Source organism: Microcaecilia unicolor, unplaced genomic scaffold (genome assembly GCF_901765095.1).
Source record: "Microcaecilia unicolor unplaced genomic scaffold, aMicUni1.1, whole genome shotgun sequence".
Taxonomy (NCBI): domain Eukaryota; kingdom Metazoa; phylum Chordata; class Amphibia; order Gymnophiona; family Siphonopidae; genus Microcaecilia; species Microcaecilia unicolor.
Window position 1 is genome coordinate 4,802 of NW_021963808.1, and position 144,179 is coordinate 148,980.

The 144,179-nt window shown below is 47.3% G+C and overlaps 1 protein-coding gene and 1 pseudogene across 7 annotated transcripts in view; both read right to left on the reverse strand.

Annotated features, from left to right (window-relative positions):
• Window positions 1-18,605: 18,605 nt before the first annotated feature.
• Window positions 18,606-84,150, reverse strand: LOC115459656 (annotated as a pseudogene).
• Window positions 84,151-118,475: 34,325 nt separating this feature from the next.
• Window positions 118,476-144,179, reverse strand: part of LOC115459655 (E3 ubiquitin-protein ligase TRIM39-like) — a 446,759-nt gene continuing 421,055 nt past the window's right edge. For all 7 annotated transcript variants that reach the window (XM_030189457.1, XM_030189463.1, XM_030189462.1 and 4 more), the window contains one exon: window positions 118,476-119,104. In XM_030189457.1, the coding sequence (XP_030045317.1) occupies window positions 118,578-119,104 (527 nt within the window). In that variant the 3' untranslated portion in view covers window positions 118,476-118,577. The remainder of the gene's footprint in view (window positions 119,105-144,179) is intronic.

Below are 144,179 nucleotides of genomic sequence, written 5' to 3' on the forward strand. Positions count from 1 at the left end.
TGGGAAAGCGCAGGGTGCAAATGTAACAAAAATAAAATAGATACTATTGGACATTCTACATGGAATGTTGCTAGCAACATTCCATGTGGATGGCTGTGCAGGCTTCTGTTTCTGTGAGTTTGACGTGCAGGACGTCAGACTCACAGAAGCCTGCGCGGCCATATTGGTGATCTGCAAGTGCCGACTTCTACATGGAATGTTGCTAGTGGAATAGCAACATTCCATGAAGAATCTCAAATAGTAGCAACAGTGGAGGAGTGGCCTAGTGGTTAGGGTGGTGGACTTTGGTCCTGGGGAACTGAGTTTGATTCCACTTCAGGCACAGGCAGCTCCTTGTGACTCTGGGCAAGTCACTTAACCCTCCATTGCCCCATGTAAGCCGCATTGAGCCTGCCATGAGTGGGAAAGCGCAGGGTACAAATGTAAGAAAAATAAAATAGATACTATTGGAGATTCTACATGGAATGTTGCTAGTGGAATCTCAAATAGTAGCAACAGTGGAGGAGTGGCCTAGTGGTTAGTGTGGTGGACTTTGGTCCTGGGGAACTGGGTTCGATTCCCACTGCAGGCACAGGCAGCTCCTTGTGACTCTGGCCAAGTCACTTAACCCTCCATTGCCCCAGGTACAAATAAGTACCTGTATATAATATGTAAGCCGCATTGAACCTGCTATGAGTGGGAAACCGCGGGGTACAAATGTAACAACAACATGGAATGTTGCTACTATTGGAGATTCTGTTGCTACTATTTGACATTCTACATGGAATGTTAATGTTGCTATTCCACTAGCAACATTCCATGTAGAAGCCTGCCCTTGCAGATCAGCTGCGTAGGCTTCTGTTTCTGTGAGTCTGACGTCCTGCACGTACAAAACAGAAGCCTGCGTGGCCACATTGAGTGGCCTAGTGGTTAGAGTGGTGGACCTTGGTCTTGGGGAACTGAGTTCGATTCCCACTGCAGGCACAAGCAGCTCCTTGTGACTCTGAGCAAGTCACTTAACCCTCCATTGCCCCAGGTACAAATAAGTACCTGTATATAATATGTAAGCCGCATTGAACCTGCTATGAGTGGGAAACCGCGGGGTACAAATGTAACGACAACAAAAAAAAAAAGATTGATATACAAGACACTTAAAGGATTTCCTGCTTTTGAAGGCTCCTTTACTTTTCTCACTGTTAAACTGAGACCTCTCCTCACATTCACAGACTCTGACTCCATCTCTGTTCCTCATATTATACTCTCATGTTTGAAACTGTGAAAGTGTTTTGGCTTCTATATTAATCCACTGGGATAGAAAGAAATAAGCTTCATTTCTATAAAGGAAAGAAAGAAATCCTAAAAGTTTAATATTTCTGTAAGAATGATTTCTTTGAACACGTTTAACACAAATCTGTAAAATCTTCCACCTCTCACACGCAAAATACAGTAGGCCCAAACAAAGCCAGGAACTTGATTTTTGAGCTGCCCAGCTAGAGTTCTAGGAGTTTTGGGCTGTTTCGAGTCGTCGGGGGTCCGTTTGGAACCGGACTGTGAGAAAGGTGTAAATATATTGCTTTTTCATTTAACATAATTGCAAAAATAACTTATGACCTGGTAGAAAAGAACTCTTTAGGGATGGAAGTATAACTACCGTAGGCCCTTTCTAACAGAAATCACCTGATATTATAGCTTTCTCAAATCATTAACAAAAGGAACTCTGTTGGTTTAAAGTAATGTGTGCAAAGTGATAAAAGTGCTGAGACAGGGAGAGAGAGAAGAAAGGGGATAAGAAGCCCAAAGAGCTGAAATAACAAGGTATCTAAGCTTGAGACCATGAAACTGTGAAACTATGGACAAAGGAGGAGGTGAAACATGCAAAGCTCTTACAGAAAGGTTTAAGGATAAGAAAATGCAGAACTAACAATGGATATTCCTGTTTCTTAATAAAAGCAAAAAAGCAAGACAATTCTGTCCAGTGATGCAGTGAAATTAACCCACCAAGTCCTCGATCAGCCTGTCAGATGTCCTAGAATCAATCATCCTAGAATAAATTTCTACCCTGGGCACCTGTGCAATGACTGGTCAAATTCACTGAAAGCAGGAAGGAGCCACAGCTTTTCTGGCACATAGTCTGATTTGCTGCAATGCTTGAACCTGGTTAGGCAAACTTGGGTTAACACTGACTACAGCAAGAATTATTATTTTTACTGAAGACACATAGCCAATTTGGATGGCTGCTATGCGGCCGCCTCGGTCGCCTCTCCCTAAGACCGGCCCTGTATCTAAGCTTGACACCATGAAACTGTGAAACTATGGACAAAGGAGGAGGTGAAACATGCAAAGCTCTCACAGAAAGGTTTAAAGATAAGAAAATGCAGAACTAACAATGGATAGAGGCTCAGCTGCTTGCGTGATGGAAAATTTTTACAGGACTGTCATATGATAATTAACAATGATGAATTAGGGGTTGGTAAATGTGATCAACTTAGGGGCAGATACTTAATGTAACCAAAAAGAAAGGGTATAAAACCTGTAAACATTAAGGGGGATATGCCTACTGCTTCTAGAAACACCCATCTTCAAATCTTTGCTCAAAGCCCACCTCTTCAATGTCGCCTTCGGCACTTAACCCTTATGCCTCTACTATTCAGGAAATCTAGACTGCCCCTACTTGACTGACTGTACACTTGTCCTTTAGATTGTAAGCTCCTTGAGCAGGGACTGTCCTTCTCTGTTAAACTGTACAGCGCTGCGTAACCCTAGTAGCGCTTTAGAAATGTTAAGTAGTAGTAGTATTTTGAAATAATAAATTAATTATGACTTGTTTCACCAAATCTGGTTTCATGAGTTCTTTTTGTATAAGTTCTCAGGTTATCTGGGGGCTATTTATAACACGGACAAAAGGTGGTCGCCGCATGGGGAGCCTCTGAGGACATAGGTAAGGGATAATGGTTTGCTTGTTTTTAAATTATGCTTTTTGGAGTGTTTTCGCTGGGACCTAAGGGGTTAATTTAATTTAAATTCTATTTTTGGTTATGGGGTCCTGAGAACCTCTTTAGGTGAGCTGGTGGGGGGGGGGGTGATTTTGTTTTTAAAAAATGTTTAAAGTAGTGAAAACCAGAAGATGTTTTAGGGGATTTTGAGGGTCTGGGATGGTCTATTTTTAATATATTTGATAGAATGTGTTCGGGGAAAATGTGCTTTAATTTTCTATAAAGATTTTGGGAAAGTTTGGGATTTTAAATTGAGTTTATTTGAGAAACATTAAATTACGCTGTTTAAATATAGGAATTTTAAAATCTGAAAACATAGTCTTGGGAGCGCATGGAAAATTTGGTCTTGTTTGGTTAAAGTTTTGGTAGTAAAATTTTGGGGAAATTGTAATTTGCTATTATTTTCTATGGAGTTCTAATCAAACAAAATGTATTAATCATTGCCCGCTACAGCCCCTGTCTAGCTGATACCAAATGGTGCCTATTTTATAAAAGTCTGCTCCCCCTGGGATCAAAACCTGGCTACGCCTCTGGATCCAATATGTGTGAGGAGGGCACTTAGGTGTGTGAGCTGGAGAAGGGGCTGAAATGCCAATGTCATGATTGTTCTTGGGGGACAGGGGTAAGAAACATAAAGCTAATTGAAGAGGACACAAGGCTGAAGGTTTGTCTCGGGCACCTGGTACTCTTGCACTGGTCCTGGGAAGATCAAGTCTGCGCAGAGTTAGGCTGTGTCACGATGTGGCAGATTCAAATAACAGAGGGAATTCTATAGGATGGCATGAGATGGGGGGGGAGAGGGGGGTGCCACAGAGACCATTTCAGCAGTGGTGATTTCTGCCAGGTTATGGCAAGTTACATCAACCTGGATTTTTTAACTTCTTTCCTTTTCCCCAACAATGCAGCTATAGTGGGAGATGGAAGTCACTGCTGTCCCTCCCCGGTACATTTTTATGTAAACGTCCAAATCAGTATTTTCAAAACACATTTTCCAGGCGTTTTCCTATGCTGTTCACCCGAAGTGTGTCAAAATCTCAAGTGGGCGTGTTGGGGGGGGTGTTAGGGGCGGGATTTGAGCTTTCCCTAAGACTTGGATGTTTTTCAGCCATGATGGAACAAAACAAAAACGTCCAGGACTAAGAAGTTTGCAGCTAGACTTGTTTTTACAATGAATAAGCCACAAAAAAGTGCCCTAAATGACCAGATAACCACTGGAGAAGAAGGAATAAAGGAATGACACCCCCTCTTACTCCCCCAGTGTCAACTGACCCCCTCCCATCCCACAAAGATATGAAAGAAACAGTTCATACCAGCCTCTATGACAGATGTTATAGCCAGTCCTATTAGAACCAGGGCCGCCGAGAGGGGGGGACAGGGGGGACAAAAGTCCCCGGGCCCGGGCCTCCAGGGGGGCCCGGCGCCGAGTCCGTGGGTGCTCGCCCCTGCGTCCGACTCCTAGGTCCCTCCCTCCCTCCGTCCGACTCCCAGGGCCTGCCCTCCGTCCCTCCCTCCGTCGGGGGTTACGGCGAGAGCAGCACGCAGACGCAGTGAAAAGCGTGCAGGCTCCCGCTTCAGCCTTCCCTCGTTGTCTGTCTCTCAGCTCTGGTCCCGCCTTTGAGGGCGGGACCACAGACAACGAGGGAAGGCTGAAGCGGGAGCCTGCACGCTTTTCCCTGCGTTCTCTTCTGCATGCTGCTCTCGCCAACCCCCAACGAAGTAAGAACAAGATCGCTTTTGCAATTCGGAGGGAGGGACGGAGGGGGGCCTTGGAATTCAGTCGGATGGACGGAAGGAGAGGGGGGCCTTGGATCTGGGAGGGAGGGAGAAGGGAGTTTAGTGGCGCTATAGAAATGATAAGCAGTAGTAGAAGGGCCTTGGATCTTGGAGGGGGGTAGGCCTTGGATCTCGGAGGGGGGCAGGCCTTGGATCTCAGAGGGGGGGGAGAAAGAAGAGATTGCTGGACAAGAGGGCAGGGGGAGGAGAGAGATTGCTGGACAAGAGGGCATTGGGGAGAGAAGAGATCGCTGGACAAGAGGGCAGGGGAGAGAGAAAGATTGCTGGACAAGAGGGCAGGAGGAGAGAGAAGAGATCGCTGGACAAGAGGGCGGGGGGGAGAGAGATTGCTGGGCAGGGCAGAGGGGAGAGGAGAACTGTTGAACATGGATGGATGATTGGAGGGGGCAGGGAGAGAGGAAATTTACTGGACATGGTTGGATGGAGGAGAGGCCAGGAGAGAATGAGGAGTTGCTGGACATGGATAGATGGAGGGGGAGGGAAGTCAGGAAGCAGATGCACATGGATGGGGGAAGGGAAGAGAGGAGAAATGCTGACCATAGATGGAGTGGAGGGCAGGGAAGAGAGAAGAAATGATGGACAAGGATGAAGGGAAGGAAAGACAAAGGAAGGAGATGCATACGGATGGAGGGAAAAGGAAGAGAGGAGAAATGCTGGATATGGATGGAGGGAAGGGAAGACAGGAAATACATGTACATGGATGGAGGGGAGAGAGTGAGGAGAAATGCTCAATTTAAGGGCTGGATCGGAACACTTTCAGGACAGATGCCGAAACTTGAGGAAGGATAGGGACAGGGCTACAGATGGTAGACAGGACGCATAAGGACACAGGAGGATGGTGAGAGAAAAAATATCAAATGGAAAGAAGACACTGCATAAAACAGAAGATGGGACCAAAGCGAATAGAAAAACTATGATCAGACAACAAAGGTAGAAAAAAGTATTTTATTCAGAATTTATTAATTGGAATATGTCAGCTTTGGAAATGTGTATCTTTGATATTTTTCATGCAAGTTTCAATTTTTCTAGTATTGCTGCATGCTGAGTCTGACTTCTTGAGGTAACTTTCTAGTTCAGTATTTTGCCTTCAAATTTTTTTTTATTTCTAGTTCTTTGTGTCATATCTGTTGCCATGTGTTTTTCATGTGTGATAAGGTACAGTATTCTGCTAGTGTGTAGTATTTGCAGCCCTTTTTGTTTTGTTTTTCATTAGGTTGTGTACTGGTGTTTTAGAGCCCGGTGTAATTATAGTGCTGCCTTTCCACGTATAAGTAGTTCGTCCTGTCCTTGGAATTAGTGCTGTTATGGTTGGTAAGGGTATTGAGTGGGTTTTTGCACAAGTTTGTGTATAGTGTTTTTGCAGTGGAGAGATTGTGTTTTGGCTTTACTGAGGTGGCACCAAAACATCAGAAAGGGTATAGAGCCTAAATCATGACACATTACCTCTTGAAGGATCTACATGTAGAAGGCTGCGCAGACTTCTGTTTCTGTGAGTCTGACGTCAGACTCCACAGAAGCAGAGCCTGCGCGGAGCCACATTGGTGAGCTGCAAGGCCCGACTTCTACATGGAATGTTGCTAGTGGAATAGCAACATTCCGTGTAGAATCTCAATAGTAGCAACAGTGGAGAGTGGCCTAGTGGTTAGGGTGGTGGACTTTGGAACTGAGTGGGATTCCCACTTCAGGCACAGGCAGCTCCTTGTGACTCTGGGCAAGTCATTTAACCCTCCATTGCCCCATGTAAGCCGCATTGAGCCTGCCATGAGTGGGGAAAGTGTGGGGTTACAAATGTAACAAAAATAAATAGATACTTTTGGAGATTCTACATGAATGTTGCTATTCCACTAGAAAACATTCCATGTAGAAGGCTGCGCAGGCTTCTGTTTCTGTGAGTCTGACGTCCTGCAGGACGTCAGACTCACAGAAGCAGAAGCCTGCGCGGCCGATCTGCAAGGGCTGACTTCTACAATGAATGTTGCTAGTGGAATAGCAACATTCCATGTAGAATCTCAAATAGTAGCAACAGTGGAGGAGTGGCCTAGTGGTTAGTGTGGTGGACTTTGGTCCTGAGGAACTGAGTTCAATTCCCACTTCAGGCACAGGCAGCTCCTTGTGACTCTGGGCAAGTCACTTAACCCTCCATTGCCCCATGTAAGCCGCATTGAGCCTGCCATGAGTGGGAAAGCGCAGGGTACAAATATAACAAAACAAAATTAGTATTAGTAGTAGCAAAGGTGAGATGTATCCTTGAGAGCTTTTATGTGAAGTCACTGCAGCACCCCATAGGGTGTCCCACTGCTCTGCTGGGATGTCTGTGTGGCTCCTTCTACATCCCAACGACTGCCCCCTCTTCCTTCAAGAGGAACATTCTCCCCAAGAAGCATTCCTTTCGCAGAGGACCGCCGTCCCGGAGGTGCTCCCTCCGGTTCTCCCCCAGGGTCTCGTACCCAATGACGGGGCCTTGGTCCACGCCCCAGTGCACATTGGAGGACGGCTGTCCTTGTTTATGGGCGAGTGGACCACAATAACTTCAGACGCTTGGGTGCTGGAAGTCATCAGAGGACGGCTACAAGCTAGAGTTCGCCGACCCTTAAAAGACGGGTTTGTACTCTCTCCCTGCAAGTCTCCGGTCAAAGCTGTGGCAGGTGCAGCAGACCTTGACAATCTGATCCGCCTGGGGGCGGTCGTTCCGGTGCCAGAAAAATCAGCTTGGCAAGGGACGTTACTCCTTTTCTTTGTGGTACCAAAGAAAGGAGGTTCTGTCCGGCCTATCCTCGACCTCAAAGGGGTCAATCGGGCCTTGAAAGTGCGGCACTTTCGCATGGAGACTCTCCGCTCTGTTATAGCGGCAGTGAAGGCAGGAGAGTTCTTGGCTTCCTTGGACATCAAGGAAGCGTACCTGCATATTCCCATCTGGCCTCCTCATCAACGCTTTCTGCGTTTTGCAGTCCTGGGACGACACTTCCAGTTCAGAGCCCTCCCTTTCGGGTTGGCTACTGTTCCGCGGACCTTTTCCAAAGTAATGGTGGTCATAGCGGCCTTCCTGCGAAAGGAAGGAGTACAAGTCCATCCTTATCTGGACGACTGGTTGATCCGAGCCCCCTCTTATGCAGAGTGCGGCAAAGCTGTGGACCGGGTAGTTGCTCTTTTGAGCTCCCTGGGATGGATCATCAACTGGGAGAAGAGCCAGCTGCGCCCGACTCAGTCCCTGAGTATCTGGGAGTTGGATTCGACACCCAAGTGGGCAGAGTGTTCCTGCCAGACAATCGATTGTCAAACTTCAGGCTCAGGTGGACCAGTTCCTAGTAGCCTCTCCTCTTCGGGCTTGGGACTATGTGCAGCTGTTGGGCTCTATGACGGCCACGATGGAAGTAGTGCCCTGGGCCAGGGCTCATATGAGACCACTGCAACACTCTCTGCTGCAGCGCTGGACTCCGATGTCGGAGGATTATGCTGTGCGCCTTCCCTTGGACCCAGCAGTGCGCAAGGCGCTGAGCTGGTGGATGCAGACAGACAAGTTGTCTGCGGGAATGCCTCTGGTGACCCCGGAGTGGATTGTTGTCACGACGGACGCCTCTTTGTCGGGCTGGGGAGCCCACTGCTTGGGAAGGACAGCGCAGGGGCTCTGGTCTCCTGCAGAGGCAAAGTGGTCTATCAACCTCCTGGAACTCAGAGCCATTCGGTTGGCGCTTTTGGATTTCATCCCGGTACTGGCGTTGAAGCCAGTACGGGTCCTGTCGGACAATGCCACGGCTGTGGCCTATGTCAACCGCCAGGAGGTACCAAGAGCGCCCCTCTAGCCAAGGAGGCTATGAATCTATGCCAGTGGGCGGAAGCGAACCTGGAACAGCTGTCGCGGCCCACATTGCCGGAGTCATGAATGTCAAGGCGGACTTTCTCAGTCGCCATACCTTGGAGCCGGAGAGTGGCAGCTATCTGCTCAGGCGTTCTTGGACATCACGAAGCGCTGGGGCCAGCCGAGCCTAGATCTGATGGCGTCATCGGCCAATTGCCAAGTGCCGCGCTTTTTCAGCAGAGGACGGGACCCTCGATCCCTGGGAGTAGATGCTCTTCTCCAACAGTGGCTGACACAAGAGCTTCTCTATGTGTTCCCGCCCTGGCCCATGCTGGGCAGGGTGCTAGACCGGGTGGCAAAGCATCCAGGCCGGATAATCCTGGTGGGTCCGGATTGGCCCAGACGTCCCTGGTATGCGGACTTGATCAGGCTCTCAGTCGACGATCCTCTGCGGCTGCCAGTGGAGCAGGGCCTGTTACATCAGGGTCCCGTGGTGATGGAGGATCCCTCCCCCTTTGGTCTTACGGCCTGGCTATTGAGCGGCAGCGTCTGAGAAAGAAGGGCTTCTCAGACAAGGTCATCGCCACTATGCTGAGAGCGAGGAAGCGCTCTACTTCTACTGCTTACGCCAGAGTTTGGCGTATCTTTGCAGCGTGGTGTGAAGCAGGCTCACTTTCTCCCTTCACTGCTCCAATTTCTTCAGTGTTGGCGTTCCTGCAAGAAGGTCTGGAGAAAGGCCTGTCGCTCAGTTCCCTTAAAGTCCAGGTAGCGGCTCTGGCTTGCTTCAGGGGCCGCCTGAAGGGTGCTTCCCTGGCTTCGCAGCCAGATGTGGTGCGCTTTCTCAAGGGAGTTAATCACCTGCGCCCTCCTCTGCACTCAGTGGTGCCTGCGTGGAATCTCAACCTGGTGCTAAGAGCATTGCAGAAGCCGCCTTTTGAACCCTTGTCGAGGGCATCTCTGAAAGACCTGACGTTGAAAGCAGTCTTTTTGGTGGCTATCACTTCAGCCAGAAGAGTTTCCGAGCTCCAGGCACTCTCATGTCGAGAGCCTTTTCTGCAGTTCACTGAGGCAGGAGTGACTATTCGCACAGTGCCTTCCTTCCTGCCCAAGATTGTTTCTCGCTTCCATGTGAATCAGCAGCTCTGTCTCCCTTCCTTTCGTAGGGAGGACTACCCAGAGGAATACTCTGCTCTCAAATATCTGGATGTGAGACGAGTCATCATCAGATACTTGGAAGTGACCAATGATTTCCGGAAATCGGATCATCTGTTTGTCCTGTTTGCAGGTCCTCGTAAGGGTCTGCAGGCTGCTAAGCCTACAGTGGCAAGATGGGTCAAGGAAGCCATTGCAGCGGCTTATGTGGCCGCGGGGAAGGTGCCGCCTATCCAGCGGAAGGCTCACTCCACTAGAGCTCAGGCGGCCTCGATGGCAGAGGCCGGGTCCATCTCCTTGGAAGAGATTTGCAAGGCGGCAACTTGGGCTTCGGCCCATACCTTTTCCAGGCATTACCGCTTGACTGTGGCTGCTCGGGCGGAGGCCCGGTTTGGAGCTTCAGTGTTGCGGTCAGGGATTTCTATGTCCCGCCCTGGGTGAGTACTGCTTCGGTACATCCCACCAGTCTATGGATTGATCAGCATGATGATATGGAAGGTAAAATTATGTATCATACCTGATAATTTTCTTTCCATTAATCATAGCTGATCAATCCATAGCCCCTCCCAGATATCTGTACTGTTTATATTCTGGTTGAAGTTTAGGTTCAAATTTAGTCTTCAGTTACTTCAGGAGGACTTCATGTTCAAGTTTTTTCACTTGGATTCTTCAAGAGTTGAGACGAGTTTGTGTTACAGTGAGCTGCTGCATTCCTCTCCCCTCCGTTTTACGGGGCTGGATTGAGACTTAAATTCTGCCGGCACTCCCTCCCGCTTTGTGCGGCTGTAGGGCAGCTTTGTACCCCTCCCGCTTCGGTGGTGTTAGGGTCAGTCAGCTCCTCCCGCGGTTGCGGTTGCAGGATAAACCAGATCCCCCCGCATCGGCGGGTGTGGTGTCCCTCCCCCGCTCCGCGGGGATGAGCTGGGCGGATTCCCCTCCCCCACTTGTGTGGGGATGAGCTGGGTTAATTCCCCTCCCCCGTTTCGGCGGTGGTGAGGTGGGCAGACTGTCCCTTTGTGGGTGTAATTCTCTAAGTGCTGAGTCCTGCGGATGGAGCTTTGATATCGACATACTGAGGAGTTTCCGGCAGCACATGACCACATATAGGGAGGCAAAAGTTTGCTCTCTATCTCCACCTGCTGGTAGATGGACACAACCCACCAGTCTATGGATTGATCAGCTATGATTAATGGAAAGAAAATTATCAGGTATGATACATAATTTTACCTTTCAAAACAAAGAGAGACATTTTTCAGGTTCAAAAATGGCCAATTGATTTTTGAACATTTTTAGCAAAAGGTCTAAAGATAGATTTAGACATCATATTGAAAATGCCCCTCTTTGTACCCACCAAAGCCAACCCTGCTCCCCTCCCCTGGACTTCCTGGGCACTAGGAGGCCTGTTGAAGAACATGGAAAGTCTATCAGAAGGAACATGGAAAATCTATCAGCTTGCAGGCCACATAGAAGTTACCATCAAAAGTGCAATGAATCCATGACTAAAAGAGGTAAAAAATCTATCTGCCTGATATTGGTAAGTGGCATCTGAGCCACTCTAAGCTGTGGGATGAACTGACCCCGGATTTTCAATGCCAGGTCATGCACGGCTCCTAGCATTGAGTATTCGGGTCTCAACTGTTATCCGGAACTTAACCGGGAGCTGATCGATATTCAGACCGGCACCCAGTTAACTTCAGCTTATTAAGGGCCCTTTTACTAGCGGATTTAACGTGCACTAAAAATGAGGAATATAATGGGTTTCTTTGCATTTAGTGCACATTAAATATCTGTCTTAAATTCATCATATGCAGTAAGTCTACTTCCAGACATTATCTCACACTAGCTTAAAAATGTTCTTCCAGTTATTCACAGTTAATTGGCTATCCAGCTTATAATTGAAAAAGAAAAACGCCTTTATTGCGACCCAAATCGGGAGATAGACGTTTATCTCACAAAAACGAATAAAGCGGTATAATGGAAAGCCGAATTTGGACGTTTTCAACTGCACTCTGTCGCGGATGTGGACAAAGTTGATGGGGGCGTGTCGAAGGCGTGGTGAAGGTGGAACTGGGGCGTGGTTATCGGGCGATCAGAGATGGGCGCCTTTCGCCGATAATGGAAGAAAAATATGCGTTTTTTAGCGAGAATTTAGGGCACTTTTCCTGGACCCTGTTTTTCCCACGAATAAGGCCCAAAAAGTGCCCTAAATGACCAGATGACCACTGGAGGGAATCGGGGATGACCTCCCCTGACTCCCCCAGTGGTCACAAACCCCCTCCCACCACAAAATATGCCGTTTCACAACTGTTTATTTTCACCCTCAAATGTCATACCCACCTCCCTGGCAGCAGTATGCAGGTCACTGGAGCAGTTATTAGGGGGTGCAGTGGACGTCAGGCAGGTAGACCCAGGCCCATCCCCCCCACCTGTTACACTTGTGCTGATAAATGGGAGCCCTCCACACCGCCCCCCAAACCCACTGTACCCACATGTAGGTGCCCCCCTTCACCCCTTAGGGCTATAGTAATGGTGTAGACTTGTGGGCAGTGGGTTTTGAGGGGGATTTGGGGGACTCAACACACAAGGGAAGGGTGCTATGCACCTGGGAGCTCTTTTACCTGTTTTTGTAAAAGTGCCCCCTAGGGTGCCCGGTTGGTGTCCTGGCATGTGAGGGGGACCAGTGCACTACGAATCCTGGCCCCTCTCACGAACAAATGCCTTGGATTTATTCGTTTTTGAGCTAGGCGCTTTCATTTTCCATTATCTCTGAAAAACAAAAACGCCCAGCTCACAAATTGTTGAATAAAACATGGACGTCTATTTTTTTTTTGAAAATACGGTTCGGTCCGCCCCTTCACGGACCCGTTCTCGGAGATAAACGCCCATGGAGATAGACATTTTTGTTCGATTATGCCCCTCCATGTATTACTATTCTATGTCAAATTTTAACTGGTTCTCCCTCCATCGCTTTAGAAACCTACTTTCATATCCCAGTCATTATTTCTATCAGGTTTAAAGTTAAAGCAGGAAACCACAACACACAGTATGACAAATTCAATTATTGTAATCAACTAAATCATACATACAGCATCAATCAAAAAACACCTGACTCAAAGACACCCTACTCAAAAACAAAACATAACCCTTTCTCAACAAGAAAACATCTCATAAACGTTAAATGCAACACTCATAATTCACTCTCATTTACACCAGTCCCAATTGGATATGTTAATGCCAGATCGACAATAAACAAAACACAGATAATCAGAAGAAAAACAATTAAACCTCCTATTGATTACTGAAACCTGGTTACATGCGCAAGGCGATCCAATATTAAATGACCTATGACCCCCAAGTTACAAAATTCTTCACCAAGCTAGAAAAGGGAAAAAAGGAGGAGGTATTGCCATAATCAATAAATCCTTTTTCAAAGTAGAACTGATATCTCATATTAACCCCCCTACTCTCGAAAAAATCAACGACAGTCTATCTGATCCTATCTACATCATCCTTTTTCACCGCCCACCAGGGAGGTGGCAATCAACAGAAAATATCTAACATATGCACTAAATTTGATAATGTCCTACTAATAGGGGACATCAATTTACACCTAGATAATCAGAATGACAGTAATACAAAAAAATTTATTTGACTTTTTAAACTACTGGCAACTCACACAACCATTCAGCCATATCTCTCACAATAAAGGTCACTTACTTGACCTTTTAGCAGTGGCGCACCAAGGGTGGGGCAGTGGCGTTCCTAGGCTGCCTGACACCTGGGGCGGATCGCCGCTGCGCCCCCCCCCCCCCCCCCCGGCGAAATTACACCCTCCCCCCCCCCCCCGGCGAAATTACACCCTCCCCCCGGGTGCATTTTTACCTGCTGGGGGGGTGCCACGCACCTGTTGGCCGAGTCCACTCGTTCCCTCCCTGCTGCTCCCTCTGCCCCGGAACAGGAAGTAACCTGTTCCGCACAGAGGGTGCAGCAGGGAGGGAACGAGCAGACTCGGCCAACAGGCGCGCGGCACCCCCCCCCTCAAGCGGCGTGCACCCGGGGCGGACCGCCCCCACCGCCCCCCCTTGGTACGCCACTGGGGTGGGGTGGTGGGGGTGGTCCGCCCCAGGTGTCAGCAGGTGGTGGTGGGGGGTGTGCTCCGCTGGCGCCACAGTCCCCACCTGCCTACAACCAGCTCCGTTGACAGACGACCCTCTTTTCCTGCCACCCGGCTGGCACCCAGCCTTTAAAACAAATCTCTGAAGCGCCTCACATCTGCTCTGCTGTAAATGAAGGAAATCGCCTCGTCGCGTCGGCCTTGCCCTCACTGTGTCCTGCCCTCTGATGTAACTTCCTATTTCCGCAAGGGCGGGACACAGTGAGGGCAGGGCTGACGCGACAAGGCGATTTGCTTCATTTACAGCAGAGCAGACGTGAGGCGCTTCACAGATTTGTTTTAAAGGCTGGATGCCGGCCGGGTGGCAGGAAAAGAGGGTAGTCTGTCAAAGGAGCTGGTAGGCAGATGGGAACTGGGTCAGGGAGGGGGGAGGCTCAGATGGGAGAAGGGGACTGGGTCTGGGGGAGGAGCTCAGATGGGAGAAGGCGACAGTCTGGGGGGGCTCAGATGGGAGAAGGGGACTGGGTCTGGGGGGGATCAGATGGGAGGGGACTGAGACTGGGGGGGCTCAGGTGGGAGGAGGGGCTCAGGTGGGAGAAGGGAGCAGGAGTGAGAATGGGGCCATTCCTGGGGCAGGTGGGAGAATGGATCTGGGGCTGAAAAGGGGGGCCCTAAGGCAGCGCTGCGTGCATCTGGTAGCGCTCTACAAATGTTAATAATAATAATAATAATGAAGGGGACTGGAACTGAGGACTGAAAAGGGGCAGGGGTTGAAACTGTGGGGACTGGGGGCTGAAAAGGGGACAGGGAGAAGTGGCTGGGGGCTGAAGGGATAGTGGGGCTGAAACTGGGGGTTGAAAAGGAGGGGCAGGTGGGAGATATGGGCTTGGGCTGCAACTAGGGGCAGGTGGGATAATGGGGCTGGAACTGGGGGCCAAAATGAAGGGGCAGGGAGAGGGAGGATTACCTGTTACGTCTGTGGAGGAAACAGCGAGCCCTACAAAACCCACCACAAACCCACTCTACCCATATCTAGGTGCCCCCCTTTACCCATGAGGGCTATTGTAGAGGTGTACAGCTGGGGGTAGTGGGTTTTGGGGGGAGTTTGGTGGGCTCAGCACACAAGGTAAGGGAGCTATGTACCTGGGAGCAATTTATTAAGTCCACTGCAGTGCCCCCTAGGGTGACATGTCAGGGGGACCAGTGCACTATGAATGCTGGCTCCTCCCATGACCAAATGGCTTGGATTTGGTCATTTCTGAGATGGACATCCTTGGCTTCCATTATCACCGAAAATCAGAAACGACCAAGTCTAAGGACGACCATCTTGTTTTGAAAATACGGGTTTCCCCGCCCCTGGATGGGGACGTTTTGCGAGGATGTCCTCATCAAAACTTTGACGTCCCTTTCAATTATGCCCCTCCATGGGATTTACAATTTCTATTGCAGGTACTTTGCACTGTCCCTAGTGGGATCACAATCTAAGTTATATATTGTACCTGGGCCAACAGAGCTGCAGAAGGAATTGAACCCAGTTCCCCAGGATCTGAACCCACTGCTGACCATCAGTATTTATGACAGATCATAAAAGACAGAATACTGTAACCTGGGTCCTCCTTCCACATGGGGCCAGGGCTAGCCCTGTTTAGCTTAGCTGTCTCTCTTTCAGTTATGTGATCCAATCCACTTCTCCTCTGTCTGGTACTTGCCCTGGTCTGGCTGCCCTCCGGCTGACCTGAGCCTTTTGGTCTGTTCACAACAGTGTCACACAAACTCTCAGCATTCTCATAGTTCTTGAAAACACAGGGTTTTATTTTCTCAGAACCCTTTGAATACAGCCTTAGTCTTTACTTCATTTGATTACCAACAATGACAGAGTCAGTTCAGGTTTTCACATTCACCTTCTCAACACAGTTCAGTCTTAATTCAGAACACCAACAAGCATTAAATCCTTGTCTTGTTCCCACTTATAGCATAACCCTCACCAGCACTATCTTCTATTCTCAGATAGTTAATGGGTTAGCTTTCTCCACCAGTTCCTTCCCCACTGCATTATTTTCTCTTCACCATCCGTCCACAGTTTAGGCCATACTGACAGCTACAAAAGCCTTTACCTTTCCTCCTGGAGTCTGAGCAAGACCTGAGATCTCCATGCACTCTCTCCTTCCCCTACTTCCCATTCCATGTCCTCCTCCACCCCGGGTTCCCCCAGCTGCTGCTCATTCCCTTGATCAGAGCTCATTTCCCAATCATTCACTCCTCCCTCCATTTCCTCAGAGTCCTGTTGGTGTCCCAGTGGTTTCTGGGGATGGTAGTTCCTTTCCCTAACTAGTGGTTTCACTGGCGCTTTGGCCACTAGAGGGCAAACCTTTTGTCTAGAAGGAGTTAGCGTAGGAGTATCATTACATCTAAAGGGAAAATGTCTTCCCTATCCCTGTTTTGATCCTACCGGAACTAGTCTCCCTTCAGACCCCTCACAATACATAGAACTAAGTACAATGAGTCCCTGTCCTACTGAGCTTTACTCTGCTGCCCGTCTCATCTTCCGCCAGGGTCGCTTTACTCATACTACCCCTCTCCTCAAGACCCTTCACTGGCTCCCTATCCATTTTTGCATCCTGTTCAAACTTCTTCTGCTAACCTATAAATGTACTCACTCTGCTGCTCCCCAGTATCTCTCCACACTCGTCCTTCTCTACACCCCTTCCCGTGCACTCCGCTCCATGGATAAATCCTTCTTATCTGTTCCCTTCTCCACTACTGCCAACTCCAGACTTGGCGCCTTCTGTCTCGCTGCACCCTACGCCTGGAATAAACTTCCTGAGCCCCTACGTCTTGCCCCATCCTTGGCCACCTTTAAATCTAGACTGAAAGCCCACCTCTTTAACATTGCTTTTGACTCGTAACCACTTGTAACCACTCGCCTCCACCTACCCTCCTCTCTTCCTTCCCGTTCACATTAATTGATTTGATTTGCTTACTTTATTTTTTGTCTGTTAGATTGTAAGCTCTTTGAGCAGGGACTGTCTTTCTTCTATGTTTGTGCAGCGCTGCGTATGCCTTGTAGCGCTATAGAAATGCTAAATAGTAGTAGTAGTAGTAATGTACGGTAGTAGCTTACAGTCTTACTTAATGTACCTCATGATTATTGATTCCCCAGAGGATAGAGCTGTAGGTTTTCATGTTATTCACTATTTATTCACCATCTGTTGCTTTCACTATGTCATTGAAACCCCTCTTTACATTTATAGGCTCTAAACCCATCTCTGTCACTCTTACTGTTAAATTGAAACCTCACCTGACATTCACAGGTTCTGATCCAATCTCTGTCCCTCATATTATACTACTAGTGCAACAACGCCCACTAGCAAGGTTATCATGTAATGGCGATAATATTTTTAAGGGAACCGTTAGGACAAACGTTTTATGATGATAAGGAATAATTGGGAAGGGTGTAGAATGAGGAATAAGATGTGTGGGTAGGGGATGTGGATTGTTTTCTCTATGGTGTTGGAAGTGGGGGTTTTTTGTGATGTACTGTACGTTGGAGTGTCCCTCTGCTTCTCATCTGTCCCCTGTCCTTCCCTGCTTGTCCAGTGATTTTTCCCTCCCCTCCCATCCGTGTCCCGCAATTCTCCCCTCACCTCCCATCTCATCGATATCCAGCGATTTGCCTCTGCCCTGTCCTCCCATTGCTTGTGTTGTACAGTTCATTGGAGTGTCCCTCTGCTTTTCCTCTCTCCCCTGCCCTCCCCTCCATATCCAGCAATTCTTCCCTCTCCCCTCCCATCTATGTGCAGCGACTCTCCTCTGCCCTGCCCTCCCCTCCTCTCCGTGTCCTGTGATTTTGGCCTCACCTCCATGTCCAGTGAATCTCCTCTCCCCTGCCCTCCCCTCCCACCTGTGTCTCGTGATTCTCCCCTCGCCTCTCATCCCATTGATATCCAGCAATTCGCTTCTACCCTGCCCTCCCATCCCATCCATGTCCAGGGATTCTCCCCTCCCCTCCATAGCCAGTGACTCTGTCCTTCCTGCTGCCATGCCTATAAGCCGTCCATCTTACCTCAGATTGCAGCGGCAGCAGGCAGGTTGGTTTCGTGTCGCCTCCAGCATTCCCTGCAGGCAGGTTGGGCTCATGTCGCCTCCAGTGTTCTGTTGCCTTCACTTGGGTTCGTAACATCCTGACGTTAGCTCGCCTTCAGCGTTCCCTTCCCTCTTAGTGTCCCACCCTCCTCTGATGTCATTTCGTCTTTGTGCGAGGGTGGGACTGTGAGAGGGAAGGGAACGCTGGAGGCGAGCTAACGTCAGGATGTTACGAACTCAGCCAGTCAGAGAACCTTGAGGTAAAAATTATTATATAGATAATTTCATGTTTTAAACGGTGAAAGTTTTCTGGTTTCCATCTGTACAGGAAAGAAAGAAATCCTCAAACTTTAATATTTCTGTGGCAGTGATTGATTTGAACATGTTTAACACAAATCTGAAAAATCTTCCACCTCTCACAATCCTGCCAGAGACTTCAGATTAAGGGGTCCTTTTACTAATCTGCGGTAAAAAGTGGCCTGTGGTACTGTAGGCTTTGGTTTGGGGCACGTGCAGAATTATTTTTCAGCGCAAGAAGAAAAAAATGCAAAATTGCTGCACGCCAAAAATGAAATTACTGCAAGCGCCACACGGTAGTTGGGTGGTAAGTCCATTTTGGTGCACGTAGTGCGTGCGTAGACGCTTACGCAGCTTAGTAAAAAGGGGCCCTCAGGAAATAAATCAGGACAGAAGCTGGATTTTATGAAATCATAAGGAAGAGCAGCAGAGCTTCCCAGATTTATTTGTACATAAGACTCTGGTAACATAACTACAAATTCTCAAGCAGAGAGAGAGAGTCTGGGAATGTTAATCCTGAGTCCAGCTGTTTAATTCCAGGCTGGTACCTGGCGGATTCTCAAAGGAATTTCAGAAATAGTCCTGAAGAAAGGTCGGAGTTTCCCTGTGAAGGAGTCAGTGAAGGTGAAGAGATGAGATTTATTCTCTGCATCATAAAACGAGACCTTTCCTGCCTCATAGTCCAGCAGAATCCCCACTGCCCGGGGGATCTCACTCAGGGGGAGCTGGGTCAGAGGGGAGGTGAGGGCCCTGCATATCTGCTATACCACAGCCCCACTGTCCAGAATCCTTCCCCAGGTGCCAGGGTGATCTTCCCCTTCCTCATCACAGAGTCTTTACACACTCCCAATAGACAGTAACTCACATCCCCCACCTCCACCTCCCAGTAACGTCTCCCTGAGGTGAAGCCCTCTCTCCCCAGCACATTGGGATCAATATCAAATCTCTGAGGAGTGCCCGGCACTTTCTGTCTTGTGTTACTCCATGTGACACTTTTCCCATCTTCAGACAGGACGAGATTAGGATGAGCAGTTTCAGGATCCAGAGTCACATTTACTGCAGAGAAAACACACATTAATAAACATGAGCAAAGACATCTCATTAGCTTATCACACACCCACCGCTAACCCTCATTGGCTCCTCACACACCCAGCTCTAACCTTCATTGGCTGCTCCTGCACCTACCTCTAACCCTCATTTGCTGGTTCTTCAGTCAATCACTTTTTCTATGACAGGAGCTCTGCTATTGGATATTGTCACTTTCCTGCCTCATAGATTTGACTCAGGACATGGGATGACGTCAAAACATTGAAGCCAATTAGGTTAATCTGTTTCCCTTCCCCCACTCAGCCATCATCCTTGTACTCTCAAAACAAAACAAATATGAGCTGCTGCATCCTCCTTGTCATTCTTTATTCTTGGTGGCATTTTTATTTAATCTCACTTATATTTTCAAACATGCCCTCAGATCCTCATAAATTCTCCTCCCAGTGGAAGGGACCCTGTGAAATCATAGGTAAGGTGGGTCCTTGGTCATATAGAGTGAAACATGAGAATGGGAGGGTACAGACCTACCATATAAGCGTTCTGCGTCCGTGGATAGAACGGAAGGGGCTGACAGTAACCCTGGAGGAAGAGTTGGGACCCCAGGTGAGTGAGGTACTAGAGGTAGGGCGACCAGTGATTGGGAAGGACCTAAGGCCTGAGCAGAGGAGGTTGGTAGAGCGCTTACTAAAGGAGTTCCCGCATGTCCTAAACCCTAGGCCCGGGGAAACACATATATTGTGATAAACACAGTGTCTGCCCTTACATGAGGTGGCCGCCAGGGGGCGCTCTTCCACTGGAATCGGGAAAATTCCCATTCTGGTCACTAGAGGGAGCTCCAGGGATCGAGCTGAGTATTGGCATGTATGGGCCAGTAGAGGGAGCTCCAGAGAGATAGCTGGGGGAGTGAGAAGAGACTTCTGGACCCAGATCTTTCTAGAACCAGAGGGGCGAGGTCTCAAGAGGTGGGGGAGGTTTATTGGACACCTCATAAAGAGCTTCCTCTCAGTAGAGGAGAGAGGTTTGCCGGAAAGAGGAGTTTTGCCCAAGGGAAAGAAGATGAGAGCCTGGAGGCCTGAAGCCTGGGCTGTGTGATCCCGGTGCTGGGGAAGAAGGACTATATGTCTGGGACTGTGTGTCCGAGAAGGTAAAGCAGGCTGTAAAAGCCTGGGGTTAGAAGTCCCCAAAATATGGAGGTTGGAACTGTGAAGTGGTTAAAGTGAACAAACAGCCGTGGGGTGGAGGATAGGACCGTAAGATTAATGTGAATAAAGAAGGTCCTATCCAGGGGAGGAGGCTGTTATACCCTGAGACCCAGATGTCCCCAGTAAATGGTCTCAGGGGGTGAATCGCAGTAACAGATTAATAGTGGGAAAACCAGGTTCCCACAAGACTGTAACCTAGCTAATAAACTGAATTTACATGCAACCAGCTAATTTGCATATTTTTGCAAGCAGAGGAAGCTGTGCTATCTTCCAGAGAAGGGTGACATGGGGGCCCCACCAGAAGAACTGGTAAGGTGGGTCGGTTACCAGGTGATACAGCGGGGAGGCCGGGCCAGGACTGCAGGTTAAGGAAGAGGTCACCCTGAGGGAAAGGGGAGGACCAAACATAGAGGCCTGAGTCAACGCAGTCACAGGGAACTCTAGTTTCAAGGTGGTTCCCTGAAGCAAAAGGCTGGTGAGGCCGGGCAGGAGCCACTAAAGGCCCACTGACTACAGGCGGGTTCTGGGGGACTAGAGAACTCAAAGTGAAGCTGAGTGGAAAAGGCGTCAGTCTCCAGAGGAGGTCTCCTGTGTGGGGATAGTGGGAGCGGTCGAGTTCCAGAGGCAAGTCAGCAGAGTGCCACGAGGTCTCCTGTGTCATTCTCACAATATTCACCCACAACATTCTTACTGAGCCAGGGAAAAAAGTCAGGCAATGGCCCTACCGGATACCAGTGAGGATACCCCGTCTCATCTGCCCGCAACCTCGATGTCATCTTCGACTCCTCCCTCTCCTTCTCTGCGCATATCCAGCAGATAGCCAAGACCTGTCGCTTCTTCCTCTATAACATTAGCAAAATTCGCCCCTTCCTCTCCAAGCACACCACCCGAACTCTCATCCACTCTCTCATTACCTCTCGCCTTGACTACTGCAACCTACTCCTCACCGGCCTCCCACTTAGCCATCTATCCCCCCTTCAGTCCATTCAGAACTCTGCCGCACGTCTTATCTTCCGCCTTAACCGATATACTCATATCACCCCTCTCCTCGTCACTTCACTGGCTTCCGATCAGATACTGCATACAGTTCAAGCTTCTCCTACTCACCTACAAATGCTCTCGATCTGCAGCCCCTCCTTATCTCTCTACCCTCATCTCCCCTTATGTCCCTACCCGTAACCTCCGCTCTCAAGACAAATCCCTCCTTTCAGTACCCTTCTCCACCACCGCCAACTCTAGGCTTCGTCCTTTCTGCCTCGCCTCACCCCATGCTTGGAACAAACTCCCTGCGCCCATACGCCGGGCCCCCTCCCTACCCATCTTCAAATCATTGCTCAAAGCCCACCTCTTCAATGTCGCCTTCGGCACCTAATCACTACACCTCTTCTCAGGAAATCTCAACTACCCCAACTTGACATTTCGTCCTTTAGATTGTAAGCTCTTCTGAGCAGGGACCGTCCTTATTTGTTAATTTGTACAGCGCTGCGTAACCCTAGTAGCGCTCTAGAAATGTTAAGTAGTAGTAGTAGTAGAAATTATTAAACAGGTTAAAGAAATGTTAGAATTAGGAATAAGAGTTCCTACAACTATGGGATCTTCACAGGACAAACACGGAACCAACTCACATCAAAGGACACACACTAGACATCGTCACATACAAATTCGATCTCAATTCAAACCTTACACTAACAGACACAAAATGGACACCCGCACAGTGGTCTGACCACTACAAAGCAAACATTTCCCTCCAATGGCGAACGAAAAACTCAACGAACAAACTAGAACGAAAAACCTATAGCATGAGAGGAAAAATAGACCCAGTAATATTCTGGCAACAGATCTACTATAACGGATGGACAATAAAAACAGATACAAACCAATTCCTCCTAGAATGGGATGAGAGATGCAGATCCATATTAGACAATATTGCTCCAACCCAAACTAGAACCTCACACAGAAAGAATTCAATACCATGGTTCAATGAAGAACTGAAAAAAATTAAAACACAAGTCAGAAGGTTAGAACGTGCATGGAATAAAAAGAAAGATGAACCCACACTTAACACCTGGAAACAACTCCAAAGGAAATACAAATATACCATAAGACAAACTAAAAGACTATATTACAAATCTGTAATTGGACCAAACTACAAGGACACACATAAACTCTTCCAGCTTGTGAATAAACTAATAGATATTACACCAATCACAACTAACAGCAAAGACACACCAGGAGCAGACAATCTCGCAAAATACTTCAATAAGAAAATCGTACAATTGCGACTTAAGATACCTGCCAGTAGTATTGACTATGCTGAACTCCTTGACTGTCTAGACCCAGACCCTGGCATATACCCAGCAGACAGAACATGGACTAACTTCGAAGCACTATCAGAGGATATCATCTCTCAAACGCTCAAAAGATTTGCCAAATCTCATTGCAAACTAGACATATGTCCAAACAACCTTATGACATCTGCTCCCCAACAATTTATAATAGACATAACGAAACACCTGAATTACATGTTACAAAATGGAATCTTCCCGAAGGAGAAAGGAAACATTCTACTCACCCCCATACCCAAAGACCCAAAGAAAAACGCCAGTGAACTAACCAACTACAGACCAGTAGCATCCATTCTCTTATTAACCAAACTAAAGGAAGGAATGGTGACCAAACAACTCACAAACTATTTAAATAAATTCTCAATACTCCACGACTCCCAGTCAGGATTTAGGTCTAACCATAGTACTGAAACAGTACTAACTACACTTATGACTAAATTCAAACAAACGATTGCAACTGGAAAAAACATACTACTCCTACAATTCAACATGTCAAGCGCTTTCGACATGGTTAATCATGGAATATTACTACATATCCTTGAGTACTTCAGAATTGGAGGTAATGTTCTTAATTGGTTTAAGGGTTTCCTAACCACATGATCATACCAAGTGACATCTAACTCGACTACTTCAACCACATGGATACTTGAATGCGGAGTGCCACAGGGATCCCCCCTCTCATCGACTCTATTCAACTTAATGATGATACCCTTAGCCAAACTACTATCAAACCAAAACCTCAACCCATACATATATGCAGACGATGTAACGATCTACATCCCATTCAAACAAGATTTAAAGGAAATTTCCAATGACATTAACCAAAGCCTCCATATCATGCATTCATGGGCGGATGCATTTAAGCTGAAACTTAATGCAGAAAAAACCCAATGCCTAGTACTCACCTCTCAATACAACACAAATTCACCATCATTAACACACCAAATCTGAACCTTCCAATTTCAAACACCCTAAAAATTCTTGGAGTCACTATTGATAGACACCTCACACTTGAGAATCATGCAAAAAACCCAACCAAGAAGATGTTTCACTCAATGTGGAAATTAAAAAGAGTAAGACCTTTCTTCCCAAAAACCGTCTTCCATAACCTAGTACAGTCAATGGTGCTCAGCAATCTAGCCTATTGCAACACACTCTATGCTGGCTGCAAAGAACAAATAATCAAGAAACTTCAGACAGCCCAGAACACTGCAGCCAGACTCATATTCGGAAAAACAAAATATGAAAGCGCTAAACCCCTATGAGAAAAACTACACTGGCTCCCACTTATGTTTCAACAATTTTATTGATGAAGGTAATAAAACAGAACAAACCATACAATATCCAAATGTGTAGTGGTACAAATGTTGTTCATACATTATCATGCACTAAACAGTCATCAATAGGTTTTTCCTTTTCCCCCCTCCCCCCCCCTTGTATTCCGGGATGTCTCTACCCTTTGAGCCCCCCCTTCCCCCCCCCCCCCAGTCCCCCTCTTTTTTGTGTTCTTTGTTGCCTTGTTACCGGTCCGTCTAATTGGCCGTTAAACTCGTCAGTTTTGTAGACAACACTTTCATTATCCTTTATCATAAATCAAGCCTCCTTTTTGCCCCCCTCCCCCCCACCTTTCTCCTCCCCCCCTTTTCACCTCCTCGACTCTGTGCGTCCTAGGCGCACGAACAGTCTCGACCCCCCCCAGGGCGTGTTAATCCCAGACCTCTGAAGTTGTATTATATCCATAGTATTATCTCCGTCTTCATCCTGAAAAGGAGTTCAACACAAGGCTGCGGGCTCTGTGGGGCAGGGATTGGATATATTTATCCCATACTTCCAGGAACAATTTCCGTCGTTTAAACGTCAAACGTGCATACTGTAATTCCAACAGAAGCAAGCCATGCAGCCTATTCCTCCATTGCCAATATGATGGAGCTTGGTCGCTGGTCCATACACCCAGCACTATCCGTTTCCCCAGCATTCCTGCCTTCCGAATCAACATTTTAAAATGCTTATCTTGGGGCCCAAAATCCTCATATTTATCTAACAGAAACCCTGTTGCTGATCTGTTCAAAGGTCTACCTCCTAAACCCTCCAAGTATGCTGTCACCTCGTTCCAGAAAGCCTGAGTGTGTGTGCATTCCCAAAATGCATGTAGAAAGGAATTTATACCCATCATACATTTTGGACAAGTCAGGGAGTCTACCCCTCCCACTTTAAAGAGTCGCTCTTGTGTGAAATATGCTCTGTGCAGCACCCAGAAATTACATTCCCAGAGCTCTGCGCTAACCGAGCCTGATGGGATTCGTCCCACCAACCGAACCATATCCAATGACGCAGCCGGTAGGCCCAACTCCCGGCTCCACCTGGTTTGCAGTTCACTTTTATCTTGCTTTGGCTGTATCGCATCTAATGCTACCTTTAAATTAGATACCGATATTCCCCGGTCATGGGTAGGTTCATAGAAATCTAGTATCTTCTGTCTGATGGAGAATTGCAGATTTCCTTTATCAAAATTGTTAATATAATGTTGCACTTGCCTATATGCGAACAGATCCCTATGTTCTACTTTCTCCAAAGCCAACAACACCTCCCATGTCTGTAATCATCCCTCGACATCCAACAGGTCTTTAACATACCGTATCCCGGTTTGCTCCCAACGTTTAAAAAACATGTTATCATTGCCTGGAAGAAACTCCCTATTTCCAACCAAGGGTATTTGATCTGATTGTTGTGGGTTCCCTTCAAGCAAGGTCACCAGGTATATCCATGCTGCCCTGATGGTCTTCACCAAAACATTCCCTCTCAATTCTACCGGGATTTTCACAGTAGGGCAGTGAATCACTGAAAAGATACTCCATTTGCCCAGCACTGCTTGTTCCATGTGTATAGGTGTATAAATTTGTTCCCCCAATACCCAATCTCCCAGATGTCGTAGTAAGCAGGCCCAGTTATATGTTTGTATGTCTGGTAGGCTCAAACCTCCTTGTTGCCATGTCCCCGTCAATGTCTAAACAAAGTTCTTGGTTTCTTCCCCTGCCAGCAAAATTTGGAGATCAACCTATTCAAAGCCTTGATATTTTTCTTCAAAAGTCTGATCGGTAATATTTGTAAGGTATATAACCATTTGGGAAATAAAATCATACGGAATAACTGAATTCGGCCACTCAAAGAGATTGGGAGTGACATCCACCGGGACATACTCTGCTCGCTGTGCTCCAACAGATGTGAGACATTGAGATCGTGGATCAGGAAAGTCTTATAGGGGAGTTTAATGCCCAGATATCTAAAAAATCTTGAGGCCCACTTCAAGGGAAACGGTCCTACCCATCTTTGCCGCATCGAGGGAATCATTGGTAAAGCCAGAGATTTATCTAGGTTTAACTTAAATCCCGAGAAATCCCCAAATTCAGCGATGCTATCCATCAAAGCTGGTAAAGATCTCTCAGGATCTGTCAGGTGGACTAGAAGGTCATCAGCAAAAGCTGAGATCTTAAACTCTTGTCTACCCACCGCCACCCCCTTAATATCTGGGTTTGACATTATTTCTCTCATCAGGGGGTCTATACTTAAGACAAATAGCAAAGGCGACAATGGACAGCCTTGCCTCGTTCCCCGTTGAATATTGATGGGCTCTGAGGTTACTCCATTCACCAAAACCACCACTCTTGGGGCTTCGTATAAGGCCCGCACTGCTTTGACCCAGAATCCATCAAACCCATAACTCTCTAAAACCGAAAATAAAAAATCCCAGTTGACTCTTATCAAACGCCTTCTCCGCATCAAAACTTATGAGGAGAGAAGGCGTTTCATTCCTCTCCACCCACGTCATAGAGGCAAGTATTTTTCTCATATTCTTCGCTATAGTCCGACCTCTCACAAAACCAACCAAAGACGGTAATATCACTGCCAATCTGTTGGCCAGAATTTTAGCGAACATCGTGGCTTCCACGTTTAGTAGAGAGATCGGTCTATAGGATGATGGCTGTATCGGGTCCTGGCCTGGCTTCAGCAGCACTACCATCTGAACTGCTCTTAGTGTATCCTATAACTCTCCCTTCTCCACAAATTTATTGTAAAGGGCTGTCAGAGAGGGCACTATCTGAGGACCCAGTATTTTATAAAATTCATATCGAAAGCCGTCTGGTCCCGGAGCCTTGAACAAAGACCCTTGTTGTATCTCTCTATATACGTCGTCTTCTGTAATTTCTTGGTTTAGCCCAGACTTTTGTGCAGTCGTCAAGGATGGTAGATCCCTCCCCTCCAAGTAAATTTTACTTTCTAAGTCATCTGTTTGTGGGTTGGAATACAACTCCCGATAGTAATGACGAAAAGTGGCTGCTATTTCCCTATCTGATCTCACCAAATCTCCTTCTGGGTTCTTAAGTTGCAATATTTATTTATTTATTGCATTTGTATCCCACATTTTCCCACCTATTTGCGGGCTCAGTGTGGCTTACAATACCAGTATGAGTAAAGCGACCATGGTGGAAGACGAGACTGGCAGCAGAGTTTTGAACCAATTGGAGAGGGGAGAGGTGACTAAGTGGGAGGCCAGCAAGAAGCAGATTGCAGTAGTCTAAACGAGAGGTGACAAGGGTGTGGATGAGTGTTTTGGTACAGTGCGCGGAAAGAAAGGGGCGGATTTTACGGATGATGTAAAGAAAGAAACGACAGGTCTTGGCGATCTGCTGGATATGATCAGAGAAGGAGAGAGAAGAGTCAAAGATGACCCCAAGGTTTCGAGATGAGGAGATAGGGAGAATGAGAGAACCATCAACAGAGATAGAAAACGGGGGGAGTGGGGAGGTGGGTTTGGGGGGAAAAATGAGAAGCTCAGTTTTGGTCATGTTTAATTTCAGGTGGCGTTGAGACATCCAGACAGCAATGTCAGACAAGCACGCTGAAACTTTGGTTTGGATGCAAGGTGAGATATTAGGGGTAGAAAGGTAGATTTGGGAGTCATCAGCATAGAGATGGTAGGAAAAGCCATGGGATGAGATTAATGAACCAAGGGAAGAAGTGTAGATAGAAAAGAGGAGGGGACCAAGAACAGAACCCTGAGGTACGCCGACAGGCAGAGGGATAGAAGTAGAAGAGGATCCACCAGAGTGAACACTAAAGGTGCGGAGGGAGAGGTAGGAAGAGAACCAGGAAAGGACAGAGCCCTGTAATCCAAGTGAGGACAGAATATCAAGGAGTATGCTGTGATCGACAGTGTCAAAAGCAGCGGAAAGATCAAGAAGAATGAGGATGGAATATTGACCTCTGGATTTAGCCAGTAATAGGTCATTGGAGACTTTAGTAAGCGCAGTTTCGGTTGAGTGGAGAGGGCGAAAACCAGATTGTAGTAGGTCAAGAATAGCATGTGAGGAGAGAAAAATCAAGGCAGCGGTGGTGAACAGCACGCTCAAGTAATTTGGAGAGAAAAGGGAGGAGGGAGATGGGTCGGTAATTAGAGGGACAAGTAGGGTCGAGTGAAGGCTTCTTAAGGAGAGGTGTGACCACAGCATGTTTAAAGGCAGTAGGGACAGTTGCAATGGAAAGTGAGAGGTTGAGAATGTGACAGATAAAAGGAATAAGAGCAGGTGAGATGGCATTAAGAAGGTGGGTGGGAATGGGATCAGAGGAACAGGTGGTACATTTTGAGCAAGAAAGAAGAAGTGTAGTTTCCTCTATAGTAACTTCAGGAAAGGAGGAAAAGGAATGAGGGGAAGGAGAGAGAGGGGAACGGACTAGTGGAGGGAAAGGTGGCGAGGTAGAGAATTCAAGGTTTATCTTTTGAACCTTGCCATGAAAGAATTCAGCAAGGGTCTGAGGAGATAATGAAGGGGGAGTTGGGGGAGGGGGCACCTTGAGGAGAGAGTTCAATGTGGTGAAGAGAAGTCGAAGGTTAAAGCCAAGAGAGTTGGTCAGTTGGCTATAATAATCCTGTTTGGTGCGTAAAAGAGCAGATTGGAAGGAGGTCAGCATGAACTTAAAATGTAAGAAATCAGCAAGGGCCCGAGATTTCCACCATAGGCGTTCAGCGCAGCGGGTACAGGAACGTAGGTAGCGGATATTAGAAGTCAGCCAAGGTTGGGGTTTTGTACGCCTTATAGGGCGGGTCATCAAAGGTGCAAAGGCAGAGGATAGAGTGAAAAGGAAATTATCAGGTAAGTCATAATTTTACCTTCCATAGGTCCCACAGATCAATCCAGAGACGAGTGGGATGTACCAAAGCAGTTCCCAAGTTGGGTAGGACCGCAGAAGCGCCACAAGACTAAGTGGCCAGAACTAAAAAGACTCGAAATGGCAAAATCGGAGCAAGACCTAAGACTGAGATTATTCCCGAAGATAAGATCCACGGAGAGAAAGAGAGCCGCTCAACCCCGAGAAAAGGAATGAGGCCTACACACCCAAGCGGGATAGAACCTGCAGAATCCACATCCTCCAGTCCAGACCAGGTCCCCCAAGCAGAGACTGAGCCGGGGCTGACCTCCCAGTTAGGAGCACAGCCCTTACACCAGAAGAGACCAGAACTCTGCCCACAGGCAGAGCAGCTCGGTCTTCACACGACCGACTGACAACTGTAAAGAGACCATCATCTTGTGCCAGAGCAAACTCCATCGACCTCAATGGAGTCCTGGTCAACAGCCTGGGCCCATCGCAGCCCCAAGGTCTCAAAAGAGAACCAGACTTGAAGCCCAGAGATGGCATAAGGCTTAAAAAGGCCAACGTCCAGAGGCAAAGCCATGCTCGATAAGGGTTGACACCCCGAGCCAGAGTAAGACTTGCCAAGTCTTGACATGCAGATATGGGACAAGGCTCAAGAAATCTCAAGGCCCAGAGACGGATCAATGCTCGACGTCCAGGGGTGACATGATACAGACGTTCAAATATTTGAAAGGTATTAATACGCATACGAACCTTTTCCGGAGACGGGAAGGTGGTAGAGCTAGAGCACATGAATTGAGGTTGCAGGGGGGCAGACTCAGGAGTAATGTCAGGAAGTATTTTTTCACAGAGAGGGTGGTGGATACGTGGAATGCCCTCCCGCGGGAGGTGGTGGAGATGAAAACGGTAATGGAATTCAAACATGCGTGGGATGAAAACAAAGGAATTCTGTTTAGAAGTAATGGATCTATGGAATCTTAGTGGACATTGGGTGGCGACGCCAGTATTTGGAGAATACAACTGGTGCAGGGTGGACTTCTATGGTCTGTGCCCTGAGAAAGACAGGGACAAATCAAACTCAGATATACATTATAAATGACCTAGAGATGGGAGTAACTAGTGAGGTAATTAAATTTGCTGATGACACAAAGTTATTCAAAGTCGTTAAATCGCGGGAGGATTGTGAAAAATTACAAGAGGACCTTACGAAACTGGGCATCTAAATGGCAATGAAGTTTAATGTGAGCAAGTGCAAAGCGATGCACGTGGGAAAGAGGAACCCGAATTATAGCTACGTCATGCAAGGTTCCACATTACGAGTCACAGACCAAGAAAGCAATCTAGGTGTCATCGTCGTCGATGATATGTTGAAACCTTCTGCTCAGTGTGCTGCTGTGGCTAAGAAATAGAATGTTAGGTATTATTAGGAAAGGAATGGAAAACAAAAATGAGGATGTTATGCCTTTGTATCGCTCCTTGGTGGGACCGCACCTCGAATACTGTTCAATTCTGGTCGGCGCATCTCAAAAAAGATATAGTTGAATTAGAAAAGGTGCGCAGAATTGCGACAAAAATGATGAAGGGGATGGGATGACTTCCCTATGAGGAAAGGCTAAAGTGGCTAGGACTCTTCAGCTTGGAGAAAAGGCGGCTGAGGAGAAATATGATAGAGGTCTATAAAATAATGAGTGGAGTGGAACGGGTAGATGTGAATCGTTTGTTTACTCTTTCCAAAAATATTAGGACTAGGGGGCATGAAATGAAGCTACAATGTAGTAAATTTAAAACGAATCAGAAAAAATGTTTCTTCACTCAACGTGTAATTAAACTCTGAAATACGTTGTCAGAGAATGTGGTGGTTAGCTTAGCGGAGGTTAAAAAAGGTTTGGACGGCTTCCAAAAGAAAAAGTTCATAGACCATTATTAAATGGAGTTCGAGAAAATCCACTATTTCTGGGATAAGCAGGAGAGACAGAGAGAGACAGAGAGAGAGAGAGCGAGAGACAGAGCGAGAGCAAGCCACCATGTAGGAAACTGGGTAGACAGCTTAAAGCCACCAGAAGAAAGCCCTTATGGAAAACATAGGAAAAAACATGCCAACACCCAATATGCTGCAAAGCAAAGAAAATTGGGATAGTGAGATTCTGCACTGAAAATAGGCAGATATAACAGTACACTGAGAAAGACCACTGACCCAACACCACAATCTGGCCAATGAAAGGTCGACACACTGCTATGCCATCCATGAGCCGGAAACCAGTAATGATCTCATGGAAACCTTTGCCCACGAGCCGGAGGAACCCCAGCTGGGGAGGGTAAATTAGGCCTTACCTGCCAATCCGCCTTCCCTCAGTCCCTCCGGACCGGCCCAGAATGTGACTGATGGGTTGTGTACGCCTTCCAGCAAGTGGAGAAAAAAAACTGACTCTAGTGAGCCAATAAGAGCCCTTGCCAGCTACAGAAAGATACAGTAATTAAGTACCAAAGCAAGAGTAAAAGTATACATAACCTGTGCATCCAAAAACCTGAGCAGCCACCGGCACTTTGCCAACAAAGGGTGAGTGCCTAATATATCATGGCCCTTCAAGAGGACTTTTTAGCAAACCAGACACATTTCTGTTACTTATAATTTTTTTTTTTTTTTTAAATATAAACTAGCAACACAGCTCCAAAAAAGAACTCAACTTCCAAAAACACAGATATCTGAAGGGAGGGATCTGGGCCAGTCCGGAGGGACTAAAGGAAAGCAAATTAGCAGGTAAGACCTAATTTACCCTTCCTTAGCGTCCCTCCGGCCCGGCCCAGAATGTGACTGATGGGAAGTAACGAAGCAGTGAAAATATGGGAGGGGCCCTAACAGCCTCCCCCCCCCCCCCCCCGACAAAACTCGTGCTCCAAAAGCAACCTGACTACGACTGAGAATGTCTAAACAGTAGTGCTTAGAAAAAGAATGCAAGGACGACCAAGCCGCCACCCTGCAAATGTCTTCCGGAGGCACCAGACAACGCTATGCCCAAGAGGCTGCCTGACCTCTTTCAGAGTGAGCCTTAACATGCTCTGGAACAGGTTTCCCCGATAGAAGAAAAGCTGAAGCAATCATCTCTTTGAGCCATTGAGAAATAGTAGGCTTAGAGGCCATGAACCCCTTACGCGCACCGCCAATCAAAACAGACGATCAGAACACCGGAAGTCATTTGTAGACTTAATATAGTGTTTCAACACCCGTTTGACATTATTATTATTATTTGTAGCATTTGTATCCCACATTTTCCCACCAATTTGCAGGTTCAATGTGACTTACATTTGCCGTAATGGCGGTTGCCATTTCCGGGTAACAGAATTACAAATGGTGTTGCGTTAAGGTGCATACATACATGGTAACATAGATGGAACATAACATACATGGAACAGTTCATAGTATATATATATACCATGTGCACACATACATGATAAAGAAGAATACATTATGGTATTGCATGAAGGTTCCTGAGTGATAATTGGATTATAACATACATTAGGTCATTGACTATGGAGAGACCATATTCGACAAAGATTGAAGTGATAGTGCTTGTTACTAATGGCAAACACTTCAAATGCCGCTGCTCTTCGGAGCCAGAAAAAGAACCTAACACAGGCAATACCACCGGCTGAGAAACATGAAATCCTGCAACTCTGAAACTCGTCTAGCCGAAGCAATGGCCACCAGAAATACTGTCTTCAGAGTCAAGACCTTCAGCAAACAGGACGACAAAGGCTCGAAAGAAGGCTTAGTAAGAACCTTAAGCACCAAATTCAAATCCCAACGAGGAAAAGAACATTGTGAGGGGGGACAAAGAAGATTTAACTCCCCTGAAACAACGCACCACATCCGGATGATTAGCTAGAGACCTGCCTTGGATACAACCACGAAAACAAGACAAAGCCGCAATTCTGCACCTTAAGAGAAACCAAAGCAAGACCTTTGTCAAAGCCCCGCTGCAAAAAACCTAAAATTTGCGAAACCAAAGTACTCAAAGTACACCGGTTCTCAAATATCCTCCAAGTGCGCACATAATTCAAAGAGGTAGACCGACGACGAGAGCGAAGCATAGTAGCAATGACCTGAGCGGAATAACCTTTTTTTTGTTTTCCCTGTTTGCGTCTAATCAGGCCAGCTAACATCCTCCCCTGTTTGTTGCCATGCAGATAAAGTTGGTATTTATAGTACTGTAAGGATTTCATTGCTCGGGTGTGAAGTAAACTGTTTAAAGCTGATTGCAACACCAGAACATGTTCTTTATTCTCTACCGTGGGGTGAGTTCCCCAGTACCTACGAGCCTCTCTGATCTGCTGCTCTAACCGGATAATCGCTTTATCCCTCGTTTTTTTCTTATAACTCGTGTAGGCTATAATTACCACCCTTAAAACTGCCTCAGCTGTTTCCCAAAACAGTACTGGGTCCATCCTGTGTGCTGCGTTATTATTTTGAAAGTCCATCCACTGCTTGGCAATATGTTCCCGGAAGTTATTATCATGCATTAAATATGTGGGGAACCGCCAAGCAAATTGAGGACCCCCCAGGGTCTGCATAGTCCACCACACATAAGCGTGGTCGGATACTCCATAGGAGCCTATGCCCGCCTCCTGGACCATGGAAAAAGATCTCTAGATAACAACCAGTAGTCAATCCTCGCTTCAGATGAGTGAGCCCTTGAGATATGTGTGTAGTCTCGTTCATCAGAGTGTAACAATCTCCACACATCAATTAAATCCAGAGATTCACAAAGCATAAGTATACCTCTTGCTCTCACTCCTTTCTCAGCCCTACGGCCTGTTAATGTATCTAGGCTGGGGTCGTGAACCGTGTTGAAGTCTCCTCCCATAACTACTGGGACACCCTCATGTTTGCCAACTGTACGGACCAGCAACCGAAAGAAGGCCTGATCATAGACATTCGGGGCATAGACATTTGCGAGCAACAGTTCCTGTTGATTCATCTTAATTTTCGCTATTATAAACCTTCCATCTCTCGCCCGCCAGCAGCCCTGTGGTTGAATCTCCAAGGTTTTCCTAAAAAGTATCAGCACTCCAGGGGGAGGAAGTGACGTCATCGGAGAACATGGCCGCTTAAGTGCTGTGCTCCTGACTGCCCATCGCAATAATTAGCGCCCTCGAACGCGAAAGCCTAACGAGCAACCGGAGAAAAACAGCGGCAGAAGCAGTGGAGGGGCGAGATCCCGTTAGGGTCATGCAGAAGTGGGCGGACGCCGTCGATCTTTCACAGTTCGCATTTGCGAGCGACGGGTCCAAAAAAAACATGGCGCCTCAAACGCTTGCAGAGACAGCGGACCAAATGGCAGTGGAGATCCCGTTTTCGGGGGATCTATTTGTAACGCAAGGCCACGGAGACTCGGAGTGTGCCGGGCTACCGGAACTATGTGGCTAGATCCAAGAGATTCGAACCGATTTGAAAGCGATGCGCTCAGAGCTGGCTACTCTTGGAAATGATCTCAGAGGAGAGATAAAGGAGCTGGGCCACAGAGTTGAGGAAGTGGAAAACAGCCTTGATGACCATGCGGAGACTCTGGGCTCTTTGGAGAGACAAATAGCCGACGAGCGGCTAGGGCAACAAACAATCAATGATAAACTGGAGGACCTGGAAAACAGGAGTAGACGCCATAACCTCCAATTTCGTGGAATACCTGAGACCCCGACCTACCAAAATAGTGAAGAGGTGGTACAAAAAATTGTAAGCGCTATACTAGCGGACTCAGCTGACCCGATCCCACCAGAAAACATAAACCTGGAACGGGCCCACCGGGCACTGGGCGCTAATAGACGAAATCTTGCTAAGGACATAATTGCATATTTCCAGGACTTCAAATTAAAAGAGCGAGTACTAGCTGCGGCTCGAAGAACAACGGACTTTCAATGGGACTCGTACCCTATAGAAATTTATCAGGACTTGGCCGCTATCACCCTAAAACGTACAGCAGATCTCAAGCCACTTACTACCAAATTAAGAGACTTGGGGATTCGCTACCGCTGGAGATACCCGTTTGCAATAGCATTCTACAAAGATGGACAACAGTATCAAATAAAATCACTAGCAGAGGCCCATGAGATTCTTCAGGGAGATCAGCAGGCAGATCCGCCGTCCACGCCAGCTGCCTCAAGGCCAGTCCAAGGTCAGCGAACCCACCCGAAATGGCAGAGAGTAGGCCAGAGGCGTCTGCAACGCCAGAAATCAGCGGGGCGCCTCACCTGAGAGATTACCGGACTGCGGGAGGTTGGATTAAGTTTGGCCGGCTGAATGCTAATGGTACACTCGGGGAAGCGAGTGGAATTGGCTGACTGTTTGACTGTGTGGTTGAAAAGTTAATGTGAATTGAATATATTATGCCCGGGCTGCTCAGAGGGCTATTAGATAAGAGTCAATGTTTGGCAGATATTGGAGGTGGAAGAGGGCAAGAGGGTCACTTCCCCCCTTGTAAGTTCCGACCTAATTGTGGGATCGGATGTCAAAGTTATGGGGTAGGGTTGAGGGGAGGGGGGAGGAGGGTAGGGAAGCTGAAATTGGTTGGGGTAATATGATATTGGAGGGAGGAGGATGGGGAAGAGAGGGAAAAGGGACTATCATCTTGGTACACGATAAGGTTCTCAGTGGATTAGATAATACATTACTATATTGCCATGTTTAAATATGTTACTGTAAATGTACGGGGTTTAAATTCCCCGCAAAAGCGTAAGCAGATGTTCAGAGAAATGATGCACCAAAAGGCAGATGTGGTGTTTCTACAAGAGACCCACCTCAAAAGGCAGCATGAACACCTAGTAAAGCATAAACATTATCCCAACATAATCTGTGCATCCAGTATAGAAGATAAGAAAAAAAAAAAAAGGGGTTTTGATTGCGCTCTCGAGTTCTCACCCTTGGATAATACATAAAACAGTTAAAGATAAAGCGGGCAGATATCTACTGCTGATAGTCTCTAAATGTAATGTGTACTATACTCTATTGTGTGTCTATGCACCCAATGAGGGTCAAAGGTGTTCCTGGAAGAACTGGAGCGGGTCCTACGGGATCATGTCAAAGGCAATTTGTTAGTGGGAGGTGACTTTAATTTGACAACTAACCCACAATTAGATAATTCGGGGGGTGCAGAAAGCTATGCCAAAGGGGAACGCATGGCCTTTAGGGCATGGATGGCAAGATGGGGACTCATGGACCTATGGCGAGACACACATGGATTAGAAAAAGACTATACTCATTATGCACCCACACATAACACATATTGATTATTGGTTGGGAGATGTGACCATGAGATCCAAAACAGATAAGGTGGAGATAGAATCATGTACCTGGTCAGACCACTCTATGGTAGTATTAACAATGCTATCAGATACTCAGGAGAAAAGGCGAAAGCCCTGGAGACTAAATGAGGCGTTGTTATTAGATCCACAAAATATACCTATAATAGAAAACTATATCATGGAATATATAAAGTACAATGACACGGGAGAGGTACACCCAGCTCACGTATGGGAGGGCATGAAAGCGGTCCTGAGAGGTCAATTAATAGCTTTACAGTCCCATACCACCAAAAAAAAGATAGAGCAAGAGACTGACCTGCGAAAAAAGATAGAACTTAGTGAGAGAGCACATAAACGGGACCAGACGGATACAAAAATGTTGCAGGAATTACAGCAATATAGGGCCAAGCTTAATGAATTGCAATTATCAGATATAGCACACCAGATGCAACAAGCCCAGCAAGAACATTTCGAATTTGGGAATAGGGCTAGTAGACTTCTGGCCAACAAATTAAAAAAGCAAGCTCAGAGGAATTATATATCGGGTATATATGACGACACTGGTAAACTGTTAACTCAAGTAGAAGAGATACAAACAATATTCTGGGACTATTATGACCATATATATAAATCAGAACAGGAAACTGCCCAGGGAGATATAGAGAAATATCTGCAGGAAGTTAGGCTCCCAAGACTATCTGAGGAAGCACTTGAAACCCTATCAAACCCCATGACATTAGAAGAAATTGAGACAGTGATCAGGAAAATACCTACGAATAAAGCCCCAGGGCCAGATGGCTTTCCCGCACGTTTCTATAAAACGTTTGCTAAATGGTTGGCTCCCTTGTTGCTGAAGGTAATAACATCTTTTGATGAGGCAGGGGAACTACCATACTCCTGGAGACTGGCCGAAGTAGTCTTAATACAGAAACCGGGAAAAGATCCCCTGAGCTGTGGCTCGTATAGGCCCATATCGCTATTAAATATTGATTATAAAATCTTCACTAAAATCCTTGCAAATAGGTTGCAGAAAATGCTACCACATATCATACATGATGATCAGGCGGGCTTTATAGAGGGCAGACAGACGTTTGATAATATCAGATGCCTGCTGCATATCATCCAGCAGGCGTCTGACGAGGCAGACTCGGTAATTTTGTTCTCGGCAGATGCGGAAAAGGCCTTTGACCGAGTGGAATGGTCCTTTTTATTTGCAGTCCTAGAACAGATAGGAATGGGTGGGAGGTTTCTAAAGTGGTTGCAATTGTTATACACAAGCCCTATGGCAATGCTAAAAATAAATGGTTCTCATACGAAATTGCTGAACCTGGGAAGAGGGACGAGACAGGGTTGTGCAGTTTCTCCTCTGCTTTTTGCACTGTCAATTGAACCCTTAGCTAAGAAGATCAGAGAACACGAGAATATACGGGGAGTAATTAGAGGGAAGCGAGAGCATAAGATTATGCTCTTCGCAGATGATGTATTGATGACATTGGCTCACCCTGCACAATCGCTTGGGCAGGTGATGGAGGAATTGCAACAATATGGGGAGATGTCGGGATTTAAAATAAACGTAAATAAATCAGAGATACTTAACCTTACCATGCCCCAGGAAGAGGCCCAGAGGTTGAAGGCACTATATCCGTTTCAATGGGCAACCAAAGCAATCAGGTATCTAGGCATAATGGTCACACCTAGGATTGAGAATATAGTTCAGGAAAATTTCCCAAAGAAACTGAGGGAGTTGTTCAAGGAGCTGGATAGATGGGAAGGCCTAACAATAACATGGCTGGGTAGAATTCAGGCCGTAAAGATGATGCTCTTACCTAAATTGCTGTACTTGTTTTTGGCACTCCCATTGCCGATTCCCCGAGCTTTCTTTCAACAACTAAATAAGAAAATGTTTGCATATATTTGGAGAAAGAGACCACCAAGAGTACGAAGGAGTATGATGTTTCAAACTCCAGCAAAGGGTGGAATGGGAGTCCCTAATTTTTATCTATATTACCAGGCAGCACAACTCAGGATTCTAGCAGGGTGGGATTCAATGAACAACAAGAAGTGGCTACACTGGGAAAGAGCGTGGCTGGGGACCCGACACTTGAGGGACATACTATGGGGCTCGGGAAGAGAGATCTTAGCAGCAGCAGGGAAAGTCCCGATGGGTCTCAAACACTTACTAAATACATGGCTCCAAGTTAGGAGAAAGGTGTTTCCAGATAGAAAGTACTTTCTACAGATGGCTATACGAGGTGCACCGGGCTTCCCCCTTGGAGCGGAAGAGAGAACGTATTTAATATGGGCCAAGAAAGGGCTTGATAGACTGGGACAGCTATGGAGTAATGGAGAAATAAAAACCTTTGAAGACTTGCAGGAAGAGTTTGATCTAGAGGAAAGGGACCTGGTATTTTATGTCTGCTTAAGGAGCTACATTTTGAGACGGGCCAGGGATGAACTAGAACTGACTGAGACAGGGTTGGAGCAAGCAATGAGAGGGGATGGGAAAGGTAGCATAACACGCTTATATAGAGCACTGCTCCTCCTCTCGTCGCCCCAAGGCTTTTATACGAGACAATGGGAGGAAGATCTGCAGGCACAGTACTCGGAGGAATGGTGGGCGGCTGGGTATAGACCAGGGGCGTATCTGCATGGGGCCTCAGGGGCCTGGGCCCCCGCAGATTTCGCCCTGGACCCCCCCTACCGCTGCCAACCCTCCCCCTCCGTTGCTCGCCTACCTTCACTGGCGGGGGACCCCAACCCCCGCCAGCCGAGGTCCGCGTCCTCCTGCCGCTGCCGGCTGCCTTTGGTCCTTTAATTTTTCCATTGAAGCTGGCGCCGACGAAAGTTTCTTTTGAGTCTGACGTCGCTGCACGTTGTACGTGCAGGACGTCAGACTCAGAAATTGTTTCTGAGTCTGACGTCCTGCACGTACAACGTGCAACGTGCAGCGACGTCAGATTCAAAAGAAACTTTTTCGTCGGCGCCAGCTTCAATGGAAAAATGAAAGGACCAAAGGCAGCCAGCAGCGGCAGGAGGAGGCGAGCAACGGAGGGGGAGGGTTGGCAATGGCAGCGGCTGGGGGGAGGGGGATCGGCAATGGCGGCGGCGGGGGGGGGGGCTATAATGTGCCCCCTCACTCTGGCCCTGGCCCCCCCTACCGCCGCAGTTCAGATACGCCCCTGGTATAGACATCTGTTGAAACTGACCGTTGCCCAGCCACTGGCAGAAAACGGATATAAAATTTTGTATAGATGGTATTATACGCCGATGCGATTACATAAAATCTATCCACAGATTACAACAGACTGCTGGAGAGAATGTGGGGGACGAGGGACATTTTGGCACATCTGGTGGGATTGTCCCCGGGTTCAGGGGTTTTGGACCGAGATTCTAGACATGATATATGACATGTTAAAGATAAAATACCCAGCTCAAGCCCAATACTGCCTACTGAATGCACGCCCAGGGAAGACCCCTATACATAGCCATAAGCTGGTTATCCATCTCCTGGGAGCAGCTAAAATAGCGCTAGCTCAAGCCTGGAGACAGAAGGAAGTCCCCAAAATGCAGATAATAAAAGGTAGACTGCACCATCTTTATCAAATGTCAAAGTTGACAGCTATCCGTAAAGGGCAAATACAACAATTCCAAAAAATATGGCATGTGTATGAACAATGGAAAGGAATTTAATGAGGCTATGATGTGTACCGATGATGGGTGGGGGGGAGGGGGGATAAGGGAAGATTAGGGGATCAAAAAGTATCTGATGTAATTGGATGTTTGGAATATTTATGTCATGTTTATGTAATGACTATCACATTCTATTGAAGAGCGTTTATTTTCTGTATTAAGGAAAAAGAAATTGATGTTATTTTACCAAATTGTCTAAACTGTTGGTTAAGTTGTATTGGAGCTAAAGTATTTGGCTGTCATTTGTGATATGCAATTATTCATTAATAAAAAAATTGAAAAAAAAAAAAAGTATCAGCACTCCTGCTTTTCGGTTTTGAGCTGGCACTTCTAGTATCTGGCTCACCCACCATCTTTTAAATTTGGCATGTTCCACTGAGGACAGGTGGGTCTCTTGGAGAAATACTATATCAGCCTTTTGTCTATTCAAGAGCTGTAAAATTTTCTGCCGTTTAATCGTGGACGTAACCCCTCCCACATTCCATGATATAAATCTTAGTGGTCTCATCCCTCTCCCTTTGAGACTTTCTCTCTTATGTATTCCATCTTATCCGTTGTGGGAGGGGTCAGCCCAGCCTCTAACCCCACCCTGTACCTCCTACTAGTAGATCTCATCGCCCTGGGGGGTTGAAGGACCGCCCCCTCCTGTTTTTGCCTGTATCTCAGTGTGTGATCGCACAGAGTCGAAGTCAGCCCTATCTTCTGCCCTCCCCCCCTTCCTACCCGCTGATACCCTCCAACTAATTCCTCACCCCTACCTTCCAACCCATCCCTCCCCTGCCCTCCCCCTCTATTATCCCTTGTATTCTTATACATCCTCTTGCGAGGATTGCCCATCCGCAGCTTGCCTGTGGCGGGCTACTCCTAGTAGATCACCTCAAGAATGAGACTTCTCCCCTCCCTTCCAAACAGCCAATCTATCTCCTTCCTGGCTCAGTTTTCCGTTCTATTAACCTCCTTGATTACCAGTGTTTCTACTCATAAGTATAATAACAGTTCCAACATCTAATATAATAAAACGCACCCTCAACGTTCTGAGGACAACGTTCTGAAGCCATGAAGCCATCTGACGTCACTCCCAGGCTGAAGGGTTCGTGGATTCGTGGTGTGAAGCCTTCAAGCCAGCCAGCCGTCTCTGCCCCACCCTCGCGTCAAACATCATGACGTCGAGGGCGGAAAAAAAAAAACCAAACAAGTCCGGCAGTGAAGCGTCAGGGAAGGAGGCGGCGCTCCCGACGTCTAGCCTTCCCTTCGCTGTGTTCCGCCTTCTTCTGACGTCAAGGATGACGTCAAAAGAAGGCGGAACACAGCGAAGGGAAAGCTAGATGTCGGGAGCGCCGCCTCCTTCCCTGACGCTTCGCTGCCGGAACCGCCACGGAGGTAAATTTAAAAAGAAGAAAAAAAACCAAAAAGGGATGTTGGGGGGAGAGAAGAGGGTGGCCAGTAAAGAAGAACAATGGGAGCGGGAGGGCAGGGGAGAAACGACAGCATGGATGCGAAGGGGGGGGGAAGAGGGCGGCCCAGGCTGGGACATGGGAGAGAGAGGAGCATGGATGCGAGGGGGGGTCATGGAAGGGAGAGAGGGGACTTGCTGGAAAAGGATGAATGGAGGCGGCAGGGGACAGAGGAGCATGGATGGGCATGGATTGGGAGGGCAGGACTCAGGGAGAGAGGGGAATTGCTGGATAGGGATGAATGGAGGGGACAGATGGGCATGGATGGATATGGATTGCAGGGCAGGCCTCAGGGAGAGAGGGGAATTGCTGGATAGGAATGAATGGAGGGGCCAGGTGACAGAGGAGCATGGATGGGCATGGATTGGGAGGGCAGGGCTCAGGGAGAGAGGGGAATTGCTGGAAAGGGATGAATGGAGGGGGCAGGGGACAGAGGAGCATGGATGGGCATGGATTGGGAGGGCAGGGCTCATGGAGAGAGGGGAATTGCTGGATAGGGATGAATGGAGGGGACAGTGTCCTGTTTCTGTTGTTTTTCTGTTGGTGAGCCCTCAGGTTCCCTAAGGCCCCGCAAGGCCCCAGAGGACAGCCGAGCACCCCGAATCTTCACCCGCGGCGACCACCGAGGGTTGAGCCCTCAGCTGCAGGCGGCCAGCAGGACTGCTGGAACCGCGGGGTGACGGCTGACCTGGCGGGTAGTCAGAACGCAGTCTTTAAGGGAGGACTAGCAGAGGCGGCTAGCACTCCGAGAGGGAACAGTCGCTGGAGGATAGCTGGCAAGGACGGCCAGCACGTAGCACCGTCTATGGAAGATGGCTAGCCGGACGGCTAGCAAAAGTCACAGTCTCTGAATGAGGGCTAGCAGGACGGCTAGCAAGAACCCCTGTCTCCGCAGGAGGGCTAGCAGGGCGGCTAGCTGAAGAGGAACACAGTCTCTGGAGTTGGCTAGCAAGGACGGCTAGCTGAAGAAGACACAGTCTCTGGAGTTGGCTAGCAAGGACGGCTAGCAGGAGAAGAACACAGTCTCTGGAGTTGGCAACACCCCGGAATCCACTGTCTCGGCTTCTGACGAACGAAACGGAAGCACTGGACCCCTTCCGTTTCGTGGTTTAAATCCCCCGCCCGTCCTTCCCCTCCCAACAGCTGGAGCCAATCCCCTTGGCCCAGGCAGGCAGAGGAGGCCTGGATTGGCCCACCTGCCCGGCGGGCGGAGTCTCCTGGTCGCTGCGCCAATCCGGCGCGAGTGGGCGGTGCTGCTTCGCCGGATCGCTCCAACGAGGAGGATGACGACGCCGGCGCCGCCATCTTGGCCAGCGTATCTCCTTCTCCGAGGCCGGCGCTTACTCCCGCGGATCGCCGGCCTCGGAGCGGCCCGCGGCAGCGCCGGCCCTGTCGGCGGCTCCTCCTCGCCGCCCCGGATCCCGCGGCCGCCGCAGGTCCCCGCCTCCTACTGCGGGCCGCCAGGTAAGAGCCCGGGACGGGACAGACAGATGGGCATGGATGGATATGGATTGCAGGGCAGGCCTCAGGGAGAGAGGGGAATTGCTGGATAGGGATGAATGGAGGGGACAGGTGACAGAGGAGCATGGATGGGCATGGATTGGGAGGGCAGGGCTCAGGGAGAGAGGGGAACTGCTGGAAAAGGATTAATGGAGGGGGCAGGGGACAGATGGGCATGGATTGGGAGGGCAGGGCTCACACTCTCTCTCTCATATACAATGTCTTTCTGACTCTCACTCTCACACACTCTGTCTCACACTGTATCACATTCACTCTCTATGTGCCACACAGTCACTCACACACTCGCTTGGTCTCATACACTCACTCTCACAGAGAATCTGTGTCTCACACACACTCTCTCTCTCGCCCACACACACACACTCTCTCTCACACTGTGTCTCACATACACACTTGCACACACTCTCATTCTCACACACACACTCTCTCACAAACACACTCACACCCAGACTCACTCTCTCTCTCACACACTAACACTTTCACTCTGACTCTCAAACAGTCACTCACATACACTCTCCCAAACATACACACTCCGAGGAAGACCTTGCTAGCGCCCGTTTCATTTGTGTCAGAAATGGGCCTTTTTTACTAGTGAATTATATTTAATGCTAAAGCAACATCTCCCATTTTCTTTTCAGAATAGACAGCCCTTTAAATAGCATTTCAATCAACTTTCTTTGTTTGTTTTGCCAGTAAATTAGAACAACAATTTTTAACTTTGGGAATAACCACTTACTCTTAAACACTCACCCCTCTCTCCATTGGCCCATAGACAGCTAAGGCTTGTGCTGGCTAAATCCCTGGTTATCCCTATCCTTTGGCTGTGTTTTCTCTGGGCATCTCTTCCTTCTTTCCTTGTCTATCATTGTCACTGCATTTCTATCTTTCCTAAAAAAAAAAAAAACCCTCTTGGCTCTGAAAATAGTGTGATCTGAGCTACTGAGACTTCTAAGCAACTTCAGAAAACTTGAAGTTCTCTATTCAGAACTTCTCTCAGTTGCTCTACATTCACTGAAATGTTAGATCAATATAATTACTTTCTTTTCTCTTCAAAGTAATTTATTTTTAAATATGCAGGGTTTTCTTCCACTCACAAGTCTCTCCCAAAACCCCTTTTCCACATATCAGAAATGAAAGAGTACTTTTACTGTCACATCTGCCATAAACATACAGTGTGACGAATTGGTAAACGAAGAAGCGTTCTCAGCTTATCAATTTGTCAATGCTTGTCAGAGTTATCACCTATTTGCAATATTAAAGCTTCCACCTTGGCACTCAGCTTCAGTCACCGCTCTAAAGCCATAAAAACACCGCGAGGCTTTTAAAACTTATTCATTACTTAATTTAAATCACACTCAGTACACAAGCAACTCACAAAACCCAAATTATCAGTTTTTAAACTGATTTTTTTTCACACAGCTGAGCAGAGACCACTACTACAGGTCCGGTCAGCATCAGATCTGACCTCCCAACTGCCTAACAGTAACATTTGGAACTCTTTATGTCATACACAGCACGAGCCCAGCCCGAGCCCCTGCACTCACATAAAGCCCCCAGTACACAATTACAACATTTTAAAATTAAAATGGACACTTTCTACACATATACAAATAAGCAGCTTTTTAAATTTATACGTGAAACAGTACCTTTTGTGTCCTATAGCCCAAAAATCTTCTTTTTCTTTCTGGCACGAGCCCCCTGCTTAGCTCTGTCCACGAGCCAGCATCAGGCTCATGCCTTCACCTCTGCACCCGGCTCCTCACTATTTCTTGCGCATGCAGCGCTACTTTTAAAATGGCCCCATTATTAAAAAACAAAAACCGCTGGGAAGGTGCACCGGAGCACTTTCCTAGCCTCTCCGGTCTCAGGTAAATTATTTAACCCCTTAGGGGTTATAGTAGGTTTATTCGCACTGACAGATATGCTGAGGAAGATACATCCCAACAGCTTAAGATGGACAGAGAGAGGGGAACAAGAGTTTCAGGATTTAAAGGCCATTTTATGTACAGAGCCTGTCCTAAAAGGGATAGATTTTGAAAAGGCGTTCATATTGCAGACGGATGCCTCTGAAACAGGATTGGGGGCTGTGCTATCTCAAGAACTCCAAGGGGAAGAACACCCCATTCTCTTCTTAAGCCGAAAATTGAATCCAGCAGAGCAGCACTAGGCTGTCATAGAAAAGGAGTGCCTGGCGATAAAATGGGCAGTGGACTCCCTGAAGTACTATTTACAAGGGAGCCTTTTTACCTTGATTACTGACCATGCTCCCTTAAAATGGTTAAAGCAGATGCAGGGGCAGAACGCCCGACTGACCAGATGGTATTTGGCATTACAGGCATTCTCTTTCAATGTACAGCATAGGGCAGGAAAGCTTCACGGTAATGCAGATGCCCTATCAAGAATTGCAGACTCCTCGGCAAAGTCCTCTATAGAGGCCGGGAGTCGCAATATTTTGAGGGAGGGTGTATGTAATAGGACGAGGTCCCTTATGCCTCCCGGGAAGCCTTATGAGCCAGAACTACCTTACCCAGAATCCATCAGAGAGGGGGGGGGGGGGTGGGAATCAAAACCCGGTAGGGATTCCTTCCTCGGGAATGGGGCCCCTCAGTTGCAGTAGGGGAATGTCAGAGATGCCTTTAGCCAGCAGGGGGAGCAAGAGCCCGGAAGACCAATTTCCCTGGGTAAAGAATCAGTATATAATCCCTGCCACCTGTGAGGAAGGGAGGCCTGTCGTCCAAAAGACTTTAGGGAATGGAGGAGGCGGGGAAGGTAGTAGTGAAGGGAGAAGTGACATGGAATGGGAAGAGAGTCTGCCAGCTTCCCCAGCTGCTATACCAGATCAAGAGGAACAAATGGACATGAGCAGTTAAAGGCATGAGGTGAGGCGAGGCAGAAAGGGCGGAGCCTGGAGTTGGCGGTGGTGGAGAAGGGTACTGAGAGGAGGGATTTGTCTTGAGAGCAGAGGTTACGGGTAGGAACGTAAGGGGAGATGAGGGTAGAGAGGTAAGGAGGGGCTGCAGATCGAGTGCATTTGTAGGTTAATAGCGAAATCACACTCAAAGGACACATTAGTGGATTTGATGATTTGGTATAATAAGTTATATATCAGATTCAGTTACCTGTATATCTGCCACATTCCATCCACCAATCTGCATTAAAATAATGATGAACAATGATCAAATCTCAGATAAGAGAAATAAGTACAATGATATAAAAAATATATTAGGGGTGGACAATGATTAAATATTTTAATAGTGATCAATCATGCAATTAAGTGCGCTAAATCTCAGCATTTTGGGCTTTAAAGAATAAAGATTCAAACAGCCTTCACCAAGTTTCTCTTCCCCAATCCCTACATTGACTTGTACAGCAGGGCTCAGACTCAGCGTTGCCTCAAACTCCTTGTCTCGCCCTGCACAGTGATTGGGCTCAGCAGATACTTGAGTCACACAGTGCAGAAATTTGGGGAAGTCTCGCAGTTTCAAGTCTCAAGAGACTTTCCCCAACTTCATGCACCATGCAGCTCAAGTATCTGCAGAGCCTGTCCGCAGTGGCGTAGGAAGGGGGGGCAGTGGGGCGGTCCACCCCGGGTGCCCGCGCTGGGGGGGATGTCTGCTTGCTGGTTCCCTGCTCTTTACTGCCCCGGAACAGGTTACTTCCTGTTCCGGGGCAGAGAAAGCAGGGAAGCAGCAGAGCCGATGCAGCTCCCAATGACGTGCACTGGGGGCGGATCGTCCCTCCCGCTACAAGGTAGGCTTCATTTCGGGGGGGGGGGGGCGCCGTGCGCTCCGGAGGGGGGGCCGTGCCTGCACCCGGGGGGGTGCGCAGCGGCGACCCGCCCCGGGTGTCAGGCACCCGCGCTACGGCACTGCCTGTCCGTGCAGGGGAAGCGAAGGAGTTTGAGGCAGTTCCGAGGAAGGAGAAAAAATCCCGAGTCCTGCTGTAGAGGTAAGCGTGGGGGAGGGTTGGGTCAGCATTAAAAAAAACAGGCAGCATCAAACAACATGGTATGCGTTAAAATATTAATGCATTTATAGTGTTATTAACGCATTAATTGCCCACCCCTAAAATATATAAGTTGTTAACTGAATAAAACTTACCCATTCCTGCAGGATGTGATTTTACTTTGTAAAAAAAAAATAGAGAAATGTTAGAGATTTTGAATTATAAAAATGTCCTTCAATGATCTCATAAGTACATTCATACATAAGAACTGCCATCCAGAGAAAGACTGAAGGTCCATCATGGCCAGTATCCTGTTTCCAACAGTGGTGAATCCAGATCACAAGTACCTGGCAAGATCCCAAAAGAGTAAAAGATTTTCTGCTGCTTATTCCAGGAATAAGCTTATGACATAGGAAACACATGACTTCCAGGGTGCAATGCAGCAAAATAAAACAAGCTTTGCCTTATCACCCATTCCTTCTTCAGGTTATACTCAAATAGGAGTGACAATCGACAAAGCAAGGTCGTTGCTTTGGGCAGAACTGATGGTACAGCTGTTATAAAGTAAGAACGTGACATTATCCAGCCCATATTCAGCCCACGGCAGTCAGCAGTTTTTATGCTTAAATCATTTTGAGGGGCATTCATGAGCTTAATGAAATGGCCACCAACGAAGCTATTTCGATATCAATGCTTCACAAAAGACTATTGCTGAGCTGCCCTCAGAGGGAATTAGTTCCTCTCGCTCTGCGATGGTCGGAGGACCTACAGAAACTGATCACAACAAGAATTTTGGTGGGAAGCATGAGCCAAATCCCAAGTAGGACAAGTAGTGCTGAACTTAGAGAGTGTCAGGGTAGAGTGATTTTTAGAGCTTATACCTCTCGATCAAGGTTGCATAAAATGGGTGGAGCAGACTCGCCCCAATGTATTCGATGTAGAGGACCTATGAGCACTTTTTATCATGCTATATGGGCCTGACCAGCGATCAAAGCTTTTTCGTTAAAAATGATTCGTTTTCTGGAGAGAATTAGGGGGCGGAAGATATTGGTTTTGCCGGAAAGTGTTCTGTTGGGAGTTGTTGTCCCCTTTGAGGGCGGCTACTGTCCATCAAACCTTATTAGTTCATAAAGCATTCCTAATAGGTAAATAATGCATTTTAGTAAATTGGATAAAGCCTGAGGCTCCTTCTTATTGGCAATGGTGCAACTTCGAGACTCACACTTCAAATTTAAATTACAACGACAATTTTATTTAACTTGGGAGAGGTATATTCAAGCTGTAGCACCTCAGACCCGCAGCTTTATTCTTAACCAACTTGGTGAATTATCAGGCTCTGAATGAGGGTGGGTAACTATGGAGGGAATAAGATTTCCTCACTACAATTAGATAGAGTTAGAAGGTATAACATGGAGTGGGGGGGCTGGAGAACTCTAGGGGAGGGTTTATTGAATCTTTTCCGATAGGCACGTACAGGAGGTTCGGAAGGTATTTTCACAATAGGTGTCCTTGTTCTGGATTGTTGCCTGGTGGGTTAGGTGGAGGGTGGGGCTGAGCAAGGGTTTCCTATCTCCTTTTTCTACTGTCAACATCTTTTGTGATCCGGGCTTCATCAGCCTGGTTCTTAGTATTATCTTGGGGGGGAGGGGGTATTGATCTTAGGGGTGGTATAGGAGGGGGGGTATGCTACCATAAACTTGGGTTGGGCTTATGGACACTGACTGTTTTTGGGTAGCCAGCTCTGACTATCCCTTCCCAACTTAATATATTCTGAGCTTGTCAGTTCCTTAAACTGTTGTATAATTAAAGTTGTTGAAGCTCAATTTGGAGGGGAGGGGGAGGGGGTTAGGAGAGTGGGAGTAGAAAATGTTAACTTCCGATGTTCCAATTATCACTTTATTTGTATTTTGAAGGATTGTTAGCAAATTGTTGCCTAATGATTCATTTTGAAGGATCATCAATAAAATTGTTGAAACATAAATCATTTTGAGGGGCATAATCTAACGGGGCGCCCAAGTTTTCCTGAGGGCATCCTTGCAGGACGTCTTCGCGAAGGGGCAGGGAAACCTGTATTATCGAAACAAGATGGGAGCTATCTTCCATTTCCATAATATGGTAGAGGACGCCCAAATCTCAACATTTAGGTCGACCTTAGAGGTGGTCGTCCTTAGAGATGGTCGTCCCTGGTTTTCAGCGACAATGGAAACCGAGGACGCCCATCTCAGAAATGACCAAATCCAAGCCATTTGGTCATAAGAGGAGCCAGCATTTGTAGTGCACTGGTCACCCTGACATGCCAGGACACCAACCGGGCACCCTAGGGGGCACTGCAGTGGACTTCAGAAAAAGCTCCCAGGTGCAAAGCTCCCTTACCCCCAAACCCACTCCCCACAACTGTACACCACTACCATAGCCCTTAGGGATGAAGGGGGCACCTAGATGTGAGTACAGTGGGTTTGTGGTGGGTTTTGGAGGGCTCACATTTACCACCACAAGTGTAGCAGGTAGGGGGGGATGGGCCTGGGTCCGCCTGCCTGAAGTGCACTGCACCCACTGAAACTGCTCCAGGGACCTGCATACTGCTGTAATGGAGATGGGTATGACATTTGAGGCTAGCATAGAGGCTGGCAAAAAATATTTTTAAAGTTGTTTTTTGAGGGTGGGAGGGGTTAGTGACCACTGGGGGAGTAAGGGGAGGTCATCCCCGATTCCCTCCGGTGGTCATCTGGTCAGTTCGGGCACCTTTTTGAGGCTTGGTTGCAAGAAAACAAAGTCGGCTAAGTGCTCGTCAGGGGCGTCCTTTTTTCCATTATCGGCCGAGGACGCCCATGTGTTAAGCACGCCACAGTCCCGCTTTCACTATGCTTCCGACACGCCCCCGTGAACTTTGGTCGTCCCCGCGATGGGAAGCAGTTGAGGGCGCCCAAAATCGGCTTTCGATTATGCCGATTTGGGCGACCCTGAGAGGACACCCATCTCCCGATTTGTGTCGAAAGATTGGCGCCCTTCTCTTTTGAAAATAAGCCTGTTTGTATTCATTTTAATGCCAAATCCACAAAAACATATGAATCCAGTCATATAAACAACCATATTCCCACCCCCAAACACTCCTTTTTTCACTCCGTCCCCCCACCCTTTAAGTAACCATAATAATGAGAAAACACTGCATAATTAGTGTGATATTGACTGGATAATATGCTAGTTTTTTGTGTGTGTTTTTATATGAGATATGTGCTATTCTTTTCATTAGTTGCCCAATTTGTGCCATTATGTGACATCAGCCTTATGCATTATTTATTACGTGACAGGTGCTGCTCTTTTCCCATTTGTCCACTTTTTCTAAATAGCAGTGTTCCCAAATGTACCTTTGAAGTATTGGAGGGAGACTGTGTTTTCTTTTGTGTGTGTGTGTGCTAGTAGCTAGTAAAAGTGGGACTTTCACTTCAGCTGAGGCTATGTGAATTCTATGTCCTGATCTTCCCCGGTACTGTTTAGGCAGTATACAGATGTTTAGTTAGTGTTATAATTAATCAATATTTCAGTTACCTGTTATTGTTTGCTATTTGCACTATTTTGTTCCACTGTTCAATATTTTTTTTTAATTTTAATCTCTATTAATTTTTTTATCAAATGTAACAATACAGTTACATTTGAATAAGCAATACAGAAAGAAAAATATAAATTTAAGTAAAACATTTTTACCAAGAAAATAACAAAATTATCTTCTTTAGACCTCAATTAGTGGGGGGTAGTCTAAGCAAATGTGAAGACTACACAAAGTAGAACAAAATTAAATTGGAAATATGCATTGCATGTATACCTAGCTTATTAACAATTATTATTCATCAAGACCTACGGTTTACCAAGTTTCTTCATATTTATAAATGCCTTCAACTGTTCAGGCTGGTAGAAATAATACTTAAGACCCAAATATTTAATAACACATTTACAAGGAAAATTAAGGTAGAAGGAGGCCCCTAAAGATATCACATGTTTAGTTAGTGTTATAATTAATCAATATTTCAGTTACCTGTTATTGTTTGCTATTTGCACTATTTTGTTCCACTGTTCAATATTTTTAAGAGAATTAACCTACTTGTTTGCCCCATTTGTCTGGACTGATAAAGAATCCTGGTGGTTTGTGTGTTGGTTCTGTGAGTGCTTTCTAGGAACTGTGGGACCACTGGGACTGTGGCCCAAGTAACCTAGAAATCACTGGGAATAACTTGAAAGCAGGAGACTCGCCCAGAGGCAGTTATGATTCAGTCTGTGGGAGGAGGGTGCTAGTGTAGAGCACAAGAAGCAGGTGCAGGCAGACCTGAGCTGTGTTGGGGATAGACATAGGCACCAACTCCGTGGGTGCTGTGGGTGCTCGAGCACCCCCAATATTTTGAAACCTGTCCTCCTTGCTTTCCTGCAGCTCAGCCAGTGCTTAAAACTGATTTTACCTGACTGAACGGCAGTGAAAGCAGAGCAGGCTCGCCTCTTCAGTCTTCTCCTTCCTTCTCTCAGCGTCCCGCCCTCATTTCCTGTTTACGCAAGGGCGGGACGTTGAAAGAGGGAAGGAGAAGACTGAAGAGGCGAGCCTGCTCTGCTCTGCTTTCACTGCCGTTCAGTCAGGTAAATCAAAGTAATAGATTTTAAACTAACAGGAGGTAGAAAGAAGTTTAATTTGTGTCGGCCTCTTATTTCGTGAAAAAATGTGTCTTTGAAAGTTAGACTAAAGTGTCCTAAGGGCTCATGTTTAGGGTTATTTTATTTTTCTTTTCAGTTAATGGCCATGGTTCTAAACCTCTGTCTCCTTGTTTGAGTTTTACATTAACTCAGATTTGAATATTATTTGTCTTAATATTTATAATAAACTAGTAAAAAAGCCCCGTTTCTGATGCAAATGAAACGGGGGCTAGCAAGGTTTTCTTCTGTGTGCATGTGGGAGTGTGTGTGTCCCTGCCCTCTGGCCTCTCTCCCCTCCCCCCTCTGAGTCCTTCACTGTTACAGAGAGAGCGATTTGATGTGTTTTTCTTCACTGTTTGTGTTACAGAGAGAGCGAGGGCGGGGCAGACACTCATGGGGAAACCGGATATCTCTGTCCCTGCCCTCTGCCCTCTCTCCCCTCCCCCCTCTGAGTCCTTCACTGTTACAGAGAGAGCGATTTGATGTGTTTTCCTTCACTGTTTGTGTTACAGAGAGAGCGAGGGCGGGGCAGACACCCATGGGGAAACCGGATATCTCTGTCCCTGCCCTCTGCCCCTCTCTCCCCTCCCCCCTCTGAGTCCTTCACTGTTACAGAGAGAGCGATTTGATGTGTTGTTCTTCACTGTTTGTGTTACAGAGAGAGCGAGGGCGGGGCAGACACTCATGGGGAAACCGGATATCTCTCCCCCTTCACACTTCCGGCTGGAGGCTTCATTTAGAACGTTGGTGGTGCCTTTTATATAGAGAGATTTCTCCTGCCTTGTCTTCATTACATATAGCTGTACTTCCCTTGAACTCCTGCCTACACCACTCAAACAGACTGCAAACACTGAGTCTTTCCCGATTAAATGGTGCTCTGTTTTAACTCTGGCTGCTGTTACAAATGTTTAAAAAGGTCAAATGTCGTTTGAACCTTAAACTGCTGTGACACATAACTGATGAGAAACCAAAAGGAGATCGTGCAATGGCAAGAAAAACATTTTTTGTTCTCTGTTTTAAAATTGTAATTGAAATGCTAAAAAAAGAGTTTATGGTTCTTGTAGCCAGAGAATGTAGAAAAATCACTTTGCATTTTGAAAAGAAGTAGCCTGTTCAGAAGTTTGGGCAGACATTAACAAGGATCTGGGCAGAGTTAGTGTCTTTGTGCTGCACTTTTAATAGGAGTGGTATATTAAGCCTTATTCGTTTACTATTGGAACCAGCTGCTCCTGAGCTTTGTGTAGTAGACTATACATTGTATTCTGAGCATAATTTGAAGAATGGTGGTTGCACCAGGGAACTATCCATAAATAATAAAATATGCACAGTGTTTCCTTTGAAATACAATCTCAAAAGAGAATAGGATGAAATGTAGAATAAAAAGCACAGAATTTATTGCTCCTCACAGAGCCTCAGAGCTGCTTTATGTCTTGGAACATGGTATGTGGAGAAAGTTTGTTTTGTTACATTTGTACCCCTTGCTTTCCCACTCATGGCAGGCTCAATGTGGCGGGCAATGGAGGGTTAAGTGACTTGCCCAGAGTCACAAGGAGTTGCCTGTGCCAGGAATTGAACTCAGTTCCTCAGTTCCCCAGGACCAAAGTCCACCACCCTAACCACTAGGCCACTCCTCCACAGGGGTCTGTATAAATGTGTGGTATGGTTACTCTTCACCTGTGCCACACTGCAGTGAACACAGAATGATGGATGCATCTGGTTCTAGATTGTAAGCTCTTTGAGCAGGGACTGTCTTTTTGTGTATGGTGTACAGCGCTGCGTATGCCTTGTAGCGCTATAGAAATGATAAGTAGTAGTAGTATGGATGGGAGGGCAGGGGAGAGAGGAGAATTACTGGATATGGATGGGGGGAGAGGGCAGGGGAGAGAGGAGAGTTGCTGTACATGGATGCAGGGGAGGGCAGGAGAAATGCTGGACATGGAGGCGAGGAAAGACAGGAAGGAGATGCACATGGACGGAGGGGAGGGGAGAGAGGAGAAATGCTGGACATGGAGTGGAGGAAAGACAGGAAGTAGATGCACATGGAGAGGAGAGGAGAAATGCTGGACATGGATGGAGGGAAAAGGAGGACAGGAGGAAATGCACATGGATGGTGGGAAGAGAGGAGAAATGCTGGACATGGATGGAAGGTAGGGAAGACAGGAGGAGATGCACATGGATGGAGGGGAGAGAAGAAAAATGCTGGACATGGATGGAGGGGAAGAGAGGAAGTGAGATGAACATGGATGGAGGGACGGAGAGAGAGGAAAAATGGTGGACATGGATGGAGGAGAGGGAAGAGAGGAAGGAGTTGCATATGGATGGAGGGGAGTGAAGAAAGAGGAAGGAGATGTATACTGACAGAGATGAGGGAAAGGGAGACGAGGAGAAAAAATACACATAGATGGAGAAAATAGACGCTGGACGGAAAGAGAGAAGAGAGGGGGCAGACGCTGGATGGAAAGGAGAGAGGGGGCAGATGCTGGATGGAAAGGGGGAAGGGAGGGGGCAGATGCTGGAAGGAAAGGGGGGAGAGAGGGGGTAGACGCTGGATGGAAAGGGGGGAAGTTAAAGATCGAGGAAAGAAGAAACAAGAGACTGGGACCATCACAATTAGAAACAGTAAACGGCCAGACCACAAAGGTAGGAAAAAATGAATTTTATTTTTAGTTTAGGATAAAGTAGTGTGGTAGCTGTGTTAATAAATACAGAAAATGGAAGTAAGGTGATATCTTTACTGAACTAATTTGAATACATTTTTGACTAATGTTTGGAGACCAAACCCTCCTTTCTTGTGTCAGAATAGAATACCATAACAGCAGTATACTGTCCTGACCTGAGGAAAGAGGTTTTGGCCTTTGAAAGCTAATTGAAAAAATGTATTTAGTCCACTAAAATGATAATCATATTTTCCATTTTTTGTTTTATTTGTTAACCTATAGTATAGTGATTGAAATATGTCAATTTTTTTTTAATTTGCATCTCTTTATATTTGCACAGTACAGGGGGACTGAGGGGTGGGACTGTTAAGGGAAGAAGTCCTGGTGCAGGTTGCAGGCAGCCTATGAGTGGTGCTGCCACTGCCCAGGTGAAGACTGCAGTAGATATAATTTTAAGATGGGGGGGGGGAGACACACACTGCCTGTAAAAAAAAAAAAAAAAAATGTCAGCACCCCCAATCATTTTCAAAAGTTGGCTCCTATGGGGATAGACCCCTTAAGCTGCTGCAGGATAACCCCAGGTGGGTGGCTAAGTGTCTTTGAATTTGGTTATATGTTACTTTAGTGCATCAGTATGATTCTGGGCATAGTGGCTTAGATTTATGCTTTATTTGTAACTAGTATAAAAGGCCCGTTTCGGTAGGCAAAGAAACGGGCGCTAGCAAGGTAATCCCCCCCCCCCTGCAGCGTCCTTCCTGTCTCCCCTGCCCCCCCTGCAGCCACCCATCTGGTCTCAGGACCCCCTCCCCACCAACCCTCCTCTGCCCCTGCAGCCACGCATGTGCAGCGGCCCTCCTCTCTCCCCTGTTCCCCCTGCAGCCACCCATGTCCAGCAACCCTCCTCTCCTCCTGCAGCTACCCATGTCCAGCGACCCTCCTCTCCCCTGCCCCCTTGCAGCCACCCATCTGGTCTCAGGACCCCCTCCCCACCTCCCTCTTCCCTGCCCCCCCCCCACAGCCATCCATGTCCAGCGACCCTCCTCTCCCCCTGCCCCCCTCCAGCCACCCATGTCCAGCGACCCTCCCCTCCCCCCTCGGTGCATCACCCAAACCCCTACCCCCCACCCCAGTGCATCACCCAACCCCTACCCCCCCCCTTGGGCACATCAACCCCCTCGCTACCCGCAGCCGCCAATACTAACGCTGTCCGGCCACTGCTGTGTCTCCTGTTGAGCAGCAGCGGCCGGTACAAAAAGAAAAAAGCCAAAAAAAGATTTTAAACCTGAAACACGGCTCCGTAGACAGCCATCTGGCATTGGCTGTCATCTCTGCAGCCGCTCCTCTCCCCTCTGACGTCGCTGCGCTCCTCCGGGGTCTTCCTGCAGGGGCAGTGACGTGGAGGGGAGAGGAGGAGCGGCTGCAGTGACGACAGCCAATGCCAGATGGCTGTCTACAGAGCTGCGTTTCAGGTTAAAAATCTTTTTTTGGCTTTTTTCTTTTTGTACCTGCCGCTGCTGCTCCACAGGAGAAGCAGAAGCAGCCGGACAGCGTTAGCATTGGCGGCTGCGGGTGGCGAGAGAGTTGATGTGCCAGAGGGGGGGGGGGGGGTAGGGGCTTTGGTGATGCGCCGGGGGGAGGGTCTTGGGTGATGCGTTGAGGGGGGTAGGGACATGGGTGGTACGCCGGGGCGGAGGGGCTTGGGTGTTGCGCCGAGTGGGGGGGGCACTGACAGCTGATTGGTAGGCAGGGGGAGGAGTAGGGAAACACGTGTGTTTCCCTACTCCTCCCCCTGCCTGGCTCGCGGTTTTGCAGGGTAGGGGCTTGGGTGTTGCGCCGAGGGGGGGAGGACACTGACAGCTGTTTCCCAGGCAGGGGAAGGAGTAGGGAAACACGCTCCGCGTGTTTCACTACTCCATCCCCTTGCCTTGGAATCAGCTGTCAGTGACATCACTGACGTCAGTGCATTCTAAACTGCCTAGCAGACCACCTCCGAGGGAGCCATGGTACCAGGCACGTTAGAACGTTGGAGGTGAGAATTATTATATAGGATGTCTCTGTCAATTCCATCTGATGTACTATTTGTCTTATTTGAAGCGCCATTTCCACTTAGATATGTAACCAGCCCCAAGCATGATTTTGGCGCGACCATCTGCAAGTATTGTTTGATTTGGTTGTTCATAAAGGACCTCTTTTACCAAGCTGGTGTAAAAGGGTTAATCTTTCTTTCCTGCAGGAAATGGCCGTGCGGCAAGTAAAGCCAGTGTGGTCTTATGTTCGATTATTAATTTGTTTTATAGCACCAAGATTTCTTCATACTCTTTTTAAAGGTTTGTGACGGCTTCTTTTCATTTTTCACACATGAATTACTCTGGCGCTTCAGTTAATTTTGATCACTTTCTTTACACTTTATTCACTCTGGTGCTCTAGTTACTCTTTATCACTGATTTTCAACATTCACCCTCCTTTTACCAAGGCGCGGGAAAAAGTGTCCTGTGGCAGTACGAGTATGTGAAAGTTAAGCGGTATAAAAAATGTTAATAAGCATAAAGATAAACCAAGCTGAGGAAATAGTTTTTCATGGAAAGGAAGGTGGATCTGTGGAAGACAAAAGAATCTCTCAGGGTTTGCAAAATGATGGTTGAAGATCTGTGGAAGGTGAGATGGGCAGACTGGATGGGGCTTATGGACTCCACCTACCGAGATGTTCAGTCTTTCTGTCTGTGGTCAGAATTCTCTCAGATTTTCACCAATAGATAATAGTTTCTTGGTACGTTACCCCGTCACTATACTGCAACAACTCCACAAATTATTAAAGACCTACTTCCTCATCAACCCTCCAGACCGGTCAAGACGCTTGGGTTATGCTCGCCTACCAGCAGAGGGAGACTGAGAACACAAACTTGAAACTATGTACTTATAACCTGTGCCTAGCCATCTATAGCCAGTATTTTCTCAGTCTCAGCAGAGGGTAGACAGGCAGCCTGTGCAGCTTGCCCGATCTGGATAGGTTTTTGAGTTAATTTTCAGAGTTTTCCTTTGTTTCTGGGCTATTTCTGGTGGATCCCCTGTGCCTGGAAGACTTTGGTGTGCTAGGGGTTGCGGGTCCGCTGGGGCCCGTCATTGTCCCCTTTGGGGTGTCACACCCGGGTGGCCGGGTCCCTCCCCCGGTCTGGCTCTCCGTTTGGGCAGCTTTGTGCCTCGGCTGCAGTTTGTATACTGCAGCCTTGAGTGCCGAATTGTTTTAGCAGCAGCAAGGCTCAAATGAAAGGCTGCAGTAAAGTTAAAAAAAAAAAAAAAAAAAAAAAGTCAGACCCAAACGGGTGAGAGCTATTGGAGCTGCACTCCGGAGCCTCGGAGCTGTTCAGCATTGAGTAAGGCGCTGACTTTCCTGCTCGGGTGAGTTTCTTGACTTTTACAATCGGGGCTCTTGTTTGGCGGTCAGCTGGGCTTGCGCTAATGTCAGGGAAACCGCTGAGGTGCCGGTCATGTGCGCGTCGGGGCGTCGACGCGGTGGGGAGCGTTTGCCGGTTTTGTGGGGAACCTAAGCCTCAATCCTCCGTTCCGCCGGTGTTGGCGGCGGAGGTTCCCGCGGCTAGCGTCTCGGAGGTTACGGCGCCTTTGAATAGCGGCCCTGCGGCGGTTCCGCTTTTGGCGGGAACCGCCGCCATTTTGGATTCGGCGCTACACGGGCCTGGGAGAGTCGGAGGACTGCCGGGCAGCCAATTTCCAGCGCCTTCGGGGGGTGATGCCTCAGGTAGGAGCGGGTTTCCCCCGGATTTCATTTGGAGTTTATATCAGGCTTGGCAGGCAGGGCCGTCCCGAGCGGAGCCCCTTAGCCTTGGAACGGGGGGGGGGCTGGCGCGAAGAGACCACGTGTAGAGTGGTCTGAGGATTTTGAAGGTTTTTCCCCCCCGGATTCGGAGGGCGACTTTAGCCTCCTAGAAGAGGAGGAGGGGTCGTTGGCTGGATATGATAAGGAGCTTGCGCTGCCTGGGGAGGATCCCTCGGTGGTGCGCATTTTTCAGCGAGATGAATTGTCGGATCTTATTGATCAGGTGGCTGCGACCCTCAAATTTGATCCGGCGGCAGCTCCGTTAGAGGCCGGAAAGCAGGATCCGTTGGTTAAGGGGATCAGACGGGTGTCTTGTTCTTTCCCTATGAATGCGGATCTGAGGGAAATGATTACTCAGGAGTGGCAGGCGCCGGAGGCGCCGTGTAAAGTGGCTCGGGCCATGGCTAAGCTTTATCCCCTGCCGCAGGAAGATAGAGATTCGCTCAAGCCCCCGACCGTGGATGCCGTGGTTACGGCAGTGACTAAGGCCACGGCGATTCCGGTGGACGGAGGGGCTGCGTTGCGAGACCCTCAGGACAGGAAATTGGAAACTTTCCTGAAGCGCAGTTTTGATTTGTCGGCCCTGGCGTTACAGGCGTCGGTCTGTGGAGGGCTGGTGGCGCGGGCTTGTTTCCGCTGGGCGGAACGGCTCTTAGATAGCCCGCCAGGGGACAGAGGCTCTTTGACTCAAGATCTGGCTAAGTTGGAGTTGGGTTCCTCCTTTTTGGCGGATGCACTGTATGATTTGTTGCGGGCCTCGGCGAAGAACATGTCTCTAGCGGTGGCAGCTCGTCGGGCCCTGTGGTTGCGAGGCTGGATGGCGGATGCTGCGTCCAAGGCCAAGCTGTGTTCGCTCCCGTTTAAAGGCTCTTTGCTGTTTGGTGAAGAGTTGGATAAGTTGGTAAGAGGTCTTACTGATGCCAAGGTTCCTCGGCTTCCGGAACTTCGCCCTAAGGCTTCTAGAGGTTCCGCGGGTCGCTGTCGTTTTCAGGAAGCAAAGCGGTATCGGCCGGGTAGGTATTCTGGTGGGACTAGGGGTCGTTTCTTTCAGAGAACTCAGTCCTTTCGCGGTGGCCGTCGTGGAGGGCGAGGTTCCTCTTTGGGAGCGGCCGGTGCGTCCCGTCCTTCTCAATGATGGTTTGGGGGCCCAGTCTCTGGTTCGCGTGGGGGCTCGCTTACGCTTGTTTTACCAGAGGTGGGTCCAGATCACGTCAGACCAGTGGGTGCTGCAGATAATCCGAGACGGGTACGCGCTGGAATTCGACAGGCCTCTGTCCGACTTCTTCCTAGTGTCTCCCTGTCATTCAAGGCGCAAGGCGAGAGCGGTCCGCGATACTCTGTCACGTCTGATAGCTTTAGGGGCTGTAGTCCCTGTTCCTCCAGCAGAGAGAGGAAAGGGATGTTATTCCATATACTTCGTGGTACCCAAAAAAGAGGACGCTTTTCGTCCCATTTTGGATCTCAAGAAGGTCAATGCAGCCCTAAAGGTTCCTTCCTTTCGGATGGAGACGTTACGCTCAGTCATTGTAGCGGTTCAGGAAGGGGAATTTCTGACTTCTCTAGATCTGACGGAAGCTTACTTGCACATTCCCATCCTGGAGGCGCATCAGCGTTTTCTTCGCTTTGTGGTGCTGGGGAGACATTTTCAGTTTTGCGCGCTTCCCTTTGGACTGGCCACCGCTCCTCGCACCTTCTCCAAGGTGATGGTCGTGGTGGCAGCAGCTCTTCGCTTGCAGGGCATTTTGGTGCACCCGTACCTAGACGACTGGTTGATTCGGGCCAAATCAAAGGCGGAGAGCGAGGAGGTCACCGGTCGGGTGGTGTCCTTTTTGCAATCTCTGGGCTGGGTTGTCAATCTGGCCAAGAGTCACCTAGTGCTGTCACAGTCTCTCGAGTATCTGGGAGTCCGGTTCGACACGAAGAGAGGCCGGGTGTTCTTGACTCCCTCTCGCATGTCCAAGCTGCAGGCTCAGATCCGTCTTTTCCGAGTCCAGAGGGCGCCGTCGGCGCGGGAGTATCTTCAAGTGTTGGGTCTGATGGCCGCATCGATAGAGGTAGTTCCTTGGGCCAGAGCGCATATGAGGCAGCTGCAGGGTGCTTTGTTGTCTCGTTGGTCCCCTCAGCTTCAGGATCTGGAGGAGAGGCTCGCTCTGTCGGAGGTTGTGCGTCGCAGTCTCAGCTGGTGGCTCCATTCTCCGAACCTAGTGAAGGGCATGCCGTTGGCCGCTCCTCAGTGGGTGGTGATGACCACGGATGCGAGTCTGTCAGGCTGGGGAGCGCATTGTCTGGGACAGGTGGCCCAGGGACGTTGGACAGTGGAGGAGGCGTGTTGGTCCATCAATCGTCTGGAGACACGTGCAATTCGGTTGGCTCTTCGGTCCTTTCACTGTCTGTTAGTCGGCAAGGCTGTCAGGGTTCTGTCCGACAATGCCACAGCCGTGGCATATGTGAATCGACAGGGAGGAACGAAGAGTCCCGGGTTAGCACTAGAGGCGGCAGAGTTGCTGGTGTGGGCAGAGGCACATCTGCAGAGTCTCTCGGCGGGACACGTGGCAGGGGTGGACAACGTGAGCGCGGATTATCTAAGCAGGCACACGTTGGATCCCGGAGAGTGGGCTCTCCACCCCTCCGTGTTCGAGCGGATAGTGGTGCAGTGGGGTCGGCCGGTGTTGGATCTCATGGCGTCGTCCGCCAATGCGCAGGTCCCTCGGTTTTTCAGTCGTCGAAGAGATTCTCGAGCCGAGGGCATCGACGCGTTGGTCCTTCCGTGGCCGACTCAGCAGTTGCTCTACGTGTTCCCGCCGTGGCCGCTGGTAGGCCGTGTGGTTCAGCGGATCGGTCGTCACGCAGGATTAGTAGTCCTGATAGCGCCCAATTGGCCCCGGCGTCCGTGGTACGGAGATATGATGCGGTTGCTGGTGCAGGATCCGATTCCCCTGGGGCCTCGGGTGAGATTGGTGCAGGGGCCGATCGAGATGGCCGACCCCTCTCCATTCTTGCTTACGGCCTGGCTCTTGAAAGGCACCGTTTAAGACATAAGGGTTTCTCGGCCAGGGTGATTGCTACGATGTTGCAGTCCCGTAAGAGGTCTACTTCCTTGGCATATGTGCGGGTGTGGCGCATTTTCGAGAATTGGTGTCAAGAGCGGGGCTATGCCCCATTGCGCGTGTCAGCGGTTGAGGTGTTGGATTTTCTTCAGGATGGTTTGGACAGAGGGCTTTCGCTTTCCTCTCTGAAGGTGCAGGTTGCAGCCTTGTCTTGTTTTAGAGGTAAGGTTCGGGGAGTATCCTTGGCGGCTTCTCCGGACGTGGGGCGGTTCTTGAAGGCAGTGAAGTTGCTTCGGCCGCCTTGCCGTCCGGTGGTTCCGCCTTGGGATTTAAATCTGGTCTTGGAGGCTCTGGTGGCGCCTCCGTTTGAACCTTTGCCTTCCATTACGTGTAAGGATCTTACTTTAAAGACAGTCTTTTTGGTGGCTGTTTCTTCGGCACGTAGGATTTCGGAACTTCAGGCTTTATCTTGCAGAGAGCCTTTTCTGTCCTTTGCCAAAGAGAAAGTGACTTTACGCACGGTTCCTTCCTTTGTTCCTAAGGTGGTGTCTTCCTTTCATGTCAATCAGGTGATTTCGTTGCCAGTGTTGGGTGATCGTGCCGGGGATTCCACGCAGCGTCGTTTAGCTAAGTTGGATGTGCGGCGCGTGTTGCGGTCCTATTTGAGCAGAACACAAGATTTTCGATCCTCGGACAGGTTGTTTGTTTTGTTTGGAGGTCCCAAGAGAGGAGAAGCTGCTTCCAAGGCCACTCTGGCTAGATGGTTGAAGGAGACTATTGCTTCGGCTTATTTGTTGAAGCGTCGGCCGGTGCCCTCTTTACTTAAGGCACATTCTACGCGGGGAGTAGCTGCTTCATGGGCGGAGAGTAGTTTTATTCCGCCGCAAGAGATTTGCAGGGCTGCGGCGTGGTCCTCTATCCATTCCTTCGTGAAGCATTACAGACTTGATGTTCAGGCGAAAGAAGATGCTCGGTTTGGAGCGGCGGTGTTGTCTTCTGCTTTACGAGGGTCCCGCCCTTAGTTGGGATACTGCTTTGGTACGTCCCAAGCGTCTTGACCGGTCTGGAGGGTTGATGAGGAAGGTGAAATTAGGCCTTACCTGCTAATTTTCTTTCCTCTAGACCCTCCAGACCGGTCAAGAGCCCGCCCGTTCTTTTCGCAGAAGTATTCAGCCGTCCGTTCTTTTCGCAGAAGTATTCCTCAGCCGGGTCTTGGCATAGCAGTATTTTGAGCAGCATATATGGATAGCAGTATTTTGAGCCGTGTTCTGCTAGGACTATTCCTTAAGGTTTGTGTGGTCAGAGAGAATTCTTTGACTCTAAGACATTACAGAGCGGGACGCTGTGACGTCTCGTCTGTTTTCAGCACACTGTTGGTACTTGTCCTTGGGTTTTCCAGGTACAGGGGTTTCTAGTTTCAGAGTTGTGTTTTTGTTCTCTGCTTTGCTAAGTGTATACTGGCTATAGATGGCTAGGCACAGGTTATAAGTACATAGTTTCAAGTTTGTGTTCTCAGTCTCCCTCTGCTGGTAGGCGAGCATAACCCAAGCGTCTTGACCGGTCTGGAGGGTCTAGAGGAAAGAAAATTAGCAGGTAAGGCCTAATTTCACCTTATTTATAAAGGCGTACAATAAAGACTCCCCATAACGATTAGACTTCCTAATTATTCCAATCACAACTATTAAGGAACCCTCCTATCTGTTCATCCTAATTACATCCTCACGACCGAATATTATATCTTGTCCTGTTATCATTATGTTATGTTATGTTGATCTTTCAATCCACTTCCAATCCAATATGATTTACTTATGCACTCTTATTTGTAACAATTCTAAAATTACTATTCCGTTAATATGATTGCTCTGATAGTCTATGTACCCATCTGTATCTATATTCTGAAGTTCTTATCCTATAATCTGTACATGTTATAACATTTTGTAAGCCACATTGAGCCTGCAAATAGGTGGGAAAATGTGGGATGCAAGTGCAGCAAATAAATAAATAAATAAATCTACCGATATGTTCAGTCTTTCTGTCTGTGGTCAGAACTCTCTCAGATTTTCACCAATAGATAATAGTTTCTTGGTATGTTACCCCCGTCACTATACTGCAACAACTCTGAGCAGTCTATCCTTCCACTGCCCACACTAAACTTGCTAATCTCAGGGTCAATAATAGCGTTGAAATTTGGACAGTCTGTCTTGGCATTATCGACACAGTGCCAGGATGGTTTGGAGGTTCAGAATCGGAAGAGTCAGAAGTCACCTCATTAGTGGCAAGATTCAGTCTAGTAACTGGGTAACTATCTGGATAAAGTTAGGACAACAAAAAGGATGTGGTAACTTTATCTGGGTTATTATTCGGTCAATGTATGTCCATATAGTCAGTATCTAGGTACAGCCCAGCACTGAAAATCTCAGATTTATACTTTCATTTCTGCACATTTTTAGTGGAATCATCCAGAGCATTTGAAAAGAGAACAAACCAAATTAAAGAGATCAATTCCTCACCTTCAAATTTTGTAATCCATTTCTTCAGCTGCTGTGGGTAGCTCAGTTGGAAATCCATTTTCAGATCAGTAGAAACAGCCTCCGGTTTTGGAAACTTCATTTTCTGACACCTATGGGTTAGAAAGTCACTGGGATTATTCTGGGAGATGTTCACACCCAGGGGATAGAGAGTGGAAGGAATAAAATATACCACGAACACTCAGTTTTCTGTGATTATGGGACTCATTTTTGAAATAGGAAAATAGTTAAAAAGTGGCACAAAATGGCATTTGGAAATCGCTGTTTTGAAACCTATTTTGTAAACATTTTGCTACGCAAGGAAGTGTGTTAGGGGTGGGATTTAGGCATTCCTAATACTCGGATGTTTTTCTGCCACAATGGAACAAAACAAAAATATCCAGGGCTACAATTTAGATGTTTTGTTTTTATCACAACTAAGTCACAACAAGGTGCCTTAAATGACCAAATGACTACTGAAGGGATTAAGGCATGCCCCCCCCCCTTACTCCCCTAGTGGTCACTGACCCCCTCCCACCACCCAAAATAAACAGTACATAGCCGCAAGCAGATCCCTGGAGTAGCCTAGTGGTCAGAGACAGGCCCATATCTCACTCTATCTGTTACACTTGTGGTGGAAAGTGACAGCCCTCCAAAACTTACCAAAAGCCTACTGTACCTACATATAGGTGACACATATAGGTGTACAGTAGTTTTCTGGTGGGTTTCCTAGCCGCAGAAGCACACTGAGCAGAAGGTTTCAGTGTATTATCGACGACGACACCCAGATCCTTTTCTTGGTCTGTAAACGTGGAACCTTGCATGACGTAGCTATAATTCGGGTTCTTTTTTCCCCACATGCATCACCTTGCACTTGCTCACATTAAACGTCATCTGCCAATTAGCCGCCCAGTCTCCAAGACTCGAAAGCTCCTTCTGTAATTTTTCACAATCCTGTCGCGAGTTAACAACATTTAATAACTACTATCAGGCTTATTTTCAAAAGTGATCGCCAGCCATCTTCCGACATAAATCAGGAGATGGCCGGCGATCTCGGAAAAGCGGCGAAATCGGTATAATCGAAAGCTGCTTTTTTGACAGCATCGCCGCTTTCCCATCGCCTCGCCGGTGAAACTTCAAAGGGGCGTGTCGGCGGCGAAGTGAAGGCGGGACATGGGCGTGGCTACCAGATGGCCAGATTTTGCGGATAATGGAAAAAAAACCGGCGTAAAGCAGTATTTTGCCGGGTTTACTTGATCCTTTTATTTTCACGACCAAGCCTCAAAAAGGTGCCCCAACTCACCAGATGACCACTGGAGGGAATGGGGGATGACCTCCCTATACTCACCCAGTGGTCACCAACCCCCTCCCATACTAAAAAAATTAAACTAAAAACCTTTTTTGCCAGCCTATATGCCAGCCTCAAATGCCGTACCCACCTCCATGACAGCAGACTGTGTTCTATCTTCTGACAGCCTTTCCCTGGTTCTGATGTGGCTCTCGGGTGAGTTTGACACCTTTTCTGTTATGCGCACTGCAGAATCAGCCCTCCAAAACTTACCAAGAACTCGCCCACATATGTCCTAATGGCTTGATTTTGTGCATTTTTCACTTAGATGTTTTAGATTTATATAGAATTTAGATCTAAATGTCATCTGCCACTTGGATTTGGTATCCCAGTTGTCTAAGGTCCTCTTGCAATTTTTCACAATCCTCTTGTGTTTTAAGAACTTTGAATAACTTATGTCCTCAGCAAATTTAATCACCTCACTTATTCCCATTTCTAAATCATTTATGACCAAGTTAAAAAGTAGAGGTCCCAGCACAGACCCTGAGGAACCTCATTATCATTATTTACCCTTCTCCATTGAGAATATTGACCATTTAATCCTACTCTGTCTTCTATCTTTAACCAGTGTAGATTAGGAATTGGTTATTGGACAGAAAACAGAGGGTAGGGATAAATGGTCATTCTCCGAGGACAAGCAGGCTGCTTGTTCTCACTGATGGGTTGACGTCCTTGGCAGCCCCCTCCATCGGAAAGTTTACTAGCAAAGGCCTTTGCTAGTCCTCGCGCGCCCATGCGCACCGCGCATGCGCGGCCGTCTTCCCGCCCGAAACCAGCTCGAGCCGGCCAGTCTTCTTTCGTCCGCACTCGGTACGGTCGTGTTACGCCGTTCGTGCCCCAGAGAGTCGACCTCGCGCGTCCTTTTCGACGTGTTTTTGTCCTTTTTTCCTTAAAAAGGTTCGGGAAGCGCTCCGGAAGTGTTCCGGAAGACCCGTTCGGGTTTTCTGCCCTTCCCGTATTTCTTAGTTTTTGCCCCGTAAGTTTTCTTTCGTTGTCGGGGTAGGCCTCTTTTGGCCTCGGTCGAGATTTTTCTCCCTCTAAATTTTGGTGCTTCAATTTTCGCCATTTTGGCTTTTGATTTCGCCGGCGTGATTTTTCTGCCCATGACATCGAAGCCTTCCAGCGGCTTCAAGAAGTGCACCCAGTGCGCCCGGGTAATCTCGCTCACTGATAGGCACTCTGCGTGTCTTCAGTGTCTAGGGGCCCAGCACCGCCCTCAGAACTGCAGTCTGTGTTCCCTGTTACAAAGGCGGACTCAGGTAGCGAGATTAGCCCAGTGGAACGTTTTGTTCTCGGGCTCTTCGTCGGCATCGGCACCGGAGGCATCGAGTGCATCGACGTCGTCAGCGTCCGGACCATCTTCCTTGGCTGCCGCTCCATCGACCGCATCGAGGCATCGGACCTCTGCATCGGCGCCGAGGCATCGGACCTCTGCATCGGCGCCGAGGCATCGGGCGACTGTATCGACGTCGGTGGTACCGAGACTTCGTCTGCTGATGTCGTCGGACGGAGGTGCATCGTCAGGAGTGCAGGTGAGGGCTGTCCATTCCCCTGCTGGTGGCGGTGAGCCTTCGGGTGGGTCTCCTCCTACCCTGAGGGCTCCTGCGGTACAGCCCCCCCGGGATCGACCTTCTTCGGTCTCGGCCCCGAGGAAGCGACGGATGGATTCTACGTCCTCCTCGTCGGTGCCGGGGAGCTCCGGTGACATGCTTCCGAAGAAGTCGAAGAAGCATCGACACCGGTCTCCTCCCCATGTCGGCACCGAGAGCTCTGGGTCGCCGAGGGATTCGGCACCCAGCAGGCATCGGCACCGAGAGGACCGCTCACCCTCTGTTCAGGAAGTGTCGATGCGCTCCACTCTGGACAGCCCGGAACAGCCTCCTCGCCCGGAACAGGTTCTGACGTCGACGCCTGCATCGACCTCTCAGCCTTTCTCTGCAGCCGCTCTAAACGAGAGCCTCCGGACCGTTCTCCCAGAGATTCTGGGAGAGCTGTTGCGCCCTACCCCTCCGGTACCGGCGGTGCTTGCGCCTCCGGTACCGTCGAGCGTGGCGCCGGCTGGCCCATCGCCCAGGTTGAGGTCCCCGACGTCGGTACCGCGTGCGGTGCCGACCGCGGCCACCTCCCAGGAAGGCTCCCCGACTACGTCGGCGGAGGGAGCTTCGCCGATGCGGGCGAGGGAGTCTACCTCTCGACGCCCCCACCGTGGACGGGGTTCCACCGAGTCGAGCAGGGCGAGGTTGCAGACACAGGTTCGTGAACTTGTGTCTGACACCGAGGGTGAGGCCTCGTGGGAGGAAGAGGAGGACCCCAGATATTTCTCTGACGAGGAGTCTGAGGGTCTTCCTTCTGATCCCACTCCCTCTCCTGAGAGACAGCTTTCTCCTCCCGAGAGTCTGTCTTTTGCTTCCTTTGTCCGGGAGATGTCTACGGCCATCCCCTTCCCGGTGGTTGTGGAGGACGAGCCCAGGGCTGAAATGTTTGAGCTCCTGGACTATCCTTCTCCACCTAAGGAAGCGTCCACTGTTCCCTTGCACCATGTCCTGAAAAAGACATTGCTTGCGAACTGGACCAAGCCACTAAGTAATCCCCACATTCCCAAGAAGATTGAGTCCCAGTACCGGATCCATGGGGACCCAGAGCTGATGCGCACTCAGTTGCCTCATGACTCTGGAGTTGTGGATTTGGCCCTAAAGAAGGCTAAGAGTTCTAGGGAGCATGCTTCGGCGCCCCCGGGCAAAGACCCTAGAACCTTAGACTCCTTTGGGAGGAAGGCCTACCATTCTTCTATGCTCGTCGCCAAGATCCAGTCTTACCAGCTCTACACAAGCATACACATGCGGAACAATGTGCGGCAGTTGGCGGGCTTGGTTGATGCTCTTCCCCCTGAGCAAGCCAAGCCTTTTCAGGAGGTGGTCAGGCAGCTGAAGGCGTGCAGAAAATTCCTGGCCAGAGGAGTTTATGACACTTTTGATGTTGCGTCCAGGGCCGCTGCTCAAGGTGTGGTGATGCGCAGGCTCTCATGGCTGCGTGCCGCCGACCTGGAGAATAGACTCCAGCAGCGGATTGCGGACTCGCCTTGCCGTGCAGACAACATTTTTGGAGAAAAAGTCGAGCAGGTGGTAGAGTCTCTCCACCAGCGGGACACCGCATTCGACAAGTTCTCCCGCCGGCAGCCTTCAGCCTCTACCTCTACAGGTAGAAGATTTTTCGGGGGAAGGAAGACTGGTCCCTATGCTTCTGGTAAGCGTAGGTACAATCCTCCTTCCCGACAGCCTGCGGCCCAGGCTAAGCCCCAGCGCGCTCGCTCTCGTCAGCAGCGTGTGCCTCAGCAAGGCCCCGCGGCTCCCCAGCAAAAGCAAGGGGCGAGCTTTTGACTGGCTCCAGCAGAGCATAGCCGACATCAAAGTGTCAGTGCCGGGCGACCTGCCGGTCGGGGGGAGGTTGAAAGCTTTTCACCAAAGGTGGCCTCTCATAACCTCCGATCAGTGGGTTCTGCAAATAGTCCGGCAGGGATACACCCTCAATTTGGCATCAAAACCTCCAAATTGTCCGCTGGGGGCTCAGTCTTACAGCTTCCAACACAAGCAGGTACTTGCAGAGGAACTCTCCGCCCTTCTCAGCGCCAATGCGGTCGAGCCCGTGCCATCCGGGCAAGAAGGGCTGGGATTCTATTCCAGGTACTTCCTTGTGGAAAAGAAAACAGGGGGGATGCGTCCCATCCTAGACCTAAGGGCCCTGAACAAATATCTCGTAAAAGAAAAGTTCAGGATGCTTTCCCTGGGCACCCTTCTCCCCATGATTCAGCAAAACGATTGGCTATGCTCTCTGGACTTGAAGGATGCCTACACACACATCCCGATACTGCCAGCTCACAGACAGTATCTGCGATTTCAGTTGGGCACACGCCACTTCCAGTACTGTGTGCTACCCTTTGGGCTCGCCTCTGCGCCCAGGGTGTTCACAAAGTGCCTAGCTGTGGTAGCAGCGGCACTTCGCAGGCTGGGGGTGCACGTGTTCCCATATCTCGACGATTGGCTGGTGAAGAACACATCCGAGGCAGGAGCCCTGCAGTCCATGCAGATGACTATTCGCCTCCTGGAGCTACTGGGGTTTGTGATAAATTACCCAAAGTCCCATCTTCTCCCAGTGCAGAAACTCGAATTCATAGGAGCCCTGCTGGATTCTCGGACGGCTCACGCCTATCTCCCAGAGGCGAGAGCCAACAACTTGTTGTCCCTCGTCTCGCAGGTGCGAGCGTCCCAGCAGATCACAGCTCGGCAGATGTTGAGATTGCTGGGCCACATGGCCTCCACAGTTCATGTGACTCCCATGGCTCGCCTTCACATGAGATCTGCTCAATGGACCCTAGCCTCCCAGTGGTATCAGGCCGCTGGGGGTCTAGAGGACGTGATCCACCTGTCCACGAGTTTTCTCGAATCCCTGTATTGGTGGACGATTTGCTCCAATTTGACTCTGGGACGTCCCTTCCAAATTTCTCAGCCACAAAAAGTGCTGACCACTGATGCGTCTCTCCTGGGATGGGGAGCTCATGTCGATGGGCTTCACACCCAAGGAAGTTGGTCCCTCCAAGAACGCGATCTACAGATCAATCTTCTGGAGTTGCGAGCGATCTGGAACGCTCTGAAGGCTTTCAGAGATCGGCTGTCCCACCAAATTATCCAAATTCAGACAGACAACCAGGTTGCCATGTACTATGTCAACAAGCAGGGGGGCACCGGATCTCGCCCCCTGTGTCAGGAAGCCGTCAGCTTGTGGCTCTGGGTTCGCCGTCAAGGCATGGTGCTCCAAGCCACATATCTGGCAGGCGTAAACAACAGTCTGGCCGACAGGTTGAGCAGGATTATGCAACCTCACGAGTGGTCGCTCAATTCCCGTGTGGTACGACAGATCTTCCAGGCGTGGGGCACCCCCCTGGTGGATCTCTTCGCATCTCGAGTGAACCACAAAGTCCCTCAGTTCTGTTCCAGGCTTCAGGCCCACGGCAGACTGGCATCGGATGCCTTCCTCCTGGATTGGGGGGAGGGCCTGCTGTATGCTTATCCTCCCATCCCTCTGGTGGGGAAGACTTTGTTGAAACTCAAGCAAGACCGAGGCACCATGATTCTGATTGCTCCTTTTTGGCCGCGTCAGATCTGGTTCCCCCTTCTTCTGGAGTTATCCTCCAAAGAACCGTGGAGATTGGAGTGTTTTCCGACCCTCATCACACAGGACGAGGGGGCGCTTCTGCATCCCAACCTCCAGTCTCTGGCTCTCACGGCCTGGATGTTGAGGGCGTAGACTTTGCCTCTTTGGGTCTGTCAGAGGGTGTCTCCCGCATCTTGCTTGCTTCCAGGAAAGATTCCACTAAGAGGAGTTACTTCTTCCATTGGAGGAGGTTTGCCGTCTGGTGTGACAGCAAGGCCCTAGATCCTCGCTCTTGTCCTACACAGACCCTGCTTGAATACCTTCTGCACTTGTCTGAGTCTGGTCTCAAGACCAACTCTGTAAGGGTTCACCTTAGTGCAATCAGTGCATATCATTACCGTGTGGAAGGTAAGCCGATCTCGGGACAGCCTTTAGTTGTTCGCTTCATGAGAGGTTTGCTTTTGTCAAAGCCCCCTGTCAAGCCTCCTACAGTGTCATGGGATCTCAATGTCGTTCTCACCCAGCTGATGAAACCTCCTTTCGAGCCACTGAACTCCTGCCATCTGAAGTACTTGACCTGGAAGGTCATTTTCTTGGTGGCAGTTACTTCAGCTCGTAGAGTCAGTGAGCTTCAGGCCCTGGTAGCCCAGGCCCCTTACACCAAATTTCATCATAACAGAGTAGTCCTCCGCACTCACCCTAAGTTCTTGCCAAAGGTTGTGTCGGAGTTCCATCTGAACCAGTCAATTGTCTTGCCAACATTTTTTCCCCGTCCTCATTCCTGCCCTGCTGAACGTCAGCTGCACACATTGGACTGCAAGAGAGCATTGGCCTTCTACCTGGAGCGGACACAGCCCAACAGACAGTCCGCCCAATTGTTTGTTTCTTTTGATCCCAATAGGAGGGGAGTGGCTGTAGGGAAACGCACCATATCCAATTGGCTAGCAGATTGCATTTCCTTCACTTATGCCCAGGCGGGGCTGGCTCTTGAGGGTCATGTCACGGCTCATAATGTTAGAGCCATGGCTGCGTCGGTAGCCCACTTGAAGTCAGCCTCCATTGAAGAAATTTGCAAAGCTGCGACGTGGTCATCTGTCCACACATTCACATCTCATTACTGCCTGCAGCAGGACACCCGACGCGACAGTCGGTTCGGGCAGTCAGTTCTTCAGAACCTGTTTGGGCTTTAGGATCCAACTCCACCCCCCGAGGGCCCTGTTTGTTCTGTTCCAGGCTGCACTCTCAGTTAGTTGGTACAATTTTTAGGTCAATCTCAGTTATGTCCTCGCCGTTGCGAGGCCCAATTGACCATGGTTGTTGTTTTGAGTGAGCTTGGGGGCTAGGGATACCCCATCAGTGAGAACAAACAGCCTGCTTGTCCTCGGAGAAAGCGAATGCTACATACCTGTAGAAGGTATTCTCCGAGGACAGCAGGCTGATTGTTCTCACAAACCCGCCCGCCTCCCCTTTGGAGTTGAGTCTTCCCTTGAAGTGTATTGTCTTGCTACATACTGGACTGGCTGGCTCGAGCCGGTTTCGGGCGGGAAGACGGCCGCGCATGCGCGGTGCGCATGGGCGCGCGAGGACTAGCAAAGGCCTTTGCTAGTAAACTTTCCGATGGAGGGGGCTGCCGAGGACGTCAACCCATCAGTGAGAACAATCAGCCTGCTGTCCTCGGAGAATACCTTCTACAGGTATGTAGCATTCGCTTTTCTCTCAGTGGAGGAGGGTGAACAGTGGAGTGCCGCAGGGATCTGTACTGGGACCGGTACTATTTAACATATTTATAAATGATATACAAATCGGAATGACAAGTCAGGTAATCAAATTAGTAAATGATACAAAACTATTCAAAGTTGTTAAAACACATGTGGACTGTGAAATATTTTAGGAAGATCTGAGGAAATTGGAAGACTGGGCGTCCAGATGGCAGATGAAATCTAATGTGGACGAATGCTAAGTGATGCACATTGGAAAGAATAGTTCGAATCATAGTTACTTGATGCTAGGGTCCATCTTGGGGGTCAGCGCTCAAGAAAAAGATCTGGGTGTCATTGTAGATAAGTAACCTGTTCCGGGGCAGAGGGAGCAGGGAACCAGCGGAGACGACAGGCGTGTGGCTGCTCTCTGCACCCCTCCAGCAGCGTGCACCCGGGGCAGACCGCCCCCACCGCCTCGCCTTCGGTACACCACTGGCTCTCAGGTACACATCTCACCATTGGTCCCTTACCTTGTCTGCTGAGCCCCCCCAAAACCCACCACCCTCAACTGTACACCGCTACCACATCTTTTACGGGTGAAGGGGGCACCTATATGTGGGTACAGTGGGTTTCTGGTGAGTTTTGGAGGGCTTACAGTTTCATCCTGAAGTGTAACAGGTAGGGGGAGGTAGGAGCCTGGGTCCACCTGTCGGCAGTGCACTGCACCCACCACTAGACTACTCCAGGGACCTGCATGCTGTTCTAATGGACCTGAGTATAACATCTCAGGCTGGCACAGAGACTGACATAATGAGACTGGGGGTGGGGGGTGGGAGGGGGTTAGTGACCACTGGGGGAATTAGGGAAGGTCATCCCTGATTTCCTCCAGTGGTCATCTGGGTATTTAGGGCACCTTTTTGTGCCTTATTCGTTATAAAAACAGGTCTAGCTCAAAAACGTCTACGTTTTAGTCCTGGAAGATTTTGTTTTGTTCCGTTATGGCTGAAAAACATCTACGTCTTAGGAACGCACAAGTCCCAGCCTAAACACGCCCCTTACACACCCCTTTGAGATTTGGACGCACTTCTGACGGACTTCATAGAAAAACGTCTAAAAATAGGTTTTGAAAGTACTGATTTGGACATTTTTGTGAGAAAAAGATCCAAATGCTGCTTTATGCCACTTTTTAGATGTTTTTCTGTTTTGAAAATCAGCCCAATAGCGGAATTAGAAAAGGTTCAAAGAAAAGCGACCAAAATGATAAAGGGATGGAACTCCTCTCGTATGAGGAAAGGCTAAAGAGGTTAGGGCTCTTCAGCTTGGAAAAGAGTCAGATAAGGGGAGATATGATTGAGGTCTATAAAATCCTGAGTGCTTTAGAATGAGTAGAAGTAAATCGATTTTTTACTCATTCCAAAAGTACAAAGACTAAGGGACACTCGAGGAAGTTACATGGAAATACTTTTAAAACAAATAGGAAGAAATATTATTTTACTCAACAAATAGTTATGCTCTGGAACTCTTTGCTAGAGGATGTGGTAACAGTGGTCAGCGTATCTGGGTTTGGACAAATTCCTGGAGGAAAAGTCCATAGTCTGCTATTGTGGCAGCCATGGGAAGCAACTGCTTGCCCTGGGATTTGTAGCAAGGAGTGTTGCCACGATTTGGGTTTCTGCCAGGTACTTGTGACCTGGATTGGCCACTGTTGGAAGCAGGATACTGGGCTCGATGGACCATTGGTCTGACCCAGTATGGTTATTCTTACGTTCTTATAATCCACAATACGACACTGTATCCCATCCTATGACTTTTTAGTTTCCTGAGGAGAAATTCATGGGGAACTTTATCAAATGTCTTCTGAAAATCCAGATAAACAGTATCAACTGGCTCACCATTGTCCACATGTTTACTCACCCTCCAAAGAAATATATAGAATTACTTTGTTATGGACAGCGTCAGAGCAGAGACCATCGCCAGCAACTCCTTCTGCACTAGGGTTGAGGGGCAGCACAACTGGCAGAGTAGAGGCGGAAAGGAGATTCACAGGGTGGAGTTTGGTGGGGAATAAAGAGAGGATTCGTGGAGGGCCAAATAGGTGAGGACAGGGAGGTTGGTGGGAGAGGAAATAGAATCAGAGGGAAGGGAAAGTAGATCTGTAATTCTCCTCCCCATCCTCCATCTCTTCCCCTCATTTCTCAGTGCTTCCTCTCCTCACTTAATCCCACCTTCCTTTCTCCCATTCTCAATTCCATGTCTACTACTAATCATTTCTATAGCACTACTTGACATACGCAGCACTGTACACATTATATACAGGTACTTTCTCTGTCCCTAGGGGGCTCACAATCTGAGTTTTTTTTTTTTGTATCTGGGGTAATGGAAGGTTAAGTGATTTGCCCAAGGTCACAAGCAGCTGCAGTGGGACTTGAACCCAGGTTGCCAGGATCAAAGCCCACTACACTAACCATTAGGCTACTCCTCTCCCTTTCACCAATCAAATAATTCCCTTCTTTCTCACTCAAAATCCATCCAGCCACATAGAGAAGGACAGAAAACTAACTTGTACCTGCTCAGGGCATCCTTCACATCCTAAAAGGAAATGAAAGAGAGAATATTTCTAGTTAGATTTCACAGTTTATGAGAACACATTATACATTAGGATACTCTACTCACAGTTCTGCTCAATCACATAACAGCTACAACATTTTGATGCCATTTCTATGATCAGCATCTAAAAATCTATAAGAAACACCCAAACTCATTATGGAAACAAGTGTATCAGCCTGTTTCAAACCTACCATTTATCTCCTAAGTTGTAATTGATACTTGGGCAACTTTTCAAGTATTTAGATAAAACACAGGTCCTTCATGCCAATCAATCAGACTTTTGGATGGGGCACAGTACTGAAACCTCCTTGGTGGCTCTGATCCGTGATCTCCAAGTAGACATTCTCAAGGGCCTAGTTTGGGCAGAGGTGGAGTTGTGATGTCTGGGTGAAAAGGTATCAAAAGTGGGGTAAATGACTTATTTCTACCAGAGGGATATCAACTGTAGAATCCTTCAAAATTTCAGCCTCAGGAATGGACTAACTACATCTTTAAAAAATGAGAAATGTTTACCCACAGTTTTTAGGCTGTAGAACATGGAAAACATCAACGTTGTGAAAAAGTTTCATAATCCCTCTCTACTGACCCTACAGTACACAAAACTTTCAAAACTGAAAGTTGCCCAATTTACCCCTCCAAACTTTTATAGCCTTTATCTCTGTTATTTGTAACCCACATTTGGTACCTTTTCACTCAGCCATTTAAGACCCATGAAATTATTTTAAAAGCTCTGATTTGGTAAGTGCAGCTGCTGGCTGAAAAATCAGCCCTTATGTAAGATATTTTGATCTGCTACTTGAATTCCCTGATTGCTCCTGGAAGATCTGTAACCTCCTTAGAAATAGATTTGCTAATCTCACCTTCAGTAACTCGGTGGCCGGCTGCTGACTTTTCTCTTCTATCTCGGAGATCAGCTGCTTGAGGGTGAAGCTTTGCTGTTCTAGCTGGGTCACATTTTCCCTGATTCTCTGGAGAATCTTCTTCTCTTCCTCCTGCAGTCTCGAGAGAAGGATCTGCTTCTCCTTATTCAGAACCTGTTGTAACTCCTCAAACTCAGACTCCACTTTCTGTCGTTTGATCTGTGTCTCACTCTGGATTAAACAAGGAGAGAGAATTCTCAGTACCACTAGAGTGATTTTGTTGCAGTGGCTCCATTACCCTCCTCTCAGTGGTGGCTCTGGTACAGCACTTCCTCCTCTCACCACCCACTCTTCATACTCAGAAGCTTTTCCCCCTTTCACAATCTCCTCCATCCCCTGCCCACCAACTCCCTCTGCCTCTCTCCTCATGTGCACTGTACCCATCCAGGTACCACTGTTGCCCCCATATTGTTTCTAAGTGAGCAGAAGAGGGGTCTCCCTCCTTTGCTGTTCTTAGCCCTTACCACAAGCAGCCTACATTTCACTTTCCCCATCATCTACTCCATGCATCTCCCCATTCTCTCACTTCCTCTGTGTTCATTAGCATCTCATTCTTCTCGTTCTCCTTCTAGTATCTAGCCCCAGCTTCCTTCTCGTTCCTATCCCACAATCTTGCCACATGTTTGTTCACCCCTTCAAAGAAATGTAGTAGATTGGTAAGGCAAGATTTCCCTTCACTAAATCCATGTTGACTTTGTCTCATTAATGCTCTGTAATTTTGTTCTTAATAATAGTCTCCACCATTTTGCCCGACACCAACGTCAGACTCACCGGTTTATAATTTCCATGATCTCCTCTGGAACCTTTTTTTAAATTCGGCATTACATTGGCCACCCTCCAATCTTCCGGTACCACGCTCGATTTTAAGGATAAACTACATATTACTAACAATAGGAGTAGAGGAGTGGCCTAGTGGTTAGGGTGGTGGACTCTGAGGAACTGAGTTTGATTCCCACTTCAGGCACAGGCAGCTCCTTGTGACTCTGGGCAAGTCACTTAACCCTCCATTGCCCCAGGTACAAATAAGTACCTGTATATGTAGCCGCATTGAGCCTGCCATGAGTAGGAAAGCATGGGGTACAAATGTAACAAAAATAAAATAGATACTATTGGAGATTCTACATGGAATGTTGCTATTCCACTAGACTCACAGAAGCAGAAGCCTGCGCGGCCACATTGGTGATCTGCAAGGGCCGACTTCTACATGGAATGTTGCTAGTGGAATAGCAACATTCCATGTAGAATCTCAAATAGTAGCAACAGTGGAGGAGTGGCCTAGTGGTTAGGGTGGTGGACTTTGGTCCTGGGGAACTGAGTTAGATTCCCACTTCAGGCACAGGCACCATGGAGCGATGCAGTGGCAGAATTATATTTTATTTGCTTTTCTAGCCGCAGCAGTACATTGAGCAGAAGTTTTCAACGTATCATCAATGATGACACCTAGATCCCTTTCTTACTACTACTACTATTTAGCATTTCTATAGCGCTACAAGGCGTACGCAGCGCTGCACAAACATAGAAGAAAGACAGTCCCTGCTCAAAGAGCTATGTAATAAAAGTGAGCCAAGTATAGGACAATCAAGCCATTGTGACATCACTGATGAGGTTGGCTCTTATTGGTGGCCTGAGGCATTATGACATCACAATATTAGCTCTGGTTACAAGAGACTACTACTACTACTATTTAGCATTTCTATAGCGCTACAAGGCGTACGCAGCGCTGCACAAACATAGAAGAAAGACAGTCCCTGCTCAAAGAGCTTACAATCTAATAGACAAAAAATAAAGTAAGTACATTGAGCAAAAGGTTTCAACGTATCATCAATGATGACACCTAGATCCCTTTCTTGGTACGTGACTCCCAACGCTGAACCATAACAGATCTTTGTAAGCCACATTGAGGCTGCAAATAGGTGGGAAAATGTGGGATACAAGTGCAATAAATAAACCTTGTTAAATAGTAGTAGTAGTAGTATGATCACTGTTATCAAGCGGCCCAAGCACCATTACCTCCCGCACCAGATCATGCACGACACTAAGGACTAGGTCTAGAATTTTCCTTCTCTCGTTGGCTCCTGTACCAGCTGCTCCATAAAGCTGTCCTTGATTTTACCTCCCTAGCGTGTCCCGATGTTACATTTACCCAGTCAATATCAGGGTAATTGAAATCACCCATTATTATTGTGTTGCCCAGTTTGTTAGCGTCCCTAATTTCCTTTAACATTTCTGCATCCGTCTGTTCATCCTGACCAGGCGGACGGTAGTACACTCCTATCACTATCCTTTTCCCTTTTACACATAGAATTTCAATAATAGGGATTCTATCATGTGTTTTGTTTCCTGCAGAATTTTCATTGTATTTGATTCAAGGCTCTCCTTAATATACAATGCTACCCCTCCACCAATTCGATCCACCCTATCTCTACGATATAATTTGTACCCCGGTATGACAGTGTCCCACTGGTTAGCCTCCTTCCACCAGGTCTAATTTTTCATTTAGTATTTGACTGTATTAATTTGCAATCTTTTGTCTGATTTTTATTTAAGGACACCTGATCTACTATGGTCTCTTTGGCAACTTCACTATCAGGATACTGTATCTTCCCTGTTTTGGTGATATTTTTGAAAGGTACCTTATCCCAAACCATGCACTTTTGAGCAACTGTCGGCCTTCCCCTCGTTTCTAGTTTAAAAGCTGCTCTATCTCCTTTTGAAATAACAGCAGCCTGGTCCCACCCTGGTTAAATTAGATGAAAATGAGCTTCCACATCACAGGAGTTATTTCAGATTGAAATGTGTATCCTGAAACTCAGCTAAAAGGCATCAGGACAGACCCATCCCTGAATTAGGAGAAATGTACATGTAACAGTCAGTGAGTGTCACCAGATCAATCCTTACTATAATGTCACAGTTCACCGAGCGGATTATCTCAGCTATTTAACATTTCTAAAGCGCTACTAGGGTTATGCTTCGCTGTACAGTTTAACATAGAAGGACAGTCCCTGCTCAAGGAGCTTACAATCTAAAGGACAAATATACAGTCAGTCAAATAGGGGCAGTCTAGATTTCCTGAATAGGTATAAAGGTTAGGTGCCGAAGGAGACATTGAAGAGGTGGGCTTTGAGCAAGGATTTGAAGATGGTCAGGGAGGGGGCTTGGCGTAAGGGCTCAGAAAGTTTATTCCAAGCATAGGGTGAGGCGAGGCAGAAAGGGCGGAGCCTGGAGTTGGCGGTGGTGGAGAAGGGTACTGAGAGGAGGGATTTGTCCTGTGAGCGGAGGTATCGGGTGGGAACATAAGGGGAGATGAGGGTAGATAGGTAATGAGGGGCTGCAGACTGAGTGCATTTGTAGGTTAGAAGGAGAAGCTTGAACTGTATGCGGTACCTGATCGGAAGCCAGTGAAGAGACTTGAGGAGAGGGGTGATATGAGCATATCAGTCCAGGCGGAAGATAAGACGTGCAGCAGAGTCCCCGTCTCATCTGCCCGCAACCTCGGTGTCATCTTCGACTCCTCCCTCTCCTTCTCTGCGCATATCCAGCAGATAGCCAAGACCTGTCGCTTCTTCCTCTATAACATTAGCAAAATTCGCCCCTTCCTCTCCGAGCACACCACCCGAACTCTCATCCACTCTCTCATTACCTCTCGCCTTGACTACTGCAACCTACTCCTGACCGGCCTCCCACGTAGCCATCTATCCCCCCTTCAGTCCATCCAGAACTCTGCCGCACGTCTTATCGTCCGCCTTAACCGATATACTCATATCACCCCTCTCCTCAAGTCACTTCATTGGCTCCCAATCAGATACCGCATACAGTTCAAGCTTCTCTTACTCACCTACAAATGCACTCGATCTGCGGCCCCTCCTTACCTCTCTACCCTCATCTCCCCTTACGTCCCTACCCGTAACCTCCGCTCTCAAGACAAATCCCTCCTTTCAGTACCCTTCTCCACCACCTCCAACTCCAGGCTCTGCCCTTTCTGTCTCGCCTCACCCCATGCCTGGAACAAACTCCCTGAGCCCATACGCCGTGCCCCCTCCCTACCCATCTTCAAATCAGTGCTCAAAGCCCACCTCTTCAATGTCGCCTTCGGCACCTAATCACTACACCTCTTCTCAGGAAATCTTAACTACCCCAACTTGACATTTCGTCCTTTAGATTGTAAGCTCTTCTGAGCAGGGACCGTCCTTAATTGTTAATTTGTACAGCGCTGCATAACCCTAGTAGCACTCTAGAAATGTTAAGTAGTAGTAGTAGTAGTAGTAGACAGCACTTTGGGTCAATTCTATGAACTGGTACCAAGAGAGAGGTACAACTATGGGGTGCACTTAATGTCATTTATTTAATGATTTCAAGACAAGCCTAAGCCTTATGTCACACTCCAGTGTCTGTGTATTTTTCTCATTGATCTCTTTTATCTTTCAGTGTCTTCCAGGAAAATCCTTCTTGCATGGGCCAGTGTTGAAAGATACCCATCCTCCTCCTCCTCAGGTAAGTATGAAAGGGTCGTCTTCTGTTATTCTCCCCCTACTAGCCTATCTATAACAAATACAAGAATCCTATCTTTCTATTATTTATATGTTCTGTTGTGCATCTTTTTTCTTCAATAATTTGTTATCTAACTCCTTTTATTTAAAATATAATTAAAAGTCCCTAACTTTCCCACTGAAGAAATGATTCTTAATATTTTAAAGTTATTACTCAACCTTTGTAATCTCTCTCTTCAGTCTCACTATCTTTTTTTTAATTCTAGTCTCAAAAGGTGTAATGATTAAATTGTTCAGGAATTAAGATCCTCAGTATTGACTATATAATTCCTTCTTGTCCTAACTTATTTTTTCTCTGCTATCTCAGCTGGTAAATTACCGACTAACAGGCATTTTCCTGCTTTTCCTGCCTTCACAGAGATCTGAATGTTTTTCCAGAGAATAGCTGACAGGTCTCAGCTGCCCCCACTCATTGAAATGTTTGAATTCTGGTCACCATTTTTGTCTCCAATCAATTATACCCTCTCAAAATGTAATAGCTCCAAGATAAAAAGGAAGTAATAAGCCTCAGAATACTTGCCATATACTAAAAAAGGAATTTTTATCTATATCATGTGTGTCTGTGTGTCAACACTTATCTTAGCGGTGCAGATGCATCAAACGAACTTCCGAGAGTGGTCAGTGTTTAATAGACTCCATCAGGGAAGAGTCTTGAAACAGACACTGAAAAATACTTCATTATGACTCAGTGTTGAAAGACTATTTACATTTTGAGTGGGTATAATTGACTTGATATTGTTGAGACCCTAACTCACCAAACGAACCTTTTCCGGAGATGGGAAGGCAGTAGAACGAGAGGGCATGAAATGAGATTGAAGGGGGGCAAACTCAAGAAGAATGTCAGGAAGTATTTTTTCACGGAGAGGGTGGTGGATGCTTGGAATGCCCTCCCGCGGGAGGTGGTGGAGATGAAAACGGTAACGGAATTCAAACATGCGTGGGATAAACATAAAGGAATCCTGTGCAGAAGAAAGGGATCCTCAGGAGCTTAGCCTAGAATGGGTGGCAGAGCTGGTGGTTGGGAGGCGGGGCTAGTGTGGGCAGACATATACGGTCTGTGCCAGAGCCGGTGGTGGGTGGCAGGGATAGTGCTGGGCAGACTTATACGGTCTGTGCCAGAGCTGGTGGTGGGTGGCAGGGATAGTGCTGGGCAGACTTATACAGTCTGTGCCAGAGCCGGTGGTGGGTGGCAGGGATAGTGCTGGGCAGACTTATACGGTCTGTGCCAGAGCTGGTGGTTGGGAGGCGGGGTTGGTGGTTGGGAGGCGGGGATAGGGCTGGCCAGACTTATACGGTCTGTGCACTGAAGAGGACAGTACAAATAAAAAAAGTAGCACATATGAATTTATCTTCTTGGGCAGACTGGATGGACCGTGCAGGTCTTTTTCTGCCGTCATCTACTATGTTACTATGTTACTATGTTTATCAGCATTTTCATTCTGTCTCCGCCACCCTCACCGTGAAAAAGTACTTCCTGATGTTACTCCTAAGTCGAACACCCTGTAACCTCAGTTCATTTACTCTAGTTCTGATGAACTGAATAAGTTTACCTTTGAGGAAAAGAGGGATAGAGGAGATATAATACATTTAAATACTTGAAAGGTATTAATATGCAAACAAATCTTTTCCAGAGATGGAGAAGTGGTAGACCTAGACGACATGAATTGAGGTTACAAGGTGATTGACTTAGGAGTAACATTAAAAAGTACTTTTTCACAAAGAGGGTGGTGGAGACAAACACTGCTGGACTGCCTCAAGCCTGAGCCCAGTTCTCCTTTCCCATTTTGCAACCCACATCACACTACCTCTCTGCAAGAAATACAATGTCACAATTTTCCTTTGTTCCACATACGGATTCAGAATCTGCGTGTTCTCAGCCAATAAGGAACCAATAGTTTCCATACTATAAGTAACGAAGCAGACTGAAGTCTATTATTCTCTTATTCAGGTGATTTATGGGATTGAAGTACTGAAAGGAACAAAAACCCTACAGAAACTGGCTCAGAAGGAGACACAGACACCCACCTTCAGCTCTTCAGCTTTCTTCTCTTCAGTAGATGTAAACTTCAGAAGATCTTCCAGATTCTTTCTCAGAGGCTTCAGGTGCATTTTAAATTTTTCCTGTGAACATTAAACATCATTGATTAGCATGTGATTATTTTTATAGCCACAATTTCAGACTTGACTGTAAATGTAAGATGTCCCTTCCAATTTAGATCGTTTCTTTGAAATAACAGAATTTTGATGGGTCAATATTCAAAGTGATATAACCAGGATAGGCTCCTGCCTGGTTAAATCGTGCTGAACTGGCCATAAGCCAATATTAAACAGCACTTAACCCAACAGTGCCACTGAATATTGGCAAAAGTTCTGTCCAGACAGTGGAGGGAGGGGTGATTCGGGGGCAGAGTCAGGGTGGAACTGAGAGATATGTGGGTACCAGTGATATTCAGTTCCAGTACCCCATATCTAACCAGGTAAACTGAACCATGAACAAGGTGTCCTAACCAGGGATTTAGACTATCTCAAGGGTGGATAGGTGAGAGTATAATTAGGCAGGACTAGGTGGGAAACGAGATTAAGAAATGGGTGTGAGTAAAATTCAAATAGAGTTCTTTGTATTCAGAAAGGTCAAACTGAAGAAATGTGTTTTTAGAAGACTTGTAAAAGTTAGGTAATCAGCTGTAAACTTGATTGATTTAGGAAGAGAATTTTGGTGCCTTGATAGGAGAAATTAGCAGAGTGAATTGTTTTATATATCACATTCTTACAGATAGGGAAATGTAAAACAAGATGAAACAGCATTACGAGGGGGTAATTCAATAAGATTATTCATTATTATCATCTGTTTAGGTTCTTGGGTACAGCATGGAGTATTGGCAATACCTGTATTCCTTCTGGGAGCCACAACTCACAGGCTGAATATTGACCCCTGAATGTATATGGAAGATGCCTGAATAGACAGCAGCCAGGGTTCAAGTTTTGATGATTGATCTCACTACTCATATTCTTCAAAACGCTGCTAATTCAACTCTGTTTAGTTTTATGGGAATGAAAAGGTAAATTTTCCTGTAATATCATTAAATACTCACACCTTCCTCTCTCTGCTTCCTCTATAGAGTTCATGGGATGAGATTTGTGACCCCAGGACACACACTGTGATACTAAAGATACCGACACACACCTTGGATTCCTACACAGCCTCCACTATGGAGGAAAGGGAAATGGGACTTGATAAACCACTTTTTTATGGTTTTTGCAACTACATTCAAAGCAGTTTACATAGTATATTCCAGTGGCGTACCAAGGGGGGGGGGGGGGCGGTGGGGGTGGTCCGCCCCGGGTGCACGCCGCTGGGGGGTGCTGCGGCGCGCGCCTGCTGCGAGAGTTCGCTAATTTCTCCCGTTCGCTGCAGCTCCCTCTGCCCCGGAACAGGTTACTTCCTGTTCCGGGGCAGAGGGAGCTGCAGCGAACGAGCAAAGTTAGTAATCTCGCAGCAGGCGCGCACTGCGGCACCCCCCCAGCGGCGTGCACCCCGGGGGGGGGGGGGGCTCTTTCACGGGGGGGGGTCCGCGCTGCCTCGGGGGGGGGGGCGCTGCACCCGGGGGGTGGGGCGCCGCCCCGGGTGTCCGCCCCCCTAGGAATGCCACTGGTATATTCTGGTACTTATTTGTACTTGGGGCAATAGAGGGTTAAGTGACTTGCCCAGAGTCACAAGGGGCTGCAGTGGGAATTGAGCCCAGTTCCCCAGGATCAAAGTCAGCTGCACTAACCACTAGGCTACTCCTCCACTAGGGGGATCAGAGTGTGACATCTGTGACCCCAGGACACACTGTTATAATAAAGATACTGACACTCACCTTGTATTCCTGCACAGCCTCCTTTATTGGGATCACGGTGTGAGATCTGTGATCCCTGGATCTGTCACACACCACACAGATTGCTCTCTGATCCTCTTCACAAAACAGCTTCAGTTTCTCTTCATGTTCCTCACACAGATTCTCCTCTTTGGGTCTCACTGAACACTGACTGAGCATTTTCACCATTTCTGTCACATTTGCCAGCTGCCTGTTAGGTCTGAGGTTTGCCTGCAGAGACATTGCCCTGCACTGGGGACAGGGGAAGTTTGTGTCTCTCCCCTTCCAGGTCTGAGTGATACAGGAGCGGCAGAAGTTGTGTCCACAGTCTGTCGTCACCGGATCTTTAAAATAATCCAGACAGATAGAACAAGAAGCTTCATCTTGCAGACTCTCAGCAGGGTTTGCAGCAGCCATGATTCTTTCAGGAAATGAGAGCAAGAATTCAGTTTCTGTTTCACATCTTAAAAATAAGGAGTGGTTCTCTGGAACAAGATCTTTGCCAGGGATTTTGTGTAATTTGAAGACACCAGGGCTGTCTGCCCTCCTTCCTGTCTCCTAGTTCCTCCCTTTTTTTCCCAGCTACAGAGACCCGGGGGTCTGGGAGCTGCAGGGAGAACAGCAGTGACCTCTTCCCATGAGGTTTCCTGTGTGTAACCTGGAGCCTGGGGGCAGCTTTTGCAAAAGTGGGGCAGAGGAAGGGCAATTACCCTGAGACCCATTTAATCCCTACCCCTTTCAGGGCTAGATGCACTAAACACAGTGGCGTACCAAGGGGGGGCGGTGGGGGCGGTCCGCCCCGGGTGCACGCCGCTGGGGGGTGCCGCGGCACGCGCCTGCTGCGAGAGTTCGCTAACTTCTCTCTTCGCTGCAGCTCCCTCTGCCCCGGAACAGGTTAATTCCTGTTCCGGGGCAGAGGGAGCTGCAGCGAACGAGCAACGTTAGTAAACTCGCAGCAGGCGCGCGCTGCGGCACCCCCCCCCAGCGGCATGCACCCGGTGGGGGGGCTCTTTCGAGGGGGGGGTCCGCGCTGCACCTGGGGGGCGGTGCGCCGCCCCGGGTGTCCGCCCCCCTAGGAACGCCACTGACTAAACATTAGCGACCCTCTAACAACCCTTTAACGTAGGAAATTCCTAACCGTTGCATGCATTAAAGGCCTTTTTCCGACGAAGCAAGCAGCTAACGAAAACGGAATACAAAAGAGTAACTACCATTGTAATGTGGGCGATTCGGAATGCACTAACAATACCGATGGTTAGACCAAATCATTTACCGCGCCATATTAAACGTATGGTCAGAGCAGTCGTAGAGACCAGAGCTGTCATACAGACACGTCATAACACGTGGTTGAACAGCGTACGTCTTCCACGTGTGTATATATGCGTGGCATGCGCATGTCCACAACTGGCGGAGAAGTAATGGCTGCAAGGGGTAGGAAACCAAACTTCTCCGACATGGATGTCCTGTGGCTAGCACAGCTCATCCCTGTGAACGCCAAGCGCCTTTTTCCCCGGCCGGGGAAAAAACGGGACATCCTGAAAATGGACCAGGGCTGGAAGGTCCTGCAAAGTCTTTTCAATCGGCGGTCTTCCTACCCCAGATCCGTAAGTATTGGCATTTCTGGACTACTTTGTGTGCATGTATTTTTGTTATTGTCGTACATGTGGACGTGTGTTATGGGCGCGTTCGTGTCCGGTAGAATGTAGAGGTGGAGCAAGGGAGCATGACAGTGCCAGTGCATGGTTTATACATAATTACATATGTACGTTTGTCAGACACACGTATGTTATAACATTCTTTTCTGTTTCTTATTGCTTCTTTAACAATCTGTATTATTTCCATTATACAAGAACTATTAGAATATCATGGGACCCAGGAAAGCCACCCCCCCCCTTCTGCGTCTCCCCACCCAATCACATGGTCCTTTTCGACATGCCTCTCCTCCTCCTGTATCACATGTAAGCCCCCTCCGCTTTCCCCCCTCCAAGCGTCACCAGCCCTCCTCTCTCCCACTCTGCCTCCCCCCAGCCGCACAGTCCCTTCAGCCCTTCTCTCCCCCTCTCTGCCTCCCCCCCCCGCACAGTACCATCAGCCATCCTCTCTCTTCTGCCCCCCCCGCTCAGCCGCCCAGTCCCGCCCCCCATGAAGAAACTCTTAAACTTTAGAGAACAATTTAATATCTTTATGTTACAGACGGTTACACCGACGGGCTTAAATGCAGAAATTGAATGGGCAACCCTTATTTAATCATTTCCAACCCACCACCGGTAGCAGTGAAGGGAGGAAAGCTACCGGTGGAACGCCATGGGGGGGCGGGGTTCTAATGGTGGATACGTCAGAGATCAGCTGGTATTTAATTAATTTGAAAAAACGCTGGCGCCATCTTGGCTTTTGAATTACTTTTGCTGAGCTGGCGCTAATAAGATCATGGGGTAAGTTTTGGGGTTTTTGGTTTAAATAAATATGCGCTCTAGACATAGGCTGACTGCTGATGTATGGGGTGTGGATATAAATGAAATATTTTTTATATTGTAGGGGATGTCCTTGAGACAGCTCATTTCGGAGCGAAACGTGCATGTCGGGCAGCCTAACCCCCGGGTCTGATAAATAATTGAAAAAGAAGATAAGTTCAATTTAAATTATGGGCTTTAATAACTTGAAAGAAAATGATAAAATTATAAAATCATTTGAATAAACCACTGAAGAGGTTGATGTGTGCAAGTATCGCCAGATTGAGTAATTGCTGGTGATTGCACATCACTGAGGTTTATGGGAAAGATATATTGATATACTGAAAGTTACTGTATTGAAGATCTGAGGAATGTGGGGTACTGAATATAACATTTAAATTAAGTTTGGACTGGTTGGGAAGATTCTCTATTTGTGTGGATATGGATGTAGAACATGGCTACTGACCCCGCTCGCAATGCCCCGGTCTGATGCAGAGAAACGCTACAACGAGGCACACATCTCAACAAGATGTACAATTGAGCGTACTTTTGGTGTTCTGAAGAGCAGGTTTCGCTGCTTGCACATCTCTAGTGGATCCCTGCAATATTCCCCAGAAAAGGTGGCTGATATAGTGCTTGTATGCTGCATGCTTCATAACATCGCTCTTAATCATCACCTCGACATCGAGATTGTAGTTCCTCCAGAAGTGGACATTACCCCCTTGGACAAAGGATCGGATCTAAGCAGGGGAAATGATGTGCGCAAAAAGGTCATCCGTGAATTCTTTTCCCAAGATCGTTAGCCTTTCTAGTCACGTACCAGTAATATGAGTTACCATTTAGCATATGTTCTGAGCTGTCAAGTCACCCGTTCAATGAGGGAGTCATTTGGCCCTGTACAGTATTTCTGGCTACCTCACCTCTCAGCATTATAGGCATTAATGATTCCAATGGATACAATCGTTGACAACAATTTAAAAACAGACACAAAACAACAATCCTGGAACGGGTGACTTGTCAGCGCTATATATAGCGAATGATACATACCTGTAGCAGGTGTTCTCCGAGGACAGCAGGCTGATTGTTCTCACGACTGGGTTGACGTCCACGGCAGCCCCCACCAACCAGAAGAAAACTTCGCGGGCGGTCCCGCACGCAGAGCACGCCCACCGCGCATGCGCGGCCGTCTTCCTGCCCGTGCGCGACCGTTCCCGCTCAGTTGAATGACAAGCAAAGGAATGAGTAAAACGCAACTCCAAAGGGGAGGAAGGAGGGTAGGTGAGAACAATCAGCCTGCTGTCCTCGGAGAACACCTGCTACAGGTATGTATCATTTGCTTTCTCCGAGGACAAGCAGGCTGCTTGTTCTCACAACTGGGGTATCCCTAGCTCTCAGGCTCACTCAAAACAAGAACCCAGGTCAATTTAACCTTGCAACGGCGAGGGCATAACAGAAATTGACCTACGAAGAACAACTAACTGAGAGTGCAGCCTGAACAGAACAAATCGGGTCCTGGAGGGTGCAGTTGGATTCAAACCCCAAACAGATTCTGCAGCACCGACTGCCCGAACCGACTGTCGCGTCGGGTATCCTGCTGGAGGCAGTAATGTGATATGAATGTGTGGACAGATGACCACGTCGCAGCCTTGCAAATCTCTTCAATAGTGCTGACTTCAAGTTGGCCACTGACGCTGCCATGGCTCTAACATTATGAGCCGTGACATGACCCTCAAGAGCCAGCCCAGCCTGGGCGTAAGTGAAGGAAATGCAATCTGCTAGCCAATTGGAGATGGTGCGTTTCCTGACAGCGACCCCTTTCCTATTGGGGTCGAAAGAAATAAACAATTGGGCGAACTGTCTGTGGGGCTGTGTCCGCTCCAGATAGAAGGCCAACGCTCGCTTGCAGTCCAATGTGTGCAACTGACATTCAGCAGGGCGGGTATGTGGTCTGGGAAAGAATGTTGGCAAGACAATTGACTGGTTAAGATGGAACTCCGACACCACCTTTGGCAGGAACTTAGGGTGAGTGCGGAGTACTACTCTGTTATGATGAAATTTGGTATAAGGAGCATGAGCTACCAGGGCTTGCAGCTCACTGACTCTACGAGCTGAAGTAACTGCCACCAAGAAAATGACCTTCCAGGTCAAATACTTCAGATGGCAGGAATTCAGTGGCTCAAAAGGAGGTTTCATCAGCTGGATGAGGACGACATTGAGATCCCATGACACTGCAGGAGGCTTGACAGGGGGCCTTGACAAAAGCAAGCCTCTCATGAATCGAACGACTAAAGGCTCTCCAGAGATGGCTTTACCCTCTACACGATGATGGTAAGCACTGATCGCACTAAGGTGATTCCTTACTGAGTTGGTCTTGAGGCCAGACTCTGATAAGTGCAGAAGGTATTCAAGCAGGTTCTGTGCAGGACAAGAGCGAAGTTCTAGGGCCTTGCTCTCACACCAAATGACAAACCTCCTCCACTTAAAAAAGTAACTCTTTTTAGTGGAATCCTTTCTAGAGGCAAGCAAGACGCGGGAGACACCCTCAGACAGACCCAACGAAGCAAAGTCTACGCCCTCAACATCCAGGCCGTGAGAGCCAGAGACTGAAGGCTGGGGTGCAGAAGCGCGCCGTCGTTCTGTGAAATCAGAGTCGGAAAACACTCCAATCTCCACGGTTCTTCGGAGGACAACTCCAGAAGTAGAGGGAACCAGATCTGACGGGGCCAAAAAGGCGCTATCAGAATCGTGGTGCCGTGGTCTTGCTTGAGCTTCAGTAAGGTCTTCCCCACCAAAGGTATGGGAGGATAAGCATACAGGAGGCCAGTCCCCCAATGGAGGAGAAAGGCATCCGACGCTAGTCTGCCGTGTGCCTGTAGTCTGGAACAGAACAGAGGCAGCTTGTAGTTGGTCTGAGAGGCGAAAAGGTCCACCGAGGGAGTGCCCCACTCTCGGAAGATCTTGCGTACCACTCTGGAATGGAGCGACCACTCGTGCGGTTGCATGACTCTGCTCAGTCTGTCGGCCAGACTGTTGTTTACGCCTGCCAGGTATGTGGCTTGGAGAAGCATGCCGAACTGGCAAGCCCAACGCCACATCTCGACGGCTTCCTGACAAGGGGGCGAGATCCGGTGCCCCCCTGCTTGTTGATGTAATACATTGCAACCTGATTGTCTGTCCGAATTTGGATGATTTGGTAGGACAGCCGATCTCTGAAGGCCTTCAGCGCATTCCAGACCGCTCGGAGCTCCAGGAGGTTGATCTGAAGATCTTGTTCCTGGAGGGACCACAGACCCTGGGTGTGGAGTCCATCGACATGAGCTACCCACCCCAGGCGAGATGCATCCGTCGTCAGCACTTTCATGGGCTGCGGAATTTGGAATGGACGTCCCAGGGTCAAATTAATCCGAATGGTCCACCAGTGCAGCGAATTGCGGCAACTGATGGACAGACGGATGACATCCTCTAGATTCCCGGTAGCTTGACACCACTGGGAAGCTAGGGTCCATTGAGCAGGTCTCATGTGGAGGTGAGCCATGGGAGTCACATGAACCGTGGAGGCCATATGACCCAGGAGTCTCAACATCTGCCGAGCTGTGACCTGCTGAGACGCTCTGGTCTGAGAGGCAAGGGATAGAAGGTTCTGCGCCCTTGCTTCGGGAAGGAAGGCCTGAGCCGTCTGAGAATTCAGCAGCGCTCCTATGAATTCCACAGATTGGACTGGCTGGAGATGGAACTTCGGGTAATTTATCACAAACCCCAGCAGCTTCAGAAGGTGGATAGTACACTGCTTGGACCGAAGAGCTCCTGCCTCTGAGGTGCTCTTGACCAGCCAATCGTCGAGATACGGGAACACATGCACTCCCAGCTTGCGTAGATACGCCGCAACCACCACGAGACACTTCGTGAACACCCATGGTGCACAGGCGAATACTGAAAGTGCCATGTCCCCAGACGGAATCGGAGATACTGTCTGTGAGCTGGCAGTATCGGGATGTGAGTGTAAGCGTCCTTTAAATCCAGGGAACATAGCCAATCGTCTTTCTGAATCATTGGTAGAAGGGTGCCTAAGGAAAGCATCCTGAACTTCTCTTTGACCAGGTATTTGTTCAGGCCTCTCAGGTCTAGGATGGGGCGCATCCCCCCTGTTTTCTTTTCCACAAGAAAGTACCTGGAATAGAATCCCTGCCCTTCCTGACCGGGTGGCACGGGCTCGACCGCATTGGCGCTGAGAAGGGCGGAGAGTTCCTCTGCAAGTACCTGCCTGTGATGGGAGCTGAAGGATTGGGCTCCCGGTGGGCAATTTGGTGGACTGGAGGCCAAATTCAGGGTGTATCCGCACCGCACTATTTGGAGAACCCACTGGTCGGAGGTTACCAGAGGCCACCTTTGGTGAAAAAATTTCAACCTCCCCCCGACCGGCAGGTCGTCTGGTACGGACACTTTGATGGCGGCTATGTTCCTATGGATCCAATCAAAAGCCCGTCCCCGGCTTTTGCTGTGGAGGCGCAGGGGGCTGCTTAGGCGCACGCTGTTGACAGGAACGAACGCGCTGGGACTGTCCCTGTGCCTGAGGAGGCCTTCGGGCCGGCTGGGTGTACCTACGCTTGCTGTAGGCGTAGGGAGCAGCCTGCCGGGCCCGGGAAAAACGTCCACCTGCAGAGGTGGATGCTGAAGGCGCCCGGTGGGAGAGCTTGTCGAGAGCGGTTTCCCGCTGGTGCAGTTGGTCTACTAACTGCTCGACCTTCTCGCCGAAAATGTTATCTCCCCGGCAAGGGACATCCGCCAGTCACTGCTGGGTGCGGTTGTCCAGGTCAGAGACACGCAGCCAGGACAGCCTGCGCATCACTATACCTTGGGCCACAGCTCGAGATGCCACATCACAGGTGTCATAGATACCCCTGGACAGGAACTTTCTGCACGCCTTCAGCTGCCTGACCACCTCCTGAAAAGGCCTGGACTGCTCCGGTGGGAGCTTATCGACCAGGTCCGCCAGTTGCCTCACATTGTTCCGCATGTGAATACTCGTGTAGAGCTGGTATGACTGGATGCGGGTCACGAGCATGGAAGATTGGTAGGCCTTCCTCCCAAACGAGTCCAGAGTGCGAGACTCCCGCCCCGGGGGCGCCGAAGCGGTATCCCTCGAACTCTGTGCTCTCTTGAGAGCAGAGTCCACGACTGCCGAGTCATGAGGCAATTGAGGCCGCATCAACTCTGGGTCAGAGTGGATCCTGTATTGGGACTCTGCTTTCTTGGGGATGGTGGGGTTAGATAATGGCTTCAGCCAATTCTGAAGCAGTGTCTCTTTGAGGACATTGTGCAACGGTACCGTGGAAGACTCTCTAGGTGGTGATGGATAGTCGAGGACCTCGAGCATCTCAGCCCTCGGCTCATCCACGGTGACCACGGGAAAGGGAATGCAAATAGACATGTCCCTGACGAAGGAGGCAAATGAGAGGCTCTCAGGGGGCGAGAGCTTCCTCTCCGGTGAAGGAGTGGGGTCGGAGGGAAGGCCCACAGACTCCTCTGAGGAGAAATATCTGGGGTCCTCCTCCTCCCCCCACGAGGCCTCTTCCTCGGTGTCGGACATGAGCTCTTGCAGCTCAAACCTCAACCGGGCCCGTCTCGACTGCGAGGAACCACGTCCTCGGTGATGGCGTCGAGCGGTGGACTCCTGCGCCGGCGGGGATGAAGCTCCCTCCGTTGACGGGAACTCCACCTGCGTGGCGGTCGACACCGGTGCTGCAAGCGGCGTCGGAGGCCTCGGCATCGGGCTAGAGCACACCGGCGCCTCCATCAACGGCGCCGGTGTGCCGGCAGAGCTTGGCGCATCAGCCCTTCCAGAATCCCCGGAAGGATGGCTCAGAGGCACTCGTCCAGGCCCGCTGTCGGGAAAGGCAGGGGGGCCGCTGTGGGTGTCGGTGCCGGAAGCTGCTCGGGTCCAGGAGACGGTACCGAAGCACCCGCGGACTGACGCAGCGACACCTCTTCAACCGAGGGGGAACGCTCCTCTCTGCACTGCCGCTTCCTGGGCGTCGAGTCCTCCCTCGAGGTGCCGGCGCTGGCAGTCCCGTGCGCCGTGGGCGACCGATGACGGTGTTGGTTTTCTTTCAATGCCCGTCATCGGCGCTCAGCGGTAGAGGCGAAGAGGAGGTAGAAGGGTTCGGTCCCGATGGCCCTGTGTAGAGGGAGTGGCCGGGGCTGACTGCCCGCGCGGCCACTCACCCCCGCCGTCACCGGCAGGCCGGCGGGCCAACGGTACCTGTACTCCTGGGGTCGGTGCCAGAGTCGGCGCCGATTTCGTCGACATCGGTACCGGTACCAAAGACCCGGCCGTCGACACCAATGCCGTCGACGTCGAGGGGCCGGCGCAAGTTCCGAAAAGACGGTCCCGAAGAACTTGCCTCGCCACCTGTGTCTGCTTCCGTAAGCCGAGACACAAGGTGCATGTCTTAGTATTATGCTCCGGCCCGAGGCACTGGAGGTACCAAGCGTGGGTATCGGTTTGCGAGATCTGCCGGCCGCACCGACCACACTTCTTGAATCCGCTTGGGACCTTCGAGGACATGGATGGAAAAATCGCGTCGGCGAAGTCAAAGTCGTCAATGGTGGCGGTGAAAAGCACACCCGAAAAAGAAAACGACCGCGTGGCCACAAGGCCGCAACGAAGCGCCCTCGCGGCTAAAACCGACGAGGAGACTTTCCTTTTTTTTTTTTTTAACAATTGAAAAAGAAAAGAAATACGCGAACGCATACGTAGAGAAGGAAAAACCGCGGCTAGGCTGCGATCCGGTTTCCGGGGCTGACAGAGAGAGAGAGACGATAACACATCTCTCTCCAGCGCGGAATAGAAAAAACTGAGTGGGAACGTTCGCGCACGGGTGGGATGACGGCCGCGCATGCGCGGTGGGCGTGCCCTGCATGCGGGACCGCCTGCGAAGTTTTCTTCCGGTTGGTGGGGGCTGCCGTGGACGTCAACCCAGTCGTGAGAACAAGCAGCCTGCTTGTCCTCGGAGAAGCATCGGTACATGCAAACCACTGCTGATATGTGTATGAGCCATTTGCAAGCGTTAAATCTTAATAATTTAGTTAACAGTGTAGCAGTATTTTAAATTACACACCTGTGGCAACCGATGTGTGTTTGATACGATAACCACCTAAACCCTTCCTTCCCTTTACAGGTTTTCCCCTCTGTTCACCGTTTTGTGAATGTAATATTTATTTGACATTTGGTTGAATGTTATTCACATATTTCTTTGTATGGTAGCTTTATCGAAGGAAATGTAAATATTACAAAACAACCAACTCTTTCAACATATATTGATTACAAAACTGGCAAGAAAAATTAAAAAGAATGCATCCAATAAACTAAAGTTCACTGTACTGTATATACAAAACAAGATAAGTTATCTATGCATAAAAATTTTACATGAACAGCAGTACAAAACATCGATAAGCCGCAACAAGTCCGTTTGTCAGCTGTGTTATTTGCACCATCAAACAGGAAAAACACTTTAGAATGCGCACAAGGTTTTTCTGCTAGTGCAGTGGCTTCCGATCAGGTACCGCATACAGCTCTAGCGTCTCCTACTAACCTACAAATGCTCTCGATCTACAGCACCTCCCTACCACTGTACCTTCATCTCCCCCTACGTTCCTACACGTAACCTCCGTTCCGTTGAGAAATCCCTCCTTTCAGTAAACTTGTACACCACCGCTAACTCCTGGCTCCGCCCTTTCGGGCCGCCCCCCTCACCCCATGCTTGGATAAACAAATGCTAAACAGAAATTGATGCATTACGCTTCTTTTACTTTTGAGTATATATGTCAACGAAACCTACTTTCGAGAGAAAGGATGCCACATTGGGGAGGTTCAAGAGGGTGAGTCGGCGTTCTGTGGCTGTAATGAAACAACAGAAATAAAACATAATATTTTTCATGTGTACTTCTTGCCACTTTTTTTCCTTTTGTTGCATTTGAAACCCGCAGTTTGGCACTCACGGCAAGCCTTATGGTGGGTTACATATACAGGTACTTATTTGAACCTGGGGCAATGGAGGGCTGAGTAACCTGCCCTGAGTCACAAGGAGCTGCCTGTGCCTGAAGTGGGAATAAGTACATAAGTACATAAGTAGTGCCATACTGGGAAAGACCAAAGGTCCATCTAGCCCAGCATCCTGTCACCGACAGTGGCCAATCCAGGTCAAGGGCACCTGGCACGCTCCCCAAACGTAAAAACATTCCAGACAAGTTATACCTAAAAATGCGGAATTTTTCCAAGTCCATTTAATAGCGGTCTATGGACTTGTCCTTTAGGAATCTATCTAACCCCTTTTTAAACTCCGTCAAGCTAACCGCCCGTACCACGTTCTCCGGCAACGAATTCCAGAGTCTAATTACACGTTGGGTGAAGAAAAATTTTCTCCGATTCGTTTTAAATTTACCACACTGTAGCTTCAACTCATGCCCTCTAGTCCTAGTATTTTTGGATAGCGTGAACAGTCGCTTCACATCCACCCGATCCATTCCACTCATTATTTTATACACTTCTATCATATCTCCCCTCAGCCGTCTCTTCTCCAAGCTGAAAAGCCCTAGCCTTCTCAGCCTCTCTTCATAGGAAAGTCGTCCCATCCCCACTATCATTTTCGTCGCCCTTCGCTGTACCTTTTCCAATTCTACTATATCTTTTTTGAGATACGGAGACCAGTACTGAACACAATACTCCAGGTGCGGTCGCACCATGGAGCGATACAACGGCATTATAACATCCGCACACCTGGACTCCATACCCTTCCTAATAACACCCAACATTCTATTCGCTTTCCTAGCCGCAGCAGCACACTGAGCAGAAGGTTTCAGCGTATCATCGACGACGACACCCAGATCCCTTTCTTGATCCGTAACTCCTAACGTGGAACCTTGCAAGACGTAGCTATAATTCGGGTTCCTCTTACCCACATGCATCACTTTGCACTTGTCAACATTGAACTTCATCTGCCACTTGCACGCCCATTCTCCCAGTCTCGCAAGGTCCTCCTGTAATCGTTCACATTCCTCCTGCGACTTGACGACCCTGAATAATTTTGTGTCATCGGCGAATTTAATTACCTCACTAGTTATTCCCATCTCTAGGTCATTTATAAATACATTAAAAAGCAACGGACCCAGCACAGACCCCTGCGGGACCCCACTAACTACCCTCCTCCACTGAGAATACTGGCCACGCAATCCTACTCTCTGCTTCCTATCTTTCAACCAGTTCTTAATCCATAATAATACCCTACCTCCGATTCCATGACTCTGCAATTTCTTCAGGAGTCTTTCGTGCGGCACTTTGTCAAACGCCTTCTGAAAATCCAGATATACAATATCAACCGGCTCCCCATTGTCCACATGTTTGCTTACCCCCTCAAAAAATGCATTAGATTGGTGAGGCAAGACTTCCCTTCACTAAATCCGTGCTGACTTTGTCTCATCAGTCCATGTTTTTGTATATGCTCTGCAATTTTATTCTTAATAATAGCCTCCACCATCTTGCCCGGCACCGACGTCAGACTCACCGGTCTATAATTTCCCGGATCTCCTCTGGAACCCTTCTTAAAAATTGGAGTAACATTGGCTACCCTCCAGTCTTCCGGTATTACACTCGATTTTAGGGACAGATTGCATATTTCTAACAGTAGCTCCGCAAGTTCATTTTTTAGTTCTATTAATACTCTGGGATGAATACCATCAGGTCCCGGTGATTTACTACTCTTCAGCTTGCTGAACTGACCCATTACATCCTCCAAGGTTACAGAGAATTTGTTTAGTTTCTCCGACTCCCCCGCTTCAAATATTCTTTCCGGCACCGGTGTCCCCCCCAAATCCTCCTCGGTGAAGACCGAAGCAAAGAATTCATTTAATTTCTCCGCTACGGCTTTGTCCTCCTTGATCGCCCCTTTAACACCATTTTTGTCTAGCGGCCCAACCGACTCTTTGGCCGGTTTCCTGCTTTTAATGTATCTAAAAAAATTTTTACTATGTATTTTTGCTTCCAACGCTAATTTCTTCCTCAGTTCCCCAGGACCAAAGTCCACCACCCTAACCAGCAGGCCACTACCCCACTCCACAAGTTGAGAGCTAACCCTTAAAAGAGGAGGCAGAAAAGGTATAACAAATGTTACTAAAAATAATGCATCCCTTATCATTGCTTTTTGTATATCTGTCAATGAAACTTACTATTGAGAGAGAGGCTGACACACAGGGGGGGGGTAGCAGAGGGTGTCCCGTTGTTCTCGGGTCCTGCACGTGCTGTTCTTTGTTCATGCCTGTGAGTACCGGAAAAGGAAAGTTAGAGGTTAACATAACGGTGGCATTCAATTGTAGAATAAAAAGTATCGGGACAGGTGCACTTTTAACACAATCACGAGAAATTATTACCCGGAAAAGGAGGCCCGAGAGACAGGGCTTTGCCCGACTGCTGCAGCAAACAAAGAAAAAAAACATTATCTGTGGGGACAATGATTTATTTTTACATTGTGTTTGCCAGTCACAAAATAAAAAACAGATATCAACAGAGTAAGAACCTCAGGTACTTTGAAGAGGAGTCCATGAATGAACACCACGAGTGATGGGAGGCAAGGAAGAGAGCGTGTGAGGTACACTTGTCGTCCAGACTATATGGGAAAAAAAACAGATTCTCCACTAGTACATATATTTGGAGGACTGAAAAAAAAGACTAGCACCTGAGATACTAGCCAGCTTATTTTCGAAAGAGAAAAACGCCTATAGTGCGACCTAAATCGGGAGATAGATGTTTGTCTCGCAAAGGTGCCCAAATCTATATAATCAAAAGCCGATTTTGGCCGTTTCCAACTGCACTCCGTCGTGGAAACGAATAAAGTTGACGGGGGCGTGTCGGAGGCGGAACTGGGGCGTGGTTATAAGTCAAGGAGAGATGGGTGTCTTTAGCTGATAATCGAAAAAAAAAAAGGCGTTTTTACCGCGATTTTGGGTCACTTTTTTTGGACCCTTTTTTTTTCACGAACAAGTCCCAAAAAAGTGCCCCAACTGCCCAGATGACCACTGGAAGGAATCGGGGATGACCTCCCCGGACTTCCCCAGTGGTCACTAACCCCCTCCCACCAAAAAACCCCCACTTTACAAACTTTTTTCCCAGCCTGTATGCCAGCCTCAAATGCCATACCCACCTCCATGACAGCAGAATGTGTTCGATCCTGTCACAGCCTTTCCCTGGGTCAGATGTGGCTCTCGGGTGCAGTACAGGGTCACATCAGCATTGCATTGTGGTGGGTGTAGGGTATTGGGCTCCATGATTTCATTAGCTTGTGTTAGTCTCACGATGTTGGTAGTTGGTAGGCTCTTCTCCCATGGTGCTTTCCCCTGCCTACTGGGTCAGAGTGTGCCCTGTTGTGTTTCCTGTTGTAGTCCATGCGGTAGTGGCCATTTTTGTAAGCCAGTTTTAGTTCCCTTTCCTGTGTTAGCCACGTTACAGAACTTAGTTCTTACCTTGAATGTGGCTGAAAGAGGGCATTGTACAGCATTCTGCCAGCTCTGACCTACTGCTCATCTCAGTACCAGGGAGACTCGTTGCCAGTGGGGCACAACCTCTGATCTGCAGTTAACTGTGAGTAAGCGTGCTTATTCCAATAAAGGACGTTTTCGGAGAGATTAGTCTTCAGGTGTCAACTGGTGTGCCAATGTTATATAGCAGGAACCAGTTCTAGAGGCCTGCGTGTATGCAGGTCCCTGGAGCACTTTTAGTGGGTACCGCAGTGCATTTCAGCCAGGTGGCCCCAGGCCCATCCCCCCCCACCTGTAACACTTGTGCTGGTAAATGGGAGGCCTCCAAAACCCACTGTACCCACATGTAGGTGCCCCCTTCACCCCTAAGAGCTATGGTAGTGTTGTACATTTGTGGGTAGTGGGTTTTGGGGGAGGGGGGTTGGGAGCTCAGTACCCGTGGTAAGGGAGCTATGCATGTGGGAGCTTTTTCTGAAGTCCACCGCACTGACCTAGGGTGCCCAGTTGGTGTCCTGGCATATCAGGGGGGCGAGTGTACTATGAATTGTGGCCCCTCCCACGACCAAATGGCTCGGATTAGGACGTTTTTGAGCTGGGCGTTTTTAGTTTCCATTATTGCAAAAAAAAAAAAAAAAAACGCCCAGCTCAAAAACGTCCCATTTTTTCGAAAATACGGTTCGGCCCGCCCCTTCACGTACCCGTTCTCGGAGATAAACGCCCATGGAGATAGGCGTTTCCGTTCGATTATGCCCCTCCACACTTACTTGGGAGATCATCGTTGGTAGTCCAGTGCTGGGATGATGTCCAGCCTTTAATAATGTATGGGAAAAAGTGAAACAAACATTAGATTAACACATGAAAACAGAGGCGACAATAGAATATGTGACAGTTGATCCGATATGAGGAGGGAATACAAAATGAGAATATACCATTTGCATCGACGGAACTGCAAGCGGATTCATCCCGCAACTGCTCACGCTGCCTCCCCCTTATCTCCTGACGGAGATCAAATAACGTCTGCTGTTGCTGCTGGGAAAACGCTATCATCAGGTTACACAGGTCACCCAAATGGGCGTTAGTCTGCTCTAACAGGGCGTTGTTTTTATGGAATTGAGCGTTGTTATGCTCCAAAAGGGCGTTGGTTCTCTCCACATCCTTCTGCACCTGTGCACAAATGGCAGTTGTGGAATGGTGGACACGTTTGGCCACTTTTTCAAGTAGTGCGCTTATACCGTCATTCCACTTGCCCTGCTTCTCCCACAAGTGGCGCCGATCCTGCCATTCGTCCATCAACCAGCAGGGGGTGATAGAGAGCACTCAACTTTTCACAGTGCCTCATGGCCAGCCAGCTCCACTGCCTCTTCAGTATTTGAAGCTTCCAAAGCAGTATGGCAAACCGCAATGGGAATAACATGAACTTTCCTCACAGCGAACGATGGCCCCTTAACAAGGGCATGAACTCAAAAAAGGAGGGAATGAACTCATCCTCCTGGAGGGAATAAACTCATCCTCCCAAAACATGAACTGGAGGGAATGAACTCATCCTCCTATCACTGTAACAAGAATCCTGAAGACTGTTTTCCGACTCCCCAAGGAAGGAATATAACTTCAGGAAACAAGAACAGCACCTAAAATCAGAATCACTGCAATACAGACAATCATACAGGGAGGGCTCATGGCTTCATCTGCTATGACTAAAGGAAAGAAAATTATCAGGGTAAGAACCTAATTTTCCCTTCCTTGTCATCAAGCAGATGAAGCCATTACATATGGGATGTAACAAAGCAATCCCTAAATAGGGTGGGAACAAGCCACACCACGCGCTAGCACCTGTGCTCCAAAACGCAGAAACTGCTGAGCAGAAGATAGTGGGGTGACACAACCATTGGGGGGGGGGGGGGGGGGGGGGGGTGTGACATCAACGTGGTCAAGTGTCACAGTTTCCTCCCCACCCTCTCCTCCCTGTGTTGGCGTCATCAACCATAAACCTATCAAATTGAAAAGAGAGAGTACAAAACCGCTTAAAGATACACACAAACAAGGCAGATGTCCAATCTTTCTGCAACAGACAATAAAACGTATGTACTCACGCGCTTCTTCTTCCTCATGTGGTGTTGCACATGGTGTCGCAGGCCGTAATGACGACCATGTAGAAGACCTGGGCATCCGCATACCGAGAGCATTCACCTCATCCACAATCTTCCCCGGTCTGTTTAAAAAGTTGTCGAAATTCGGCGCACACACCGCGAGCCAACATCATCCGTAAATTTCGGAGCACGCTTACGCTTACCATGGAAATTATGGCCCTCACTGTGAACTGGGGGGAAGAGGGGTTGGTGGTTGAGAGGCTAGGATGGGGGAGGGCAGACTTATACGGGGTCTGTGCCGGAGCTGGTGATGGGAGGCGGGACTGGTGGTTGGGAGGCGGGAAATACTGCTGGACAGACTTATATGGTCTGTGCCCTGGAAAAGACAGGTACAAATCAAGGTAAGGTATACACATATGAGTTTATCTTGGGCAGACTAGATGGACCGTGCAGGTCTTTTTCTGCCGTCATCTACTATGTTACTATGTTACTATTACGCCATGACACATTATCCTCTATTACTTCTAGCAGAATAAAATGGAGATGTTCACATCTTGTAAATGGAGAATCAAACAATGGGAAAATGGCAACAAATTCACATTATACCCCACTCTAAAGCTCATCGGAACGTCTTACTTACCTATGAACACTTATGGGAAAAAAGGGTGAAAAAACATGGAACACGCCATGCACCTTTAAAAAGAAATAAAACGGAGAAGTGAACAAGAAGAAAATCACAGCAAAATACATTTTTACAACATTTTTAAGCTCATGGGACCGTCTTACTTACCAGTATAACAATGACAACAAACAGGATAAAACAACGTGGCACACAACACACGGCACACACCTAAAAAAAAAACGTACACGCGGAGACGTTAAGAGCAGCGAAATGCCCGCAAAATAAAATGTTTGAAATTGGAAGCGTCTTACTTACAAATGAAAAATTGCTAGCAGAAAAACAGACGGAAAATGAAGCTAGAGGCAGTAACATAGTAACATAGTAGATGACGGCAGAAAAAGACCTGCACGGTCCATCCAGTCTGCCCAACAAGACAAACATATGTGTAAACCTTACCTTGATTTGTACCTGCCTTATTCAGGGCACAGACCGTACAAGTCTGCCCAGCAGTATTTCCCGCCTCCCAACCACCAGTCCCGCCTCCCATCTCCGGCACAGACCGTACAAGTCTGCCCTCCACTATCCTCACCTCCCAACTACCAACCTCACTTCCCCCACCTGCTCCGCCACCCAATTTTGGCTAAGCTTCTGAGGATCCATTCCTACTGCACAGGATTCCTTTATGCACGTCCCACGCATGTTTGAATTCAGTTACCGTTTTCCTCTCCACCACCTCCCGCGGGAGGGCATTTCTGTAAAAAAATACTTCCTGACATTTTTCTTGAGTCTGCCCCTCTTCAACCTCATTTCATGTCCTCTCGTTCTACCACCTTCCCATCTCCGGAAAAGATTTGTTTGCGGATTAATACCTTTCAAATATTTGAACGTCTGTATCATATCACCCGTTCCTCCTTTCCTCCAGGGTTTACATGTTCAGGTCAGCAAGTCTCTCCTCATACGTCTTGTAACGCAAATCCCATACCATCCTCGTAGCTTTTCTTTGCACCGCTTCAATTCTTTTTACATCCTTAGCAAGGTACGGCCTCCAAAACTGAACACAATACTCCAGGTGGGGCCTCACCAACGACTTATACAGGGGCATCTACACCTCTTTTCTTCTGCTGGTCACACCTCTCTCTATACAGCCTAACAACCTTCTAGCTACGGCCACCGCCTTGTCACACTGTTTCCTCACCTTCAGATCCTCAAATACTGATGCTGAAAATTAGTGGCTATTCCCGCCCAAGTGATTTAACTAGTCAGTGGCCAGCTAAATTTCTTTCAATATCAGTCACTTTTGGCTAGGGAACCTATTATAAGTATAGAAAGCAGCGAGGCCGATCATCTGAAAATACCAAGTGATATCAAATTACAGATTACTTGTCAAAAGATGTTTTGCAGTACAAGTTCTGAAGTTGTGGCGTAACTTGTCCTTAGAACTTTATCAAATACAATGTATGAGAAATGTAAAAAAAAATGCCTAAAGCTATAACAACATCAACAATTCAGTCATTTTGAAGAGCAGGAGAAGATGGGCAATCGGGCAGTAACTGGAGCTAAACTTGGACCTGGAGGCAGCCCAGCTTTTCATGATATCCACAATGAATATTTATGAGAGAGATTTGCCCCCTTTTTGGACCTGTGCTTGATAAAATCTTGTCAGTGCTATTTGGCTTGTTATTCAATTAAATTGTCACATGGGTAAGCTATAATAACACCCCCTTTCTTCTGCTGATCACTCCTCTCTCTATACAGCCCAACAACAGTACTCGCCAGTAGTGTTCGAAAAAAGAAATGTAGCGACGCGATTCTTACACGCTGTGGTGGGCGCACGCCCATGAAGTCACGGGCGCATATTAGCCACGTGGATACTGTGTGCTTCCGAATGAATCTGTGCGCATGCGTTTCCTACTCCGCTACACCAGATTAGCGAACCTTTCATGCATCCGACTTTTCAATAACGTACCGAACACTTCTGAGATGCGTTTTTTGTGCATTCCTCGTTGTTTCTAATTCGGTTCGGACTTTAACGTTTTCGGTGTTTTTAACGTTTGGTTGATGCATCTGGCCCTCAGTGTGAACAGAGGCATCAGTTGACTCAGGTAAACCTGGGGAGGGGATGTGAGTAAAGCATTAAAGTCCCTTCGGAGGGATTATAATACCAAACACTGTCAAAAAAGCAAGTGATGTGTTAAAAATGTAGCGAGACTGTTAACCCTCTATCAGAGAAAACATAATATCCGTAGGGTTGCCAACCAGTCAATGCCAGTGGCGTAGCCACAGGTGGGCCTGGATGGGCCAGGGCCCACCTAATTAGGGCTCAGGCCCACCCAACAGTAGCACACATTTAGCGGTAGCTGATGGGGATCCCAAGCTCCACCAGCTGAAGACTTCCACCTGATGGAAATGATACCAGCACTTACATAGTGATTTACATAGTAGATGATGGCAGAAAAAGACCTGCATGATCCATCCAGTCTGCCCAACAAGACAACCCCACGTGTGCCACCTCCTGTGCACATCCCACCCCGATTTACATCTGCCACTGTCAGGGCACAGAGCGTAAAAGCCTGCTCAGCACTAGCCCCGCCCCCAACCACTAGCCCCGCCTCCCAATCTCGGCTAAGCCTCTGGGGATCCCTTCCTTCTGAGCAGGATTCCTTTATGTTTATCCCACGCATGTTTGAATTCCGTTACCGTTTTCATTTCCACCACCTCCCGCGGGAGGGCATTCCAAGCATCCACTACTCTCTCTGTGAAAAAAAATACTTCCTGACATTTTTCTTGAGTCTGCCCCCCCTTCAATCTCATTTCATGTCCTCTCGTTCTACCGCCTTCCCCTCTCCGGAAAAGGTTCGTTTGCGGATTAATACCTTTTAAATATGCTTAGCTTTCAGCGCATGCGTGCTGCAGACTGCCAAGGTGGAAAGAAGCGTTTTCCTGCCAGCTGAGATTTATTTTTGCTGGTGGTTGTGGGGGGGGGGGGGGGGGGGGGAGAATACTTGGTGCCCACCCACTTCTTCCCTAGGCCTACCCAAAATCTGTTTTCTGGCTACGCCCATGGTCAATGCTAGTGTCAATTTTCTGCCAAATTCCATCATCCACCTTCTACAGCCGCTGCTGATGCTGCCAAACTTCTGCAGTCATAGAAGCATTTACTTCCACCAGGACTTGTTGCATCTTCCATTCCCTACACCCATGGGAGGGTGGGAAGAGAGGATGAGGGACTGGAGCACAGAGGAAGTGGTATGAAAAGAGGGTGAGGGTCTGGACCATGTGGAGGGGGGGGGAAGTGAAATGAGGGTGAGATGCAGGATAATAGGTGTGTGAAGAGAAGATGAGGTGTAGGTGACCATGTGGGGTTATGAAGAGAGAGTGAGGTACAAAATGGCGGGAAGGGAGTGTTCAGGGAAAGTGAGAATGTGAACAGGAGGTGAGGAGCTGGTACATAGGGAAGGATGCACGAAGATGGGGTGAAGTTCTGGACCATAAGGGAAAAGAGTGAGTGAAGTTATAGAAAAGGACATGATGGACTTAAGGAAGGGGGCAATGCTGGACATGATGGAACCATTAGGGGAGATATTGAACTTGGCAGGGGGAATACGAACATAGACAGAGATATCCTGGACTTTAGGGGTTAGAGAAATATGCTGGACATGATGGGGCTGTGAAAAGGACACAGATAGTTAGTTATTGGACTTGAGAGGAAGGGGAGAATTTGGAGGGGGTATGCTGAGCATAGTAGGGCTATAGGATGGAGAATAGGGACACATCTGGGGAAAGGGGACTAGGGTCATAAATGGAAGATGCTCGACATGATAGGGTTGGATGAAGGTAGAAAAAGGACACAGGTAGGGGCAATATTGGACCACAAGTGACAGGGAAACAGATGAGAAATGCTGGACCAGCTTGACAGGGAGGACTAGAGAGATAGGAGGGAGGATGCTTGACAAAGAGGGGGATGCTGGAGGAAAGGGGAGAAAGAGAAAGGGGGTGCTGGACCCAGGGAGGGAGGAGATGGTGGGAAAAAAAGGAGAATGAGGACCTGTTGGTAAGAATGAGGAGTGAAATCTGAAAAAAGAAGGAGAAAATGAATGATAGAAAACTGAAAGGAAAAGATCAATACTAGAGATGGAAGTGGGGGAGGAAGTAAAGATTGAAGAGAAGTGACTCTGCAAAGATAGTTAAGAAAAGACAAATGAAATCAGAAACCACAATCTCGATCTAACACAACTAGAGACATAAAATAGTCAGAAAACAAAGGAAGAAACAAGGGGGTCAATATTCAGCCGACTCCTCTCAGCGTTTTGCTGACTGGTGCTGGTGTTATGCCCAGAAATTGAATTCTAGTCGCTGTCCGGGCTTCAGCATTGTGGGTTTCTGGAACTTGCTCTTTGGGGTAATGTTCTAGTTCTTCTCTGCAAATATTGTAGGGGGGGGGATACATAATATATTTCTGGATTTAACACCTTGGGGGAGTATATTTGTTGGGAAATTAAGCTAGGGACTGTAAATGAGGGCTGAAGAGTACAACCTCTTTTTCCGTCCCCCCCCCTCCCTCATTGTGGTCTGCAAGTGCTAAAACCTACACTGCCACTGTCACTCCAGTTATCTTTAGGGGCAAGGCAGAGGCGGGGCATAAGGTAAGATGCTACATAGAAAAATGAAGACAGATAAAGACCATATGGGCCTATCCAGTCTCCCCATCCACAGAAACACCAAGTGTGGCCCATCCCAATGTTGGAGATTTACCACCGCAGTGCTGGAGATTGAAGGCCAATGAGGGAGATTTTTCTTGTGGGCCACAGCTATGTCTAAAACTAGTTTTGGCAGCTAAACACAATAACACTAGAATTCAAAATGCACAAAACGCAACTCTTCCACTGTTCAACGACCTTATGTGGCTGTCCGACATGAACTTTATCTCAGCTCCATATCACCTCCGGTACGATGTAAGCCACATTGAGCCTGCAAATAGGTGGGAAAACGTGGGATACAAATGCAACAAATAAACATATGTCAGTTTTTGAAACATGCATGTTTATTAAAACTTATTATACCGCCCTTTCTGGATAAGCAGGTCAGGGCGGTTTTCATTAAAAACTACATAACATAAAAACTAGAATATAGAAAATAATTCCATTGATGATAGGAAAGAATCAACAACCCAAGATTAAATATAAACAATAAATAGAAAATAAAATTCTTTTTTCTACCTTTGTTGTCTGGTCATTTCATTATCCTCATCATGTTGATCCCAGTCTCTGGTTTCTGCTTTCCTCTGAACTCTCTTGTCAAGGTCTCTTGGTCCATTTGCCATTTCTTCTCTCTCCTTGTCTCCATCCATCTTCCCTCCGTGTTGCTATCGCCCTGTCTACTATTTCCCCCGTGTCCCTGCTCCTATCCCCCCACCATGTTAAGTATTCCTCTTCTCTGTGTCTGTATTCTTGCCCTACCCAGTATCACCCTTCTGTATCCCCATCCCAATCGCCTCATCATCCCTTTGTATCCCTATCCCCCTCCCTCCACCTGCCCACATCATCCCTCTGTGTCTCTATCCCTCTATCCCATGTTCAGCATCTCTCCTTCTTTTGCCTTTTCCTCATGCCTTCCTCCCCAGGAATTCAGCAAAGGTCCCTCTCTCCCCTGCCCCCGACCTCACATCTCGTAGGTTCACTATATCTTTCTCTTCCTCCTTTCCTCGCAGATCCCAGCATTATTCATGTTCTCCTCTCTCTTTCTCCCCACCTCCCTTCTTGCGTTCAAAATTGTTTGCACAGTAAAACTACCATTATTTGGACCAAACAATTATTTGTATCCAATAAAGAAAAAGATAATTTGCATATCTGAAGGTGTGGTTCTTCCATTTCAGGAACAAATCCTAAATTTAGATTCTTTTCCTCCTTTATTCTTTGAGAGTAAAGGACGAGGTTAGTTTATTTGTTCCACTCCCTCGGCTGTGAGCATAGGAGCCGACTCTGTGGGTGCTGTGGGTGCTTGAGCACCTCCAATATTGAGAAAATTTCTTATATGTTTCCAGGGAGGGGTTATTTCCATTGGGCTTAGCACCCCCAATAATTTTGAAAAGTTGGCTCCTATGGCTGCGAGTGTGTGTTCCCTGGATATTCGCCACGACTACAAACATCAGGTATCTGGGAGCACATCACTACAGTCCAGCCGAGAGGGGTGGCAACACTACTATAATGGCAAATATGTCAACACACATAACAGTATAATCACAGCAATGGCATATACTTTGCTTAACAAATGTAAATGCCTGATAACCTTTGAAGACGTTTTCCCTTCCTTTGGCTCTACTGCTTTCTCTCTCTATTCTGATGCTGACAAAATAAAATTGCCACAGTTTGGCACATATCCTTCAACTTTGCTTTATAAGAAATGTATATCAAAAGACAGAATGAATCACAGACGAAGAACAAACCAAAAATACTTCATTGAAAATGACCCAACATGACCATATTTCGCCTGAAGGCTAGGGACATTTGTAAAAACAAACTGTTTAGAATAAAAACCAAGAACAAAGTACAGGTGTGGTTACACGCACTCAAGAAGTGTAACTATTTAAATAGAACAGTGCAGTGTGCTTTAATACAAAAACAGTAAGTGCATAAACGTACAATTCCAAAACTGTATAATAGTATGTAGCAAATTAAGTTGAGAAACTATGCTCACTAAAGAATGAGGCGTCGTCTTTTGGTGTTGAATATATCAATAATTCTGTCATAGTCCAATGAATCACACAGTTCTCTTTCAAATAATAACAGTGACAGATTATGGAGGCGACTGGTGAGCATTGAGGCTCTTGATGCCGTTTTGATCCTGTTTACAGATGAAAACAGTCGTTCCACAGTGCAAGTTGACATCGGCAGAGTGATAAGGACTCTTAAAAGGGCACTGACATTTGGGAAAATGTCCACATTGCAGCTGTCTAATACTTCCAATTAAATATGGAAAATTTATACCTTCTGCTACTTTGCGTTTTAGATGCTGAACAAACACTGGTCTAACGTTTGGCAATTAAAATTCAATGCGAAGAAATGCAAAGTGATGCACTTAGGGAGTAGAAATCCAAGGGAGACGTATGTGTTAGGCGGGGAGAGTCTGATAGGCACGGATGGGGAGAGGGATCTTGGGGTGATAGTATCTGAGGACCTGAAGGCGACGAAACAGTGCGACAAGGCGGTGGCCGTAGCGAGAAGATTGCTAGGCTGTATAGAGAGAGGAGTGACCAGCAGAAGAAAGGAGGTTTTAATGCCCCTGTATAAGACGTTGGTGAGGCCCCAGCTGGAGTATTGTGTTCAGTTTTGGAGGCCGCACCTTGTGAAAGATGTTAAAAAAATGGAAGCGGTGCAAAGAAAAGCTACGAGGATGGTATGGGATTTGCGTTCCAAGACGTATGAAGAGAGACTTGCTGACCTGAACATGTATACTCTGGAGGAAAGGAGGAACAGGGGTGATATGATACAGACGTTCAAATATTTGAAAGGTATTAATCCGCAAATGAACCTATTCAGGAGATGGGAAGGCGGTAGAACGAGAGGACATGAAATGAGATTGAAGGGGGGCAGACTCAGGAAAAATGTCAGGAAGTATTTTTTCACAGAGAGGGTGGTGGATGCTTGGAATGCCCTCCCGCGGGAGGTGGTGGAGATGAAAACGGTAACGGAATTCAAACATGCGTGGGATATGCATAAAGGAATCCTGTGCAGAAGGAATGGATCCTCAAGCTTAGCTAAAATTGGGTGGCGGAGCAGGTGGGGGAAAGAGGGGTTGGTGGTTGGGAGGCTTGGATAGGGGAGGGCAGACTTATACGGTCTGTGCCAGAGCCGGTGATAGGAGGCGGGACTGGTGATTGGGAGGCGGGAAATACTGCTGGGCAGACTTATACGGTCTGTGCCCTGGGAGAGACGGGTACAAATCAAGGTAAGGTATACACATATGAGTTTATCTTGGGCAGACTAGATGGACCATGGAGGTCTTTTTCTGCCGTCATCTAGTATGTTACTATGTTACTGTTAATTCAGCCTCCTCTATGGTAATGCCATATAATGTACACGGGGGCAGTAGACTCTCTCTTCGGCCAAAGGTCTCAGATGTTGGCATACAGGCAGCAGAAGCCGTCATCATTCCATAAGCATCATCTTGAAAACGATTATTCAGTTCACTTAGCTTGCAGTCAATAATCTCATTCCACAGATGTCTCAAATCTTCATTGCTTTGCACAGAAGAAGATTTACCCAAAGTGGAAAAAAACCAATGAATCACCAAACTTTATAGGTAGCTTTGTCTTTCGAGAGGAAGAAACATCCCACTTTTCAATATCATATTTCTTCATGAGACCCTCTGTTAATTTAAGAACTTTATCAAAGTCATTTGATGTGTTGTCCCTAAACTGAACAAAAGTTTCTTTTAGACACTCTATAAGATTAATGCAATCTGTAACAGACAACGTGGCACTCTGTAGTCCTTTTGTGGCAAAATCACTGCTTTCAAATAATTTCCCAAATGTAACTGCCAGAAATAAGAATTTCTTTGTCTCTGTCTGATGTAGAAGTGAAAGGGAATCTAGTTTTGTCTGTCCAGCAGCATTTGAAAATTCAGCAAGTACTTCAAGAATAACATCAAAAAGTATCAATAATTTTTTCACAGAGCCAGATTTTGAGCTCCACCTTGTATCTGTTGATCGTTCAAGTTCAAGACATTGTCTATCAGGATGCAGTTGTTTCTGTACTTCCAAAAAATGAGCATGCCTATCCAGCTTATTTTCGAAAGAGAAAAACGCCTATAGTGCGACCTAAATCGTGAGATAGACGTTTGTCTCGCAAAGGCGCCCAAATCGGTATAATCGAAAGCCGATTTTGGGCGTTTCCAACTGCACTCCGTCGCGGAAACGAATAAAGTTGACGGGGGCGTGTCGGAGGCGTGGTGGAGGCGGAACTGGGGCGTGGTTATCAGTCGAAGCGAGATGGGCGTCTTTAGCAGATAATCGAAAAAAAAAAGGCGTTTTGACCGCGATTTTGGGTCACATTTTTTGGACCCTTTTTTTTCACGAACAAGTCCCAAAAAAGTGCTCCAACTGCCCAGATGACCACTGGAGGGAATCGGGGATGACCTCCCCGGACTCCCCCAGTGGTCACTAACCCCCTCCCACCAAAAAAAAACCCACTTTAAAAACTTTTTTTCCAGCCTGTATGCCAGCCTCAAATGCCATACCCACCTCCATTACAGCAGAATGTGTTCGCTCCTCTCACAGCCTTTCCCTGGGTCAGATGTGGCTCTCGAGTGCACTACAGGGTCACATCAGCATTGCATTGTGGTGGGTGTAGGGTATTGTGTTAGCTTGTGTTACAGTCTCACGATGTTGGTAGTTGGTAGGCTCTTCTCCCATGGTGCTTTTCCCCCTGCCTACTGGGTCAGAGTGTGCCCTGTTGTGTTTCCTGTTGTAGTCCATGCGGTAGTGGCCATTTTTGTAAGCCAGTTTTCGTTCCCTTTCCTGTGTTAGCCACGTTACAGAACTTAGTTCTTACCTTGAATGTGGCTGAAAGAGGGCATTGTACAGCATTCTGCCAGCTCTGACCTACTGCTCATTCAGTACTAGGGAGACTCAACCTCTGATCTGCAGTTAACTGAGTAAACGCGGTTATTCCAATAAAGGACGTTTTCGGAGAGATTAGTCTTCAGGTGTCAACTGGTGTGCCAAGGTTATACAGCTGCAACAAGTCCTAGAGGCCTGCGTGTATGCAGGTCCCTGGAGCACTTTTAGTGGGTACCGCAGTGCATTTCAGCCAGGTGGCCCCAGTCCCATCCCCCCCCCACCTGTAACACTTGTGCTGGTAAATGGGAGGCCTCCAAAACCCACTGTACCCACATGTAGGTGCCCCCTTCACCCCTAAGTGCTATGGTAGTGTTGTACATTTGTGGGTAGTGGGTTTTGGGGGAGGGGGGTTGGGTGTTCAGCACCCTTGGTAAGGGAGCTATGCATGTGGGAGCTTTTTCTAAAGTCCACCGCACTGACCTAGGGTGCCCAGTTGGTGTCCTGGCATATCAGGGGGGCGAGTGTACTAAGAATCGTGGCCCCTCCCACGACCAAATGGCTCAGATTAGGACGTTTTTAGTTTCCATTATCGCTAAAAAAAACAAACGCCCAGCTCAAAAATGTCCATTTTTTCGAAAATACGGTTCGGCCCGCCCCTTCATGGACCCGTTCTCGGAGATAAACGCCCATGGAGATAGGCATTTCTGTTCGATTATGCCCCTCCACATGTACCTGTCATAAAACTATGCAAGGAGTTCAGAATTTCAAAAAATGTGCTAACAGAGGGACTTGCTTTAGATGCTGTGCAGAGAACCACATTGAGGCGATGAGAATTACAGTGCACATAAACAGCCCGCCGAAACGTGCGTTTCAAAATGACATGAACACCTCCTTTGTTTCCAGACATCACAGATGCTCCATCAAAGCTGAAGCCAACACATAAGTCTGGATCTAATTCAAGCACTTCAATCACTTTTATGATTTTATCAGAAATCCCATTTGCTGTCATGTCTGCAGTATCAACAAATCAAACTGCCCTTTCCTTTATTACCCCTTTGTGTAGGTACCTGACACATACTGCAACAAGCTCACGTTTAGAGAGATCTTTGCATTCATCACCCAGAATTGCATAGTATGTACTATCGGTTTCGATTTTGCGTAACAGTAGTAAAGTGGCAGATTCTAACAGTTCATTCTGAATATCTGGGCTCATTAGAGTTGCATTCTTTGGAAGTTTTTCAAGGCGACTTTTGATACTATTGTCATATTTGCTAAGGAGTTTGAACATTTCCAAAAAGTTTCCTTTATTTAAGGCTTCTTCTGTCTCTCTGTGTCCGCGTAATGGAATTTCTTGCTTGGCACAGAATATCACAATATCAAGTACTACTTTGATGTGTTCACGATTCCTTTCAACTAAAGAAAAGTTCATGGCATCTTGGTTTAGTTGATTGAAAATGTTTCCCCGACCTCCTGGTAAGTGACTTTGTCTGTAGTCTTCAGATTTTCCTAGTGCAAGACAGTGTGCCTTGCTGGATTCATGTTTTGAGCAGCTCTGATTCATGTGCTTCCAATCTCTAAAGCCAGTTCTTGTGAAAGTTTCTTCAGCCCGGGTATCAGAAAAATGTCTGCACGCTTTGCACAACACTGCATCCTGGCTTGCACTGTATTCCAGCCAGCAAAATTTATCATACCAGTGAGATGAAAAACTTCGGGACTTGCCACTAATTGTACAAACTGGGAAAGCCTGTAACTTTGGCTGTTTTGATGGTTCATCAATGTTGGATAAATCTGAAAGCAATTCCATCGGTTGCACACCAGGTTTACTGATCTGTGAGCATAAAGTAGAACTTGTTGAGGGAACAGCATCCTCGCCATGCTCCTCTATACGTGGTTTTTTGAAGTAGTTTGGTAATGAACTCTGTTTTGCCATGGGGGCAGAATAAGGAACACTGTCAGGAAATATATTTATCTCTGGAACACTTCTGGGATTTTTCTCTCCTTGAAGCTAAAATCATAATAACTTCAGTAAGTTTTGTGATAAGGATCTTCTGAGTTTACATTTACATACAGGACTCAAATACAAATCCACCTATGCATGCAGCTTTTCCTACCTAAGCGCACAACTATGGAACACATTGCCAAAAGCAGTAAAAACTACGCTCGACCACCTAAATTTTCGGAAAGCACTAAAGACAGACCTGTTCAGAAGAGCATACCCCACCGACCCAACATAAAAATACCTGGACACTTGCAACACAATATAACCAAAGACTGAAACAGACATTACCTGACTCTTCTTCCCCCCTTCCCTCTCTAAGTTCTCCCAATTGTACCTATCATACATGCACCTCATTCTACAACAGTATCACTTTGTATTCATTCATACCATGTATTTGTTAACACCATTAACAGTTACATGTAAGCCACATTGAGCCTGCAAAAATGTGGGATACAAATGTAACAAATAATAATAATACATCCAACAACATAAGGTAGCAGAAGCATAATAAAGTTGTCCTTTTACTAAAGCTTAGCACCCCCCAAATCCTGGAACAATGTATTCAAACTGTAGTAGCACCTCAATAATAGCAACAAAAAATCACTTTGTTGCCAAGTACTTTGTGATCCTGCAAAGAGGCTTCTTAGAGCCTATATTGCAAATGATAACACCAGTTCCAATAACAGTACCTTTAAAAAGGCAGCAGTGAATATACACAACAGCAATACACATCCCATTGGAAAAGCCAGACAAGTCAGACTCATAGATCCCCATACAAACCACATGCCAGGAGAAACTCTCATCTGCTCGTGGTCACATGCAGACCACAGACCAACCCTCATCAATAACAGAATAAAGGACCAAAAATTATAAATTTATTGATTTATTTTCTAAATTTTTATGCCACATTATCTCTGCAATTCTAAACAGATCACAATTCAACACACATTCGTTTTAAAACATATTACAAAAACATAAAGACCTTTCCTACCCTACCCCATCCATCCCAGCAGCCTGGCATCAGCTTTTCCGTTCAATACTCTATCCATCCCCATAGCTCAGCATCAGCCCTTCCCTTCTCTACCTTACCCCCCCCCCCTCCCCATCCATCCCTGTAGCCCAGTATCAATCCTTCCCTTCCCCACCATCCATCCCATAGCTAAACATCAGCTCTATCCTTCACCCCACTCCTCCCTGTAACCTAGCATCAGCCCTACCCACCCCCTATGGAATTACATTTTTAAAAACCTTTTATTCTGCACGCACCGGTCCACCCAGAGAAAACTGCCAGCGCCTACACTTTTTTTTTAACTAGGCACTGCAGAGACCATCCCCACCCAAAAACCCACTAAAATGAGAGAGAGACAACTTTTTTAAAATTTATTGTTGGGGAATTTTGGGGTGGGGATGGGCTCCTCATTGCCCTAGGCACCGGCATGTCTACCCCCCCCACCCCCCATCCAGAAGCCCAGTACCAGACCACAGCCATCATTTTGATTACAAAAGAATAATCAAAATGCTGGCAGGTCATGGTGGTGGGCTCTTCACTGCAGGGCAAAGATTATGATGAAAAAAAAAAAGCATTTACAATTTTATTACCTGCTGGCTGCTGCTGCTGGGCTGGGCTGGGCTGCAGTAAAGTTATGGATTGGAGAGTGGACTGGAGACACTGCTGGAGCCTGGAACTCGATTCTGGAATGATGATCTCTCCTGTCTCTTTGAACTTCCTTCCCAAGCCAATTCCCACCATCAGGCAGGGCCAGGCTGAGGCTCGCCTCACACCTGCGTGCGTGCACGTGCGCACGTCATCCAGTCTGCACTGCTACCACTACCGCATGGATCATGATGGGAATGGATCATGGGAAGTATGACGTGACATGCTGCCTGCGCGCCCGGCCCTGCAAGCCAACCAAGTGCATTCTCGGACCGGCGGACCCAGAGCCGAAGGTAGGCGCCGGCCCGGCGAGCTGATGTTGACTCGGAGGCGAAGCCTGCCCTGGAGACCTGGGCGGGTGCCCGGCTGCCCGCGACGACGTGGTTCGCTAGCGCTAGGCAGCCGCAAACTGCAGCAGTGTGCGCTTGGGTGGTGCTGGGAGGCGGGCCTGAGCGAAATCGGGCTGGATTCTGTCCAGTCGGAGCCTGTCAGCTGACCCACAGTGGGTGCCGCATGCGGGTGCCGTCCCTGTTGTCATGCCGTGCTGCTGCTGCTGCAATTTGGGTGGGCGGGCCTGGGCCCACCCAGGCCCACCCGTAGCTACGTACCTGCCACCCTGGGATAGTAACTCAATATAAACCTTGCACCTCCAGTTCTGTGTATCCCATTTACAACTCGCCATAGAAAAAATATTCACCAATTTACCTACTACTGGGAAACTACAACAGGCTGTACGGTTACAGATTCCTATACAAACATGCTTGCACAATCCTTCATCTTAGTTGCTCATAAGGAACAAGGATAGATCCTCACCTGGTACAAATAGGGAGACCACAAAAAAACATTCATAAAAACTGAAATTGTGACCCCCCCCCCCCCTACAAAATACTCTGGCTATAGGCATAGGCGGTCGGTGGCCCAACTGTTTGGGGAGGCTAAAGGGGGCGGGGTTAGGGGTGGGGCCAGGGGTGGAGCTTAAATCCATAATTGTCTGATAACACACAGAAAAAAATAAAAATAAAAATAAAAGTCACAATTAATACCTTTTATTAAATTTAGACATTAGCTATGTATCATATGTCAAAGAATAAAGTGGTTGCTCAAAGCATATACTAACCACAATCGCTCAACTGCAAAACACTATGCACAACTTTGTGCAAAAACACACTCAGAACCTTACTGTACCATAAATATTACACTGGGCAGAACCTAATATCACCAATATACCACCCATACGGAAAATGCAGACCGTCAACAATATTGAAACAAGGGATCATAATTTCACAATTCTCATGTAGAGCCACAAAACGCCCTAATTCATGTTTAATGTGGGATAAAATGTCATAAATAAGTAAATAAACTTTTAATGTTGAGCACCTGATTCTCAAAGTGGACATATTCCAAACACTATAATGAAAATAAAATAATCTTTTCTACCTTTGTTGTCTGGTGACTTTGTTTTTCTGATCATGCTGGCCAAGTATCCGATTCTGCTGCTATCTGTCCTCTTAACTCTGGTTCCAGGGCTTCCTTTCCATTTATTTGTTTACTTTCCGCCTTTCTTCTTCATTTCTTGCCTTACATCCGTAAGTAAAAGCTGGGTCCTCTGCAGATTTGACTGTCCAGTGGATCCAGCTTCTGCCTATTTTCTCCATCGATGTGCAGGTTTTCTCCCTTTTCCCTCATCTCATCTCCTTCCTCTGTCTTCCCTCCCCTCCATGCATGTCCAGAATTTCTCCCCTTCATTCATGTGCATCTCCTTCCTGTCTTCCCGTCTCGCCATCCATGTCCAGCAAATCTCCTCTCCCCTGACCTCCACTCCACCCATGTCCAGCAACCCTCCTCTCTCCCCTGCCATCTCCTCTACCCACCCATTCCGGCAACCCTCCTCTCTCCCCTGCCATCCTCTCCATCCACCCATGTCCAGCAACCCTCCTCTCCCCTCTAGCCACCCACCCAAGTCCAGCAAATCTCCTCTCCCCTGACCTCCCCTTCACCCATGTCCAGCAACCCTCCTCTCTCCCCTGCCATCCCCTATCCACCCATTCCAGCAACCCTCCTCTCTCCCCTGCCATCCCCTCTATCCACCCATTCCAGCAACCCTCCTCTCTCCCCTGTCATTCCCTCTATCCTCCCATTCCAGCAACCCTCCTCTCTCCCGCCATCCCCTCTATCCACCCATTCCAGCAACCCTCCTCTCTCCCCTGCCATTCCCTCTATCCTCCCATTCCAGCAACCCTCCTCTCTCCCCTGCCATTCCCTCTATCCTCCCATTCCAGCAACCCTCCTCTCTCCCCTGCCATTCCCTCTATCCTCACATTCCAGCAACCCTCCTCTCTCCTCTGCAATCCCCTCTATCCACCCATTCCAGCAACCCTCCTCTCTCCCCTGCCATCCCCTCTATCCACCCATTCCAGCAACCCTCCTCTCTCCCCTGCCATCCCCTCTATCCACCCATTCCAGCAACCCTCCTCTCTCCCCTGCCATTCCCTCTATCCACCCATTCCAGCAACCCTCCTCTCCCCTCTAGCCACCCACATCCAGCAAATCTCCTCTCCCCTGACCTCCCCTCCACCCATGTCCAGCAACCCTCCTCTCTCCCCTGCCATCCCCTATCCACCCATTCCAGCAACCCTCCTCTCTCCCCTGCCATCCCCTCTATCCACCCATTCCAGCAACCCTCCTCTCTCCCCTGCCATCCCCTCTATCCACCCATTCCAGCAACCCTCCTCTCTCCCCTGCCATCCCCTCTATCCACCCATTCCAGCAACCCTCCTCTCTCCCCTGCCATCCCCTCTATCCACCCATTCCAGCAACCCTCCTCTCTCCCCTGCCATCCCCTCTATCCACCCATTCCAGCAACCCTCCTCTCTCCCCTGCCATCCCTCTATCCACCCATTCCAGCAACCCTCCTCTCTCCCCTGCCATCCCTCTATCCACTCATTCCAGCAACCCTCCTCTCTCCCCTGCCATTCCCTCTATCCTCCCATTCCAGCAACCCTCCTCTCTCCCCTGCCATCCCCTCTATCCTCCCATTCCAGCAACCCTCCTCTCTCCCCTGCCATCCCTCTATCCTCCCATTCCAGCAACCCTCCTCTCTCCCCTGCCATCCCCTCTATCCACCCATTCCAGCAACCCTCCTCTCTCCCCTGCCATCCCTCTATCCACCCATTCCAGCAACCCTCCTCTCTCCCCTGCCATCCCCTCTATCCACTCATTCCAGCAACCCTCCTCTCTCCCCTGCCATCCCTCTATCCACCCATTCCAGCAACCCTCCTCTCTCCCCTGCCATCCCCTCTATCCACCCATTCCAGCAACCCTCCTCTCTCCCCTGCCATCCCCTCTATCCTCCCATTCCAGCAACCCTCCTCTCTCCCCTGCCATCCCCTCTATCCACCCATTCCAGCAACCCTCCTCTCCCCTGCCATCCCCTCTATCCTCCCATTCCAGCAACCCTCCTCTCCCCTGCCATCCCCTCTATCCACCCATTCCAGCAACCCTCCTCTCTCCCCTGCCATCCCCTCTATCCTCCCATTCCAGCAACCCTCCTCTCTCCCCTGCCATCCCCTCTATCCACCCATTCCAGCAACCCTCCTCTCTCCCCTGCCATCCCCTCTATCCTCCCATTCCAGCAACCCTCCTCTCTCCCCTGCCATCCCCTCTATCCACCCATTCCAGCAACCCTCCTCTCCCCTGCCATCCCCTCTATCCTCCCATTCCAGCAACCCTCCTCTCTCCCCTGCCATCCCCTCTATCCACCCATTCCAGCAACCCTCCTCTCTCCCCTGCCATCCCCTCTATCCTCCCATTCCAGCAACCCTCCTCTGTCCCCTGCCATCCCCTCCATATCCAGCAATTCTTCCCTCCCCTCCCATCTATGTGCAGCGACTCTCCTCTGCCCTCCCCTCCTCTCCGTGTCCTGTGATTTTGGCCTCCCCTCCAAGTCCAGTGAATCTCCTCTCCCCTGCCCTCCCCTCCCACCTGTGTCTCGTGATTCTCCCCTCGCCTCCCATCCCATTGATATCCAGCGATTTGCTTCTACCCTGCCCTCCCATCCCATCCATGTCCAGGGATTCTCCCCTCCCCTCCATAGCCAGTGACTCTGTCCTTCCTGCCACCCTGCCTGTAAGCCGTCCATCTTACCTCAGATCGCAGCGGCAGCAGGCAGGTTGGTCTCGTGTCGCCTCCAGCGTTCCCTGCAGGCAGGTTGGGCTCATGTCGCCTCCAGCGTTCTGTTGCCTTCACTTGGGTTCGTAACATCCTGACGTTAGCTTGCCTTCAGCGTTCCCTCTTAGTGTCCCACCCTCCTCTGATGTCATTTTGTCTTTGTGCAAGGGTGGGACTGTGAGAGGGAAGGGAATGCTGGAGGCGAGCTAACGTCAGGATGTTACAAACTCAGCCAGTCAGAGAACCTTGAGGTACAAATTATTATACAGATAATTTCATGTTTTAAACTGTGAAAGTTTTGTTTCCATCTTTACAGGAAAGAAAGAAATCCTCAAACTTTAATATTTCTGTAGCAGTGTTCGATTTGAACATGTTTAACACAAATCTGAAAAATCTTCCACCTCTCACAATCCTGCCAGAGACTTCAGATTAAGGGGTCCTTTTACTAATCTGCGGTAAAAAGTGGCCTGTGGTACTGTAGGCTTGGGTTTGGGGCACGTGCAGAATTATTTTTCAGCGCAAGAAGAAAAAAATGCAAAATCAAAATTGCTGCACGCCAAAAATGAAATTACTGCAAGCGCCACACGGTAGTTGGGTGGTAAGTCCATTTTGGTGCACGTAGTGCGTGCGTAGACGCTTACGCATCTTAGTAAAAGGGGCCCTCAGGAAATAAATCAGGACAGAAGCTGGATTTTATGAAATCATAAGGAAGAGCAGCAGAGCTTCCCAGATTTATTTGTACATAAGAGTTTGGTAACATAACTACAAATTCTCAAGCAGAGAGAGAGAGTCTGGGAATGTTAATCCTGAGTCCTGCTGTTTAATCCCAGGCTGGTACCTGGCGGATTCTCAAAGGAAATTCAGAATAAGTCCCAAAGAAAGGTCGGAGTTTTCCTGTGAAGGTGTCGGTGAAGGTGAAGAGATGAGATTTATTATCTGGATCATAAAACGAGACCTTTCCTGCCTCATAGTCCAGCAGAATCCCCACTGCCCGGGGGAACTCACTCAGGGGGAGCTCGGTCTCAGGGGAGGTGAGGGCCCAGCATATCTGTTTATTCCACAGCCCCACTGTCCAGAATCCTTCCCCAGGTGCCAGTGTGATCTTCCCCTTCCTCCTCACAGAGTCTTTACACACTCCCAATAGACAGTCCCTCCCACCTCCCACCTCCACCTCCCAGTAATGTCTCCCTGAGGTGAAGCCCTCACTCCCCAGCACACAGGGATCAATATCAAATCTCTGAGGAGCGTCCGGTACATTCTGTCTTGTGTTTCTCCATCTGAAACTTCTCCCATCTTCAGACAGGACGAGATCAGGACCAGCAGTTTCAGGATCCAGAGTCACATTTACTGCAGCGAGAGGAGACACATTAATAAACATGAGCAGACACTTCTCATTAGCTTATCACACACCCAGCTCTAACTTTCATTGGCTGCTCCTGCACCTACCTCTAACCCTCATTTGCTGGTTCTTCAGTCAATCAATTTTTCTATGACAGGAGCTCTGCTATTGGATATTGTCACTTTCCTGCCTCATAGATTTGACTCAGGACATGGGATGACGTCAAAACATTGAAGCCAATTAGGTTAATCTGTTTCCCTTCCCCCACTCAGCCATCATCCTTGTACTCTCAAAACAAAGCAAATATGAGCTGCTGCATCCTCCTTGTCATTCTTTATTCTTGGTGGCATTTTTATTTAATCTCACTTATATTTTCAAACATGCCCTCAGATCCTCATAAATTCTCCTCCCCGTGGAAGGGACCCTGTGAAATCATAGGTAAGGTGGGTCCTTGGTCATATAGTGAAACATGAGAATGGGAGGGTACAGACCTACCATATAAGCGTTCTGCGTCCGTGGATAGAACGGAAGGGGCTGACAGTAACCCTGGAGGAAGAGTTGGGACCCCAGGTGAGTGAGGTACTAGAGGTAGGGCGACCAGTGATTGGGAAGGACCTAAGGCCTGAGCAGAGGAGGTTGGTAGAGCGCTTACTAGAGGAGTTCCCGCATGTCCTAAACCCTAGGCCCGGGGAAACACATATATTCACCCACGACATTCTTACTGAGCCAGGGAAAACAGTCAGGCAATGGCCCTACCGGATACCAGTGAGGATACCCCATCTTATCTGCCCGCAACCTCGGTGTCATCTTCGACTCCTCCCTCTCCTTCTCTGCGCATATCCAGCAGATAGCCAAGACCTGTCGCTTCTTCCTCTATAACATTAGCAAAATTCGCCCCTTCCTCTCCAAGCACACCGCCCGAACTCTCATCCACTCTCTCATTACCTCTCGCCTTGACTACTGCAACCTACTCCTCACCGGCCTCCCACTTAGCCATCTATCCCCCCTTCAGTCCATCCAGAACTCTGCCGCACGTCTTATCTTCCGCCTTAACCGATATACTCATATCATCCCTCTCCTCAAGTCACTTCACTGGCTTCCGATCAGATACTGCATACAGTTCAAGCTTCTCCTACTCACCTACAAATGCTCTCGATCTGCAGCCCCTCCTTATCTCTCTACCCTCATCTCCCCTTACGTCCCTACCCGTAACCTCCGCTCTCAAGACAAATTCCTCCTTTCAGTACCCTTCTCCACCACCGCCAACTCTAGGCTTCGTCCTTTCTGCCTCGCCTCACCCCATGCTTGGAACAAACTCCCTGAGCCCATACGCCGGGCCCCCTCCCTACCCATCTTCAAATCATTGCTCAAAGCCCACCTCTTCAATGTCGCCTTCAGCACCTAATCACTACACCTCTTCTCAGGAAATCTCAACTACCCCAACTTGACATTTCGTCCTTTAGATTGTAAGCTCTTCTGAGCAGGGACCGTCCTTATTTGTTAATTTGTACAGCGCTGCGTAACCCTAGTAGCGCTCTAGAAATGTTAAGTAGTAGTAGTAGTAGAAATTATTAAACAGGTTAAAGAAATGTTAGAATTAGGAATAAGAGTTCCTACAACTATGGGATCTTCACAGGACAAACACGGAACCAACTCACATCAAAGGACACACACTATAGACACCGTCACATACAAATTCGATCTCAATTCAAACCTTACACTAACAGACACAAAATGGACACCCGCACCGTGGTCTGACCACTAAAAAGCAAACATTTCCCTCCAATGGCGAACGAAAAACTCAACGAACAAACTAGAACGAAAAACCTATAGCATGAGAGGAAAAATAGACCCAGTAATATTCTGGCAACAGATCTACTATAACGGATGGACAATAAAAACAGATACAAACCAATTCCTCCTAGAATGGGATGAGAGATGCAGATCCATATTAGACAATAATGCTCCAACCCAAACTAGAACCTCACACAGAAAAAATTCAATACCATGGTTCAATGAAGAACTGAAAAAACTTAAAACACAAGTCAGAAGGTTAGAACGTGCATGGAATAAAAAGAAAGATGAACCCACACTTAACGCCTGGAAACAACTCCCAAGGAAATACAAATATACCATAAGACAAACTAAAAGACTATATTACAAATCTGTAATTGGACCAAACTACAAGGACACACACAAACTCTTCCAGCTTGTGAATAAACTAATAGATATTACACCAATCACAACTAACAGCAAAGACACACCAGGAGCAGACAATCTCGCGAAATACTTCAATGAGAAAATCGTACAATTGCGACAAGATACCTGCCAGTAGTATTGACTATGCTGAACTCCTTGACTGCCTAGACCCAAACCCTGGCATATACCCAGCAGACAGAACATGGACTAACTTCGAAACACTATCAGAGGATATCATCTCTCAAACGTTCAAAAGATTTGCCAAATCTCATTGCAAAGTAGACATATGTCCAAACAACCTTATGACATCTGCTCCCCAACAATTTATAATAGACATAACAAAACACCTGAATTACATGTTACAAAATGGAATCTTCCCGAAGGAGAAAGGAAACATTCTACTCACCCCCATACCCAAAGCCCCAAAGAAAAACGCCAGTGAACTAACCAACTACAGACCAGTAGCATCCATTCCCTTATTAACCAAACTAACGGAAGGAATGGTGACCAAACAACTCACAAACTATTTAAATAAATTCTCAATACTCCACGACTCCGTCAGGATTTAGATCTAACCATAGTACTGAAACAGTACTAACTACACTTATGACTAAATTCAAACAAACGATTGCAACTGGAAAAAACATACTATTCCTACAATTCAACATGTCGAGCGCCTTCGACATGGTTAATCATGGAATATTACTACATATCCTTGAGTACTTCAGAATTGGAGGTAACGTTCTCATTTGGTTTAAGGGTTTCCTAACCACATGATCATACCAAGTGACATCTAACTCGACTACTTCAACCACATGGATACCTGAATGCGGAGTCCCACAGGGATCCCCCCTCTCACCGACTCTATTCAACTTAATGATGATACCCTTAGCCAAACTACTATCAAACCAAAACCTCAACCCGTACATATATGCAGACGATGTAACGATCTACATCCCATTCAAACAAGATTTAAAGGAAATTTCCAATGACATTAACCAAAGCCTCCATATCATGCATTCATGGGCGGATGCATTTAAGCTGAAACTTAATGCAGGAAAAACCCAATGCCTTTAAACATGCTGTGGTCACATCTCTCCTTAAGAAGCCTTCACTCGACCCATCTCCCTCCTTCCTTTTCTCTCCAAATTACTTGAGCGTGCTGTTCACCGCCACTGCCTTGATTTTCTCTCCTCACATGCTATTCTTGACCCACTACAATCTGGTTTTCGCCCTCTCCACTCAACCGAAACTGCGCTTACTAAATTCTCCAATGACCTATTACTGGCTAAATCCAGAGGTCAATATTCCATCCTCATTCTTCTTGATCTTTCCGCTGCTTTTGACACTGTCGATCACAGCATACTTCTCGATACCCTGTCCTCACTTGGATTCCAGGGCTCTGTCCTTTCCTGGTTCTCTTCCTACCTCTCCCTCCGCACCTTTAGTGTTCACTCTGGTGGATCCTCTTCTACTTCTATCCCTCTGCCTGTCGGCGTACCTCAGGGTTCTGTTCTTGGTCCCCTCCTCTTTTCTATCTACACTTCTTCCCTTGGTTCATTAATCTCATCCCATGGCTTTTCCTACCATCTCTATGCTGATGACTCCCAAATCTACCTTTCTACCCCTGATATCTCACCTTGCATCCAAACCAAAGTTTCAGCGTGCTTGTCTGACATTGCTGTCTGGATGTCTCAACGCCACCTGAAATTAAATATGACCAAAACCGAGCTTCTCATTTTCCCCCCGAAACCCACTTCCCCGCTCCCCCCGTTTTCTATTTCTGTTGATGGCTCTCTCATTCTCCCTGTCTCCTCAGCTCGAAACCTTGGGGTCATCTTTGACTCTTCTCTCTCCTACTCTGCTCATATCCAACAGATCGCCAAGACCTGTCATTTCTTTCTTTACAACATCCGTAAAATCCGCCCCTTTCTTTCCGAGCACTCTACCAAAACCCTCATCCACACCCTTGTCACCTCTCGTTTAGACTACTGCAATCTGCTTCTTGCTGGCCTCCCACTTAGTCACCTCTCCCCTCTCCAGTCGGTTCAAAACTCTGCTGCCCGTCTCATCTTCTGCCAGGGTCGCTTTACTCATACTACCCCTCTCCTCAAGACCCTTCACTGGCTCCCTATCCGTTTTCGCATCCTGTTCAAACTTCTTCTACTAACCTATAAATGTACTCACTCTGCTGCTCCCCAGTATCTCTCCACACTCGTCCTTCCCTACACCCCTTCCCGTGCACTCCGCTCCATGGATAAATCCTTCTTATCTGTTCCCTTCTCCACTACTGCCAACTCCAGACTTGGCGCCTTCTGTCTCGCTGCACCCTATGCCTGGAATAAACTTCCTGAGCCCCTACGTCTTGCCCCATCTTTGGCTACCTTTAAATCTAGACTGAAAGCCCACCTCTTTAACATTGCTTTTGACTCGTAACCACTTGTAACCACTCGCCTCCACCTACCCTCCTCTCTTCCTTCCCGTTCACATTAATTGATTTGATTACTTTATTTATTTTTTGTCTATTAGATTGTAAGCTCTTTGAGCAGGGACTGTCTTTCTTCTATGTTTGTGCAGCGCTGCGTATGCCTTGTAGCGCTATAGAAATGCTAAATAGTAGTAGTAGTAGTAGTACTCACCTCTCAATACAACACAAATTCACCACCATTAACAAACCAAATCTGAATCTTCCAATTTCAAACACCCTAAAAATTCTTGGAGTCACTATTGATCGACACCTCACACTTGAGAATCATGCAAAAAAACACAACCAAGAAGATGTTTCACTCAATGTGGAAATTAAAAAGAGTAAGACCTTTCTTCCCAAGAACCGTCTTCCATAACCTAGTACAGTCAATTGTGCTCAGCCATCTAGCCTATTGCAACACACTCTATGCTGGCTGCAAAGAACAAATAATCAAGAAACTTCAGACAGCCCAGAACACTGCAGCCAGACTCATATTCGGAAAAACAAAATATGAAAGCGCTAAACCCCTATGAGAAAAACTACACTGGCTCCCACTTATGTTTCAACAATTTTATTGATGAAGGTAATAAAACAGAACAAACCATACACTATCCAAATGTGTAGTGGTACAAATGTTGTTCATACATTATCATGCACTAAACAGTCAATAGGTTTTTCCTTTTCCCCCCTCCCCTCCCCCTTGTATTCCGGGATGTCTCTACCCTTTGAGCCCCCCCTTCCCCCCCCCCCAGTCCCCCCTCTTTTTTGTGTTCTTTGTTGCCTTGTTACCGGTCCGTCTAATTGGCCGTTAAACTCTTGTCAGTTTTGTAGACAACACTTTCATTATCCTTTATCATAAATCAAGCCTCCTCTTTGCCCCCCTCCCCCCCACCTTTCTCCTCCCCCACTTTCACCTCCTCGACTCTGTGCGTCCTAGGCGCATGAACAGTCTCGACCCCCCCCCCCCCCCAGGGCGTGTTAATCCCAGACCTCTGAAGTTGTATTATATCCATAGTATTATCTCCGTCTTCATCCTGAAAAGGAGTTCAACACAAGGCTGCGGGCTCTGTGGGGCAGGGATTGGATATATTTATCCCATACTTCCAGGAACAATTTCCGTCGTTTAAACGTCAAACGTGCATACTGTAATTCCAACAGAAGCAAGCCATGCAGCCTATTCCTCCATTGCCAATATGATGGAGCTTGGTCGCTGGTCCATACACCCAGCACTATCCGTTTCCCCAGCATTCCTGCCTTCCGAATCAACATTTTAAAATGCTTATCTTGGGGCCCAAAATCCTCATATTTATCTAACAGAAACCCTGTTGCTGATCTGTTCAAAGGTCTACCTCCTAAACCCTCCAAGTATGCTGTCACCTCGTTCCAGAAAGCCTGAATGTGTGTGCATTCCCAAAATGCATGTAGAAAGGAATTTATACCCATCATACATTTTGGACAAGTCAGGGAGTCTACCCCTTCCACTTTAAAGAGTCGCTCTTGTGTGAAATATGCTCTGTGCAGCACCCAGAAATTACATTCCCAGAGCTCTGCGCTAACCGAGCCTGATGGGATTCGTCCCACCAACCGAACCATATCCAATGACGCGGCCGGTAGGCCCAACTCCCGGCTCCACCTGGTTTGCAGTTCACTTTTATCTTGCTTTGGCTGTATCGCATCTAATGCTACCTTTAAATTAGATACCGATATTCCCCGGTCATGGGTAGGTTCATAGAAATCTAGTATCTTCTGTCTGATGGAGAATTGCAGATTTCCTTTATCAAAATTGTTAATATAATGTTGCACTTGCCTATATGCGAACAGATCCCTATGTTCTACTTTCTCCAAAGCCAACAACACCTCCCATGTCTGTAATCATCCCTCGACATCCAACAGGTCTTTAACATACCGTATCCCGGTTTGCTCCCAACGTTTAAAAAACATGTTATCATTGCCTGGAAGAAACTCCCTATTTCCAACCAAGGGTATTTGATCTGATTGTTGTGGGTTCCCTTCAAGCAAGGTCACCAGGTATATCCATGCTGCCCTGATCGTCTTCACCAAAACATTCCCTCTCAATTCTACCGGGATTTTCACAGTAGGGCAGTGAATCACTGAAAAGATACTCCATTTGCCCAGCACTGCTTGTTCCATGTTTATAGGTGTATAAATTTGTTCCCCCAATACCCAATCTCCCAGATGTCGTAGTAAGCAGGCCCAGTTATGTGTTTGTATGTCTGGTAGGCCCAAACCTCCTTGTTGCCATGTCCCCGTCAGATGTCTAAACAAAGTTCTTGGTTTCTTCCCCTGCCAGCAAAATTTGGAGATCAACCTATTCAAAGCCTTGATATTTTTCTTCAAAAGTCTGATCGGTAATATTTGTAAGGTATATAACCATTTGGGAAATAAAATCATACGGAATAACTGAATTCGGCCACTCAAAGAGATTGGGAGTGACATCCACAGGGACATACTCTGCTCACTGTGCTCCAACAGATGTGAGACATTGAGATCGTGGATCAGGAAAGCCCTATAGGGGAGTTTATTTATTTTAAAATTTGTTTATTATTTTGCATGTGTTACAATAAAACATTTAACAAATTCTTCTCTCTCTCCAATGCAATTCTATTCTATAGGTTATACACAGGTCTGGTTAAGGAACATTTCCCCTTCCCAGTCTCAGTACAGTATTCTGTGTAATAACAAACTTTAAATTTAACTCTTTAGCACTTACCCCCCCCCCCTCCACCCTCTCTATCCCCATCTCCATCCCCCCTCCCCTCCTCCCATCTCCCGCCCTCATCCCTTTTTAGTAAAGATTATTCTTCTTGATTATAACATTGACCATTTCTCACATATTTAAAATACGTCCTCTACCCCCTGGCGGTATTGTCTGTCAAAATGGGGTCCATAGTCTATAAAAGTCTTTGTCTGTAAATCTCCGTTCTCCTCTATAATCTGCTAGTCTCTTTTCGAATTTCATGTAATCCATTAACAGCTCACGCCACTTCTGCAGAGTCGGCTCTTTATTTGTAATCCACTCTGTGAGAATAAGTTTTTTCGCTGCCATTACAGCTCTACAAGTAAATCCCTTGAAGCCTGCTTTGGTTGGTTGAACTATCCTTGGTCTTCCGAATAGCAACAGCGGCCCTTTCTTCCATGTGGCGCCCCACATACTGGATGTCATTTGTATTACTCTGGTCCAAAATCTTTGTATTTTTGAGCAAGTCCAGAACATGTGCCCTAGTGTCGCGCCCTGCATCCCGCACTTAGGGCATGCTACGTCTGGAGAGACTCCCATATGGAAGGCTCTCCTTGGTGGAATGTAAGTTCTTAATGCAAATTTGTATTCCATTTCACAATATTGGACCATCTTTGATGATTTTTGCGTCAAATAAATGTATTCCTGTAGTATTTGAGGCGTTAAGGTCATTTGCAGTTCCTCCGTCCATGCCTGGGCCAGAGCTACATAGTCTATTTCTTCTGTCATGTCTCTTAGATGTCTATGATGCATTGTCAATGGCACTCTGCCCTGTGCCCCCTATAGGGGAGTTTAATGCCCAGATATCTAAAAAATCTTGAGGCCCACTTCAAGGGAAACGGTCCTACCCATCTTTGCCGCATCGAGGGAATCGTTGGTAAAGCCAGAGATTTATCTAGGTTTAACTTAAATCCCGAGAAATCCCCAAATTCAGCGATGCTATCCATCAAAGCTGGTAAAGATCTCTCAGGATCTGTCAGGTGGACTAGAAGGTCATCAGCAAAAGCTAAGATCTTAAACTCTTGTCTACCCACCGCCACCTCCGTAATATCTGGGTTTGACATTATTTCTCTCATCAGGGGGTCTATACTTAAGACAAATAGCAAAGGCGACAATGGACAGCCTTGCCTCGTTACCTGTTGAATATTGATGGGCTCTGAGGTTACTCCATTCACCAAAACCACCGCTCTTGGGGCTTCGTATAAAGCCAGCACTGCTTTGACCCAGAATCCATCAAACCCATAACTCTCTAAAACCGAAAATAAAAAATCCCAGTTGACTATCAAATGCCTTCTCCGCATCAAAACTTATGAGGAGAGAAGGCGTTTCGTTCCTCTCCACCCACGTCATAGAGGCAAGTATTTTTCTCATATTCTTCGCTATAGTCCGACCTCTCACAAAACCAACCTGGCTCTCCTCCACCAAAGACGGTAATATCACTGCCAATCTGTTGGCCAGAATTTTAGCGAACATCTTGGCTTCCACGTTTAGTAGAGAGATCGGTCTATAGGACGATGGCTGTATCGGGTCCCGGCCTGGCTTCAGCAGCACTACCATCTGAACTGCTCTTAGTGTATCCTATAACTCTCCCTTCTCCACAAATTTATTGTAAAGGGCTGTCAGAGAGGGCACTATCTGAGGACCCAGTATTTTATAAAATTCATATCGAAAGCCGTCTGGTCCCGGAGCCTTGAACAAAGACCCTTGTTGTATCACTCTATATATGTTGTCTTCTGTAATTTCTTGGTTTAGCCCAGACTTTTGTGCAGTCGTCAAGGATGGTAGATCCCTTCCCTCCAAGTAAATTTTACTTTCTAAGTCATCTGTTTGTGGGTTGGAATACAACTCCCGATAGTAATGACGAAAAGTGGCTGCTATTTCCCTATCCGATCTCACCAAATCTCCTTCCGGGTTCTTAAGTTGCAATATCTTTTGTTTTCCCTGTTTGCGTCTAATCAGGCCAGCTAACATCCTCCCCTGTTTGTTGCCATGCAGATAAAGTTGGTATTTATAGTACTGTAAGGATTTCATTGCTCGGGTGTGAAGTAAACTGTTTAAAGCTGATTGCAACACCAGAACATGTTCTTTATTCTCTACCGTGGGGTGAGTTCCCCAGTACCTACGAGCCTCTCTGATCTGCTGCTCTAACCAGATAATCGCTTTATCCCTCGTTTTTTTTCTTATAACTCGTGTAGGCTATAATTACCACCCTTAAAACCACCTCAGCTGTTTCCCAAAACAGTACTGGGTCCATCCTGTGTGCTGCGTTATTATTTTGAAAGTCCATCCACTGCTTGGCAATATGTTCCCGGAAGTTATTGTCATGCATTAAATATGTGGGGAACCGCCAAGCAAATTGAGGACCCCCCTGGGTCTGCATAGTCCACCACACATAAGCGTGGTCGGATACTCCAAAGGAGCCTATGCCCGCCTCCTGGACCATGGAAAAAAGATCTCTAAATAACAACCAGTAGTCAATCCTCGCTTGAGATGAGTGAGCCCTTGAGATATGTGTGTAGTCTCATTCATCAGAGTGTAACAATCTCCACACATCAATCAAATCCAGAGATTCACAAAGCATAGGTATACCTCTTGCTCTCACTCCTTTCTCAGCCCTATGGCCTGTTAATGTATCTAGGCTGGGGTCGTGAACCGTGTTGAAGTCTCCTCCCATAACTACTGGGACACCCTCATGTTTGCCAACTGTACGGACCAGCAACCGAAAGAAGGCCTGATCATAGACATTCGGGGCATAGACATTTGCGAGCAACAGCTCCTGTTGGTTCATCTTAATTTTCGCTATTATAAACCTTCCATCTCTCACCTGCCAGCAGCCCTGTGGTCGAATCTCCAAGGTTTTCCTAAAAAGTATCAGCACTCCTGCTTTTCGGGTTTGAGCTGGCACTTCTAGTATCTGGCCCACCCCACCATCTTTTAAATTTGGCATGTTCCACTGAGGACAGGTGGGTCTCTTGGAGAAATACTATATCAGCCTTTTGTCTATTCAAGAGCTGTAAAATTTTCTGCCGTTTAATCTGTTGGAATGTATTGTATTTTACATGCATTGCCTGTCACCAATTTTTTCTCTGTGATTACTCTGTGACCTCTGAAGTGAATTACTTAGAGAGGTCACAGCTATGCAACTTCCTGTGGGGGTTAGACACAGCACATGGAGCTCATGATCTCTCCTAACCTGAGAGAATCTATGGTGGTGTGAGCATCCATTACCATCTAAGCACATGGAAAGAGCTGATAATACAAATGTATAGTATTATGTATATATAAGCCTGTCTGATTATAATCTAACTACAAACTGTGAGTAAACAGATGTTTTGTTACTTAAACTTTAAAGTGACTCAGCAGTGAATTATTCTGGGGTGTATGAGAGAGATGAAGAAAAGAAATTAACATTTCTAAAGCTGAAGCTGTGTGTATAAAATCTGCTAATTATTTACTACAAATAATCCAACAAAAGGGTTATGGGCCCAGGGCCAGGAATTGAAAAAGAAGAGAAATATTACCAGGCAGTAAAAAAGCCACATTTTTCTCTTAAGTTTTAAAAGAAAGATTCAGTCTGTCTCTCTCTCCCCCCACACACCAGACAGAAGGCTAAGAAAATGGCTGAGGGAGGAAATTCACCATTTTTCCACTCTCTCAAGGTGCCTAAATTAACTGAATTTAATTATCAGCAGTGGGAACTAAGATTCATATGTCTCCTTCAAGCAAAAGGATTAAATATATGCTTAGACCAAAACAGAACAGCTGAAAATATGGCTGAATGGGACAATGCAAACTATTATGTGAAGTGCATGTTTTTAGAAGCTCTCTCAGAGAAACAAGCCATATTAGTGGAGGGAAAAGATACACCAAAGGACATTTTATATAAACTGAGAACTATGTATGCAACTACATATGCAAAGCAGCAACCAATTTGGTTGGCAGAGTTGAATGAAACCAAATTAAGGGATAAAAGTAAATGTAATGATCACATTATGCATCTTATGTCTTCATTTCAAAAGTTAGAACTTTCTGGAATTCCCATGTGTGATGCATTGAAAAGAGCATTTCTTTTTACCTCACTATCAAAGAAGTTTGATGTTTTTAGGTCTGTAAATGAAGCCATTGAAGGGCAATCTTTTGAACAGGCAACATCAAAACTAAGGCAGGAATGCATAATGAATGATTCTGAGGAGATGTGTTCTCAAAGCAAGTCAGAGAGAAATGAAACAAATTTCTTGGCAAAGAACAGAGGAAGGCGGAGCTATGGGAAAACTCCACCCAAGGGCAAGCTGATTTGCTATTCATGTGGAAAGGAGGGACATGTATCTAAATGGTGTAAGGAAACACAAAACACCCCCTCTAGCTCACCTAAGCCAATGGAAGAAAAGAATTTTCAAACCAGGAAATGTATGAAGGACAATAATAAACACAAGGGCTTTCTAATGGCAGAAAAATCTTTGACTATGGTAAATAATAATTCAAATGAAAGTACTTGGATTTTGGATTCGGGGAGCACATGCCATTTAACCAATTCTAAGGATTTCTTTCAGGAAATGAGTCCAGAAGAAGGTATTCTTAATACTGCAAACGCAGGGACTGCTAAGACCCAAGCAAGAGGCATTGGATTCTTAAAATGCAAAGTGTCTAATGAAGTTAAAGAAATTCCTGTAAGTGATGTCTTGTATATTCCCCAAGCAGTTTGCAATATGCTTAGTGTATCTACATTAGATAAGAAGGGATTTGTGATTCATTTTGAAAACAGTAAGTGCACAATCTCTAAAAATGATGAAGTGTATGCTGAAGCTTTTATGCATAATGATGTTTATAAACTGAGCATTTCAGGTGAAGCCTCACATATGGCGCAAGTAAGGAAGAATGATGGTAAATGTAGTCTGGAAATCTGGCACCGCCGCCTGGGACATCGTGATTCTAAGGTGATCCAGGATCTTCACAGTGGGCAACTAGCCACTGGCATTCAGATAAGTGCAGATGCTGGTAAAATGGAGAAATGCATAGACTGTGTTACTCAAAAGGTGTGAGACCCTCATTTCCTGCATACACAGGAAATAGGAGTAATAAAGTGCTGGACTTAATACACAGTGACTTATGTGGACCGTTTAATATCCCATCATTGGGAAATAACAGATTTGTGCTAATATTCTTGGATGATTTCTCTAGATACTGTGTGGCCTATTTGCTGAAAGAAAAAAGTCAAGTCACAGACATGCTGAAGAAATACGTAGCCATGGTGAGCAATAAATTTGAAAGAAAACCAAAGGTTCTTCAGACCGACAATGGTGGTGAGTTCACTTCACAAAGCATGCGCACATTTCTAGAACAAGAAGGCATTCAGCATATCACAACAGTAGCTTATACACCAGAGCAAAATTCTGTTGCAGAGAGAAAATTTAGGTCACTTGTGGAAATGACCAGATGTATGCTGTCAGATAGCAATCTCCCTAAAAGACTATGGGGGAAAGCCATTCTCACAGCAGTGTACCTACAAAACAGAATGCCAACTAAAGGCGCTGAGCGCACACCACATGAGACATGGCATGGTAGGAAGCCAAACCTGTCACACATAAGAACATTTGGAAGTACAGCATATGCTCATGTACCAAAGCAAAGAAGGCATAAGCTGGATTCCACAACAGAAAGGGGCATTTTAGTTGGCTATGCTCCAGGACACAAAGGATATAGAATTTTGAATCTGAAAACTGGCATTGTTGGCATAAGACATGTTACATATTTTGATGAAAACAAAAGGGTTGATAAAGGCTGGATTATCCCAGATGAGCCTTATCATCCAGAATATGAAACTAGAACCATAATAGACATGCCAGTGTATATAAATGCCATACCAAGGCAGATGTCTGAAAGCAACTCATCTGTATCTAACGAGGAACAGGCAGAGGAAGCAGACACAGAAAGGATCATCGCAGGAGACAGTACAGTTGGAGAAGGGGAATCAATTGGAGAAGGACTCTCAGATTTAGAGGATGCGGAAAGGTCAGACCAACCTGTTGTCAGACGCTCATCCAGGGAAAACAAAGGTGTTCCACCCCCAAGACTGTCTTACCTAACAAAGTCAGCAGAAGCTCAAGAGCCCTTAACATGGGATGAGATTGAGAAAATGCCAGCAGAAGAAGCTGCTGAATGGCGTAAAGCTGCACAAGAAGAAATTGATGCATTGGATAAAAATAATACTTGGATTCTTACAAAATTACCTCCTGGCAAGAAAGCTATAGGATGCAAATGGGTATTCAAGTTAAAAAGGAATGCACAAGGAAAAGTGGAAAGGTATAAAGCCAGATTAGTGGCAAAGGGATATCTTCAAAAATATGGAGAAGATTTTGATGAAGTGTTTGCACCTGTAGTGAAACACACGACAATTAGAACACTTCTGAGCATTGCAGTCTCAAAAGGCATGCAAGTCAACCACATTGATGTGAAAACAGCATTTCTTCATGGAGATATAACTGAAGACTTGTACATGGAACAGCCAACAGGTTTCATAAATACAAAACAAAGACAGCTAGTGTGTAAATTAAACAAAGGTCTTTATGGATTAAAGCAAAGTGCAAAATGTTGGAATGACAAATTGCATGAAATATTGACAAATTTAGGATTTAAGCAAGGTGAAGCAGATAAATGCTTGTACACTAGGTGCAGAAATGGACAATATGCATACATTTTAGCTTTTGTTGATGATCTGCTCATTGCAAGCGAAAGTGAGCAAGAGTACAAGGACATTGTAAAATATTTAAACCTGAATGTTGAGATAAAAGAACTTGGTAATGTGTCATACTATCTTGGTATAGAAATTGAGAAACAAAATGATGGTTCTTATCTTCTAAGCCAGAAGCAGAAAATAAATGAGCTTATTGAAAGTTTAGGTATGCAAGATGCCCAAGTTGTAAGCACTCCCATGATCACTGATTTTCTGAAGGATGAAACAGTAAGAGAACCTTTACCAGATAACATCCAATATAGATCAGCCATAGGTAAGCTTTTATATCTAACTACCACATACAGGGCTGATATAGCAAATGCAGTAGGAATTTTGAGCAGAAGGGTCAGCTCACCTACCAAATCAGATTGGACTGCAGTTAAAAGGATGGTAAGGTATTTAAAAGGTACCATTGATTGTAAATTAAAGATTTCAGCCAATAGTAATCCAAAACTAATATGTTACTGTGATTCAGATTGGGCAGGGGATCATTCTGATTATAAATCCACAAGTGGATATGTGTTTATGTATGGAAATGTACAAATTTCATGGGCCAGTCATAAACAAAGTATTGTGAGTCTGTCTTCTACAGAAGCTGAATATGTGGCCGTATCAGAAGCATGCAGAGAACTGATGTGGATTGAAAAACTTTTGCTGGATTTTGGAATAGCTGAAAAGAGACCAATCCAGATAATGGAAGATAATCAGAGCTGCATCCGACTGTCACAGAATGACAAGGTTCAGTCACGCACCAAGCACATCGCAACGAAATACCACAACGTGCGAGAGTTGGCGAAAGAAGGGGTCATCAGTCTAGACTATTGTCACACCAGTGAGATGACAGCTGACATCATGACCAAACCGTTACCCAGAGAACATTTTGTGAATCTGCGTATAAAGCTTGGACTTTGTGTGAATTAATAATTGCATGACAGTTATGCATGAGAAGGGGTTTGTTGGAATGTATTGTATTTTACATGCATTGCCTGTCACCAATTTTTTCTCTGTGATTACTCTGTGACCTCTGAAGTGAATTACTTAGAGAGGTCACAGCTATGCAACTTCCTGTGGGGGTTAGACACAGCACATGGAGCTCATGATCTCTCCTAACCTGAGAGAATCTATGGTGGTGTGAGCATCCATTACCATCTAAGCACATGGAAAGAGCTGATAATACAAATGTATAGTATTATGTATATATAAGCCTGTCTGATTATAATCTAACTACAAACTGTGAGTAAACAGATGTTTTGTTACTTAAACTTTAAAGTGACTCAGCAGTGAATTATTCTGGGGTGTATGAGAGAGATGAAGAAAAGAAATTAACATTTCTAAAGCTGAAGCTGTGTGTATAAAATCTGCTAATTATTTACTACAAATAATCCACCATAATCGTGGACGTAACCCCTCCCACATTCCATGATATAAATCTTAGTGGTCTCATCCCTCTCCCTTTGAGACTTTCTCTCTTATGTATTCCATCTTATCCGTTGTGGGAGGGGTCAGCCCAGCCTCTAACCCCACCCTGTACCTCCTACTAGTAGATCTCATCGCCCTTGGGGGTTGAAGGACCGCCCCCTCCTGTTTTTGCCTGTATCTCAGTGTGTGATCGCACAGAGTCGAAGTCAGCCCTATCTTCTGCCCTCCCCCCCTTCCTACCCGCTGATACCCTCCCTCTAACTAATTCCTCACCCCTACCTTCCAACCCATCCCTCCCCTGCCCTCCCCCTCTATTATCCCTTGTATTCTTATACATCCTCTTGCGAGGATTGCCCATCCGCAGCTTGCCTGTGGCGGGCTACTCCTAGTAGATCACCTCAAGAATGAGACTCCTCCCCTCCCTTCCAAACAGCCAATCTATCTCCTTCCTGGCTCAGTTTCCGTTCTATTAACCTCCTTGATTACCAGTGTTTCTACTCATAAGTATAATAACAGTTCCAACATGAATTATATTTAACGCTAAAGCAACATCTCCCATTTTCTTTTCAGAATAGACAGCCCTTTAAATAGCATTTCAATCAACTTTCTTTGTTTGTTTTGCCAGTAAATTAGAACAACAATTTTTAACTTTGGGAATAACCACTTACTCTTAAACACTCACCCCCTCCCTCCATTGGCCCATAGACAGCTAAGGCTTGTGCTGGCTAAATCCCTGGTTATCCCTATCCTTTGGCTGTGTTTTCTCTGGGCATCTCTTCCTTCTTTCCTTGTCTATCATTGTCACTGCATTTCTATCTTTCCTAAAAAAAAAAAAAACCCTCTTGGCTCTGAAAATAGTGTGATCTGACTTTCATTCTGCTCTGCTGTTTCATTCTACTCTGCATATAGTGTGCTCTGAGCTACTGAGACTTCTAAGCAACTTCAGAAAACTTGAAGTTCTCTATTCAGAACTTCTCTCAGTTGCTCTGCATTCACTGAAATGTTAGATCAATATAATTACTTTCTTTTCTCTTCAAAGTAATTTATTTTTAAATATGCAGGGTTTTCTTCCACTCACAAGTCTCTCCCAAAACCCCTTTCCCACATATCAGAAATGAAAGAGTACTTTAACTGTCACATCTGCCATAAACATACAGTGTGACGAATTGGTAAACGAAGAAGCGTTCTCAGCTTATCAATTTGTCAATGCTTGTCAGAGTTATCACCTATTTGCAATATTAAAGCTTCCACCTTGGCACTCAGCTTCAGTCACCACTCTAAAGCCATAAAAACACCGCGAGGCTTTTAAAACTTATTCATTACTTAATTTAAATCACACTCAGTACACAAGCAACTCACAAAACCCAAATTATCAGTTTTTAAACTGATTTTTTCACACAGCTGAGCAGAGACCACTACTACAGGTCCGGTCAGCATCAGATCTGACCTCCCAACTGCCTAACAGTAACATTTGGAACTCTTTATGTCATACACAGCCCGAGCCCCTGCACTCATAAAGCCCCCAGTACACAATTACAACATTTTAAAATTAAAATGGACACTTTCTACACATACACAAATAAGCAGCTTTTTAAATTTATACGTGAAACAGTACCTTTTGTGTCCTATAGCCCAAAAATCTTCTTTTTCTTTCTGGCACGAGCCCCCTGCTTAGCTCTGTCCACGAGCCAGCATCAGGCTCGTGCCTTCACCTCTGCACCCGGCTCCTCACTATTTCTTGCGCATGCAGCGCTACTTTTAAAATGGCCCCGTTATTAAAAAACAAAAAACGCTGGGAAGGTGCACCGGAGCACTTTCCTAGCCTCTCCGGTCTCAGGTAAATTATTTAACCCCTTAGGGGTTATAGTAGGTTTATTCCTCACTTTGCAGAGAGGTCCAGTACACTGACAGATATGCTGAGGAAGATACATCCCAACAGCTTAAGATGGACAGAGAGAGGGGAACAAGAGTTTCAGGATTTAAAGGCCATTTTATGTACAGAGCCTGTCCTAAAAGGGATAGATTTTGAAAAGGCGTTCATATTGCAGACGGATGCCTCTAAAACAGGATTGGGGGCTGTGCTATCTCAAGCATTCCAAGGGGAAGAACACCCCGTTCTCTTCTTAAGCCGAAAATTGAATCCAGCAGAGCAGCACTACGCTGTCATAGAAAAGGAGTGCCTGGCGATAAAATGGGCAGTGGACTCCCTGAAGTACTATTTACAAGGGAGCCTTTTTACCTTGATTACTGACCATGCTCCCTTAAAATGGTTAAAGCAGATGCAGGGGCAGAACGCCCGACTGACCAGATGGTATTTGGCATTACAGGCATTCTCTTTCAATGTACAGCATAGGGCAGGAAAGCTTCACGGTAATGCAGATGCCCTATCAAGAATTGCGGACTCCTCGGCAAAGTCCTCTATAAAGGCCGGGAGTCGCAATATTTTGAGGGAGGGTGTATGTAATAGGACGAGGTCCCTTATGCCTCCCGGGAAGCCTTATAAGCCAGAACTACCTTACCCAGAATCCATCAGAGAGGGGGGTGGGAATCAAAACCCGGTAGGGATTCCTTCCTCGGGAATGGGGCCCCTCAGTTGCAGTAGGGGAATGTCAGAGATGCCTTTAGCCAGCAGGGGGAGCAAGAGCCCGGAAGACCAATTTCCCTGGGTAAAGAATCAGTATATAATCCCTGCCACCTGTGAGGAAGGGAGGCCTGTCGTCCAAAAGACTTTAGGGAATGGAGGAGGTGGGGAAGGTAGTAGTGAAGGGAGAAGTGACATGGAATGGGAAGATTGGACATTTAAGAGAAGCAGCCAAACTGAGTCACGTGCTTCTTGATTTGAACTTTATGAACTCGGTTAAAAGGGAAAGCAGAAATAAAAAGAGGATTTTGTTTTGAATTAACCAAGTGTGTGAGGTGTGCTGTATCAGCAGTGGCCCTTGGAAACAGGAGCTGAGCCCAGGAGAAAAGCGATCTCTGAAACGAGGGGAGGCTTTACACTATATAAAAACATCCATATACAAGAAACCCACAGACAGATGCAGCTACCTCCACAACTCCAGCTTCCACCCTTCACATACAAAAAGATCCATTATTTACAGCCAAGCCACAAGATACCACTGTGTCTGCTCTGACCCAAGGGAAATCGTGCCAAACGAATCTCATTGAATTCTTTGACTGGGTGACAGGAGAATTAAATCAAGGACGTGCTATGGACGTCATCTACTTAGATTTCAGCAAGGCTTTCGACACGGTTCCCCACAGGAGGCTCTTAAATAAACTAGACGGCCTGAAGATAGGACCCGAAGTGGTGAACTGGATTAGGAACTGGTTGACGGACAGACGCCAGAGGGTGGTGGTGAATGGAGTTCGCTCGGAGGAGGGAAAGGTGAGTAGTGGAGTGCCTCAGGGATCGGTGCTGGGGCCGATTCTGTTCAATATATTTGTGAGTGACATTGCCGAAGGGTTACAAGGTAAAGTTTGCCTTTTTGCGGATGACACCAAGATTTCCAACAGAGTGGACACCCCGGAGGGTGTGGAAAACATGAAAAAAGATCTGAAGAAGCTAGAAGAATGGTCTAACGTTTGGCAATTAAAATTCAATGCGAAGAAATGCAAAGTGAGACGTATGTGTTAGGCGGGGAGAGTCTGATAGGCACGGACGGGGAGAGGGATCTTGGGGTGATAGTATCTGAGGACCTGAAGGCGACGAAACAGTGCGACAAGGCGGTGGCAGTAGCTAGAAGATTGCTAGGCTGTATGGAGAGAGGAGTGACCAGCAGAAGAAGGGAGGTTTTAATGCCCCTGTATAAGACGTTGGTGAGGCCCCACCTGGAGTACTACTACTACTACTACTACTACTATTTAGCATTTCTATAGCGCTACAAGGCATACGCAGCGCTGCACAAACATAGAAGACAGTCAGTCCCTGCTCAAAGAGCTTACAATCTAATAGACAAAAAATAAATAAAGTAAGCAAATCAAATCAATTAATGTGAACGGGAAGGAAGAGAGGAGGGTAGGTGGAGGCGAGTGGTTACAAGTGGTTACGAGTCAAAAGCAATGTTAAAGAGGTGAGCTTTCAGTCTAGATTTAAAGGTGGCCAAGGATGGGGCAAGACGTAGGAGTATTGTGTTCAGTTTTGGAGGCCGTATCTTGCGAAGGATGTTAAAAAAATGGAAGCGGTGCAAAGAAAAGCTTCGAGAATGGTATGGGATTTGCGTTACAAGACGTACGAGGAGAGACTTGCTGACCTGAACATGTATACCGGGAGGAAAGGAGAAACAGGGTTGATATGATACAGACGTTCAAATATTTGAAAGGTATTAATCCACAAACAAACTTTTTCCGGAGATGCGAAGGCGGTAGAACGAGAGGACATGAAATGAGATTGAAGGGGGGCAGACTCAAGAAAAATGTCAGGAAGTATTTTTTCACGGAGAGAGTGGTGGATGCTTGGAATGCCCTCCCACGGGAGGTGGTGGAGATGAAAATGGTAACGGAATTCAAACATGCGTGGGATAAACATAAAGGAATCATGTTCAGAAGAAATGGATCCTCAGGAGCTTAGCCAAGATTGGATAACAGAGCTGGTAGTGGGAGGTGGGGCTGGTGGTTGGGAGGCGGGGATATTGCTGGGCAGACTTATACGGTCTGTGTCAGAGCAGATGGTGGGAGGCGGGGATAGTGCTGGGCAGACTTGTACGGTCTGTGCCCTGAAAAAGACAGGTACAAATCAAGGTAAGGTATACACAAAGAAGTGGCACATTTCTTGGGCAGACTGGATGGACCGTGCAGGTCTTTTTCTGCTGTCATCTACTATGTTACTATGTTACTATATTAGGTTGAAGATGGTTGGTGAGAGGGGGGATCCTTGGGGGACTCCACATTCAGGTATCCATGGGGCTGATATAGCCGTGTTGGCTGTTACTTGGTATGATCTTGTGGTCAGGAAACCTCTAAACCAGTTAAGAATGTTACCTCCAACTCCAACGTATTCTAGGATATGTAGTAATATTCCATGGTTGACCATGTCGAAGGCACTGGACATGTCAAATTGTAAGAGAAGTATGCTGTTGCCAGTTGCAATTGTTTGTTTAAATTTGTTCATTAAAGTCATTAATACTGTTTCAGTGCTGTGGTTCGACCAAAATCCTGATTGAGACTCATGAAGAATTGAGTATTTATTTAGGTAGTTGGTGAGCTGTTTCGTCACTACCCCCTCCATAAGTTTGGTTATCAGCGGGATAGATGCTACTGGACGATAGTTGGTTAAAAGTCATTTGTACTTTTCTTTTTCGTCTTTAGGTAAAGGAGTAAGTAGAATGTTTCCTTTATCCTTTGGGAAGAGATCATTTTGTAGCATGTAGTTCAGGTACCTCGCAATGTCTGTTTTGAGTTGTTGAGGGGCAGATCTTATAAGGTTACTAGGGCAGATGTCTAGTTTGCATTGCGACTTGGCATATCTTCCAAGCGATTGGGAGATGTTATCGATCGAGAGTGTGTCAAAGTTGGTCCATGATCGGTCTGCAGGATGTTTCCCAGGTATTGGATGTAAACACTCAAGGAGGTTTGCATAATCAATTGTGTTGGTAGGTATCATGAGTCGTAGCTTTATAATTTTCTCTTTGAAGTAGTTCGCAAGCTTATTTGCTGATAGGGTGTCTATGTTGTTAGAAGTAACCGGTGTGGTAACTGAAGTGGTGAACTGGATTAGGAACTGGTTGACAGACAGACACCAGAAGGTGGTGGTTAATGGAATTCGCTCAGTTGAGGGAAAGGGGAGTAGTGGAGTGCCTCAAGGATCGGTGCTGGGGCTGATTCTGTTCAATATATTTGTGAGTGACATTGCCGAAGGGTTAGAAGGTAAAGTTTGCCTATTTGCGGATGATACTAAGATCTGTAACACAGTGGACACCCGGGAGGGAGTGGAAAACATGAAAAAGGATCTGAGGAAGCTAGAAGAATGGTCTAAGGTTTGGCAATTAAAATTCAATGCGAAGAAATGCAAAGTGATGTACTTAGGGAGTAGAAATCCACGGGAGATGTATGTGTTAGGCGGTGAGAGTCTGATAGGTACGGACGGGGAGAGGGATCTTGGGGTGATAGTATCTGAGGATCTGAAGGCGACGAAACAGTGTGACAAGGCGGTGGCTGTAGCTAGAAGGTTGCTAGGCTGTATAGAGAGAGGTGTGACCAGCAGAAGAAAGGGGGTGTTGATGCCCCTGTATAAGTCGTTGGTGAGGCCCCACCTGAAGTATTGTGTTCCGTTTTGGAGGACGTATCTGGCTAAGGATGTAAAAAGAATTGAAGCGGTGCAAAGAAAAGCTATGAGAATGGTATGGGATTTGCGTTACAAGACGTATGAGGAGAGACTTGCTGACCTGAACATGTATACTCTGGAGGAAAGGAGAAACAGGGGTGATATGATACAGACATTCAAATATTTGAAAGGTATTAATCCGCAAATGAACCTTTTCCGGAGATGGGAAGGCGGTAGAACGAGAGGACATGAAATGAGATTGAAGGGGGGCAGACTCAAGAAAAATGTCAGGAAGTATTTTTTCATGGAGAGAGTGGTGGATGCTTGGAATGCCCTCCCGCGGGAGGTGATGGAGATGAAAACTGTAACGCAATTCAAACATGTGTGGGATAAACATAAAGGAATCCTGTTCAGAAGGAATGGATCCTCAGGAGCTTAGCCGAGATTGGGTGGCAGAGCTGGTGGTGGGAGGCAGGGCTAGTGCTGGGCAGACTTATACGGTCTGTGCCCGGAAAAAGACAGATACAAATCAAGGTAAGGTATACACAAAAAGTAGCACATATGAGTTTATCTTGGGCAGACTGGATGGACTGTGCAGGTCTTTTTCTGCCGTCATCTACTATGTTACTATCCAGCTTATAATCGAAAGTGCTCGCCGGCTATCTTCCAACCCAAATCGGGAGATGGCCGGCGATTTCTTAAAAGCGGCGAAATCGGTATAATCGAAAGTGCCATTTTAGACAGCATCGCCGCTTTCCTGTCGCTTCGCCGGCGAAAGTTCAAGGGGGCGTGTCGGTAGATTAGCGAAGGCGGGACATGGGCGTGGCTACTAGATGGCAGGCTTTCGCCGATAATGAAAAAAAAAAAAAGCGGCGTTAAGCAGAATTTCACCGGGTTTACTTGGTCCTTTTATTTTCACGACCAAGCCTCAAAAACGTGCCCCAACTGACCAGATGACTTCTGGAGGGAATGGGGGATGACCTCCCCATACTCCCCCAGTGGTCACCAATCCCCTTCCAAACTAAAAAAATAAAACTAAAAACCTTTTTTGCCAGCCTGTATGCCAGCCTCAAATGCCGTACCCATCTCCATGACAGCAGAATGTGTTGTATCCTCCGACAGCCTTTCCCTGGTTGCGATGTGGCTCTCGGGTGAGTGTGACACCTTTTCTGTTAGGTGCCCTGCAGAGTCACATTAGCAATGCATTGTGGTGGGTGTAGGGTACTGGGCTCTACTCCCATGGTGCTTTTCCCCTCTGCTAACTGGGTCAGAGTGTGCCCTGTTTTGTTTCCTGTTGTAGTCCATGCGGTAGTGGCCATTTTTGTAAACCAGTTTTAGTTCCCTTTCCTGTGTTACCCACGTTAGAGAACGCAGTTCTTACCTTGAATGGTGCTGAAAGAGGGCATTGTACACCATTGTGCCAGCTCTGACCTACTGCTAATCTTAGTACCAGGGGACTCTTTGCCAGTGGGGCACAACCTCTGATCTGCAGTTAACTGAGTAAACATGCTTATTTTAAGAGAGGACTTTTTCAGAGAGATTAGTCTTCAGGTGTGAACTGGTTATACAGCAGCAATAAGTCCTAGAGGCTGTATGCAGGTCCCTGGAGCAATTTTAGTGGGTGCAGTACATTTGTGGGTAGTGGGTTTGGGGGGGGGGGGGGTTGTGGGGCTCAGCTCCCAAAGTAAGGGAGCTATGCACGTGGAAGCTTTTCTGAAGTCCACCGCAGTGACCCCTAGGGTGGCTGGTTGGTGTCCTGGCATGTCAGGGGGGCCAGTGCACTAAAAATGCTGGCTCCTCCCACGGCCAAATGCCTTGAATTTGGCCAGGGTTTGAGATGGCCGACATAACTTTCCATTATCGCTGAAAAACAAACCCGGCCATCTCAACCCCGGCGAACTCCAAGGCATTTGGCCGGGCTAAACCGTATTATCGAAAAAAAAGATGGCCGGCCATCTTTGTCGATAATACGGTTCCAGCCAGCTGTAGTGCCGCCGCCAACATAGATCGCTGGCGATCTATTTGGCCGGCGACGTTCGATTATGCCCCTCTATGTTACTATGTAGTAGTTTGTTTACGAGTTGGAAGAGTTTATGTGTGTCCTTGTAGTCTGGTCCGATTTTAGTTTCATAATATGAGCTTTTAGTTTGTCTGATGTTGTATTTGTATTTTCTTTGTAGTTGTTTCCAGTCGTTGAGTGCGGAGTCGTCTTTTTTCTTATTTCATGCTCGTTCTAATCTTCTGACTTGTGTTTTTAATTCTTTCAATTCTTCATTAAACCGTGGTATTGAGTTTTTTCTGTGTGAGGTTCTGGTTTGAAGTGGTGCTATATTGTCTAATATGATTCTGCATCTGTTGTCCCATTCATGAAGAAATTGGGGTGAGTCTGTTGGTGCTGTCCATTCGTTGTTATATAATTGTTGCCAAAATGTTAGCGGGTCTATTTTGCCTCTCGTGGTGTAGGTTAGTTGTTCTTGTTTATGTTGTGAATCTTTTGTTCACCAGTGAAGGGAAAGGTTTGCTTTGTAGTGATCGGACCATGGTATAGCTGTCCATTTTGTGTCTGTTAGTGCGAGATTTAGTTCTGATGAGAATTTGTATGTAATGATGTCTAGTGTGTGTCCTTTAATATGGGTGGGTTGCATTATTGGCCAGTGAAGCTCCCATAGTTGGAGGAAGTCCTTGCATTCATATATGTTTGTTAGGTTAGTATCCTCAAGGTGAAAGTTGATGTCTCCTGCTATAAGAAGGTTTTGGGTAGAAGCACATGTATTCGATATGAAATCCATAAAACGTGTTTGGCAGTCTTGCCAATTGCCTGGTGGCCTATAAAACAGGATAAGGGTTGTTTTTTTAGCTGTTATATTAAAGACTTCTTGACATCCTCTTTCAGCTGCCCTCACTTTTTTTGTTCCATTGCATCATTCTTCAGACTTTCCTTCCCCAGTAATGGTCTACATTCCAGAGCTCGTGTGTATATCAAAATGCCAAAAGCGCTTCCAGTGGTTGTTGTCTCTCTATACAAGAGATCTCCAGTGGTGACACACGGATGTTGGATGACGTCATCTTTCCACGATCCAACCTTTGCCCTATTCCTGCAACACATGAGACATTTAGCTCACGTCTTGTGATTATTACGGACACTGGACTGAACTCTGAACTCTTGCTGAGAATTGATACATCTTGAGCATCCTTTTCCTCAAATTCACATTTATTTGGGGGTTTTTCTTCTCATTTTGTCTTTTGAT